General features: G+C 43.8%; 4 protein-coding genes and 1 pseudogene across 9 annotated transcripts; 4 read left to right on the plus strand and 1 right to left on the minus strand.

Annotated features, from left to right (window-relative positions):
* Positions 1 to 2,024: 2,024 nt before the first annotated feature.
* Positions 2,025 to 51,640, plus strand: dcxr (dicarbonyl/L-xylulose reductase). Of its 2 annotated transcripts, XM_068304516.1 has the most exons (8): positions 2,025 to 2,123; positions 3,643 to 3,740; positions 6,391 to 6,545; positions 15,476 to 15,518; positions 16,667 to 16,766; positions 38,756 to 38,820; positions 48,516 to 48,633; positions 50,410 to 51,637. In XM_068304516.1, exons 1-8 carry the CDS (start codon positions 2,072 to 2,074, stop codon positions 50,511 to 50,513), a joined length of 735 nt encoding a protein of 244 aa, XP_068160617.1. In that variant the 5' UTR covers positions 2,025 to 2,071; the 3' UTR covers positions 50,514 to 51,637. The 2 variants fall into 2 exon arrangements, with proteins under 2 accessions (XP_068160617.1, XP_068160615.1); XM_068304514.1 differs by lacking the exons at positions 2,025 to 2,123; positions 3,643 to 3,740 and adding an exon at positions 4,825 to 6,308 and having other exon boundaries at positions 50,410 to 51,640.
* rac3b (Rac family small GTPase 3b) lies at positions 34,633 to 85,291 on the minus strand. Of its 2 annotated transcripts, none has more exons than XM_068304518.1 (6): positions 85,006 to 85,291; positions 82,223 to 82,294; positions 80,858 to 80,975; positions 78,817 to 78,879; positions 78,119 to 78,278; positions 34,633 to 34,851 (listed from the first exon to the last, which is right to left on the minus strand). In XM_068304518.1, exons 1-6 carry the CDS (start codon positions 85,038 to 85,040, stop codon positions 34,811 to 34,813), a joined length of 489 nt encoding a protein of 162 aa, XP_068160619.1. In that variant the 5' UTR covers positions 85,041 to 85,291; the 3' UTR covers positions 34,633 to 34,810. The 2 variants fall into 2 exon arrangements, with proteins under 2 accessions (XP_068160619.1, XP_068160618.1); XM_068304517.1 differs by lacking the exon at positions 34,633 to 34,851 and adding an exon at positions 68,760 to 70,388 and having other exon boundaries at positions 85,006 to 85,278.
* Positions 60,176 to 61,813, plus strand: LOC137587871 (uncharacterized; annotated as a pseudogene).
* A 6,387-nt stretch (positions 85,292 to 91,678) lies between the features above and the next one.
* Positions 91,679 to 119,265, plus strand: mogat3a (monoacylglycerol O-acyltransferase 3a). Of its 3 annotated transcripts, none has more exons than XM_068304511.1 (10): positions 91,679 to 92,003; positions 92,284 to 92,462; positions 92,699 to 92,759; positions 92,840 to 92,983; positions 101,844 to 101,974; positions 105,632 to 105,675; positions 106,144 to 106,234; positions 109,846 to 109,954; positions 110,689 to 110,839; positions 119,128 to 119,265. In XM_068304511.1, the coding sequence occupies exons 1-10, from the start codon at positions 91,910 to 91,912 to the stop codon at positions 119,150 to 119,152; spliced, it is 1,029 nt and encodes a 342-aa protein (XP_068160612.1). In that variant the 5' UTR covers positions 91,679 to 91,909; the 3' UTR covers positions 119,153 to 119,265. The 3 variants fall into 3 exon arrangements, with proteins under 3 accessions (XP_068160612.1, XP_068160611.1, XP_068160613.1); XM_068304510.1 differs by lacking the exon at positions 119,128 to 119,265 and adding an exon at positions 112,723 to 112,822; XM_068304512.1 differs by lacking the exon at positions 119,128 to 119,265 and adding an exon at positions 112,723 to 112,822 and having other exon boundaries at positions 91,679 to 91,977.
* LOC137587846 (zinc finger protein 436-like) lies at positions 117,795 to 124,930 on the plus strand. 2 transcript variants are annotated; one of them, XM_068304507.1, is made up of 3 exons: positions 117,795 to 119,025; positions 119,128 to 119,577; positions 123,238 to 124,930. In XM_068304507.1, the coding sequence occupies exons 1-3, from the start codon at positions 118,977 to 118,979 to the stop codon at positions 124,581 to 124,583; spliced, it is 1,845 nt and encodes a 614-aa protein (XP_068160608.1). In that variant the 5' UTR covers positions 117,795 to 118,976; the 3' UTR covers positions 124,584 to 124,930. The 2 variants fall into 2 exon arrangements, with proteins under 2 accessions (XP_068160608.1, XP_068160609.1); XM_068304508.1 differs by having other exon boundaries at positions 117,795 to 118,755.
* Positions 124,931 to 144,179: the final 19,249 nt, after the last annotated feature.

The following is a 144,179-nucleotide window of genomic DNA, read 5'->3' on the forward strand; positions in this document are numbered from 1 at the left end:
TCAATCTACGTTCCTACTCTCACCTATGGTCATGAGCTTTGGGTCATGACCAAAAAGACAAGGTCCCGAATACAAGCGGCTGAAATGAGTCCTCCGTAGACTGGCTGGGAGACAGGGTGAGGAGATCAGTCACCAGGGAGGAGCTCGGATTAGAGCCGCTGCTCCTCCGCCTCGAGCGGAGCCAGCTGAGGTGGCTCGGGCATCTGTTCTGGAAGTCTCCCTGGGGAGGTTTTCCGGGCATGTCCTAATGGGAAGAGACCTCGAGGAAGACCTAGGACACGCTGGAGGGACTGTGTCTCTCGGCTGGCCTGGGAAAGCCTTGGGCTCCCCCCGGAGGAGCTGGAGGAGGTGTCTGGGAAGAGGGAAGTATGAGCATCCCTGCTGAGACTGTTGCCCCCGCGACCTGGCCCCGGATAAGCGGTTGATGATGGATGGATGGATAATTATATGCAAGTTACACAAACAATGACAAAGTAAGAAAAATGCAAAAGTCTGAGCACGAGATCCAGTTTCAGCTTACAGTATGTTATATCCATCGGTTAGCTCGTGGGAAAGAACAATATCCAATCTCAGCTCATGTATCCATTTGCTAATTTGTGGGAAAGAATGACATCCAGTCTCAGCTCATGTAGTATCCATTCACCAGCTAGCGATGTTGTCCTGAAGCATGACTCATAAGATGTATTTTTGCTTGTATAAAAATATTGACCCGAGCGATGGCTCATATCTCAAAAACGTATGCTGAGTCACACGTATGTCAAGGTACTACTGTATTTACATATGGAGAAAGCAACAGTGGTATTGTTTTATTTGAGAGAACCTTAAAACAGGATTATAAGGCGAGGTTTCCCAGTATTTCCTTTGTTACTGCTAACAGCACCGGATCTGTTGAAGCTTGTTCAATTACATCGCCATTTTATACCACCCCTACGGAATCACCAGTCTTGGACAAGCACTCGCTGAGACATTTTATTATGTAGAACAAACTCAGATAAAAAGAGTGAAAAAATAGTTACGTTTTACAAAAATGCAACTCCTTGGCATTCAGAAACTCTAAAAGAAATGAAGAAAAAACATTGTGGTGGTCAGTAAATGTTACTTTTACAGAGAAAGTGCAGGGAAATAAATATGGAATCACTCAATTCTGAGGGGAAAAAATGGAATCATGAAAAACATAGATAACAATCAAAACACATCACTAGTATTTAGTTGCACCACTTCTGGTTTTATGACAGCTTGCAGTCTCTGAGGCATGGACTTGAGTGACAAACAGTATTCTTCATCAATCTGGTGCCAACTGTCTTTGATTGCAGTTGCCAGATCATCCTTGCAGGTCAGAGCCTTGCTGTGGACCATTTTTTTAAATTTCCACCACAGGTTTTCAATTGGGTTGAGATCTGGGCTATTTGCAAGCCATGACACTGACTGGATGTGTATTTCTCCAAAGAATGCGTTCACAGTTTTTGCTCTGTGGCATGATGCGTTGTCATCTTGAAAAATGATTTCATCATCCACAAACATTTTTTCAATTGAAGCAATAAGAAAGCTGTCCAAAGTGTCACTGTAAACTCGTGCATTTATTGAAAATTTAACCACAGCGATCTCCCTAGTGCCTTTGCCTGACATTCAGCCCCATATCATCAAGGACTGATGATATGGGAATTTTGATGTTTTCTTTCCTCTTTGTAAATCTCACTGGAATGGCACCAAACAAAAGTTCCAGCATCATCACCTTGTCCAATCCGTGACTCATCACTGAAGATAACCTTCATCCAGTCATCCACAGTGCATGATTTCCTCTCCTTAGCCCATTGCAGTCTTGTTCTTTTCTGTTTAAGTGTCAGTGATGGTTTCCTTTTAGCTTTCCTCTATGAAAATCCCATTTCCTTTATGCGATTTTGCACAGTTCTGTAGGTGTAGACTGTAGGTGGGATGAATGACGTTATGTAAACGATTGCTGTCACGTGAGGTTAGGTTGAACGCTGATTGGACATTCGCAGTGGTTTCTTCACGTGACCCTTCGAGCCCCACGCTGGATCTGAGCTGCTGCTGTTCACGGGCGAGATCGAACATGGAAATATCATTTGTAGGAAAACGAGCTCTGGTCACCGGAGCAGGAAAAGGTAAACAAGTAAACATTACAGGTCAACACTGCAAGTGGCCTGACGAACAAGTTAGTTAGTTAGTTAGATAGTTAGCTGACGGATTGGTTAGTACAGCGGTTCCCAACCTTTTTTGGGAACCGATAGTGTCTTAGATGACAGGTTTCATCTAAAACATTATTTTCACGGACCGGTCTTCATTTGCTCGATAATCGTTGATGACTCCAGGACAGCTGTGGTCTAATAGATCATCCGCAGTGGTTTTATGTAAAATGCAGACATCAACAGACAGTAAACAAACTTTTTTTTTTCATAAATTGATAATCAACATCTCTGTAAACGAAATGATTTTAAGAATTATATTAAAAACTCGATTGAAGTGACTGCAATGATGAGGTTTATTTTAAAATATAGCGACTTACAATCGGTGCATTCAACGTAGGAAAAATACTGATCATTTCCAATAAAAAGGTGAACAGGTCAATCAGATAATAATAATTACAATAATAAGAATTAGTGGTTGGGGACCGCTGACCTAGGGATAACGGGAGACAATGACACCTAAAGTGTGTTCCGGTCTACTCCGCAGTTCGGTTTTCTTTACGGTCACTGGAGGTGACAGGAGGTTGGAACTGCAAGCAGGGTTTTCGATAAATTTTGGGCGATTTTAGGATAATGTGCCTTGACTTTAATCCAGAACACTGGCGCAATTGTGGGCGCTTAATGTAGGGATAACCTGTCACGTGACCGAGACCTGTCAAGCGGGACAGACGCAGGCATTCGTCTGTGCGTCATTTCGCACAGACGCCGCTTTTCAAAATAAAACACCTTCCAGACTCCGAAATAAATAAAACGAAGTAATGTTAAAAAAAAAATTCTGTGCGGCCCATTTTTAAATGTTTTACAATGGGTAAATGGTGGAGCTGGAATTTTTTGGACATGGTGTTATAATTGGGGAAGCCCACTGATTAGCTGTCACTGCCTCTGATGTCCTCAGATATCTCATTTCCTCTCAGCAGTACTGATGTGTGTGGGTGCACATTGGCCCTAATGATCTGGTTGAATGAATTACTCTGAGCTAAGCTGAATTGGAGTAAAATCCCTAGTTTGGGTACACAAACTTGGTCAATAAAACTGATTCAAATTCTGATGAAACACCAGTTGTATTTTGCATAGATCTGTTAGATACTTGACCTTCACAAGGCACCTGGGGATTCACTTACTTCTGCACAAACACCTGCTCTTTTTTTCACATAGCTTTTTGGCTACTCACACAATTGTACATGTACTTGCTCTTGATAAACATAAACCTGACATGTTTCATATAAAATTAGTGATGATAAAAGAAAAAAAATACTGTTCAAGGGCTTCACATAGTTTCCACCAGCGTTGTATACCCTCTTGTAAGTTTCAGTACCGTCAATGTAGCATTTCCTAAAGCTGTGTTTTTTGACCAAGCCAGAAGATCAGCCACCTCTGATGTTACTGCTAAAGCTGATGTCTGTGATGAATCTCTATTTTTGGATTTTTTTAAATTTAGGGATTGGTCGGGCCACGGCTCTCACTCTGGCACGCTGCGGGGCAAAGGTTACTGCAATTACTCGCTCACAGGCTGACCTGAACGGTCTGATGCAGGAGGTACCTTTCTCACACACGTATCCATGGTGCACATTTGAAGGGGCTCCTTGGCGATTGACCCCTCCACATCTTTCTATGGTTCTTGTCCCTCTATGCATCCACTCCATCTCTCCAGTGCTTTAATCTCCTCCACACGTTGGGTTTTTCATCTGGATCTCTTTGTTAAAAGAAACTATTTGTGTGATTTTCAGGTAACTCTATAAGTAAATTAAAATAGTCAAAATTTTTCACTAGTCAGATGTTGAAATAGGAAATTTTGTTTTTGAAAATCAAATCCTCATTTGATACCAGTGATATGTTTCATAGTTGGGATGAGGGTATTTTTATCTTTGCATTTATCACATTTTTCTTTTTTACATTTATTTTTCTGCACTTTCTAAACATCTGAGAACTAAAGAAAACAATCCAGCTTGTCAGGAAAGAAAATATTTCCCTATAAACATGACATTTTGAGGCTTTTGTAGCCATAGAGACACATTCTTTTTGGATTAGCTTGAGAGTCGCCAGTACATAACATGGAAGCCGTGAGAGAGGATGATCTCTATAGTATTGACATGTCTTTGCAATCCATGGTAACAGTTACTGGTAACTCATGTCAGCAATACAAAAAGGTAGCATGTGCTTCCATGCGAGTATATTTTTATAGTGCAGTGTTTGCCATATGTTTTCTGTTAAACAGCACTAATATATTCACCATCTCTCCTCTGGACATGTCCAAACCATCTCAGTCTGGCCTCTCTGACTTAATCTCCAAAACCTCTAACATGTGCTGTCCCTCTGATATACTCAATCCTGATCCTATCCATCCTGGTCACTCCGAAAGAGAACCTGAGCATCTTCATCTCTGCTACCTGCTGATAAACTAGAACTAGTCACGTTGCATCTGGAAGTATGCAGTATGAATTGGAGCATATGTTTAAATTCTCAGAGAATTACAATTAAACTTTGCTAATTGTAGGTATTGTCAAAAGCATCATGTTTTAAAAGTCTTCATTTTCTTCATCTCTTAGGGAATTCCAGCCACCCCTCTCCCCAGCCACTTCCAACAGCTTTTCTAGAATAATTCCGAGTGCTTCCTAAGCAGGAAGAGAGATGTAGTCTCCAAAAAACTTATACTCTACTCTGCTCTCCATTTTTTCATTGGTCTTTCATGGGCTGTCCTAGATGGACAAGCCTGGAAATTCTCCCTAGGGAGACATACAAGGGGTATCCTGACCAGCAGTCTGGACTACCCAATTGGCAGCTCTCGATATGAAGGAGCAGCGGATCTCACTGAGCCCAGCTACTCTGTTTATTTTGGCCACCTACTGACAGTCACCTTTTTCTATTGCTCCCAGATGCAAGAATGTAGGTGAAGGTAGGAATGAAGAATTAAGAACTTTGCTTTCTGGCTCAACTTCTTCTTCACCACAGTGGACCGACTCAATGTCCGCATTGTCCACTAGAACACTGCCCACTATTGATGCCGCCCCATTTCTCCATGCTCCATTCTTCCGTCCCTGGAGCAAGACCGCTAGATATTTGAACTCCTCCAGTTAAGGCAGACACTCCGCCCCAAACTTGAGTAGGCTTCCTACGCTTTTCTGGTTGAGAAGTATTGCCTACATCCACAAAACACATGTGAATTGATAGGGCTTATTCTCATGTACCCTTGTAAGGGTATAAAACTGGTCAAGTCTTCTTCAGCCTTCACATAAAACACACTGGTCCAGTTGGATCAACATTAGACCGACATCTGACTTCTCCTATCTAGCACACTGGAAGAGACCTTACCAGGGATGGTGAAGTCTAATCCTTCTATTGTTGGATCACATACAGTATGTCTGGTTCCCGTACTTCAAAAGGGAAACCATTGGTTACTGCCCCTGTCCACACAACATTCTAGAGGTGTGTCTTCCATGAGCTGACTAGTTGGTTGACAGCTTGTCCAATGTTTTTCTTTTTGCAATGTCACCATTGACAGCAGTTCCATACCAACCTGATCATTTTATTCAGCCTCCACCTCCGATTCCATATCACCTAGTGACTGGTGGCTCCACCAGACATTCACACCAAACCATGACTGTCCTTTAGGTTTGCCTGGTCTATTCAGCAACCTCCTCTGCCACATGATCCAACTCACCACCAGGTAGGGACCAATTGACAGCTCAGCTCATCAGTGAAGTCCAGTGACTGAACATCACTCAGGATCAAGTCAGGTTGGCCATTCTTTCCAATCACTTCCCTGTCGAGCTGTTGTTGCAAATATATGCATTGAAGTCCCACAGCACCACCGCACCTGACAGCACCCTTTCCAAGAACTTCAAAAAGTATATGTACTTTGAGTTGCTGTAAGGTGTATAAGCAAAATCAATGGTCACGGCTCTCCCCTTCTTGAAGGACCAGAGAAGAAACCCCAACTATGTCTATCAGTGTCAAACATTAGCTCCCTGCTCCAAGTCTCAAAAGCCATTTTCATCAGCCAAGGATCAGAGGGTAAGGTCCCTTGCCTCGAGGTCCCACCCAATCCACAATGGCCAAGAACTCTTTGAATCCTCCTGCAGGCAGTTGGCCCACTGGAAGACTAAGGCATGGCTGAGTAACAAGCCTTAAACTCCAATAAATCACTTTTTTCTCCACTTTGAAGTTTGGTGTTGGCTTCCTCTTACAGTGTCCGTCCATCATCCCGGTTTGTGTGGACCTGGCAGACTGGGAGGCCACAGAGGCTACCCTGCAGGATGTTGGCCCTATTGATCTGCTGGTGAATAATGCTGGCTGTTCCAGCCTGCAACCTTTTCTGGAGGTTACACCTGACCAATTTGACCGGTAAGACAATAAAAATAATCTTACTTAAAGGTTTTTGTGATGAATAAAGTCAACTGAACTTGAAGTTAATGGTTAAAAAGACTCTTAAAGACAGGCAAACATTGGCAACCTTTTCTTATGAATCCAGTTGACTCTATTTAACTCTGAGATCTACCATGACCTGGATGACTGAGAAGCTTTACAGACATCTTCCAGATTTTCAACAAGGCATCTTTAACAAGAAGCAACAGCAGCATTCTTATTGGTAAATTACAGTTGTACTCACAGTACAATGTAGTGAAATTTGACTGATCCTTGGAGAGCAAACCTATATTTGAACTAGCCTTCAGTCCCTAGCTCAAATATAGTTAGAGGTCAGGGATAGAACCATGAGCCAGAAATGTCACGTGTCCATGCGCAAGCAGGCTGAAGCTTTCCTTTTCTCTGTGTGGAGTTATGAGGGTCAGAGGAGAACCAAAAATGAGTGACCTTATCCATAGATAGATAGATAGATAGATAGATACTTTATTAATCCCGGAGGAAATTGCATATATCCACTGCTCAGGCATTAAATAACAAATAATACTGGATAAACACCAGGAGAAAAGGAAACATTGACATCACAGGACATACCACAAGACATACATTACACTAACAGACAGACACATGCAGCACTAACAGGACTTATATACTAAACTATAACTAAAATATAATCAGTATAAAATTTAAAAATATTACAGTATTAAAATATAAACAGTATAAAATAAAATCTAAACAGTATAAAATTGAATTAAAATATAAAACAGTATAAAAATAAATAAATTGTATATATATATATATATAACAGTATAAAATTAAATTTAAATTAAATTAAATTAAATCCATATTCAACCCCGTGCTGACCTCGCCACCTCCCCCCCGCTCCTCCTGAGAGAGTCATTGTACCCCCTGATGGCACGGGGCACGAAGGAGGACCTCAGCCTCTCTGTGGAGGCGCTGTGTGACAGCAGTCTGCCGCTGAAGGTGCTCCTCTGCTGGGAGAAGGTGGTGTGTAGGGGGTGCCTGGTGTTGTTCATGATGGCCTTAATTTTAGACATGGTCCTGCTCTCCAGAAGCGTCTCCACAGAGTCCAGGCTCAGCCCGACCACTGAGCCTGCTCTGCGGATGAGTCTGTTCAGACGGTCCATATCTCTTTTCCTGGCCCCCCCACCCCAACACACAATGGCGTATGACAGCACACTGGAGACTACGGACTGATAGAACATGAAAAGGAGCTTAGGACAGATGTTGAAGGAGGCCAGCCTCCTTAGGAAGTACATCCTGCTCTGCCCCTTCTTGTACACACAGTTGGAGTTGAGTGACCAGTCCAGTCTGCTGTCTAGCTGCAGTCCCAGGTACTTATAGTTTTCTACCACCTCCACCTCACTGCCTTTGATGATCACCGGCTGTGGAGAGGGAGGTGCCCGCCGGAAATCCAGAACCATCTCCTTTGTCTTGGAGACGTTGAGCTGGAGCTGGTTCTGTTGGCACCACTCCACGAAGTCAGCCACCAATGCCCTGTACCCCCCCTCATCACCCTCCCGGATACATGCCACTATCGCGGTGTTATCGGAGTACTTCTGTATGTGGCATGTATCCGAGTTGTGCTTGAAGTCTGATGTGTAGAGGGTGAAGAGAATGGGGGATAGAACGGTCCCCTGTGGCGTCCCCGTGCTGCTGGTCACCATAGAAGACAAACAGTCCCCCATACGGACGTACTGGGGTCTGTCCGTTAGGTAGTCCGTAATCCAGCTCACGAGGTAGGGGTCCACAGCCATGGAGGTCAGTTTATCCTGCAGGAGCTGGGGCTGGATGGTGTTGAAGGCACTCGAAAAGTCGAAGAAGAGCACTCTGACGGCACAGCCCCCGGCGTCCAGGTAGGAGAGTGTGCGGTGGAGAAGGTACATGACAGCATCGTCAACCCCAACCTTGGCCTGATAGGCAAACTGGAGAGGGTCCATAGCACCCTGCACCTGTGGACGCATGAGCTCCAGGACCAGTCGCTCTAGGGTCTTCATTACGTGGGAGGTAAGAGCGACCGGTCGGTGGTCGTTGAGCTCAGTAGGGCGTCCTTTCTTGGGTACAGGGACAATGCAGGAGGTCTTCCACAGTGACGGGACCCTCCCCAGCCGCAGACTGAGGTTGAACAATTGTTGCAGGGGGTCCCCTAGTTCCGAAGCACAGGCTCGGAGGAGTCTTGGGGAGACCTTATCTGGTCCAGCCGCCTTGTAGGGACGGAGCCTCCTCAGCGTTGTCGTCACCAGGTCTGCAGTGATGATGGTCTCGGTCATGGTGGGAGCAGGAGGTTGTGGCGAGGTTGGAAGTCCAGTGATTGAGGTGGGGCCGTTGAGCTTCGCAGTTCTTGGAGTGGGCTCGGGAGAAGTGGCAGGGGTGGAAGGAGAGGAAGCACAGGAGGAGGGAGCATCAGTGGAGCGGTCTGTAGGGCCAGGAGAGGCCTGTAGGCCAGGAGAGGCCTGTAGGCCAGGAGAGGCCTGGGAGGACGAGGAGCCGGGAGTGGTGGGGGAGCTGAACCGATTGAAAAAGCTGTTATGTCAAGCTCCAATGGAGATATACTGGTTCTAAAGCAGGACATGTTGAAAATGCTAGGCTAATGGCTGGAGCCACTAGCTACAGGCAGTGCAGACCTACCATCCCCCCTGTTATATGGGGAATGTCGACTCCATGCCCAACAATTTGGATGAATTGATGGTGCTGAGCAGGACTGAGAGCGCTACAGGGAGACCAGCTTGTTGTTGTTTTCTGAGACGTAGCTAACAGGCAATGTGCCTGGCGGTAATATTGGACTGACTGGCTTCTCTTCCACATGAGCGAACCAGCTACAAAGACACCGCCTAGAAGAAGAAAGGAGGTGGGTTAATTATTAATTTAAATGACAGATGGTGCCACGCAGGACATGTGACTGTGAAACCTATGCTTTGCAATTGCAATCTGGAGCTAATTGCTGTTAGCATTAGACATTACCACCTTGCTCATGAATTTTCACACGTCTTTCTCCTGCCTGTCTATATCCCACTCAGTGTGGACCCTGAGACAGCACGCAAAACCAACTGTGACACCTCCTCTGCTCTTCGGGCCCGGCACCTGGAGGCTCAGTTACTAATCACAGGTGACTTCAATCACGTCACCTTAGACATGTTACTTCCCACAATTGCCCGGTGTGTGGACCACTCCACATGGAAGGACAGAACCATTGATCTATTTTACACCAATGCCCTGATAGACATAGAGAGCCATTCCTCTCAATAGTTAAATCAGACCACAACCTAGTCCATCTTCATGCCACATACATTCCTTTGGTGACGAGACCGCTAGTAACAACAAAGAAAGTCAGGAGATAGTCCCAGAAAGCTGAGAAAATACTCAGGGACCGCTTCCAGACCATGGACTGGAGTGTTATTGAGGGCTTCCATGGGGAGGACATCGAGGGGGCAGCTAAGTGTCCAATGGAATATATGAACTTCTGTGTGGACACAGTGTGCCCTGTGAAGACAGTCAAGAGTTACCCCAAAAATAAGCCCTGCATAATGTAGTGAGAGTGCTATACTCCAGCAAAACTTAAATAAAGACTCAGGAGCATCTGAAGAATGGTTGACAGCCAAAATGGGAATTATTTAATTTGATTGTCAGTACCGTATTTTCCGCACTATAAGGCACACCTAAAAGCCTAAAATTTTCTCATAAACCTGTAGTACACCTTGTAATCCGGTGTGTCTTATATATGGATTAATATTCATATTAATATTGGTTAAAGACATGATCGCTGAAAAAAAGCCGGCAGTCTGACCACCAGTCATGCCGCACTCCGCCACCAGAGGAGCCCCCTCACAAGGCACTCGGGCCTATGCCCCCTAACAACGGTAGTCAAGGGGCGTCACCGAAGTCCCGGCTCTGACTGAGCTGCTCTCAGACGGTGGAGCAGACTGTAGGAGCACCGGTGATTACGTAGCAAAACATAAGGAACTTTCAACAATTCTATTAATAAAGTTTGACTGACTGAATGATCTCAGTATTTCCTAACTATTTGGCGTCGGAAATAACCCACTTTAAACTTAATTGGTCTTAAAAATGCCATTGTGCTGTCTTCTGGAATCTAGCGACGGTCAATTCTATTAGTCTGTGAAAACATGCGCAGAAGCTGGCATAAAGGTGAATGAAAGACCCTCAAAGCTGAACTTCCAGCCTTTTCTGAAATGTCAAGAGCAGAGTCACTGCTAGACAACGGTGCCAACGGGTGTGCTGCAATTTATTTACAAATGTAGTTGATAGCTCTGGCCGGGTGGCGGAGGGGCGCATTCAGGTTTGTGTATTCTGTCTGCAGTGACGTGCGGTGAGATTCACGGCGGTGAGACACTGACGTTAAAGTCAGTTCTAGGAGATAAACAGTGTCGCATTTGCCAGTAAATTAGCAGCCTGACATTAAAAACTAGTTAAAAAATTGTTTAGGACACACAGCAGTAAATAGCTGCACCTCAACTCTGACTGGACTACCGATCGATCGAAACAATATTTAAAGACCAACGTCGGAGCTTAAATATCTGCTTCAAACTTCAGATCAGGAAATAATCCGCTCTGTTCGCACTGACTGCACTCGTAATGAATTTAACCAGTTTTTAATGTCAGGTTTTTTAATATGCGTGTTGACTTCTTTCTGAGATGGCAAAGTGATCAAGTGATCAGGTTTCCTTGATGAGGCTCAGAATGGCTTATTGACATAACAATAGGGTCCATTCAAAGGTAGTCAGGAAGTCATGAATGCAATCATGAGTGCCTGAGCAGCGCGGCTCTATGTAGTGGACGGATTGCGCAACTACAGCCGCTGCAGTTTATCAAATAAATTTTATTTTTTATGTGTGCGCCTTATAATCCGGTGCACCTTATATATGAAATAAATTATAAAACAAACAAATTATTGAGGGTGCGTCTTATAGTCCAGTACGCCTAATACTGCGGAAAATACTGTACATTATAACACCAGACCAGTCGGGTAAACAGCCCGAACGTCATATGCTACAACTTTTCATACCTCGCAGGTCCATGTTCGTGTGTGTGTGTGGATGTGCATGTCTAGATGTGTGCCCCTGATCACCAATGTCATCAACCTCTCCCTACAGGCTGGCCATGTTCCGCCAGCTCTCAAAACTGCCATCATCACTCCCCTCCTGAAAAGCCCAACTCTGGACCTGGAAGCCCTCGGTAGCTACAGGCCCATCTCCAACTTCCCGTTCCTTTCCAAGGTGCTGGAGAAGGTAGTTGCCGCTCAGCTCCAAACCCACCTCAAAGACAATAACATCTTTGAGAAGTTCCAGTCTGGGTTTTGGTCAGCTCACAGCACTGAAACAGCCCTAGTAAGGGTCACCAATGATCTGTTGATGGCGGTGGATGCCCATCCTTTCTTGTCTTCCTCGACCTATCGGCAGCGTTTGACACAGTGGATCACGCCATCCTCCTGGATCGTCTGTACTCCACCGTTGGTCTCTGTGACTTGGCCCTGAGCTGGTTCCAGTCCTATTTGACTGGACAGACTGAATGCGTCTCCCTTGGAGGCGCTAAATCATCAACCCAGCCTGTCACCTATAGTGTCCCACAGGGATCTGTCCTTGGCCCCCTCTTATTCACCCTATGCATGCTCCCCCTCGGCCGTGTCATCAGCAGGCCCGGCATGTCATTTCACTGCTATGCCGACGACACGCAGCTCTACATAAGGATGGAGCCGACGCCTCCTACAGCCCTGTCATCATCTCAATCACCAGCTGCACTGTCAGCCTGTCTGGAGGAGACTAAGGCGTGGATGAACCACAACTTCCTTCAACTCAACAGCTCCAAAACCGAAGACATACTTGTCGGTACTCCACACCAAGTACGATCATCCCCCATAACCTCTATCACCTTTGCTGGTCGGGTCATTCCACTCTCCACAGCAGTCACCAACCTGGGCGTGAGAATGGACTCCCACTTGACATTTGACACCCACATCAAGCATCTGTATAAGACCTCCTTCTACCACCTTAGGAACATTGCCAAGCTCCGCCCCACACTCTCTCTGATGCTGAAAAACTGGTACACGCCTTTGTCTCCTCCAGGCTGGATTATTGTAATGCGCTGCTCATCGGGATCCCTAGCAAGAGCATTCACAAGCTCCAATACATTAAGGAACAGCGCTGCTAGTATCCTGATGAGGGTGCGGAAATTCGACCATATCACCCCCATCCTGGAATCACTGCACTGGCTCCCTGTGGAACTCAGGATCGAATATAAGATCTCCCTCCTCACCCACCAGTGCGTACATGGTAATGCTCCAGCCTACCTAAAGGAACTTCTCGTCCCCCAGACCTCCTCACGCACCCTCCGATCCAGCACAGCCAACCTCCTCAGGGTCCCCAGAACCAAGTTGTACAGCATGGGTGATCGAACCTTCTGCTCGGCTGCTCCCAGTCTGTGGAATGCTCTCCCTGACCATCTGAGAGTGCCACAGACTGTGGATTCTTTTTAAACGTAGCCCAAAGACTCACCTTTTTAAAAAGGCCTTTCCTTAGCCTTTTATATATGCCTTATTGTTGGGTTGTATTTTTGTATTAATTTGCTTCACCATAGGTTTATGCTTTCTTTGTCTTTGTAGCACTTTGAGATTTTCATAATGTATAGTGCATTATAAATAAAATTATTATTATTATTATTATTATTATTATTATTATTATTATTATTATGTGTGGGTGTCTTCATGGGAAAACAGGAAACATTGGGTGTCCAGGCAAAGCTCCGACCCCTTCCAGCAACAACAACCCCTGGAACAAATGTCACTCCAACCTTCTCTTACTTTTCCTGTCTCACACAGTCAGCTTCTTGTTGACAGAATTGACATGGCCATCTGCTTCCCCTGGATTTGTATAACTTTTTAAACTGTATTTCGGATGTGACATAAGCATGCATTATTTCACCCCCACAATAACCAAAGAGGTCAAGACACATGGCGTGAGCTAATGACCTGAACAGCTTTTTCAATTGGTTCAGCTCCCTTTCAACTTCCTGCTCCTCATGCCAGACTGCCCCCGAACGTATGGACCACCTTCCGAATGCATCCTCCACTTCCTCTTCCGCTCCCTCTACCCCTGCTACCTCTCCCAAATCCACTGCAGAAGCTGCTGCTCTTAACAGACCCACTTCACCCTCTCCACTCACTGGACCGTTTACTTCACTGGGTCCACCAGGACCGCCTGCTACTAACACCACTTTTACAGCAGGCCATTGTGCAGAAGCTTTGTTCTAAGAAGGAGGCCAGACTGGAATTGTCGTCTGCATTGTCGTGTGGAGTCTGTATCCACAACCTTTTCTATCTGGGGAGCCTCTCCCTGCGACAAAAACTGTTGTGACATCATGCATGTGACCTGTGTACACGTACAAACAGAATAGACGGAGTTAAAACCGGCTATTTTCTGACGTATAACAGCTCCAGGTCGAAGATGCGTTGATAAACATGCTTGTCACTTTCATTCATGTTCCTCGCCAAAGACGCCGACGCCAGTTCTGGGTCAGACCAGGACGCGCTGCCTGCTGGTGGGAGAACTCTGGATTGGAGGTAGTCCTCTAGTAGGAACGGCGTGAATTTCCCCACGTCCCGGTCCTCTCTCCTGTCGTTCTCAGAGTTGTTCTGCGTATAAACGTGTTGATCAATGCACTGATATGTGGATCGAGATTTTCTCGAAAACGCTGTTTTGTGGACGCAAATCTTTTTCTATGCGGGGGAAAAAAACTTGCGTTTTCAAAAAGATCTGGCCACTTGCCCCCTCCCTCAGGTGGAGTGGGCAAGTGGATGAAGGGAGGGGAGGAGGTAGTTTGTGCTATACTGTGGTGGAACCAGGGTTTTTATGATGTAATTGCGATGATGACATGTCTTGCAATGTAAGATGGATGTGTATTGCTCATTAGTCTTGTATCTTTCCTCTTTTAGTTGACTTTTTACATTAGTCTGACTTTTTGTGTGGTATATGTCCTGTAATGTCAATGTTATTCTGTTTGTGTGTTTATCTAGTATTTATATGTATTTATGTCTGCTGTGTTGTCTGTGGATTGTGTGAATTCCAAATGTGTGTGTGTCAATGTATGAGAAGTGGATATATTTAATTTCTTCTGGGATTAATAAAGTATGTATGTATTGATCTATCAATTGATTGATTGAGTGGACCACTACTACCTCCTTAGCCACATCTGCCCTAGCTGGAGCAGCAAATATTCATAGAATAGAGCATGATGGAGATCATAAGTACCGTATTGGCCCGACTATTACAACGACCCTGCTTATAAGACGACCCCCTGTTTTTCAAGACTCAAGTTTGAAAAAAGACTTTTTGAACACCAAATTTAATTTTTATACAGAAAATAATTACAGTACATCTGAAACAAATGATTATAACAATATATTAGAAAGAAGAAGCATTTTATTTTGCCTCATTCAAATCATGCAAAAACTATCACATCTTAATATCTGAACATTTAAATATGTAAACTAAAGTGCAATCACATTTGTAAATTAATGGTGAGTGGCACCAACCTTACTACCATCCGAGAACCGACCCATTTTTCTCCAGATTGTTGCTACGTTTCCATTTTCTCTTATCTTTTGTCTTATTTTCTCTTTTTTTACCGCTATTTTTATTTTTCTTCTTCGTGACAGGGGTTTGCTTTGGCCTGGGGAATTAAGTTCAGCATTTGCTTTTAAGATATCTGATGCCATCTAGCGTTGTGAATGGGTAATATCTAGACCCCGAATAAAAGACGACCCCCACGTTTTCAGTCTTATTTCAATGCAAAAAACACCGTCTTATATTCGGGCCAATACGGTACTCTTTTACATCATAGTGGTGAGCTGTTAATTAATTTTGCTTTTTCATTTCCAGGTTGTTCAATGTGAATGTGAAAGCTGTGGTGCATGTCTCCCAGGTACATGCAGATTCTAAAAAAACCCAAGAACACACACTACAGTATACCGTATTTACCCGAATATAAGGCGGTGTTTTTTGCGTTAGAAGAAGAGTGAAAAAGTAGCACGAAGAAGAAAAATAAAAATAGCGGTAAGAAAGAAAAGAAGAAAAGAAGAGATAACATAATGTAGAAACATTGCGACAATCTGGAGAAAAGTGGGTCGGTTCTCAGATAGATAGATAGATAGATACTTTATTAATCCCGGAGGAAATTGCATAATGGTATGGTAGCAAGGTTGGTGCCACTCATCATTCATTTACAAATGTGATTGCACTTTAGTTTACATATTTAAATATTCAGATATTAAGATGTGATAGACAGTTTTTGCCTGATTTGAATGAGACAAAATAACACGCTTTTTCTCTCGAATATATTGTTATAATCATTTGTTTCAGATGTACTGTAATTATTTTCTGTATACAAATTAAATTTGGTGTTCAAAAAGTCTTCTTTCAAACTTGAGTCTTGAAAAAGAGGGGGTCGTAAATAATCAGGGTTGTCTTATATTCGGGCCAATACGGTATATAACAAGTACTGATTGGAGATTAGCAGTAAGGATACAGTAATCCGTCGTTTATTCGCACTTCAAGATGCACGGCTTCACTACATCATGGATTTTTAGTAGGTAGTCATATGATACTGTACCTGCATAATATTGGCTGACAGTATACGCGCTGCATTCCGAGACTCATGGAACGCAGAGCACTTCCATGTATTAAATACTTTTCTTTAATACAAAAGTGTTTCAAACAGTCTGTAAGAGTGGGAAAAGGCAGTACAGATATAAGGTGGTTTAATATCAGTAAGGGCAGGGTTCATAAATGTTTACATTTATTTAAACATTTAATGTTAAAATTAGCAGTGAGGGATTACTTTAAATAGAAATAAATATAAATAAACACTCAGACGAAGAAGAGAGAACAACAACAAAAATTAGACTATCACAGAAGGTAAATATTTTTTTTCATAGGTACTGTAAAAACTGAATAACTTAGTCATGTCTATAATTAACTATGAACTTTTGATGTAAACAGGTGCAGTGTAGGGTGTCACTTGCCTGTCTGACAATGATGATCTGAATCAAACAGCTCTGTCTGTGTGGTCAGGTAGTGGCTCGTGGTATGAAAGCCAGAGGATCAGGCGGCTCCATTGTCAACGTCTCCAGTCAAGCCTCCAAATGTGCCCTTAGGGATCATGCTATGTACTGTGAGTAATGCATATGGAATCTCTGTCACTTATTGAATGAATGTGTGCTGTTAACTGTAGTGTTGAATTGTGTGTCGTTAATCTGGTACATACCATATGATATTTTCCATGAAGTTATACATATGGGGTGGCAGTGAATCAGTGGTAGAGCGCACGGTAGAGTGGGTCTTCCAATGTTCTGATATCGGTGGTTAAATTCCCGCTCCCGCACCCCCCCAAAAAAAGCTGGAGTGTGTCAGCTCACCTCCGGAGCACTTCTGAGGCGCCACTGAGCAAGGCGCCATCCCCATTACAAGATGCTCATTGGGCCGCACCAAGCAGGAGCTGCCTGCCACTCTACCTCCCTCTGCATGCGTATAGGTCTCCTGTGTGTGTTTGTTCGTTCAGGGCCTGCACACGCTAACGTATGTATGTGATTGAATTTGACTAGCTAGCTAGATAGATAGATATATACTCTAATGATCCCAAGGGAAATTCAGGTGACATCTGTTTGCAAGAGATACAATAAATACACACAACAATGACAGAAAGTAATGGCACAGCCAAAGACCCTGTATAAGTTACATATTTACATGCTGTTACATAATTATAACAACAGGAAACAGAAGAGCCTAGAATAAAAGGAAGGAAGCATAGGCACATGGGAGAAGAAGAGAAGAGCATTGGGTGTAGATGAAGTGTGATGAGTAACACGTGGATGAACCGAGCTGTAAACTGATTAAGGACCCCCACAAAGTGTCCCACAGTGCATCCACAGTGCGTCCCAGGCCCTCCACGTCTATCCCTTCTCACCCGACCTTGATGACCCTGCGGCTTCAGACCCCCTCCTTCTGAGAGAGTGGTTGTGCCCTCTGATAGCACGATGCACAAGGGAGGTCCTGAGTCTCTCAGTGGAGGAGCTTGGTGACAGCAGTCTGCCACTGAAGGAGATCCTCTGCTGGGTGAAGGTGGTGTGCAGGGGGTGGGTGGTGTTACCCAGGATCGACCTAAACCTGGACATAGTCCTCCTCTCTAGGACAGTCTGTATCGAGTCCAGATCCTGACCGATCACAGAGCTAGCCCTCCGGATGAGCCTGTCGAGTCTCTCTGTGTCCCGTTTCCTGGCACCACCACCCCAACACACAATGGCGTGAAACAGCACACTGGACACAATGGACTGATAGAACAGTCTGAGCAGATTAGAGCTGACGTTGAAGGAGGCCAGCCTCCTCAAGAAGTACAACCTGCTCTGACCCTTCTTGTATACACAGTCCAGGTTGTGCGACCAGTCCAGTCTACTGTCCAGCTGCAGCCCCAGGTACTTATAAGTCCCCACAACCTCCACCTCCTTACCCCCGATGACTACTGGCTGTGGGGAGGGTGGTGCCCGCCGGAAATCCAGCACCATCTCCTTGGTTTTGGAGATGTTCAGCTGAAGCTCGTTCCGCTGACACCACCCCACAAAGTCTGTCACCACTCTCCTATACTCCCTCTCATCACCCCCCCGATACATGCCACAATTGCAGTGTCATCAGAGAACTTCTGCATGTGGCAGGTACCCGAGTTGTGTTGGAAGTCCGTTGTGTAGAGGGTGAAGAGAAGGGGGGAGAGTTCCGTTCCCTGCGGGGCCCCGGTGCTGCTGGTCACCACTGATGACAGACAGTTCCCCATACGGACGTACTGTGGTCTGTCTGTTAGATAGTCCGTGATCCAGCTCACGAGGAAGGGATCCAGAGCCATGGATGACAGTTTCTCCCGCAGGAGCCGGGGCTGGATGGTGTTGAAGGCGCTCGAGAAGTCGAAAAAGAGCATCCTCACTGCACAACTCCCGACATCCAAGTAGGAGAGGGCCCGGTGGAGGAGGTACAGGACTGCATCATCAGCCCCAACTTGTGGCCGGCAGGCGAACTGGAGAGGGTCCATCGCGCCCTGCACCTGGGGACGCATGAGCTCCAGGACCAGTCGCTCTAGGGTCTTCATCACGTGCGACGTGAGAGCGACCGGTCGGTAGTCGTTGAGCTCAGTGGGGCGTCTCCGCTTGGGTACAGGGACGATGCAGGATGTCTTCCACAAGGACGGGACCCTCCCCAGCCGGAGACTGAGGTCGAAGACCTGGTGTAGGGGTCCGCCCAGTTCGGCAGCACAGGTCTTGAGGAGTCTAGGGGGGACCTGGTCTGGTCCGGCCGCCTTCCTTGGGCGAAGCCTCCGCAACGCAGACGTCACCTGTTCCACGGTGATGGCCGTGAGTGGGGGCGTAGCACGTTGATCCCTCCGGCCGGGGGGTCCGGCAGTTGGGGTGGGGGAAGGATCTGGGTTTGGGCTGAGGTAAGTGGGCGAGGTGGACGGAGAGGGAGAGGGGGAGGCAGATGAGCCGGACGGAGAGGGGGAGAAGGAGGTAGGTGGAGTCGGATCAGATGGGCCGGGGAAACTCAGGGGACAGGCGCATGGAGTGATGGGGGAGCTGAACCGATTAAAAAAGCTGTTAAGTTCGTCAGCTCTCTCCACGTTCCCCTCCACTGTACCGCGGCCCTCTCCATAGCCAGTGATGGCCCTCATGCCACTCCAGACCTCCCGCACTTGGTTGCGCCCAAGCTGGTTCTCCAGCTTCCTTCTGTAGCTGCCCTTGGCCTCCCTCAGGCAGAGTCTCACTGCCTGCTGAGCCTCTCTCATCGCATCCTCGTTCCCACTCCTGAACGCCCGCTTCTTCCTGTTTAGGACAGCCTTCACTTCCTTGGTTACCCAGGGTTTGTTGTTTGGGTAACACTTGACTGTCCTGACAGGGACCACAGTGTCCACACAGAAGTTCATATAATCTGTTAAACACTGAGCTGCCCCCTCAATGTCCTCCCCATGTGAGCCCACGATGACATCCCAGTTGGTGGTCTGGAAGCAGTCCCTCAGCGTCTCCTCTGCTTCCGGGGACCACCTCCTGATCTGCCGTGTTGTTGCTGGCAGCCGTTTCACCAGCGGGATGTAGGTGGGCTGTAGGTACACTAGATTGTGGTCCGATCTGCCTAGTGGGGGGAGGGGGGTGGTGGTGTATGCCTCCTTGGCATTAGTGTAAAACAGATCAATGATTCTGTTCTTCCGTGTGGGACAGTCTACACACTGGGACATGGTGGGGAGACATGAGTCCAAGGTGACGTGATTAAAGTCTCCCGTGATGATGACAAGCGCCTCCGGGTGCCGGGTCCGAAGATCAGAGGTGGTCGTACAGATGGTCTCTCGTGCAGTCTCTGGGTCTGCACGTGGAGGGATGTAGACGGCGAGGACAATGACGTGTGAAAATTCACGCGCCAGGTATTAGGGCCTGATGCTAACAGCTGTTAGCTCCAGATCCCTGTTGCACAGTGTGGTTTTCACGGTCACATGTCCTGGGTGACACCATCTGTTGTTGGTGTAAATGATCAGACGGCCTCCCTTCTTCTTTCCAGCGGTGTTCGTGTCCCGGTCCGCTCGTACGGAGGAGAAGCCGGTCAGTCCGACGTTAGCATCGGGAACGTGGTCCGTCAGCCACGTCTCAGAGAACACCAACAAGCTGGTCTCCCTGTAGCGCTGCTCAGTCCTGCACAGCGCTGTCAGTTCGTCCACCTTGTTGGGCAGCGAGTTCACGTTCCCAGTGATGACGGAGGGAACCGAGGGTCTGACCCGCCGGCGGCTGTTAGCTCTAGCCGCTAGCCTATCCCGCTTTTGTTTACCTCCCCGGCTCCCTCTGTACCGCCGCTGGATCTCAGTGGGGATGAGATCGCGTATCCCGGGTTCTCCTCTAACTTTCATGGACAGCATTTGTTCTCTGGAGTACATGAAAACACTGCTATCCATCGTGGTTAAGTGGATAAGGAAAAGACTTAGATAAGACAAAGAAAAACAATAGAAAAAGAAGACATACAACGGAGCAGACGAAAACCTGCGGCTAGCTCGCGCATGCGCAGTATACGACTGGAGTGTGTTAATTTCTCTTTGGTGAGTACTAAAGTATACAAAATTAAAAAAACAAAAAAAACAAAACGTATATGTATGTATTGATCTATCAATACATATATATACAGAATATATGTATATATATATATATATATGTATATATATATATATATATACACACACACACACACACAGTATATACTGTATATACAGTATATATAAGGCTATATACAGTATATTATATTCTCTCTGAGAAGCGCGGACTGGGTGTGGAGCTGAGAGCGTGGTGAATTGTTTGTGGCTAATATTTAGTAGTGTTTCTATCTTTTTTCTTGGGTGAATGTGTGTTGAGTTTGTAGAGTAGAGAGAGAGAGTAGAATATAACTTTATTGATCCCTTAAGGAGGTTCCACCAGGGAAATTAATTTCTCCGTCGCACTACACACAGCACAGTGAGTACACAAAACGCAGAAAAAGCACACAGAAAGCACCAGCACATAGAAAGTAGTACCAACACCAAATAGAAAGAGTAATAAATAACCCATTAAGAATATACAAATAGAAAATCATAAATAGGCATTGAAATAAAAAAAATAAACAGGCCTAGTTAGGCATGGGTAGAGTGAAATGTCCATAGTGTTTGCATTGTTTTTGGTGCATTGTTTGTGTCATCCCTCAGCTCTCGTGTGGACTCTCTTCTTCTTCACCTCCCCTAGAGAGGAGTTGAGCAGTTTATTGGCTCGGGAGATGAAGGAGTTCTTGTCTGTTTGGCCCGCATGTTGGGAGGTGCAGCCTCTGGCTGCTCAGGCTTCTGTGGTTGTTGGTAAAGGTGTGCAGAGGGTGGCTGACATTGTCCATGATGTCCAGCAGTTTGTCCAAGGTTCTCTTCTCTGCCACTGTTGCCAGAGGGTCCAGCTCCTTCCCGACCACTGAGCTGGTGCGCCTGAGCATTGTGTGTATATAGTGGTAAGGAGTGTAAGTGAAAGTGTATTGGGGTGGTTTCTGTGTGTGTATGGGGAGGGGGCAGGTGCGGCACCATGCCTGTGGCAGAGGTGGCTCCAGCCGAGTTTGAGAGGCTGACTCGCCGTCATGCCATCAAACTCGTGCCAGCCGTGCAGTGGTCTGTGGAGGAAGTGAGGTGGCGGTGGGAGAAGTGATCGGGCACAGCAGCGTGAAGTCTGTCACCCACATGAATGGAACGATTGTCATGTTTCTAGAAAGCACAACTATGGTGATAATATCAAACGCACCTCCATTTATCAAAAACAAAGTCGAGGTACGGCCAACTGATCTCATCAGTAAAAATGATGTCTTTGGGTTTTTAGTCTCCAAAATTGAAGCATGTATTGTGTCACAGGAGACAGGTTTACATGATCCTGAAAGACACCACCAGCAATCTGAACTTGTCTTTCAATTTTCAAGTAGACAGTTTAAACTCAATGGTTTTCACATAAAAACTATGTTGTTTTTAAGTGTTTAAGGCTGTGGGGCGGAGGGACACTTGATCCGCTCCTGCCCGGGGAAAGGTTGAGAGCAGCAGGTGGCTGCTTCCGCAGCTCCCGTTGCAACTGGCGGGGATCTGCCAGCTGCCTCGGTGTTGGTCTCCGTTCGAGTTCCCCTGGTGGCGGGGAACCCGGCGTGGATCCCGGACCCGGTCATTCGGGTCCTGGAGAATTCGGTGCAGGTCTTGGCTCTGGTTTCTCCAGTGGGGGTTGGCCTGGCGCTGAGTCCAGACCTGGTTCCTCTGTCTCCGGATGCTCTGGTAGGTTCCTTCCTTGTTTCCTCTCCCAAGATTAGCTACCCCCCTGCAGCGTCCAGAAGTGGCAGCGGTGTCCAGGAACAGACCGATACCAATCAGCCAGAGACCGCTGATATGGGTTCCGATATTGATGAATTTAATGATGTAAACGAGTCTGTTTATGATAAAATCATTAATGATGATGACATGTCTTAAGATGAAATGCTTAAGATGTCTCAAAAAAGGAAATACTCTTAATCTGTGCAGACCAGTGTTAAGACCAGGAGGATGGCAAAGGCGTCAGTTGGGAGTGAATCCTGTCAGTTCCAGGATTCCCAGGCCATCTACTCTCCAGTGGACATTTAAACATTCCTGGAGAGAACCGAAGGGTCCAGACTGCTTGAGGTCTGAGACCACATCTCAGACCCAGAGCTTTTCATCAGGTCAGCCAGACCTCTGACCAGAAAGTCTTGAAGGGGAGCAGATGATGTGCTCACAGACCAGGAGGTCTACAGGTTAAAGATGGTTTTAAGATTGATGGCACAGGTACTTAATGAAGAAGACGACTGTTAAAAGCTTCTTCTGCTGCTCTTTTTTACTGATTGGCTTTTTTGATCATTATCTCACTTTCATCCATGTGTGATTTTAAAATCAGCCACTTTAAATGTGAATGGAGTGAGGGCTGATTTTAAGAGAGCTGCCATTTTAAAAATTGATGGAGCTAAAGAGAGTGGATGTGATGTTTTTACAGGAGACCCACAGTACTGGAGACAACCAGAGTGACTGGAGGAGGGCTTCAAATGGGGAGGTCATTTTAAGCCATAAATCCGGTTATGGGGGATTGGGGGTCTATTCCCCAGATAGTTTTTGCTTGTTTTTTATGAGGTAGAGGAAATTAATCCTGGTGTTTTATTTAAAGTAAAAGCTCAGTATGAAAAGTTGAGGATGGTGTTTTTAAATGTCAACCAATGGTGAGGAACGAATCTAATTTTTAAACTATTTTATCTGATACTTTTACAACTTCTAACAATGATGATTTTATGTTTTAATGGGGTGATTATAATTGTACAGTGGATCACAACCAAACAGAAATCATTCTGAGCCTCGTCCCACAGAATCAGACAGCTTATGGTGACATATGAGCTGCCTGATGTCTGGAGGGTTTTTAACAGAGACCAGAGGCAGTACATTTGGAGCCACTCTAGAGCAAATGGTTTGTCTCTGGCCAGATTGGACCGTTTGTACTGTTTTACTCATCAGGTAAACACTTACAAAATGTCACATCCAGTCTGTTGGTTTTAATCACCAATGTCTCCTCTCCTGCTCCGTTTTTACAAAAAATGTACGTTTTAACAGTGCCTATTGGAACTGTAACTCCAGCCTTGTAAATGACCAGGTTTTTAAAACTACTTTTAAGGTTTTGTGGGCATCCCACAGAGAGAGTAAACCTGCCTTCAGCTGTATTCAGCAGTGGTGGGACTTTGGAAAAGCCCAAATCAAACAACTTTGTCAACAGTACTCTTGTAATGTCACTATAGATGTAACGTGGTCTACGAGAGACCTGGATAGTAGAACTGCAGTCTTTAGCAGAGTCTACAGGAAATTGAGGGTGTTTATAATCTCTTAATTCTAAAAAGCGGTCTATAACCAACCTGCCGGGCATTACAGCACAGGGGGCTCTGGTCAGGTCTGGGTTTCTGAACATCTCAGCGATGGACGTTCCTTCCGAGTTTTTCTTTGAGCAGAAAAATGGACAACAGAAAATCATTCACTGGTTGCGTACAGACAGTGGCTCTGAGATCTCTGACTCATCTGAGATAAGATATAGTGTGCTGTTGGTTTCTACAGAGAGCTGTACACGACTGAATGGACACCATATCCAGAGGTGCACAGCAGCTTCCTGAGGGGTCTCCCTGAGGTAAGCACTGAGAAAAACTGACAGCTGGAGGCAGACCTGAGTCTTCAGGAACTGACTTCGGCTCTGATGAGCCTACAGAGCTGCAGAGCTCCAGGGATAGACGGCCTCCCCGTTGACTTTTATAAGTCATTCTTGTCAGTCCTAGGGCCAGACCTGCATGAGGTTTGAACTCAAGTCTGAGAGGTGGAAGACTGCCTCTGAGTTGCAGAAGAGCTGTTATTACTCTGCTGCCTAAAAAGTTATTGGAGGCCGTAGAGTTTGCTGTGTATAGATTGTAAAATCCTATGCAAAGCTCTGGCTTTGAGAATAAAGGAAGTAATGGCTTCCATCATCCATCCTGATCAGACTATGTGCCCAGCAGACTTCTTCTTCTTTTCCTTTCGGCTTTTCCCTTCAGGGGTCGCCACAGCGAATCAATTTCCTCCATCTAGCCCTGTCCTTTGAATCCTCTTCACTCACACCAACTATCTTCATGTCTTCCCTCATTACATCCATAAACCTCCTCTTTGGTCTTCCTCTAGGTCTCCTGCCTGGCGGTTCAAAACTCAGCATCCTTCTACCAATATATTCACTATCTCTCCTCTGGACATGTCCAAACCATCTCAGTCTGGCCTCTCTGACTTTATCTCCAAAACCTCTAACATGTGCTGTCCCTCTGATGTACTCATTCCTGATCCTATCCTTCCTGGTCACTCCCAGAGAGAACCTCAGCATCTTCATCTCTGCTACCTCCAGCTCTTTCTCCTGTCTTTTCTTCAGTGACACTGTCTCTAGACCAAACAACATCGCTGGTCTCACCACAGTTTTGTACACCATTCCTTTCATTTTAGCTGAAACTCTTCTATCACACATCACACCTGACACTTTCCTCCACCCGTACCATCCTGCCTGTACACGCTTCTTCACCTCTTTTCCACACTCTCCATTGCTCTGGACTGTTGACCCTAAGTACTTAAAATCCTCCACCTTCTTGATCTCTTCTCCCTGTAGCCTCACTCTTCCACTTGGGTCCCTCTCATTCACACACATGTACTCTGTCTTACTGCGGCTAACCTTCATTCCTCTCCTTTCCAGGACAAACCTCCACCTCTCTAGCTTCTCCTCCACCTGTTCCCTGCTCTCACCGCAGATCACAATGTCATCTGCAAACATCATTGACCATGGAGATTCCTGTCTAACCTCGTCTGTCAGCCTGTCCATCACCATAGCGAACAAGAAGGGGCTCAGAGCTGATCCCTGATGCAGTCCCACCTCCACCTTGAACTCCTCTGTCACACCTACAGCACACCTCACCACTGTCCTACAGTCCTCATACATGTCCTGCACTGCTCTAACATACTTCTCTGCCACTCCAGACTTCCTCATACAATACCACAGTTCCTCTCTGGGCACCCTGTCATAAGCTTTCTCTAGATCTACAAAAACACAATGCAGCTCCCTCTGGCCTTCTCTGTACTTCTCTATCAACATCCTCAGAGCAAATACTGCATCTGTGGTACTCTTTTTTGGCATGAAACCATACTGCTGCTCACAAATGCTCACTTCTGCCCTTAGTCTAGCTTCCACTACTCTCTCCCATAACTTCATTGTATGGCTCATCAGTTTTATTCCTCTGTAGTTGCCACAACTCTGCACATCTCCCTTGTTCTTAAAAATGGGCACCAGCACACTACTCCTCCATTCCTCAGGCATCTTCTCACTATCTAAGATCCTGTTGAACAACCCAGTCAGAAACTCTACTGCCACCTCTCCTAGACACTTCCATACCTCTACAGGTATATCATCAGGACCAACTGCCTTTCCACTCTTCATCCTCTTCAATGCCCTCCTCATTTCATCCTGACTAATCTTTGCTACATCCTGGTCCACAAAAGTCACCTCTTCTAGTCTTTGTTCTCTCTCATTTTCCACGTTCATCAACTCTTCAAAGTACTCTTTCCATCTTCCCATCACACTACTGGCACCTGTCAATAGACTTCCATCCCTATCCTTAATCACCCTAACCTGCTGCACGTCCTTCCCATCTCTGTCTCTCTGTCTTGCCAACCGGTATAGATCAGTCTCTCCCTCCTTACTGTCCAACCTAGCATACAAGTCATCATAAGCTTCTTGTTTGGCCTTTGCTACCTCTACCTTCACCTTACGCTGCATCTCCCTGTACTCCTGTCTACTCTCCTCGGTCCTCTCAGTGTCCCACTTCTTCTTAGCTAACCTCTTTCTCTGTATGCACTCCTGTACCTCCTCATTCCACCACCAAGTCTCTTTATCTACTTTCCTTCCAGATGACACACCAAGTACTCTCCTACCTGTCTCCCTGATCACATTAGCTGTAGTTGTCCAGTCATCTGGAAGCACCTCCTGACCACCCAGAGCCTGTCTTAACTCCCTCCTAAAAGTCATGCAACACTCTTCCTTTTTCAGCTTCCACCATTTCGTCTTCTGCTCTGCCTTTGCCCTCTTGATCTTCCTCACCACCAGAGTCATCCTACACACCACCATCCTATGCTGTTTGGCTACACTCTCACCTACCACTACTTTACAGTCACTGATCTCCTTCAGGTTACACCGTCTACACAAGATGTAGTCTACCTGTGTGCTCCTACCGCCACTCTTATAGGTCACTCTATGTTCCTGCCTCTTCTGGAAGAAAGTATTCACTACAGCCATTTCCATCCTTTTTGCAAAGTCAACTACCATCTGTCCTTCTGCGTTCCTCTCCTGGATACCAAACCTGCCCATCACATCCTCATCCCCTCTGTTTCCTGCACCAACATGTCCATTGAAGTCTGCTCCAATGACAACTCTCTCACTTCTAGGCAAGCTCTGCATCACTTCATCAAAGTCCGACCAGAATTTCTCCTTCTCCTCCAGCTCACATCCTACCTGTGGAGCATACCCGCTAACGACATTGAACATCACACCTTCTATTTCTAGCTTCAGACTCATCACTCTATCCGACACTCTTTTTACCTCCAGGACATTCCTAACAAACTCCTCCTTCAAGATAACTCCTACTCCATTTCTCTTCCCATCTATACCATGATAGAACAACTTGAACCCTGCTCCTAAACTTCTAGCCTTGCTACCTTTCCACCTGGTCTCCTGTACACACAGTATGTCTACCTTCCTCCTCTGCATCATGTCAACCAACTCTCTACCTTTTCCTGTCATAGTTCCAACATTCAACGTCCCTACTCTCAGTCCTATACTCTTGGTGTTCCTCTTCTCTTTCTTCGAGCGAACGCACTTTCCTCCTCTCCTTCTTCGACCAACAGTAATCCAATTTCCACCGGCGCCCTGTAGGTCAACAGCGCCGATGGCGGTCGTTGTTAACCCGGGCCTCGACCGATCCGGTATGGAAGTCATAGGTTTGATTCGCATCTTTGATTTGGCAAAAGTTTTACGCCGGATGCCCTTCCTGACGCAACCCTCTGTATTTATCCGGGCTTGGGACCGGCACAATAAGACACTGGCTTGTGTCCTCTTGCGACTCATCAGTGGCAATGTCACTTTAATTTGGGATATTTTGAAACTCTCCATCTTATTGGCTGTTAACACTGGTCTCATTTCTATAGACCAGGAAAAGGCTTTTGACCAGGTTGAACAACGGTACTTATAGAAGACTCTGGCTGCTTTCGGGTTCAACACAAGTTTTATAGCTAAGATCTGAGTTCTTGACAGTGACATTGCGAGTGTTCTGAAAATAAACGGTGGTCTGAGTGCTCCATTTAGCATTCAGAGGGGGGTAAGGCAGGGGTGCTTTCTCTCTGGGGTGCTCTTACTCTTCGGTCATTGAGCCTCTGCTTAGTTAATTGAGACACAATCTGCAATGTGTTTCCCTCAGAGTGATGTGCCTTCCAAACTGTCAGTGTACGCTCACAACCTCATTGTTTAGTAAATACACAAAAAGACATTGAATGATTTTGGTTTTATCTCCTTTGCAAAGGTGAACTGGGGGAAAAGTGAGACTGTGATGGTGGGGGAGAGGCTGGAGGATAGGCTCAGGCTCCCAGGTGGTCTAGTGTGGTGAGGGAGAGGCCTGAAGCTCCTGCGGTTGTTCCTTGGGGATGAGAACATACGAAAAAACAACATGTACATGAATTTTAGGTGTACGTTCACACACCTAGATATGTACTGTATATGGGAGTTTGTGTGTTTCTGGTGGTGTGCCAAAAACAATCTTGTCTTTTTTGTGTTTATGATGAGAGCGTGGTTGTCACTCCATTCAACCAACTTAATTACCCTCTGTTGGTGCAGTCCAGGGTCACTGAGGTTATTTAAGAGAGAAATTTACCAGTGAATCAAGTATGGATTTGATTCTAACTGGACCATCTTTGACACCAATATATCAGACTGTATCGTGTTGAATGCTGAAGAGAAGTCCAAGAACAATACCCTTTCATAGTTGTCATTAGACCGATCTAGATGTTTTGTAGTCAGATGGACCAGTGTGGTGACCGCATCCTCTGTACTGCAGCCGTTTTTATAGGCATATTGACAGGGGTCAAGTTTTTCTTTGGTTACACTAACCAGATGTTGTAGCAGTATTTTTTCATGATCATTGAAGTGAGGGCTATGGGTCTATAATCCTTATGCCCCTTGGGATATTGAATCTTTGGTAGTGGTTTTACGTGTGAGGTTTTCCAAGACGGGACTTTTGTGTGTGTCTACAGATGTTTGGAATATAGGTTGCCACACTGGGGCCAGCCCAGATGTAAAGTTTTTGAGGAGGAGGGCACTGCACTCATCTCTCCCATTAGCTTTCCTTGTATTGGTAAACTGAAACACTCCTCTCACATCTTCTTCAGTGATGGTAATTCTGTCTGACGGGGCAGGTATTACAGCCTTGAGTATGTCAGTGCACTTTGAGGAGTTGTCTAATGACTCAAACCTGGCAAAGAACGTGTTTAGGTCACTGGCTAAGGCACATTCATTCTGTCACAATAGGTTTGGTTTGGGGTGACATTCTTGTCATAGATGTCATTGTGTCCCATATCTTTTTGTGATTATTGGAATTGCATCAAGCTCTACAGAGAAATTAATGTAATCATTTGTGAAAGTGGCAATTTTGTCCAATGAACTGTCTCTAAAAGTGTCCCAATCAGTCCAGTCGAGGCATGCTTTTAGTTGTTCCTTGCTTTTGTTTGTCCATGTCCTAACTACCTTCTTCTCAGGCTTTCCTCTTTTTAGTTTTGATTTATAGACTGGAGGGATGCACACAACATTATGATCTGAGGTAAATATAGGCGGCCCAACCCTGCTTCCATAAACTTTTTTAATGTTTACATAGCACTTGTCCAATATATTTTTTCTGGTTGCATCCTGCACATATTGTTCAAATCCTGGCAGCACACTGTCTAGAAAGCGCTGATTCAGATCCCCTAGCACGACTGCTGGTGCTTCTGGGTGCTGTAATTGCAGCTCATTTACGAAGTAAGCGGTGGTTCTTGCTGCTTGTGCAGCTCTTCCTGGTACGTTTCAGGGGAACATAGACAGCAAACAATTTGATGCACACAAACTCACGAGGGAGGTAGAACGGTCATAAAGTCATGCCCACGATCTCCACATTGGGATCGTTGCAAATCCTGGTTTTTATTGAGTAGGCTCAACACCAGAGATCATTTATGTAAACACAAATCCCATTGCAGCCACTTCCCTCTCCTCTGTCCATTTGCAGAGTAAATCCAGGGACTTCATAGAGTGAGTCTGGCTTTGATGGCTTAAACCAGCTTTCAGTGAAAACAAACAGTGATGCATGCCTCATGGAAATCATGACTGTACCTTGTGTATGTCCGTACTGTGGTGATTTTTTTGTGAAGGGATCTCACGTTGGCGAGAACGATAGAGGGTAGTGGTGGGCGGGTGAATGTCTTCCGTAGGCGAACTCAGATGCCCCCCTTCCCACCCCCGTTTTCTCTTCGTTCTATTTCGGATCAGCTCCTCGGGGACATAATCCAACACTGGCGGGTGGATGTGACGCAACCTATTTGTGTTAGGCAACGACAGCAGTTCATCCATGCTTGACGGACGCTTCCAAACGCCAGCTGTCTGTGCTGCTGCCGAGCTGACCCTGAGGCTCAACTGACCCACAGCGTCCACGGAAGTTAATAATCCACAGAAGGATAAGCAGAGCAGGTTCCTGGGCTTTAATCCTACACATCATACACGTAGGGACTTGACACAAATAATTAAACAAGACAACAAAAACTGAAGGCATACATGGCTGGAGCTGGGTCGCAGTGCTGCTGCCGAGCAGCGCACCAGAAGTGGCAGAGAAGGAGATGAAGCAAGATATCCATACCTACATGAGAAAAAAACTGGAACAAAGTCATTGAAAAGGTCAGAGGTCGGCTAGAAAAGTGGAAGTGGCTCTTGCCCAAAATGTCCTTCAGAGGCCAAACTTTGGTAATAAATAACCCGGTCTTATCTACCCTGTGGCACCTGCTGACCTGTGTCGATCCAGCAGTCACTCTCCTGTCTCAGGTACAGAGGGTGTTATTTCTTTTGGGAAAAAATGCACTGGGTTTCACAGAGTGTCCTCTTCCCGCCTCATGCCCTATGCCAGCAGGGATAGGCTCCAGCTCCCCGTGACCCGCTACAGTGGATACAGCGGCAGAAAAAATGGCTAGTGATCTGGACTCATTCCAGCAGGTCTGGGGGTCCAGAGGGTTCTCTGTTCTTGGTGGGGCAGATAACTAGAATAGTCGTTCACTTCCGGATACAAGCACCAAAATTGGCACATATACTCCTTGGGGGTTGGTGTTTTGATAAAACCTGTCAGCCACCAGAAAATTAAAGCTTTTGGCCATTCTTAATGATGGCCGATATTTAATATACAGTATTATGTTGTGATGGAAATTTGTATTGTGTGTGTCTTGATTTGACTCTCATCATGTCACTAGAGAACATGCTTCAAAACCTCTCCATGCAACTGCTGGGCTAAGTCACATCTTAGTTTGTTCGGACACAGATAGGTCACAGCAGGTCACAGCCCATTAAACCAGACGCTGCAGACCCAGTACCCCTCTCTAAGGAGAGGAGATGAAAAGGAGATGGAGACCTGTTTTCAGTCAACTTCTTGTTTTGGTGTATTCCAATGTGTAATAAAGATGTCTCAGTTTTGGTGTAGAAAAGATGTTCTATGGGTGCGTGAAAGCCTCCTACACTGCATTCTCAGGGGTAGTGATGTTTTTCCACAGCTGGGGGTACCACCGAAAGGAGGGGTGCCTGCGAGCTTGAACTGGCCATTCCTGCTCACATACAGGCCTTCTTCAAAGGTATAAAAGGTGAAGCGTTTCATACTCCAGTTAGAGTCAGCTGCGGGTCACGTACGGACGCCCAGCCTGGTTGATGCTACTCAGCCTGGGTTGTGGGCTCTCCTTCTCTGTGTCAAGGTATAAGAGGCGAAGCATATTTCGAATGCCACCATATATTGCCTTAGCTCAACCAAATACTTGTTTGTTTATTGCTATGCTCTGTGGGGAATGAAACTACAAGTTTATTCTAGCATCATAGAATTGTTTCTGTGCTCTGTGGGGAATTAAACTACAAGTTATTCTAGCATCATAGAATTGTTTGTTTGCATTGCTATGCGCTGCAGGGACTAAACGACGCATTTAGTCTAGAGTCATAGAGGTCTTTTGACTTATTGCTTGTTTGTTTGTACTTATTGTTTGTTTGTTTGTATTTCTATGCTCTGCGTGGAATAAATCACACATTATATTCTAGCATCATAGGAGTCTTGTTGATCAATTGTGTGAGTTTTCTGTGTACCCACCTCCTCGGACCTGTATGAAAATATTTCACAAAACATGGCATTTCTTAATAAAATCGAATAAACTATTTGAATAATATTGGTGTCAAATTGTACATTTTCACTATGTAGAATTCAAATTTGGACCCATGGACTTACTCACTGGCTTCCTTGTACCATATAGCCTATCAGTGCTGTGTAATAAGCCCCCACATCAGGTAGCTAGTTTAGATTGTATGTTGTTATGGCATTGTTGGATCACGCTTTGTCTAGTCTCTACCCTTCGACCTGTTTGGCTTGGGTGACCGTGCCAGGACTACAAGACTCCACCAATGTAGCACTTAGGGGTCACGGAGACACGCAAACTGCCACACCATGGTAAGGTGATGATTCCATTGTGGCAGTGTTGGGGGTTTTTTGTCTTTTTTTTTCTTCATTTTATCTTTTTTTTTTAATACATGTAAGCAGTCATTCTAAATCTTGCAGCTGCACAGCAATGTGCAGGTCAGACTAAAGCGGTAGCACTTCAGTTGCATCAATTGCAGAACTCTGACTTTCATCCACACTTGGCTGGTGGCAACTCTCTGCGATGGGCGGGAGGTGTCCACACAGATCTCCTTTGTTGGTCCAACCCCAGTTGGCAGGAGTCTGCATTTCTAGCTGACATATTGTTGACTGACTCCAGATGCAGCCCGCCTGGTAGGCAGCACGCTTGACATGCTGCCTCAGTGCTTACTGGGTTGGAGGTATGGCTTCATACATCCTCTGCTTCCGAGCAAACGTGTCCAACCTTGCATCAACACCTTCAGCTGTGCTGTATCGGTCATACAACATGACTACGAACTTCTCCAAGGTTTCCAATTCTTGATCATTCACTACTGGTGAGTACTGGCTGAGTTTCCTGAAGACATGGGAAACCTCATCACACACATGTAACTAGCTCTGAGAATATCTGTGGGTGGGCATCCTCTTCAGGTGCATGTTCCTTTTCCAGTCTCTTTGTGGCTCTGAGGTATGACTTTTCTCTATTGTACAGGTCTGTTAAGCATGCAACATGGTATTTGAACTCCTGTGCAATAGCATCACCACCACTGAGTCGTGCAAGAAGATTCCCATCATTTAAAGTTTTTTCACATTCATTTAATTTATTGAGATTCATTGTTTTCCCTTGTCTTGTGAGCTCAGACGGTGGGGCTTCATTATCACAGATGAAACACATTTGACATTCAAGTCAGGCTCTGCGCAGCTTGGTATAGCATTCTACTTGCTGACTGCTCTCTGCTGTTCTTTTTCAGCTCTTTTCAGGTTTGTATTATTAAACATAAGGCGACAACTTTGATGATACTGTGCCTTGTTCCTCCTCAGAGTTTGTTCAATATCACCATCACCCATCAAGTCTGGCTGGATCCAGGACAATAGGCATCTGCTTAATTGCATGAAAAACTGGAATATTAGTTGCAAGTATAGTGTAGCCAACATGTTGTTGTAGTTGTTGTGCATGTGGTGACTTGAGCTCTTCACTACTATTCTTCTGGCAAAGACAACACCTGCTCCAATCAGTCTGGACTTTTGTTGTTCCTGGATCTGTATTTGCCATTTTGCTGAATGGTAATCAAGGTGTCACAGTGATAATTATTCATTCATCTTCCAACCCGCTTAATCTGCTAACGCAGGTCGCGGGGTAGCCAGTGCCTATCCTGGCAGTCTCAGGGCGTGAGGCGGGGGACACTCCGGGCACGACGCCAGTGTACCTTTTTTTTGCAGTGTATCAAGGCAGAGGGGTTATCCTTCACCACCTTGCACTCATGCACAATAAGGTATGGGATACAACTAGGTTCGGTAATAAAAATATAAATGACCTCCACGTAGCCTGATGGTTTATTCAGTATCATTTACGTCCCGTGCTATCTGTACACCTTCCAGGTAAGTCCATGAACGAGTCTTGTATATCCCCCTTACCCTTGGCTCACCTCTCCTACACTGGCACACCCTTTCAATTCAGGCACGGCTGGTTAACTAAATATCTATATTAAACTACATGTAATCAAAACTAGCTAACTTATGTGGGGCTCATTAGACAGCATTTGGGACACCAAAGCCATTATTTGGCTAAAACAAACTAATTGCAGTGGACACTAAACCCCATGCTGAGTTTCACAGCAGTGGTGCCACTAGTGTGCCCTGGCTGTGCTTTGACATTTGCTCTGTTGACCAAATCTACTCATTCCACTGCAAGTCTCTCAACCCAAACACACACACACACACACACACACACACACACACACACACACACACACACACACACACACACACACACACACACACACACAGAGGACAGGACAGGAAGATGCTAGACATACTAAACCTTTAACACTACTTTAACACACACATGTATTTTAGCCAAGTCCGATGTAAGATAAAGCTCTAATTTAACAAGATATCAATCAACTTTTATTTATATACTGCTTAATCTCATCGACAGACATTTCAAATTGCTTTAACAAACAGAAAACCAACTGGACCCTCCAGAGCAAGCATAAGCAATGGTGTCAGGGAAAAACTCCCTCGTTCAGGAAGAAACTCGTCTGCTTTGACCGGTTTGGTGAAAAAGAAACAAGTGAGGGATAGAGACAGGGCAAGGAAAGGAGAAAGAGACAGAAAGAGAAGGTGACAGATAGGCCAGATTGAATTTCCAGTCCATATTGTGCTGTTCTTGCTGAAGTGGGGGTGGGATTTCTAGGCCTTTGGACTTGCTGTCTTCCATGCTTGTTCCCCACCTGTTGAGCAGAAGTACAAACACAGCGTCAGTATCTTGCAAATGAAGAGTATGATTTAATGTTAAGGGCAAATTAGAAAAGCAGAGAAAGGGAAATCGCAAAAGCTCCAAAGTAACCCCCTTTAACGGGAGAGACGGAGAAGAATACCCTCAGCAGCCTCGGCATATAGGAGCTTATCTAGTACAAACTATGTTATTTATAATTGTAGGCTCCATCAAAGAGGTGAGTTTTTAGTTTACTCTTGAATAAGCTAAGATTTCTGCCCCCCAGACCGAGGCCGGGAGATCATCCAGAGTAAAGAAGCCAGATAGCTAAAGCTCATGCATTCTCAGATCGAAGAGTCCTGGGAGGGCTTTTCACAGTGAAAGTCTTTATATGTGATCATGAGGATTCTGAATTTTATTCTAGATTTAATGGGGAGCCAATGTAAGAATGCTGGGACAGGAGAGATGTACTCTCTCCTCCCAGTTTGAGTCAGTATGTGGCCAGCTGCATTCTGAACTAACTGATGAGTCCTAATGGAGTAGCTTGAACAGCTCAACAATAATCACTCCTAAGTTCCTGACATCATTCGTAGAGGATAGAGCAATGTTATCCAAATGAATTGCAGTGTTAGAAAAATCATCTCTAAGATGCTTAGGCCCAATAATAATAAATTCAGTTTGGTTACTGTTCAACGTTAAGAAATAGTGAAGCATCCAGGATTTAATATCCCTGAGGCAGGTCTTTAATTTGATTGGAGACCTGCCTCAGTGTTTTGTGAAAAAATTTGCAGGTCCGCCGGAGGTAGGTACACAGAAAAACTCACACAATAAATCGGACAGAAAACTGCTATGATGCTATAATAAATGAATGGTTTATTTCCCGCAGAGCATAGAGCAAACAAACAACAAATACTGAGCAGCAAACAGTAGATAATATACAACTATGATGCGAGAATAAACTGGTAGCTACATCCTCCACAAAGAACCGCTGGAGTAAGCTCGTAGTTTCATTCCCCACAGAGCATAGTAATGACAACTATGATGCTAGAATAAACTGGTAGCTACATCCTCCACAAAGAACCGCTGGAGTAAGCTTGTAGTTTCATTCCCCACAGAGCCTAGTAATGTACTTTGAGTCCCAGGACCCCCTATGATGCTAGAACAAATGTGTCGTTCATTCCCTCCACAGAGCATAGGACAGTACCCACAAATTCTTTGGTTGAGCTAAAGCATTCCAAATGTGCTCAGTCAATTACCTTGACACATGAATTGGAGAGCTCAACGATCCAGGTAGAGTAGCATCAACTGTGCTGGGCGTTCATATGCAACCCGCAGCTGACTCTAACATTGCGCCGGAAACCCTCTACTTTTATACGCCTGAATAAACAATGCACCACACTGTCTGAGGAAGACGGGGTTTCTCAGACAGTGTGGGGAAGCCCTCGCTACACCTGGGAAGGCAGTGTAGGAGGCATTCAAATACCCCGAGAAAAACATCTTTATCAGGCGACCTTGCACACTGGAATGGACCAAAACAACTTAACTGAGCAGAGTTGCCTGAGAACAGGCCTCTCTATTCTCTTCAAATCCACACAGGTGAAATTCCCATTACACTGAGGGACATTGGTTGGTTGGATTCATTTGTTTTAATTGATAAATAGAATTGTGTATCGTCTGCATAACAGTGAAAATTAATTCTTGTAATGTTTCCCAATGGTAAAATATATAAATTAAACAAAATTGGCCCCAGAACAGATCCTTGAGGCACTCCACATGTAAGAGTCTCTCGATCTGAAGATTAATTATTTACATGGACAAACTGAAATGAGATGTGTTACACAGAGACTGAGATCTCAGAGGTGGACTCGTCCATCACTCAAGCTGAAGTCACCAAGGTGTTTGCCAAACTCCTCGGTGGCAAAGCACCGGGGGTGGATGAGATTCGCCCTGAGTACCTCAAGTCTCTGGATGTGCTGGGAATTTCATGGTTGACACCTCTCTGTAACACCGCATGGCAGTCGGGGACAGTACCTCTGGATTGACAGACCGGGGCGGTGGTCCCTCTTTTCAAAAAGGGGGACCAGAGGTTGTTTTCCAACTACAGGGGGATCACACACCTCAGTCTCCCTGGGAAAATCTATCCAGGGTACTGGAGAGGAGGATTAGACCTATAGTCGAACTGCGGATTCAGGAGGAACTGTGCGGTTTTTGTCCCGGTCGTGGAACACTGGACCACCTCTAAACCGTCCATTGAGTGCTCGAGGGTTCCTGGGAGTTTGCCCAACCAGTCCACATGTGTTTTGATGATCTGGAGAAAGCATTTGATTGTCTCCCTCATGGTATCTTGTGGGGAGTGCTTCGGGAGTATGGGGTCCGGGGCCCTTTGCTGAGAGATGTCCGGTCCATGTGTGACCGAAGCCAGAGCTTGGTTCGCATTGCCGGCAGTAAATCAGGCCTGTTCCAGGTGCATGTTGGACTCCGGCAGGGTTGTCATCTGTCACCGGTTCTGTTCATAATCTCTATGGACAGAATTTCTAGGCACAGCCAGGATCCAGAGGGAGTCCGGTTTGGGGACCAATCGATTTCATCTCTGCTTTTTGCAGACGATGTTGTCCTGTTGGCCTCATCAAACCTGGACCTTCAGCGTGCACTGGGACGGTTTGCAGCTGACTGTGAAGCGAGTGGGATGAGCACCTCTAAATCCGAGGCCATGGTACTCGACCGTAAAAGGGTAGTGTACCCTTTTCAGGTCAGTGGAGAGTCCTTGCGCCAAGTGGAGGATTTCAAGTATCGTGGGGTCTTTTCTCACGAGTCGGGGAAGAATGGAATGCGAGATTGACAGACGGATCTGTGCAGCTTCTGCAGTGATGCAGCCGCTGCATACAGTAGGTCTGTAAGAAGGAGCTGGGTTGCAAGACGAAGCTCTCAATTTACCGGTCAATCTACGTTCCTACTCTCACCTATGGTCATGAGCTTTGGGTCATGACCGAAAGGACAAGATCCCAAATACAAGCGGCTGAAATGAGTTTCCTCCGTAGAGTGGCAGGGTGCACCCTTAGAGATAGGGTGAGGAGCTCAGTAACCAGGGAGGAGCTCGAAGTAGAGCCGCTGCTCCTCCGCCTCGAGTGGAGCCAGCTGGGGTGGCTTGGGCATCTGTTCCTGACGCCTCCAGGACATCTCCCCGGGGAGGTGTTCCAGGCATGTCCTACTGGGAGGAAACCTTGAAGAAGATCGAGGGGACACTGGAGGGACTATGTCTCTCGGCTGGCCTGGGAACGCCTTGGGCTCCCCCCGGAGGAGCTGGAGGAGGTGTCTGGGGGGAGGGAAGTATGGGCATCCCTGCTGAGACTGTTGCCCCCGCGAACCGGCACCGTATAAGCGGTTGTTGATGGATGGATGGATGGATGGAGATTAGACTGCACTTCTTTATACAATGACATGGATGCACAAAATACGGTACATCTTCAAAAGCTAGAAAGCTGAGCTTTTGTAGCAGGTGTTGATCGTATCTTGTGAAGGAATGTGCAAGTAATTAATCTACAGTTCAACAAGAGGACAAAGTGTGTGGGTGTGTGTGTGTGGGATAAATCCTGTGGAAGGGGTTCACATAAAGATCTTCTAAACCTAAAGGTTAAAAGGTTTAGATAATGTTTACTTCAGGTTTCCTGTGCAGTAAAACTTGGCAATAAACCTGAACAACAATCCTAAAGGTGAGCTAATGGTTAAAGGGTTTTAAATGCTATTCACTTATAAAGACCTGGACAGTGAAACTGATATTCTTTCACTCTTTAGATTTCACTTTAAAATAGTATTTTGTGGGTCATGCTACAGACAGGGATCCAGAAAGGGTTGGACTGAAGTAACCATGTTTTTATTCTGTTGCACTGATGCTGCTTTTGTGTTCTGTTGTAATTTTTCAGGTGCCACCAAAGGAGCCCTGGACATGCTGACTAAAGTGATGGCTCTTGAGTTAGGACCCCACCAGGTATGCTTATACTTAAAATATGTGACTTCGGTCCCATATTATTGCTCTTTAGATTTTACAGTGAACTACTGAATTTTCTTTTCATTGTAGTAGCATGTAACAAGCACTAGTATGTACTGCATTGCATCAGGAAGCCATATTGATGTTTTTAAGTTAAAGACAATGGATCTTGCTGTTGAAGTAGGAAATAGAGTGGCTGCACATAAGTTTGGCATCAGTGAATTGATGGTGAGATGTTGGAGAACAGTAACAATGTTTTACTGCCATGTTTCAGGCATTGTTCTGAAAAAAGTGGTAATTAGAAATTTTTAAATAAGCTTTGGTGTTGTACATGGCTGTGTGATACAAATTTGGAAATGAAAAGATGTTTGGATATCGGTTTTTAGTTTGATAATTGTTCAGGTGATCTATCTGTCAACAGAGATAAAAAATTAATTAAAGTCTCCATCATTCACTGCATTGTCAGCAATCCAATGAGAAAACAAGGAAAAAGCATGGAAAATTAAGTAATTACACTGTATGTTCATAAGTGATACCACCTGGCCATGAAGATAGTCAGAAGGCATTACATATCTTCAGGACTTATCAGAAATAGATAGCACATTGGACAGAGGTCCACACTTATTTATTTAAAAAGCAACTCCTCTGCTCCTCCCCTTTCTTGTAAAGCTAATAAATACCTATCCCACTCAATCCCTCTTGAACTTTAAGTTTTCAATATTAGTAGTGTTTCTTGTAGAAACGCTGTATGAACATGTTACTCTTTTGAAAATATTTGAAGATTTTTATCCCCCTTATTTGGATTGTACTGTATATACCTCCTGTGTTCAAGCTGCACATTTTAAAAGACTAAAAATAGTTACGGCCAAAGAACTACAACATCATCTTGGTGCAGATTGTGCAACTGTGCATCGTTCAAAAATACAGCATGCTTTGCGCAAGGATAACCTGAACAGGACAATGATGTGGAAGAAGCCTTCAGGGATGCAAAAACACATTTGGACAAGCCAGCTTCATTTTGCAATAAGGTGGTGCAGACTGATAAAACAATGATAGAGTTATTTGTCATAACAAGGAAGAATTTCTGCATGTTTTACTGGTGTATATAATGAATTGTGCATTAATGTAACCTTTTTCAAGGAACAAAACCGAGACAGTCCATGAATGAACATGAAATGACCTACCTGCAAATCAGTGGGACTTCTGCTGTTGTTATTTAGAGACCAGTTCAGATATGCGTGGCTTCACCTTGGCAAGTGCTACTCTGATGTCATTTTCACAGCAAAGTCTGTTTCTGTTGTTTTCCATCAGCTTAAGGAAGCGTTTCTTTATTTTTGCTAGAGTTGCTCAACTTGACGTTGCAAGTCATGCAGAACGCGGACTCCCATCATGTTCCATTATACAGTACATGTAAATTCATGTTGCACATATTCGTCCGACAACTTTCATTTTTTGCTCAATATACAGTAGTTACTATGTATTAAAATATTAAAAAAGCAATTAGATGACGTACCATCATGCATAAATCAACTACTGAGTGTGCAAAATCCCATGTAGCACAAGTTGATTGCAAGGCTAATTGATGTAGTGTGATCACCTGCAGCCAGTGATGGGTAAGGAGGGTGTGTCATCACAAATTGACACGATGTGTCAAACGTACGCAGTGATTCGTGCATGTTTGGCAAAAACACCCGACACATCGTGTCCAGTGTTTTGTCTTGACCTCTGTCTCCGCCGAACACCTGAGACCGACTCACCAAACTCCTAGGGTTCAATCGAACCCAGGTTGAGAACCACTGCTCTAGACCAAATAACATCGCTGGTCTCAACAGTTTTGTACACCTTTCCTTACATTTTAGCTGAAACTCTTCTATCACACATCACACCTGACACTTTTCTCCACCTGTTCCATCCTGCCTGTACACGCTTCTTCACCTCTTTTCCACCCTCTCCATTGCTCTGGACTGTTGACCCTAAGTACTTAAAATCCTCCACCGTCTTTATCTCTTCTCCCAGTAACTTCACTCTTCCACTTGGGTCCCTCTCATTCACACACATGTACTCTGTCTTACTGCGGCCAACCTTCTTTCCTCTCCTTTTCAGGACAAACCTCCACCTCTCTAGCTTCTCCTCCACCTGTTCCCTGCTCTCACTGCAGATCACAATGTCATCTGCAAACATCATTGACCATGGAGATTCCTGTTTAACCTCATCTGTCAGCCTGTCCATCACCATAGCAAACAAGAAGGGGCTCAGAGCTGATCCCTGATGCAGTCCCACCCCCACCTTGAACTCCTCTGTCACACCTACAGCACACCTCACCACTGTCTTACAGTCCTCATACATGTCCTGCACCACTCTAACATACTTCTCTGCCACTCCAGACTTCCTCATACAATACCACAGTTCCTCTCTAGGCACCCTGTAATAAGCTTTCTCCAGATCTACAAAAACACAATGCAGCTCTGTTTGGCCTTCTCTGTACTTCTCTATCAACATTCTCAAAGCAAATACTGCATCTTCTTGGCATGAGACCATACTGCTGCTCACAGATGCTCACATCTGCCCTTAGTCTAGCTTCAACTACTCTTTCCCATAACTTCATTATATGGCTCATCAGCTTTAATCCTCTGGAGTTGCCACAACTCTGCACATCTCCTTTGTTCTTAAAAAAGGACACCAGCACACTTCTCCTCCATTCCTCTGGCATCTTCTTACTATCTAAGTTATTGTTGAACAACCCAGTCAGAAACTCTACTGCCACCTCTCCTAGACACTTCCAGGTATGGAAGGACCTCAGGTATGGAAGTGTCGTCAGGACCGACTTTCCACTCTTCATCCTCTTCAATGCCCTTCTCAATTCATCCTGACCAATCTTTGCTAGTTCCTGGTCCACAACAGGCTCCTCTTCTTGTCTTTGTTCTCTCTCATTTTCCTTGTTCATCAACTCTTCAAAGTACTCGTTCCATCTTCCCATCACACTACTGGCACCTGTTAATACACTTCCATCCCTATCCTTAATCACCCTAACCTACTGCATGTCCTTCCCATCTCTGTCTCTCTGTCCTGCCAACCTGCATAGATCAGTCCCTCCCTCCTTACTGTCCAACCTAGCATACAAATTATCATAAGCCCCTTGTTTGGCCTTTGCCACCTCTACCTTCGCCTTATGCTGCATCTCCCTGTACTCCTGTCTACTCTCCTCAGTCCTCTCAGTGTCCCACTTCTTCTTAGCTAATCACTTTCTCTGTATACACTCCTGTACTTCCTCATTCCACCACCAAGTCTCCCTGTCTACCGAGTACTCTACCGAGTACCTGTTTCTTTGATCACATTAGCTGTAGTTGTCCAGTCATCTGGAAGCACCTCCTGACCACCCAGAGCCTGTTTTAACTCCTTCCTAAAAGTAATACAACACTCTTCCTTTTTTAGCTTCCACCATTTCGTCTTCTGCTCTACCTTTGCCCTCTTCATCTTCCTCACCACCAGAGTCATCCTACACACCACCATCCTATGCTGTTTGGCTACACTCTCGCCTACCACTACTTTGCAGTCACTGATCTCCTTCAGATTACATTGTCTACACAAGACGTAGTCTAACTGTGAGCTCCTACCTCCACTCTTATAGGTCACCCTATGTTCCTGCCTCTTCTGGATGAAAGTATTCACTATAACCATTTCCATCCTTTTTGCAATGTAAACTACCATCTGCCCTTCTGTGTTCCTCTCCTGGATACCAAACCTGCCCATCACCACCTCATCACCCCTGTTTCCTGCACCAACATGTCCATTGAAGTCTGAAGCAATGACAACTCTCTCACTTCTAGGCATGCTCTGCATCACTTCATCGAAGTCCAACCAGAATTTCTCCTCATCCAGCTCACATCCTACCTGTGGAGCATACCCACCAACAACATTGAAAATCACACCTTCGATTTCTAGCTTCAGATTCATCACTCTATCTGACACTCTTTTTACCATTCCTGACAAACTCCTCCTTCAAGATAACTCCATTTATTTTCCTATTTACACCCTGATAAAACAACTTGAACCCTACTCCTAAACTTCTAGCCTTGCTACCTTTCCACATGGTCTCTTGGACACACAGTATGTCTACCTTCTTCCTCTGCATCATGTCAGCCTAGTCTCTACCTTTTCCTGTCATAGTCCCAAACATTCAATGTCCCTACTCTCAGTCCTGTACTCTTAGCGTTCCTCTTCTCTCTCTTCTCTCTTCCTAGGAACACATTTTCCTCCTCTCCTTATTCGACCAACAGTAGTCCAATTTCCACTGGAACCCTGTAGGTCACAGCACCGCTGGTGGTCGTTGTTAACCCGGGCCTCGACTGATCCGGTATGGCAGTCATAGGTTTGATTCGCACATTTGGTTTGGCAAAAGTTTTATGTCGGATGCTCTTCCTGACACAACCCCTCTGTATTTATCTGGCCTTGGGACCTGCACAATAAAACACTGGCTTGTGCCCTCTTGCGGCTACAGGGTAATAGACGGGGTAACGACAGGGTAATAAACAGGGTAAGAGACATGGGTCAACTTCTAACCCCTTCTAACCCAACCCCTTCTAACTATAACCCCGTCTAACCCCTTCTAACCCTAACGCCCTCTAACCCCTTCTAACCCCTCCTAACCCTAGCCCCTTCTAACTCCTTCTCATCTCTAACAATTCTAACCCACTCATCTCCTCCCATTTCCCTTCATCACTTCTGTTTTGTAGATTCTGCAAACGATGAGCACAAAAACACCAAAATAACAGGAGTGAATGTCAGGACTGTTAATGACAGGACTGCATCTGTGTGTGTGTGTGTGTGTGTGTGTGTGTGTGTGTGTGTGTGTGTGTGTGTGTGTGTGTGTGTGTGTGTGTGTGTGTGTGTGTGTGTGTGTGTGTGTGTGTGTGTGTGTGTGTGTGTGAATGAATCCCTTTTGACATCTGATGTGGAGCAGAAACGGTTCTGTTTTATTGAAGAGCTTTTGAATTCATGTTTTCCTTAGTGGAGTTTTCAGGCATGTTGTTCAGAGGTGACTAATCATGACACGTTTACTGAAGCAGTAAATGCGTGTTGAGTTAGGACTGTTCTGTAATCAGGGATGGGAGGTTTTCTGTTTAATTCTCACTCATGATATAATTTGTTTTGTTTGGAGAAATTCCTGATTCAAACTGACGATTGCACAAAAAAAAAAAGTTTTTCTTCAAAAAAGAGCTGAAGAAACATACAAAACAGTTTTGCAAAACTAACATGACGTTAGCTAACAACCTGCTAACACCAAACAACTAACATCAGCTTAGATAACTAAAGTAAAATAAAAAGAAAAGCCATCGACGTCGACAGAGAGACCTGACATTGGCTCAATTACATCAAGTCAGTCAAATCTTCATTTGGCTGCATGCAGTGTTACCGAAGAATTCAAAACAAACTTAAAATCAGCTTAGTCGTGTCACGTCTTGATTAAAATTAAATTAAACATGAATGGGTTCCCTTCTCTAGCTGCTGAAAAATACAATAAAGTTGTTGTTGCTCTTGTTCTCGTGTTTATTTACCTGAGTCAGGTGTATTATATGTAGATTATTGCTCCTTCTGCATGAGAACTTATGTTCAGTCAATGATGATCCTTTTTACAATTTGAATTTTAACCACTTACCTGAATCAACTCAATGTCCAAAACTTTTTGTTTTGAGATCCCAATTTTGCTGAGTGCCCTGAAAAAGATGTGTTCCAACTCTTCATTTTCGACATCAAATAGAAAAAGAAGTATATTTTATTAATCCCACAAGGGGAAATTACATTGTCACTCAGTACATTCTGTGTTAGTTTTTAACAGTATACAGGCCCTCTGAACACAGCACACAAGGTGGGCTGTAAGCATGCAGTTAAACACACACAACAAACTACACACTTTGGGAGGCAGAGTGACAAGCAGCGGCTGCCGGAATGCGCCCCAAATTGAGCAGCTTGTAGGGGGGACGGCGCCTTGCTCAATGGCGCCTCGCTCAATGGCGCCTCGGCAGTGGCTGGGAGGTGAGCTGACACCTCCCACCGTCAGCTCACACTCCAGTGATATCATGGCGGGAGCGGGATTCGATCCAACGATGGCTGGGTGATCTGTCTTCAAGACACCCAGATTATTGTTCAGGTGAACACCCAGGTACTTGTACGAGGATAATGTCACTTTCATAATGTCAAATGTCAAAATCTTGGACAAATTTCACTAATTCTTTGATATGCAGATACCTGGAGAGTCAGCTCTCATGTCACCACCAACTATAACTTGGCTCTCCTAACTGAGCAATTGTGGCATTAAGTCTTGCAAGCTTTTCAAGTGGTGAATGACTGCGGGCTCAATAACAGATCTGGCATGCTGGCGAAATGTGTCACATTTAAAATGTTGAAGATTCATGGCCTTGAAGACCTGTTGGAAGGACAGTTTTCTTTTTATATGATGCATGTAACTTAATCAGGCATAAGCTATATTCAGAGAAGTTATTTGAGTTGAGGGGAATGCCATAGCATATTATTTACCTGTGCAGTTTTTATAAAGGTAGCTCCACTGAGGTACACAGCTGCCGCGCAAATTGTTTTCTTCTTGCTAGGGGGACGTAACAGAAAATAATCTAGATGCACTGGGCTAGTCCAACATGCGCACACACGTGTATTGGAGTGTGTGTATGCGAGCGTCAACACGATGGGGCAGGTTAGGAGACATTAAGGACAGCTACAAATACCTTGGAATCCCACAGGCTAATGGCAATCATGAGGAGGCCGCAAAGAAGTCATCCACAGCCAAATACCTCCATAGAGTAAGGCAAGTCCTGAGAAGTCAGCTGAATGGTAAGAACAAGGTCTGAGCCATCAACATGTATGCACTGGCAGTCATCAGATACCCTGCTGGGATCATAAGCTGGCCAAAGTAGGAGATAGAAGCCATAGATATCAAGTCAAGAAAGCTCCTCACCATGCATGGAGGGTTTCACCCCACGTCCAGCACCCTGAGGCTGTACACTAAGCGGAAAGAGGGAGGCCGAGGACTAGTGAGCATCAGGGCCACTGTCCAGAATGAAACTTGGAAAATCCAAGAGTACATCCGGAAGATGGCCCCAAAAGGTGAACTGCTCAGTGAATGCCTTAGACAGCAGAAACCTGAGGAGGAGGAGGAGGAGACAACATGGAGGGACAAGCCCCTACACGTCATGTACAGTTGTATTCAAAATAATAGTAGTCCAACATGAATAACCTGTTTTTGGCAAATTATTTACCAGTTGCTGTAGTAGGATCATAGAAAACCAACAGAGCCAACATTCATGATATGTATGCTCCTGAGTCTGTGTAATTGAATAATGAATTGAAGGGGCGTGTTCAAAAAAATAGCAGTGTGGAGTTCAATTAGTGAAGTCATTCAATCTGTGAAAAAACAGGTGTCAATCAGGTGGCCCTTATTTAAAGATGAAGCCGGCACATGTTGCTCATGCATTTCTCTCTGAAAACCTGAGAAAAATGGGTCGTTCCAGACATTGTTCAGATGAAAAACGTACTTTGATTAAAATGTTGATTAGTGAAGAGAAAACGTATAAAGAAGTGCAGAAAATGATGGGCTGCTCGGCTAAAATGATCTCCAATGCTTTAAAATGGAAAGCAAAACCAGAGAGACGCGGAAGAAAACGGAAGACTACCATTCGAATGAATCGAAGAATAGCCAGAATGGCGCAGACAATTTGTCAGATGACCGCCAAACACTGAATTCAAACCACAGTACACTCTGAAGACAGTGAAGCATGGTGGTGCAAGCAACATGATATGGGGATGTTTCTTTTACTATGGTGTCAGGCCTATTTATCGCATACCAGGGATCATGGATCAGTTTGGATACATCAGAATACTTGAGGTCATGTTGCCTTATGCTGAAGAGGAAATGCCCTTGAAATGGGTGTTTCAACAAGACAATGACCCCAAGCACACCAGTAAGCGAGCAGCTTCTTGGTTCCAGACCAACAAAATTAAAGTCATGGAGTGGACAGCCCAATCCCCGGACCTTAAACCGATAGAAAAATTGTGGGGTGACATTAAAAATGCTGTTTCTGAGGTAAAACCAAGAAATGCAAAGGAATTATGGAACGTTGCTAAATCATTCTGGGCTGGAATACTTGTTCACAGATGCCAGAAGTTGGTCGACTCCATGCAACACAGATGTGAAGCGGTTCGCAGAAACAGTGGCTATACAACTAAATATTATTTTAGTGATTAATAGGAATGCTGAATCCTGGATATTTTTCAGTTTATACAGTAAATATTTGATTTGTTGTAAAGTAAAATGCAGACACTTCTATTTTTTTGAACAGCCCGATATTCATTTGTCTTCATTTTCTGTAAAGTAATTAAAGAATTTCTGCTTTTTTCTTCATGTTTTGATTTAGAATATAACGTGCAGTGTTGCCAATGCATGGAAATAAAAACCATTATAAGGATTTTGGGCTTTACTCAATTTTTTAAAGAGACTGCCATTATTTTGAACACAACTGTACCACCGTCAGATACAGGAACTGGCTGATATCAAGACCTACCAATGGCTGGATGAAGCCGGACTGATAGACAGCACAGAGGCACTGATCATGGCAGCACGAGAACAGGCCCTTAGTACAAGAGGAATAGAGGTCAGTAGATCTGACCCAAGGTGCAGGCTATGTAAAGAAGCCTTAGAGACAGTCCAGCATGTGGTAGCAGTGTGTAAGATGCTAGCCGGGTCAGCATACATGGAGAGGCACAAGTAGCTGTGATAGTGTACAGCACATGTGTCAAACTCAAGGCCCGGGGGCCAAATGAGGCCCGCCACATCATTTTATGTGGCTCATGAGAGCATAAAAAGTCAGAGTGTCTAAAAATAAATACATTAAAAGGGTTCTTTAACAAAAAGTACATTTCCCACAATGCAGTATTTCAGCTCATGTTAACTCTGACAAAAACATTTTGAACAAATTTGAATGTCCTAACTTGTGTTTGATGTTATTCTTCTTTATTCATTGGATTGTTAGATCCTTAATTGATGGAGTTCTGTGGGTTCAATGACCTGACAAATTAAAAGGATTTATTTTATAACAGAGAAAAAAGAAAACTGATGTGGCCCTCAGTAAAAATGAGTTTAACACCCCTGGTGTACAGGAACATCTGTATCCAGTATGGACCAGAAGTACCCAAATCCAAATGGTATATACCACCAAAGGCGGTTGAGAACAACAAGGCTAAGAGCCTGTGGGACTTCAGCTTCCAGACTGACGAACAGTATTGAAATAAATAGTGTGTCAGAGAATTTCGTTTTTGCAGGTGGTTCCTGGAACGCATCAACCTTGAGTAACGACGTTAATGCGTTATATATATACAGTATATATATATATATATATATATATATATATATATATATATATATATATACTGTATATATATACAATATATATATATATATATATTTATACTGTATATATATATACTGTATATATATATATATATATATATACTGTATATATATATATACTGTATATTAGAAAAAGCATGACTGGAAAAATAATTGCCCCATAATCTTTGATGTTTAAGAACATTTGAAAATCTTTAATACCAGTTACATGAAATAAAATTAAAATGTTAGATTGTTAGATGGTGTCAGTACTATTCTGACATATTAATTTTCTTATCAGATACGTGTGAACAGTGTGAACCCCACAGTGGTGATGACAGAGATGGGGCGCATGGCTTGGAGCGACCCTGACAAAGCCAATCCCGTGCTGTCCCGTGTCCCCCTCGGCCGCTTTGCAGGTAATTTACCTAACATCTTCCAGGGATCAATAGTGTATTCTCATTCTGAATGTGATTATTTCTATTGACTATATGCACATACTGTTGACTACATCATCATGTGCATCAGATGAATTTATTATCTTTTGATCATTCAAATCAAATCCAATTTTTTTATACAACGCCAAATCATAACAGAAGTCATCTCATAGCCTTTTAAATATAGAGCTTGTCTAAGCCAGTCTTTCAAGGCTATTCACGGAAACCTTTCATACAAGAAGTTTCTTCTGTTTTAAATGGTTATTGGGAGTTCTTTAAACCTACCCGAGGTGGTCCAGGTTTTTGTCTGTCACCTAACAGATATAGGAATGGCCCGTCTCAGGGATAAATTGAGGTAGCTCCGTGATTTTCTATCTAAAACAAGCAGTGTACATATTCGGTCATTTCTCAATCTTTCTTGCCCGGTGTTTCATCTGCACCTCTGACAGCTGCACAAACCCTATTACTTATAATACTGTATGAGCTCTTGACTTTAGCTGTTTGACTTGACCCACTTCTGTGCTAAAAATGTAACTCTTAAAAGTTACTATTTGCCTTCATGTTACGTATAAGGTATAATCCCTGACAAAGCCTTCATGTTACATATAGAATCTCTGACAAAAACTACGAAATTACCTGTCTTGGAGGGGTTTTTTTCAACTGTTTTTTTAATAATAATAGTTAGATGGTTTTGATAGCAGGGCTCTCAGAACTATAGAAAACATCAGGTGGCCCCAGCGGGTTTCCAACAAAGTGCTTAGAGCCCGCACGTACCAGCCTAGAGCTTCTTGCCAGGCGGCGCAACGTCGTACCTGCTGGTTTGGTCATGTCCTCTGCCTTCCCCCTGATCACCCAACAAGAGCCATTCTCCAGTTTGACCCTAAGACCGCAGGCTGGAAACGACCTCAAGGCAAGCCCCATACCCGATGGCTTGACGTCATTGTGGGCGATCTCTGACAACAGGGAGTCACTGTGGAGGATGCAGAGCAGCTGGCACAAGACCGCCAGCGTTGGAAAAAACTGACTCCTCTGGCGCCCCTCCGCCGCCCGCCCAGAGCTATCAACTACATTTGTAAATCAATGCAGCACGCCCGTTGGCACCTTTGTCTAGCAGTGACTCTCCTCTTTGAATTTCTGAAAAGGCTGGAAGGTCAGCTTTGAGGGTCTTTAATTCACCTTTATGCCAGTTTCTCCGTGTGTTTCCACAGACTAATAGAATGGACCGTCACTAGATTCCAGCACAATGGCATTTTTAAGACCAATTAAGTTTAAAGTGGGTTATTTCCGACACCAAATAGTTAGGAAATACTGAGATCAGTCAGTCAGTCAAACTTTATTAATAGAATTGTTGAAAGTTCCTTATGTTTTGCTACGTAATCACCGGTGCTCCTACAGTCTGCTCTACCGTCTGAGAGCAGCTCAGTCAGAGCCGGGACTTCGGTGACGCCCCTTGACTACCATTGTAAGAGGGTGTAGCACCAAGTGCCTTGTGAGGGTGCTCCTCTGGTGGCGGAGTGCGGCATGACTGGTGGTCAGACTACCAGCTTTTTTTCAGCGATCATGTTTCTAACCAATATTAATATGAATATTAATCCATATATAAAACGCACCAGATTATAAGGCGCACTACGGGTTTATGAGAAACTTTTAGGCTTTTAGGTACGCCTTATAGTGCGGAAAATACGGTAATATGTTTGTATATATGTATGTATGTATATTGTAATAACCTGAATGCTAACTCTGTGTGTTTGAGTGCAGAGGTGGACGACGTGGTAAACAGTGTCTTATTCCTGCTGAGTGACAAGAGTAACATGACGAATGGAGTGACTCTGCCGGTGGATGGAGGCTTCCTGGCCTGCTGAGTCTCAAATCAGCACACAGAAAACCATCACCTCTCATCATTTAATAAACGTACTAAACACAGATCGGTTTCATTGAGTAATTATCAATCACTGCAACTTCCAACTTAACTTGTCCTTACCTGTAACATTTCCTAACATTCATTTACATTTTCCTAACCAGTTTATCCGCTGTCGCAGGTCATAGGGAGCTGCAAAAAGCCTCACTGCAAAAAGCCTCACTGCCCGATGCCTTACGACATATTGTTCATGTGATTTCTTCTGGCAGATGCGCCATGATTGGTTGGGCAGTTAGTGGGTGGAGTTAAAGCGTGACAACGTGAGGTTTTCAAGTGAGCTTATCCAAATATATATATGTATATACACACACACACACACACACACACACACATACACACACACACACTGGGGCGACAGTGGCTCAGTGGTAGAGCAGACTTCTTAAAGACCAGACATCACCCAGCCATCGGCAGTTCGATTCCCACTCCTGCCAAGACATTCTCCAGAGTGTGACCTGACGGTGGGAAGTGTCCCAGCCACTGCTGAGGCGCGCTTGAGCAAGTCACCGTCTGCCCTACAAGCTGCTCACACGACCGGTCACTCTGCCTCCCCCTATATACTGTGTAATGCTTGATGTTACTAATTGCATGCCTTAAGTACCCTAGTGTGTTATGTTCAGGGGCACAACAATGTATGTATGTGAGCATGGTTTAATGCAAACTGTATATGCATGTAATCGTATAAGTGTGGAGTGAAAAAGACAATTTCTTCGTAGGTGATTAATAAAGTGGACTTTCTTTTTCAGGGCTCGAAATTGCGACCCTTTCGGTTGCATATGTGCCCAAATTTTTATCAGTGCGACTATTAAATATATACGGGAATACCGGTATGACTAGGGGAAAAAATCTGGTGCACCTTTTTTTCCCCTTCTCTCTCACTCTTTCTCTCTCTCTGTAGAGCAGGAGTCAACAAATAGCGGACTGCGGTCCGGATCCGGACCATGTGATGGTTCTGTTCGGACCTGTGACCACTCCATAATAAATTCACGGGAGTAGATTTTCTTGGCGCATTTTTACTTGCAGTTTGCGGCTACAGACGGTGGGCGCTACTCCTCCAGTTAATCCGGTAATAGCGCCACTCAGTTCAGCCAATCAGATCGTTTATCTACCCTGCGCTGTCTATGCACCAGGAAGTGAGACAGCTCGCTGCCGCTACCGCTGTGAGTTTACCGCTACAGCGGAGCACAGAAGAAGGGAGACAGCATAGCTCCAAACGAAGGGAGGTTATCAAGGAAAACCGCAGTTTAACAATTTATGTTTATTCCTCCGTCAGGCAGTTCAAAACCATTTTACGTCATATGGTCTGAACACGTAGCACGAATTAAAAGTGGTAACATGAAGTGCCACTATGAAACAAAGCACAGATCTTTTGAGCAGAATTATCCCTTGAAGTCCAAGCTGAGGGCAAAATGACCGAGAAAAATACAAACAAATGTTCACTAAAGGCATGGTGGAGTTTAGGGCAACATAAAACATATTTTAGTGATGTTTTAAAATACAAAAGAATCCAATAATAACCAAAATGGCTCAGTCCAGGTACCGGGCTGACCTGACAGCAGACCACAATGCGCTAGTTAAGCCACACCCAGGTAGTGCCTCAGTTTGGCCCCTGACCCGGAGACGGGGTGAGCGTCTCTCATACAGTTTTGTGTGGATGTGGGGAAAACGCATAGGCGCTGAGTGTGCAGCCTCGAACACACTACCGCGACACTTTGTTTGATGCAGATGTGAGTGAGGACGTGCCGGAGAATGTGCGCGAAACAGTCTGTGCAGGACCACGGTCCTGCCAGGAAACAATGAGAGCGCAGCTGCGGCTGCTCTCCTGGGTGAGTGAGAGAGGCGCGCGGAACGGAGATTGACGGAGCGGTCTCTATCGCTCCGTCACTGCCTTGCTTTTGGGTAGGTGCTCCTCAAGTCTTTGCTGGTGCTGCTAACTTCTAAATTTGGGAGCACCAGTGCTACCAAGAACAAAAAGTTAATTTCGAGCCCTGTTCTTCTTGTACCAGGGGACCACGTTAGTCTTGACCTTCCACATCTGTTCCAGCTGTTCTATCAACCCTTGATACTTCTCAATCTTTTCGTGTTCCTTCTTCCTGATGTTGGTGTCAGCTTGTATCACTACATCTATCACCACTGCTCTCTTCTGCTCTTTGTCCACCACCACTATGTCCGGTTGGTTGTCCAATAGCTGTTTATCAGTCTGGAAGCTGAAGTCCGACAGGATCTTAGCCTTGTTTTTCTCAACCACCTTCGGTGGTATGTCCCATTGGAATTTGGGTACTTCTAGTCCATACAGGGTACAGGTGGTCCTGTACACTATCACAGCTACTTGGTTGCGACTCTCCATGTATGCTGACCCAACAAGCATCTTACACCCTGCTACCACATGCTGGACTGTCTCTGAGGCTTTTTACATATCCTGCACCTTGGGTCAGATCTACTGTGGTGGAGGTTGGCCTCTATTGCTCTCGTACTTAAGGCCTGTTCTTGTTCTGCCATGATCAGTACTTCTGTGCTGTCTGTTATCAGCCACTTCCTCTATCTGATGGTGGTACTTGCCGTGTAGGGGCTTGTCCCTCCATTTTGTCTGCTCCTCCACCTCTCTCTCCTCAGGTTTCTGCTGTCTGAGGCACTCACTGAGCAGTTCATCTTCTGGGGCCATCTTGCTGATACACTTTTGAATTGTCAATGTTTTATCCTGGACAGTAGTACTGATACTCACCAGTCCGTGGCCTTCCTCTTTCTGCTTATTGTACATCCTCAGGGTGCTGCACTTGAGGTTGAAACCCTGCATGTATGGTGAGTCTTGATATTTGTGTTATCTGTCTCTTCCTTTGGCCAGGGGTGTGTAGTGGATGGTGGGTGGCTGGTGGTCTTACTTACCCCGTGCCCCCTGGGCTTGTCCTTGATGTGGCAGCCGCTGCTTACTCTCGGTCTCTGGGTATACATGGTTCTCGGTAGCCTCTCTGGATGTTGGTTTCCGTCACACATGCAATTTGATTCCAATTGTTGAGAACCGTTGGGTCCCGTCAGAACGTGATGAGTCTCTTTTCTCTTCAGACATCACAATCTTCTGCACTGTTTTACGCGAGTCTGTTCCACTCTAACAGCACTGCCTGTCTATCAACTACCCTGGTTGACTTTTCTCTCTCTGTCTGGTTCCCCTATGACTACAGAAAGGTGCAGCACTTCCCTCTCCGGTCCACAATAGAAAAGTCTAATAAAGATTGACAACTTAGTTCCCAGAGAGGACACGTGATGGTCATATATGAAAGATTTTGCTACAAGACTAAAATGAGCATTGATCTCAAGTTGACCCCCTTTTATGGTGTTAAACTATGAGAATACATGCAGACAAAAAAAAATTCTGTGGTGTTGAGGATGAAGAGAAGGGTGGAGAGCAGGGTCCTCTGGGGAACCCCCGTGTCATCATAGAAGACAAATACAGTGCGCCCTTGTTCTTTGCGGTTAGTGCATTCCAGGAACCACACGTTATTGGGGAATCCGCGATCGAAGTTACAATATATTTAGCTTATTTACGATAATTTAAACGTTTATGAACCCTCCCAATACTGATATTAAACCACTTTCTATCGGTATTACTTTTTCCCACACTCTTATCGACTGTTTAAAGCACTTTTGTGTCTCATGAAAGTCAGAGACTGACAGAACAAAGTGCACTTCCGGATACCGTAAGCCAATAGAATGTGCGTACGGTATCACGTGACTGCTTACTAAAAATCCGCAATGAGGTGTAGTCGCAATCATTCATGCTCGAATGCGTGAGGGTGCACTGTAGTCACCCATCCGGAAATACTGGGGTCTGTCTGTTGGATAGCCCATGATGTAGGTCCACCGGAGGTTGGGCCCACGTTGTCCTTCCCAGCTGAGCCCGGCCGGGCCCCGTGGGCAAAGGCCCGGCCACCATGCGCTCGTGTATGAGCCCCAACCCCGGGCCTTGCTCCTGGTTGGGGCCATACCAGGCAACATCACGGTCCTTGATATTTTCTTGCCATAGGGGTTTTGTTACTGCTCTGAGTCTGGCCCGTCAACCAGGACATGTTTTCCAAGGAAGACCCAAACACAGTGGTTCTTAACCTGGGTTCGATCGAACCCTAGGGGTTCGGCGAGTCGGTCTCAGGGGTTCGGCAGAGATGGAGGTCAAGAAACAAAACATCCAACACGATTTGTCGGGTGTTTTTGCTGAACATACATGAATCACTGTGTACGTTTGACACATCGTGTCAATTCGTGATGACACGCCCCCTTAGCCATCACTGGCTGCAGGTGATCAGGCTACATTGATTAGCCTACCTGTGCTACATGGGATTTTGCGCAATTAGTAGTCGATTTATGCCTGTCATAATCGTACGTTACTTTATTATTTTAATTCACAGTAACTGCAGTATGTTAAGCAAAAGAAAGTGGTCAGACGAATATGTGCAACGTGAATTTACATGTACTGCATATTGGAACGTGATGGGAGTCAGTGTTCTGCATGATTTGCAATGTCAAGTTGAGCAACACTACATTGGCAAAAATAACGGAAGTCTTCCGTAAGCTGCATGGAAAACAAAAGAAGCAGACTTTGCTGTGAAAATGACATAAGAGTAGCACTTGCCAAGTTGAAGCCACGCATATCTGAACTGGTCTCTCAATAACAACAGCAGAAGTCACACTGATTTGCAGGTGGGTAATTTTCATGTGAGTTCATGCACTGTCTTGGTTTTGTTCTTTGAAAAAGGTGACAATAATGCACAATTCATCAAATACACCAGTAAAATATATACCTATCTCTTAGTTTTTGAAGAAAAAAATGTTTTTTCTACTAAAGAAGGGTTTGGTGAGTGAACATATGAAACTGGCAGGGTTCAGTACCTCCTACAAGGTTAAGAACCAGTGCCTGGCAGGAGCATAAAGCCCCCTGACAAAATAGCTCCTGGGATCATTCGGGCACTCCAACTCCCTCACCACAATAAGGTGGCAGTTCTCTGAGTGGTTCCTTCTTCCCAAATTTGGCTACAGAAACACTACGTGCAGATGATATAGATGTAGTCTGAGGGGTTACCAAACTTATTTGGATAGATGTGGAGGAGTGATTCACGTGAACTCAGAAAACTGTGTCCCAAACTTCTTTTCCTTTCAGCTTTTCTCTTCAGGGGTCGCCACAGCGAATCAATTGCCTCCATCTAACCCTGTCTTCTGCATCCTCTTCTCTCACACCACCTACCTTCAGGTCCTCTTTCACTACATCCATAAACCTCTTTGGTCTTCCTCTGGGCCTCCTGCAGGGCAGTTCAAAACTGAGCATCCTTCTACCAATATATTTACTATCTCTCCTCTGGACATGTCGGAACCATCTCAGTCTGATTGTGTCTGACTTTAACGCCAAAATCTCTAACATGTACTGTTCCTCTGATGTACTCATTCCTGATCCTATCCATCCTGGTCTCTCCAAGAGAGAACGTCAGCATCTTCATCTCTGCTACCTCCAGCTCTGTCTCCTGTCTTTTCCTCAGTGACACTGTCTCTTGACCAAACAACATAGCTGGTCTCAACACAGTTTTGTACACCTTTCCTTTCATTTTAGCTGAAACTCTTCTATCACACATCACACCTGACACTTTTCTCCACCCGTTCTATCCTGCCTGTACACGCTTCTTCACCTCCTTTCCACACTCTCCATTGCTCTGGACTGCTGACCTAAGTGCTTAAAATCCTCGATCTTCTTGATCTTTTCTCCCTGTAACCTCACTCTTTCTCTTGGGTCCCTCTCATTCACACACATGTACTCTGTCTTACTGAGGCTAACCTTCATTCCACTCAAGGACAAACCTCCACCTCTCTAGCTTCTCCTCCACCTGTTCCCTGCTCTCACTACAGATCACAATGTCATCTGCAAACAACATAGTCCATGGAGATTCCTGTCTAACCTCGTCTAACAGCCTGTCCATCACCATAGTGAACAAGAAGGGGCTCAAAGCTGATCCCTGATGAAGTCCCACCTCATCCTGACTAATATTTGCTTGTTCATGGTCCACAACAGCTACCTCTTCTTGTCTTTGTTCTCTCTCATTTTCCTTGTTCATCAACTCTTCAAAGTACTCGTTCCATCTTCCCATCACACTACTGGCACCTGTTAATACACTTCCATCCCTATCCTTAATCACCCTAACCTGCTGCATGTCCTCCCCATCTCTGTTTCTCTGTCCTGCCAACCTGTATAGATCAGTCCCTGCCTCCTTATTGTCCAACCTAGCATACAAGTCATCATAAGCCCATTGTTTGGCCTTTGCCACCTCTACCTTCCCCTTATGCTGCATCTCCTTGTACTCCTGTCTACTCTCCTCAGTCCTCTCAGTGTCCCACTTCTTCTTAGCTAACCTCTTTCTCTGTATACACTCCTGTACCTCCTCATTCCACCACCAAGTCTCCTTATCTACTTTCCTTCCAGATGACACATCGAGTACTCTCCTACTTGTTTCCCTAATCACATTAGCTGTAGTTGTCCAGTCATCTGGAAGCACTTCCTGACCACCCAGAGCCTGTTTTAACTCCTTCCTAAAATGTCCCTACTCTGTCCTATACTCTTGGTGTTCCTCTTCTCTCTCTTCCTACGAACACACGTTCCTCCTTTCCTTCTTCGAAACAACAGTATTCCAATTTCCACCAGCACCCTGTAGGTGAACAGCACCAATGGCGGTCGTTGTTCACCCGGACCTCTACCGATCCGGTATGGAAGTCATACTTTCGATTCGCATGCTGATTTGGCAAATGTTTTACGTCAGATGCCCTTCCTGACACAACCCTCTGTATTTATCCAGGCTTGGGATCGGCACAATAAGACACTGGCTTTTGCCCTCTTGTTTCTACATTTGTCCTAAACTTCATATATTGCTTTTTTTTTGTGGTAGTAAAATAAATAAGATTTAATGAATTCATTGAAAATACAATGTGCCCTCGTGCGATTGCGCATCAACCATTGTTACACCACATCATTGCGAATTTTTGGTTGGCAGTCACGTGATACCATATGCGCATTCTATTGGTTGACGGCATCCAGAAGTGGGCTCGTTCCGACTCAGACATTCATGAGACACAAAAGTGTTTTAAACAGTTGATAAGAGTGTGGAAAAAGGTAATACACATCTGTAAAACCACAAAGTGTGCCCTTGGTCTTTGTGGTCAAAGCCTTCCAGGAACCACATGTGATTGAGGAATTCACAATCGAGATCGCGATCTAATTTATCTTATTATTTATTGTAATTTAAACGCTTATGAATCCTCCTCATACTGATATTAAACCACATTGGTTTAATATCAGTATGGGGAGTATCTCTACCAGTATGTCTACCTGATATTAAACCAACCACCTTGGTTTAATATCAGTGTGGGGAGGGTTCATAAACATTTAAATTACCAGAAATAATAAGATAAAGAAATTGCCGTCTCTATCTCGAATTCCTTAGTCGCATGCGGTTCCTGGAACACATTTACCGTAAAGACCGAGGACGCACTTTGTAATGGCACTCCACATCAACCATTCTATGTCCCAGCAGTTGTTTTGAATTTATATAAACCTTCATCCAAGTCATCGAACTATTGTCATCCCATGTTACTCGCAGTTAAGAGCATTCCAGGACCATCAGCAAATAATACAATTCTGCGATAAAGCGACACACTATTTGATCATTTACTGTAATTTAAACATTTATACCATACTATTACCCACCTTATATCTGTATTACCTTTTCTCCCACTCGTATAGACTGTTTAAAACATTTTTGTATTGACCCTTATAGCCCTATGATCTCGCCCCCGTGATCAGATCACAGGATATTTTTTAAACCATTCTTAACAAATAAAGTCTGTCACATGGATTGCTGTGCGCATATTTACGCAACAGTATAGATGTGAAAGTGTCTTCCGGTTATTATTTGGAGCCGATTGACACCAGAAAACTGGAGGTATGAATGTTTCCCTTTTATCTAAGACAAGCAGTTCAAATGGCTTCTTATAATCAGATGGCAGCCGCTGTGTTTTTTTCCATGTAGTTGCCATTGTACAAGCGGTGATGCATGTATTCATGCATTTTGGCATGTGATGCAAACATACACCGTGATTTGCACATTTTGTCAGGTGGTGCAAACATGTATTGCGATTCGTGCATTTTACGTGGCACTTTCTTATTTTGAAAAACTCCTTTGAAGAATGGCATAAGTGATACAAACTATATAGTTATGTTAGAAGCCTATGGCAAACTTTTTTGAGTTAAAAATCAAATTGGTGAACATGTCTTTGGTTTTTATGTGCAATAAAATACAATTTGTTCCATTTTCAAAAATTGACTGTGTTTATTTTGCCCCAATATGCATCCGACGTGTATCCTCGGATGCATCCTCACTGCTTCGCAGGGCCACACATAGACAAGTACGCACACAGGCGTCCATACCTATGGACTATTTTCGAGTGACTGGTTCAATTAAGTTGCATTTTGTTGAGGTGGGAGGAAGTAGTAAGACTCAGCTAGAACCCAGACACAGGGAGAATACACAGACACATCACAAAAAACGCACAGAAAGGAATCAAATCTGGAACCTTCTTGTTGTGCGGCAACAGTGCTTCCAACTGCATCACCATGCTGCCTGGAAAGGTCAAGTTGTGCTTGTATCCTTTTAGCTCATGATAAAAGATATGAGCTAACAGATAATAGCAGTGAAAAGAACTTACAGGAAATACAGCCCAACTCAATAAAATAAAAACAAATGCTGGGAGTCCCAAACGCACTTTGTTTCAGGCCCCAACGTTCCCACTTCATGTGATTTTCCCACAATTTTTTTTTTTTTTAATTAAATTTTTTTCATTTAACCCTAACCCTAGTTAGTCAATTCAAGTCACATGGATATGTTAGTGTGTACAGGCCATGAACAAACAGACACACACAGGGGGCCTGTACGCATGCAGAGGGAGGTAGAATGGCGGGCAGCTCCTGCTTGGTGCGCCCCAAATGAGCAACTTGTAAGGGGGACTGCACCTTGCTCAAAGGCGCCTCGGCAGTGCTCCGGAGGTGAGCTGACACCTCCCACTGTCAGCTCACCTGGTGTTTTTTTTGGCCGAGAGCGGGAATCGACCAGTGGATCTCAGATCATTGGACGACCCGCTCTACTACACACTCTACCACTGAGCCACTGCCGCCCCATAGTGGTATTGTCTGCCCCGCACCTGATTGGTTTCACTGGTTTTCCTGTGAAATAGTCCTTTCTTAGTCTTGTTGCCAGGTTGTCTTTTTCAGTCTATGTGATAGTCTTGGTTTCCATTTCAGTTTTCAGGTTTCATTAAAGTTTAAGCTGCAGGACTGGACTCTGTTGGGTGACTCCTGGCAGGGCTCCTCCTGCGTCTCACCAGAATCAGGTCCTGTGTGTTGCAGTATGTTCTCCGGTCCCTACATTTCTGCAAGCAGTAGGGCCTTACAGTCATTGCAGAATAGTCCAACAGAAGCAGATCAAGTGGCCTTCAGCTAAGAGTCAGTATGGTCACATTTTGACACTGATGTAGCAAGCTCCTGGAAGCCACTACCAAAGAGGAGTGCAACTGTGGCTCGAGACTATGACGACAGTCATAGCCAGCTATGCAGCTGAGAGGTTTGGCCATATCGAGGGAAGTAACATCAAGCCCAATTTCACAATGAATTGCGGAGTCACCCAGATCCACAAACTGCATCAAGAACTTCGAAGCCTCAGACAGCAGTACAAGGTGGCTAGCAAAGACGAAAGGCAACCGCTTGTCAAGCTGTGCAACATCTTAAGGAAGAAACGACACTGCACAAAGCTGAGTTGCACCGAAGGTGGGGGAAAGAAAGATCAAGAAAGCGGGCCGCATTCATCTCTAACCCCTTCACTTTCACAAAGAAGCTCTTGGGCGATAAGCGCAGTGGCAGCCTAGTCTGCTGAGCCGAGGATTGAACTCCTTTTTGTACAACATCCTGAATGACCCAGAGGGAGAACTGGCACTCAAGCCACAGAGGATTTTGCCCCAGTAGAGCCCCATACATGGGCCCCAGTGGAGTCCCATATGCTGTATATAAGCGTTGTCCACAACTCTTTCATCACCTGTGGAATATCCTGAGGGTGATTTGGCATAGGGGTAAAGTTGCAAACCAGTGGAGGTGTACTGCGGGAGTGTGGATCCCTAAGGTGGAGGACTCTAAGGACATCAGTTAGTTTTGTATCATCTCTATGCGAAGTGTTGAAGGCAAGATTTTCTTCAGCATCTTGTTTCTCCTGAAGAACAGATAAATTGACACCTCTGTTCAGAAGGGTGGAGTCCCTGGAGTGCCTGGCTGCGTGGAACACACGGTGGTAACAACTCATCAGAGAGGATGTGAAGGGAAAGGGGATCTCACTGCTCTATGGCTTGATCTCGCCATTGCATATGGCTCCATCCCAAACAAGCTTTTAGAACTCGCCCTTCACTGACATAATGTTTCCAGCAAAATCACAGACCTTATCCTGGTCTGTGATACTACAACAACTTCAAGCTAAGAGTCACTGCTGAGTCAGATACATCAGACTGGCACCCGCTTGAGAAAGGCGTAACAGGCTGCACTATCTCAGCCATCCACGTGGATGTTCCACAGCCCAAAGAAGCTCATAACCTGGGCAAGGATGAGCTTTAAGCCAGTAAAATCAAGGTCTCTAGTGCTCAAGAGAGGGAAAGTAGTGGACAGGTTCCAGTTCTCATTGGCAGGAGTCACCTTCCCATCCATTACAGAGCAGCCAGTTATGTGTCTGTAAGTATTTTGACTGTACCCTGAAAAACTCTGCCTAAATCCAGAGAACCATTAAAGAGCTCCATGACTGGCTTAGCTGAACTGACAAAACCATTCTTCCAGGAAGGTTAAAGGCTTGCATTTACCAGCACTACATCCTGCCCCTGGTCCTGTGGCCTCTGCTAGTGCACGCGGTACCTATAACAACAGTCGAGTACATGGAAAGGGAGATCAGTAGCTACCTGCGAAGATGGCTTGGTGTACCACACAGCCTAAGTAGCTCTGCTCTGTATGGCACCAGCAACATCCTGCAACTCACAATCAATGGCCTCGCTGAAGGATTGCCAGAGGTATTGCACTACAGAGAATCCAGAGATCCAAAGTTGTCATCAGCTGGTATCCAGGGACAATGTCTGAGGCAAAAGATTATCAGTGCCTTATTCAGGAGGAAGTGTGGGTGGGCATGGAGGAAATAGAAGCTAGCAGGATGGTGGAAATGGGGCAGCAAGTAGCATTGACTCAATGGGATAATGTTCTTCAATGAAAAATCACCTGGTCCAACACCTGGAAACCAAACATCCAACACATCAGATTTTCAGTACAGGCTGTTTATGATGTCCATCCATGTCAAGGGAAACCTCCATGTCTGGAGTAAAACTGGAACAGCATCCTGTCCCCATCACGGGGATCCCTGGAACATTTACTTGGTAGGTGCTCACAAGCCCTTGCTATCGCTGGTGCCACGACTAGGTGCTTAGGGCAGTTGCAAACCAGTGGAGGTGGTTTGCCACTGCTATCAACTTATGCAAGGGCCACTTCAAACCTAGTACCATCAAATTCCATAGAGCTGGAAAGCTTGGGTCAGCTTGCCACTCAGCTTCCAGTTCCAGTTCTTCTAGCCACCGTACCCAGCCAGACCCGAGAACTCTTCATTCCCACTGCAGTCAGGTTCTCAGGAGTTTTAGGGTCAGGGAGTTTCTCCACCAGTGCTCACTTGTTTTTGAGCAGCAGCCTTAAAATTATGTTTCAGATACTTTGAGAGTAACCTTCACCATGAGTTTATTGTCTGATAAAGCATCTGCGTGAGCTGTAGCTATGGCTGACAATAATTCACCTATTTGCAGTAATTATTTGTTAAGATCCATCCATCCATCCATCCATTCTCTTCCGCTTATCCGGGGTCGGGTCGCGGGGGCAGCAGCTTAAGCAGGGAAGCCCAGACTTCCCTCTCCCTAGCCACTTCATCCAGCTCCTCCGGGAGAATCCCAAGGCGTTCCCAGGCCAGCCGGGAGACATAGTCTCTCCAGCGTGTCCTGGGTCGTCCCCGGGGCCTCCTCCCGGTAGGACGTGCCCGGAACACCTCACCAGGGAGGCGTCCAGGAGGCATCCTAACCAGATGCCCGAGCCACCTCATCTGGCTCCTCTCGATGCGGAGGAGCAGCGGCTCGACTCTGAGTCCCTCCCGGATGGCCGAACTCCTCACCCTATCTCTAAGGGAGAGCCCGGACACCCTACGGAGGAAACTCATTTCGGCCGCTTGTATCCGGGATCTCGTTCTTTCGGTCACGACCCATAGCTCGTGACCATAGGTGAGGGTAGGAACGTAGATCGACCGGTAAATCGAGAGCTTTGCCTTTCGGCTCAGCTCCTTCTTCACCACAACAGACCGATACAGAGTCCGCATCACTGCAGACGCTGCACCGATCCGCCTGTCGATCTCCCGTTCCATTGTACCCTCACTCGTGAACGAGACCCCAAGATACTTGAACTCCTCCACTTGGGGCAGGATCTCATCCCCAACCTGGAGAGGGCACTCCACCCTTTTCCGACTGAGGACCATGGTCTCAGATTTGGAGGTGCTGATTCTCATCCCAACCGCTTCACACTCGGCTGCGAACCGTTCCAGTGAGAGTTGGAGATCACGGCTTGATGAAGCCAACAGCACCACGTCATCTGCAAAAAGCAGAGACGCAATACTGAGGCCACCAAACCGGACACCCTCAACGCCTTGGCTGCGCCTAGAAATTCTGTCCATAAAAGTTATGAACAGAATCGGTGACAAAGGGCAGCCTTGGCGGAGTCCAACCCTCACTGGAAACGAATCCGACTTACTGCCGGCAACGCGGACCAAACTCTGACATTGGTCGAACAGCCCTTATCAAGGGGTCCGGTACCCCATACTCCCGAAGCACCCCCCACAGAACCCCCCGAGGAACACGGTCGAACGCCTTCTCCAAGTCCACAAAACACATGTAGACTGGTTGGGCGAACTCCCATGCCCCCTCAAGGACCCTGCGGAGGGTGTAGAGCTGGTCCACTGTTCCACGGCCAGGACAAAAACCACACTGCTCCTCCTGAATCCGAGATTCGACTTCCCGACGGACCCTCCTCTCCAGAACCCCTGAATAGACCTTACCAGGGAGGCTGAGGAGTGTGATGCCCCTGTAGTTGGAGCACACCCTCCTGTCCCCCTTCTTAAAAAGGGGGACCACCACCCCAGTCTGCCAATCCAGAGGCACTGTCCCCGAAGTCCACGCGATGTTGCAGAGGCGTGTCAACCAGGACAGCCCCACAACATCCAGAGCCTTTAGGAACTCCGGACGGATCTCATCCACCCCTGGGGCCCTGCCGCCGAGGAGCTTTTTAACTACCTCGGTGACCTCAACCCCAGAGATAGGAGAGCCCGCCTCAAAGAACCCAGACTCTGCTTCCTCATGGGAAGGCGTGTCTGCGGGATTGAGGAGGTCTTCGAAGTATTCTCCCCACCGAGTCACAACGTCCCGAGTTGAGGTCAGCAGCTCCCCATCCCCACTATATACAGTGTGGATGCTGCACTGCTTCCCCCTCCCGAGACGCCTGATGGTGGACCAGAATCTCTTCGAAGCCGTCTTGAAGTCGTCCTCCAAGGCCTCACCGAACTCCTCCCACGCCCGGGTTTTTGCCTCAGCAACCACCAAAGCCGCATTCCGCTTGGCCTGCCGGTACCTATCAGCTGCTTCAGGAGTCCCACAGGCCAAAAAGGCCCGATAGGACTCCTTCTTCAGCTTGACGGCATCCCTTACCGCTGATGTCCACCAACGGGTTCTGGGGTTGCCGCCACGACAGGCACCGACCACCTTATGGCCGCAGCTGCGGTCGGCCGCCTCGACAATGGAGGAGCGGAACATGGTCCACTCAGACTCAATGTCCCCCGCCTCCCCCGGAACGTGAGTGAAGTTCTGCCGGAGGTGGGAGTTGAAACTCCTTCTGACAGGGGATTCCGCCAGGCGTTCCCAGCAGACCCTCACAATACGTTTGGGTCTGCCAGGTCGGACCGGCATCTTCCCCCACCATCGGAGCCAACACACCACCAGGTGGTGATCGGTTGACAGCTCCGCCCCTCTCTTCACCCGAGTGTCCAAGACATGCGGCCGCAAGTCCGATGACACGACCACAAAGTTGATCATCGAACTGCGGCCTAGGGTGTCCTGGTGCCAAGTGCACATATGGACACCCTTATGTCTGAACATGGTGTTCGTTATGGACAGTCCGTGACAAGCACAGAAGTCCAATAACTGAACACCGCTCGGGTTCTGATCGGGGGGGCCGTTCCTCCCAATCACACCCTTCCAGGTCTCACTGTCATTGCCCACGTGAGCATTGAAGTCCCCCAGCAGAACAATGGAGTCCCCAGTGGGAGCGCTCTCCAGCACCCCCTCCAAGGACTCCAAAAAGGGTGGATACTCTGAACTGCTGTTTGGTGCATACGCACAAACAACAGTCAGGACCCGGCCCCCCACCCGAAGGCGGAGGGAGGCTACCCTCTCGTCCACCGGGGTGAACCCCAATGTATAGGCGCCAAGCCGGGGGGCTATAAGTATACCCACACCTGCTCGGCATCTCTCACCATGGGCAACTCCAGAGTGGAAGAGAGTCCAACCCCTCTGGAGAGGACTGGTACCAGAGCCCAAGCTGTGTGTGGAGGTGAGCCTGACTATATCTAGTCGGAACTTCTCAACCTCACACACCAGCTCAGGCTCCTTCCCTGCCAGAGAGGTGACATCCCACGTCCCAAGAGCCAGCTTCTGTAGCCGGGGATCGGATCGCCAAGGTCCCTGCCTTCGGCCACTGCCCAGCTCACAATGCACCCGACCCCTATGGCCCCTCCCACAGGTGGTGAGCCCATGGGAAGAGGGACCCACGTTGTCCTTTCGGGCTGCGCCCGACCGGGCCCCATGGGTGCAGGCCCGGCCACCAGGCGCTCACCTTCGAGCCCCACCTCCAGGCCTGGCTCCAGAGGGGGGCCCCGGTGACCCGCATCCGGGCAAGGGAAAACGTGTGTCAAGACAGTTTTGAGTGCTTCAGGTATGGAGAGCTTGCTGTATTGCCTGGGTACCCCTTTATTCACCATGTTCCCCTTCTGTAGCTCAACTAGCTGGCTTATCTTGGCCTCTAACCGTCTCTTCCATGGAGGGTATTGTTTGTTATGCCCTGTGTTGATCTTATATCCCAGCATCTCGAGGATTACTGTTGCTGTACTGTGGCTAAGCTTGTTGGTCTCAGTTATGTTCCCTGTGGGGATAGTTCTTATTGCAGCATTCACATCTTCTGGCAGATCTGGCAGAACTTGACAACTTAGCTTCGGTATTTGTGGGAGGCTCCAGGTTTCTCATCAGATTGCCCTGGTTCACTCATGATTGAGGTAGGCTGGTATAGCATGTCATGTCTGGGGTTCGAAACCACGCCCTCCTGCATTCCAGACCATGCCCCTCCTGCATTTGTGTAAGTTGACTGGATAGTGTTTGTCCCGACCGGGATTCAAACCCACAACCTCCTGCATTCAAGTCAGTTGACTTAACCACTGCTGCATACATGTCCCCTCATCTGTGTGTGTTAGTGGTGTTACACCCAGTAAAGAGCTCCTTGTCTTTGTGAAGGAACCTGACACACTGAAAAGCTAGCCATTATTAGTAACATCTGTAGGCTCATCAATGGCCAAAGATATGCAGGTGCTCTCTGAATAGCTGCATCAAGCTGTGTCAGGACATCATCCTTTAATATTTCTGATTTTCAATAATGTCTCAACATCAGCTTTTAAGCACTCCTTCACAAGCGTCCCATCACTAAATTCTATGTTGCTCCAAAATCCACCATGCCCTTGGTGAACATTCATTTGCATTTGCACTCAAAAGTTCTCTGATTTGTTTCGTAGTGGCACTTCACGTTACCATTTTTTATTAACCCGATAATCAGCCCAGCCAGGAGGTTTGACTGTCCCCTTGAGACCTTCCCCTTCAGGTGGAATCCAAGAAACTGGCACCCAGGTACATTGGCCCATATGTAATTGAATGGGTCATTAAACCAAGTGGACTTAGACTGGAGCTGCCTCCTTGTCTGAATGTACACCCATCTTTTCATGTTTCACTTCTCAAGCCAGTTTCCTCTAGCCCTCGGTGCCTTCTGGCCGAACCCCCCCCCCCTGATCATTGATGAGCACCCTGCTTTCACCGTCTGGCAACTGTTGGATGTACGGAGATGGGGTAGGGGCTTTCAGTAATTGGTGGATTGGGAGGGCTAAGTCACAGAGGAGTGTTCATGGATCTCTTGCTATTTTGGACGATGATCTCTTACGATGACTTTTATGTTTGTTTCCCTGACAAGCCCGTCAGGAGGCGTCCATTGGGAGGAGGGAGGGGGTTACTGTCATGGTTCTGTTCTTTTTGTATTCTCGGCAAGTCTATTTTTTGTGTTTACCTTGTTTTTTCCTGACATACCCTGTGGCAGGGTATGTGGCTGGCTCCTAGTGGCTGATGAGGTACACCAGTTCTCACTTTGCTCATCAGCCTCTTCTCAAAAGGCCTGGTCTTCTCCTAAGAGGGTGCCAGATAATTCCATCCTTTGTCAGTAATGTTAGTGTTCTTAGTTGTCTCTCAGCTGCCTGTTCTTCTCCTCATTGGTGGATTTTTTGGTTTTCTTTGCTCACTTGTGTTTTCAGCTTGAGCAAATAAACTGTTAATTTTTCACCTGAGTCAGTCTCTGCTCCTTGGGGTCCAGATGCAAACAACCCCCATCAAACGTGGCTTAGAAAAACTCAAATTGTTTGATGCCTGCTCACACATCGCCATTCTCACACAGTTCAGTGATACAAAGCTAATCTCAATTTCTCCCTAGCGTTCACACACACACATACAACTATATTTAAATGATAAAATGGAATATATAAGACACAGAGCTCAAGATGTACCGTTAGTTCAGTTAGTTATAGTCACCCAAAGATGCATTACCAAGATCAGATCTTTGTTCAAAATAAGACCTAGTCCCAGGGCAGTTCAATTCCCGCTCCCAAACCATTTATGCTTGGAGTGTGAGCTAGCAGTCGGAGGTGCCAGCTCACATTCCGAGCACTGCCAAGGTGCCCTTGAGCAAGGCACTGTCCCTTCCACAAGCTGCTCATTTGGGGTACACCAAAGATGGGGCTGCCCATCACTCAGCCTGTGATTGGTTGTTTCAAGGGCCTGTACAAAATAAACTATATGAATGATTACTGACGGTGAGTGAAAACATAATAATTTCCCTACAGGAATCAATAAAGTGTACTTCTTCTTCTTTAATTCAATTTTTAATTTAATGTAATACACTGTTATAATCCCCAAAGGGAAATTAGGAACGCACACTCTAGTTTTTTTTTGCTAGCCAATCAAATCAAATCACATGCATGCATATTAGTTTGTACAGGCCCCTATAATACACACACCACACACAAGGGGGCCTGTTGGCATGCAAGGGAGGTAGAGTGGCAGGCAGCTCCTTCTTGGTGCGCCTAAAATGAGCAATTTGTAAATGGGAGGGCACCTTGCTCAAGGGTGCCTCAGCAGTGCTCCAGAGGTGAGCTGACACCTCCCACTGTCAGCTCACCTCTGGGTTTTTTTTTTGGGCGAGAGCGGAAATCGAACTGCCGATCTTGAATCATGGGACCAACCGCTCTACCACCCGCTTTACCACTGAGCCACTGCTGCCCCTTCTTCTGTTTTATCTGAGTAAATATGTGGTAAATCCATAAATGTCTTAAAAAAATTTCATGGAGGAATTTAATTTAATTTTAATTTAATACACTTATAATCCTTGAAGGGAAATTAGGAACGCACACTCTAGTTTTTGTTAGTCAATCAAATCACACGCAAGCATATTAGTGTGTACAGGCCCCTGTAATACAAACAACCACACACAGCCACTATCGCCAGCTATGGACCCAAAATTCTTGCCCAACACACTTTTTAGTATAATGTTTGTCACACCAAAAAGGAAGAAAAAAGATCAGTATCAGGTTATGATGAGAAAGCATTGTTGTTATAAAATGACAATTTAATATTATAATTGCAAGATATATTCAAATCATTACCAAATACAAGCTTCAAGACAAAATACTATTAATCTTGTTGTAAGTGTAAGCTTTAATTTCATATCTCAACTATAGAACATAGTTAGAACATTGATGTTTGGCAGCAATACAATGCCATATTTCAGTACACCAAAACAATATGAGAATTCACTGTCTGAAACCTGGGTATGAAACTAAAATAATGACTTTCATGATATTTACAGAGAATATCAGAGTAAGTTACCTCTGCAGTAGTGACAACAGCATAACAAGCTGTTTCTTCTTCATATAAAGCAAATTAGACACTACAACAACATATTTTTATCAAAGGCCAATACTGTGCTGATAGATATGCAGCATGTGAGTAAAAACCAAACGTTTCACCAGCTGCTTCATGCAAACATAATTGATAGCTTCATTTAACTGAAGTTACAAACTGCTGAAAAGAGACATTTCTTGTTACTACAAATAGAGCAAATCACTGGAAATCATTAGATGTTGGTAGCAAACTCCCAGTGCAGTATTGTTTTTTTTTGTTTTTTTTTTAAACTAAACAATACCCAACAGTCCTTACAAAATTCACTGATGAAGAACATAACATGTTTTAATGGTGCAGCAAAGCTGGTGGGCTGACCTAAAGTGACACCTAAATTTTTAAAATTACTGTTCTGAAGCTGAGTTATAGCTTCAATAGCACTTCACTGCTACCCCGTTACCTTCGAATGAAGAAATGTTTGCTGCTGATCTGAGTGAGGTGACACTGAAAACTCAACTGGATCCAGGTCAGTATAAAAGACAATTGTTTTTGTAAAACTAATAATTACATGGTAAAATGAGTGTTTCAGTCAAACTCTAGTTAGGTGAAGAACAACAAAACCTCAAATGGAGTTCAGCAACTGGAGTTTAAAGTTACCACTCTTTTTCAGTCTTCCCCAAAAAATTCTCATGCAGTATTTTAGAAGAATTTGTTCAGAATGAGAAGGGAGGTTCATAGTAATGTATCACACAGTTGGATCAACATTTTCATTTTGTGAAATATTTCAGACTTTGCACTCAATATATAAAATTGGCTGGAGTACCTTACTTTTTCTGCCAGATCCAAAAGATACTGACATGCATGCCAGTAGTATGTATTTTTCTCCATATGCTGATCTTAAGATGAAAAGATGAGGGTAAGTTCACATTTGATGTATCTAATCAACACTCCATCAATTCAAGCAAGCATGGCTGAGAAAGATCAAGTGGAAGATAGATAACGAAAATCTTTATCAGTCCTCATGGCAACTTAGAATTGTAGTTTTATCAGTGAACATAAGTTGAGTAGGTAAAATGTACCCAGAGACCTTCTAAAGCTATTTGGTAATGGTAAAAAAAAAATTACATATTGGTACATACATACTGATTTTTTGTTTTTTTTGCCAGTATCACTTTGAAAAGATATCAGTAATAGAAAGAAACCTCAGCAGCACACTCAGGCTTGCTATATTTTTATTTCATCCTCTCCAAGAAGTAGTGGTTGTTGTTCATGGTGATGTGGTGTAGTGGTTTAATAGTGGCATCCCCTCAGAACACGGTGCACCTCTTTCCCCTTTTCTTCACAGGTGGAGGGCAGAGCACAGCTCTGATAGCCTCATCAAACACCGTCTTCAGGCCTCTTTGTGTCAGTGCAGAGCACTCTAGATACTTCACAGCCCCTGAAGAAGGAAAAGCATATGGGAAAAAGAGTTCTGAGTGACACTGTAGAGATACTGTTAATGTAAACCGCTGCCAATGTGTCAAAATGTTCTAAACTAAACATGCTAGAGTCATCAACCATATCTCATGGACTTCATTAGTGAAGAATACCTCGGAAATGATCTACAAAATTCTACATTTCACAATTGAGATACCAATTCCACACCATTAGGGTACCATACTCTGTATCTTTCAGAGGCTAGAAAGACCTAACTTAGTAGAACCTTGTGTAACCAAGTCATGATTCTGACAGATTGTTAGTGTCGCATTATATGGTAGAGAATATGTAGATGATGGACAAGCACAAATGTTTTTGTCATGATGATGTAAACGAGACAAATTTTAAGTATTTTCAAATTTTCTTATCTCCATCATGACACTGCTTATTGTGTAAACAACAGACACATTGAACAAACACATCTGGTTCTTTACCAGATACAGATTAAAAAATAACATATACAAAACAAGTAAGGAAAAAAATAGACAAAAACACCCAAAAAAAACAGGCGAGAAGACAACCATTCACTATCACCCGTTCACTCTATGGAGTGATACACATTATCAATAATGTATACAGTGCGCCCTCATGTGGTTGTGCATCAATGATTGCGAATCCACCTCATCGCGTATTTTTAGTAGGCAGTCACATGATACCGTATGCACATTCTATTGGCTGACGGTATGCAGAAGTGTGCTCTGTTCCGTCAGTCTCAGACTTTCGTGTGACACAAAAGTGCTTTTAACACTCGATAACAGTGTGGGAAAAGGTAATACAGATAGAATGTGGTTAAATATCAGTATGGGGAGGGTTCATTAACATTTGAATTACCATAAATAATAGGATAAATAGATCACGATCTCGACCGGGATTCCTCAACAGCGTGTGGTTCCTGGAACGCATTAACCGCAAACAAGAGCACACTATATAAATTGCACATAGGTTGCCCATTAATCCCTTTTTATCATGCCAACGCCTCTTGCTTCCACGGCTGGCTCTGGTCACCATTCTACCCCCATCTTATATCACCCTATACCATACAGCCAGTGCCAGATTGTTGCTCATTGTCTCTGATGCATGATGTTCCAGCATTTTGTGTTTGCCTTCCAAATTCTAATCTTGCCTGTTCCTAAATATCTCTCCCATACCTGGATTTTGCATCGGCTTTCTGTCTCCATGTGCTAGTTTGTTTTTGCCCTACTGGACTTAGTTTGCTTCACATCTTTTCTGTGTTTACTCACTCTCATAAGTACTGCACCAAAATATCATTTTGGACTTCCAACATTCAAACAGATGGGCTTCTTCTTGACGATGTGCCCCTCCTATATTGTACACCAATAGCTTTCCTGCATATTTTAAACCAAATATCCCGATTCCCTGTTAGTCTCACTATTGTCAATATGACCTGATAGCTGTTCCAGATCATTCTGAAATCCAAAAAAGATTGTAACTTCCCAGGGCATCTTATTCAGGCCACATTCATTGACAGACTAGGTTTACTGGACCAAAATCCACCACCCGCAGACAGGTGGTTGAGTTGAGCATCTGAGTAATACTTGCCTGTCTTAAATTTGTAAATGTAAAAATAGTGAGAAACATAACTAGAAAAATGTTCTCCAGACATTCATGGGGTATTTCCCTTTTTCCCTATTTGCAGTACTGTAATTCTTTCCTCCCTAATCTCGCCTGCAGAAATAATAATTCCTGTTGCTCTACAGGCGAGTCACAACTACAGGGGTAGTAAACACTGTGTGTAATTTATTCCGGTGATAGTGGCACAGAATTTGAAGATTTTACAACAAATGATGTGGAGATATTGCAGACAGGGTTAAGCTGTAGGAATTCAAATGGGTTTGTGTGCAAGAAGCTGAGTTTGTGGACACTACATCAGTACCCGAAACACTTGAGCAATTTTTATGGGTGCCTTTACTCCAGGTGAAGAAATGTCATGAGTGCCTGTAAAACAGAAATATGCAGCTGAGGCAATTTGCTTCAGAATATTAAGTGCTTGCATCAACCCCAACTTCTAGCATGAAAAGGAGGCCATATTTCTTTTTGTTTTTGTCTAAAATTTGAGTGAGATGATTTAGAGCCTGTGTTGCCGAATTCAACATCAACACTAAAGGGTCACATTTTCTGGTTATTAGCCTTATGCTGTTGCATCCCTGTAGCTTGTCATGTAACCCATGTCTAGACCTGATTGTTAATTTTTTTCATGGATAGATAAATTAGGAATCCTGGAGGAAATTGTGTATACCCACTGCTCACAGTCATAATTGCACATAAATAAATGCTAGGTAAATAAATGCAATAGAAAAACACGGACAGTAAAGGACATATACTACACAAGAAGACCATCTAGAGAAAGATTCAACTAAGTAGAGAGATTCAACTAAACAAACACTAGAAAAGAACAGATAGCAGCATACTCATATTGTGGGCAAGGCACTTCCCCCTTACATTATAAGACACCTCATCGTCCCAATTGCTCCACAAACACCATAAACACCCAGGTCCCACTACACTGTATCTCAAGCCATCTCCTGCCACCCTTTTATCTGTTTGCTGTTGACCTAGTTGCTACCACCCTCCTCCTCCTGACAGATTAATTGTACCCCGATAGCACAGGGTACAAAGGAGGACCTCAATTTCTCTGTGGAGGAGCTCTGTGATAGCAGTCAGTCATCCCGTCACCTGATGCACATATATACACATACGCAGTGCTAAACCAGCTACAACAAGTCATCTACAATTTTTTTTTACATACAATTTTTAGCCCGCTTTTTTTTTTTGTCTTACACTTAAGTATAAGTGTAAAAATGAGTGGAGGAGCTGGACCAAGTAAGAAACAATCACTTAATTTTTTTATATAGAATAGAAGGAGGGTTTCTTTTTTCACTATGACATTTTCAAAGAAGGGAAACTTAAGCCAGCATTTTCGGACTATTCACAGAAACTATGACACCAAGTTTTCACCAAAAAAGTGAGCACAGACAGACAAAGGTGACGGAACTAAAAAGCCAGTTGACAGCAGTCATTTTTCCTCACAACAGCAAGTGTTTCGCACTGCAATTAGAGAAATCTATGGACTTGAGTGACACAGCCTAAATGTGCATTTTTAACCATATGGTCTTTACGATATCACTGCAAAGGGGTCGCTATTAACGGTGCTGTACATGAACGAACAAAGACAGGAGAGGACATATTTGTGTTGTTAAAAAACTTTATTGAGAAAACCGAGCTCCCACTGTAAAAACTGGTGTCCATCACCGTGAGCACCTTCAATGGCTGGATGCTTGCGTGGATTTATTGCCAAGTAATTACCAGTGCATAATCCATCAACAGGCGTTATGCTCTAAAATGCTCAATATGAAAGTGCCAGATCTCTTCAAAGATGACTGTTTCGTGAACATCTGGAGAAGGCTGACTGCGACCACTCTGAGTTGTTGCTACATACTGACGTGAGATGGCTTAGTTGAGACTCTAAGACCTCTGTCAAAAGATTAAGAAGCTGTTCCATGTAACTGGACATGCAGAATACAAGCAGCTTAATGACCGTCAGTCATAGTCACTCCAAAATCTTAAGTCATATTGGTTGGAAATGACATATTTCCCTTTTTGCTCTGTTGCCTTATTTGCTATGACACAGGAACATCTATATCAGGGATGGGCAACCTTAATGATATAGATGGCCAAAATTTTCCCAGCACTAGCTGCGAGCCACATTAGAACCGTGACTTTTAATCATTTTGTGCTTCGTAAAAAATGTATTTTATGAAACAACAAAGTAACTCATTATGGTTATTAACAGCATTTATTGTATTTGTTATAGCATATTTAACATTCAGATACACTTTTATAATGCCTCTGCAAAGACATTTATTTTCATTATTTGAAAAAAGGGCAGATTTTTCAAATGCCATTATAACTATGAATAAAGTTCAGAACTAAAACAGAAAGTGCAATATCAACCATTATGTTTGTACATAATGGCTTCAGTTTGAACTATTTTTACACAACGCTCCCTTTTCACGTGATGAAGTAAGCATGTAACTTCCTGAAAATGCCCTGACTCACGTTTACCTAACCGTTAGCAACTGTCTTAATGAAACAACTGTGCTTTATCAGTGTCACTTTCAACGTTTTTGCTTCCAATTTGCATGAGCTGGAAGAGTGTTTCATCTGACAGCCTCTTTCTCTCTTTTGACATGGCTGGCCATGAGAAATCCCAAAGCAGTGGGAAATGGGATTCGGGAAATGTCTGCAGTATGAAATCCCGTCCTCATTTCTCTTTGAGTGAAAGAGGCAGAGTTTCTGTTGTCGGTTTAGTCCTTTGGAAAATTGTTTCTCATATACACATTTCTGCACTTTTTCACAATAAGGAAATGTGTCAAATTTGGAAACAGGGATGTGAAACTGTCTCGGAACAGTGGCAGTTTAACATCTTCCCTACAGTTGTACATTGAGATGATTTCAATGTGAGGTCATGTCTACAAGAAAGGCCAAGTCACTCACAAAAGCTGTGTCATGGAACTTGCGGCGGTAACTTCCATGACTCCATGTGGTAGAGCGGGCGGTAGAGCGGGTCATCCAATGTTCTGAGATTGGCGGTTCGATTCCCGCTCCCGCCCAAAAAAAAACACCCGGATGGAGCTGAGCTGAGAGGGGACAGCACCCTTGAGCAAAACCCCTCTCACAAGTTGCTCATTTGGGTGCTCCACAAAGGGGCTGCCCGCCACTCTACCTCCCATTGCATGCTTACAGGCCCCCTTGTGTGTGGTTGTGTGTATTACAGGGCCTGTACACACTAATATGCATGCGTGTGATTGACTAACAAAAACTAGTGCACACTCTTGATTTCCCTTCAGGGATTATAACAGTGTATAAAAAAAATAAAAAAATAAGCACTTGTATCAAAACAAAGACTGGGGAGTTCATTGCACAATGCAAAAAATCTTTCCAAATACTTTCTGAGGCTCATCCATCTGATATCAGTATGTATCTGTAAATCCCCATGAGACAGCATTCATCTCTTCCAAAAACTAACTGATCGAGAGAACCTGTTCAACCCTCAAATGAGATTGGTAACTTTGGCCATGGCCACTGTGGCGCCATGAGTAGCGCTGTCGCCTCACACACAGAAAGATGGTTCCACGTACGAGGCCCGCTCTATGTGGATTTTGTATGTTCTCCCTGTGTCTGTGTGGGTTCACTCCGGATTCTCCGGCCTCCCCCAAACTCCATAATCATACACCTAAGGTGAATTCATCGGTCCAAAAATTGCTCGTAGGTGTGAGTGTGTATGACTGATTGTTTTTCTCATGTGTTTCTGCAGTGCACTGGCATTGTGCCCACAGTGTTCCCCGCCTCTCACGCACAAGTCAGCTGGGTTAGGCAGCAGCAATCCCACTGTAAGCGGAACGAGGGGTAGAAGACGAATAAATGATGACTGAACTTTGGTCACTAAATCCATGACATGACTGAAGTGAAGTGTCTTTGCAGAGTGTCTCCTGTAAGTTAAAAATAAAAAATATTAAAACTTAAAAATAGTTTGCACAGTAGTTTGCATTATTAATTCCGTAAACAGTTACCCACCTGATGTATGATGCAATGCACCACGGGGCATGCAGCGCCGGTCTGATGGAGGAACTCAGTGAATCCATTGTGTATTTTCTCCATTGACAGAGCGCCATCATTCACAACGGCTGAAACTTTGTCAAAGCACCATTCTTTCTCACTACAGTTTTTAGAGTGATGAAAGTGTGCCCTTTGTGTTATCATACAAAGAATGTAGCCGCAGGAGGACACAAGCCAGTGTCTTATTGTGCCGGTCCCAAGCTCGGATAAATACAGTACAAAGAACACACATTTCAGTGACTCTTTAAACATTTAAATAAACTCAATGAAGTCAATGGTTCTTGTGAAAATGAAGTGCAGGCACACATCTGTCACATCTATACTGTCATCCAGTGCCATGGAAGAATATTTGCAGTTATGTATTATGTCTTTTAGTTTTGCCTCAACATTATTGTAAATGTTGAAAATTCTTAACCTCCGTGATAGGGGATGATGATAGAGAGTGTTTCAAAGTTTGCAGGCATCTTATCATCTCCGCCAAGTGATTTAGTCATCTCTATTGCAAACTGACTTGCCATTTGGCTGTCTGACCGCAAGATGGCAGATCTCAGTCCATCTCAGTCATTCTCCGTTATGTCATTGGGTATCACACTTCACACAACTTGCCTGCAGTGACTCACACTGGTGTATGAACTGGTTCTCCTGACCTACCTGGTGAAATAAAGTTTTTTCTATTGCCAGCTTTAGTGACTCTTGTGAATTTTACATATTCGTTTTGAGGGAAGAAACTCTGGGCAGGACCCAGACTCTTTTGGACAGACATACACCTTGACTGGTAGGGTGGAAATGAAATACAATGAAGATAAGGACAGGGTAAGGGAAAAAAGAGACAGAGAGGGACAGTGGCACATAAGCCAGATAGAGTCAGTGTCTTGGACTGGGGACCAGAAGTCACTGGTTGAATTGTGAACTGGCAGTGGGAGGTGGGAGGTGAACTTCCATTAAACAAAAATATTCACAATTTTTCCATTTCTCCATTTGAATTTTGAACCCGAACCATTATATTTCGATCTCAAGACTCACCTGCGAGATTCACTTGCGTGATTCAGTCTAATTAAAATGGACTCAACGGCAACATGACGTCTGCTCATTATACATGCTGTAGTGAAAGAATTACGAGTTGTGACAATGATTGCTTTCTTGACTAAATAACAATCAAAAGTTTTACTGTGGATAGTATGGATAAACATGCAGAAGAAGCCAAGCGAAAACCAGCAAAAATTCAAACATTTGTACCGCAATGGACGAGATGGTTTCCATGGGAGAAGCACGGCTAAATGTCAGCACCCAAGACAAAATAAGAGGGTGCAGCTCACATAAATTAGTGTGGAGATGGTTCTTTCAGATTGGTACAGTGTACACAGGGAAATATATGAATTAAGGGCAAAGAAAACAAGGGAGTGAAAAGCAAAAATGGAAAAAGTTTATCTTTTTTATAGAAAGCGTTTTTTTGTTTTGTTTTAGAATGACCACTTGGCCGTAACATTCATTCATTCATTCATTTTCTGCCACTGTATCCGCCATAGCGGATCACGGGGAGCTGGAGCCTATCCCATCTGGCATAGGGCGTGAGGCGGGGGACACTCCGGGCACGAAGCCAGTGCGCTGCGGAGCCACACGTAAAGACAGACAAACACGCACACACACACTCACTCCTACAGGCAATTTGGGACTGGCCAATCAACCTAAAGCGCATGCAGACACGGGAAGAACATGCAAACTCCACACAGACCAGGACGTGAACTACCTCAATAAAAAATAACAACTTGGAAAATGTGACAAAAATTGTATAATTTTGTATCCATTTCCCACATGTTTATTGGCTGTGGCTCTTTGACTCATCCTTGTTGAGTTCTATTGGTAATAATTTATGAAAGTTCCTGATTGATCCTTCTTGGCACAATTTTTGATAAATAATTATATGATATATATCATACTCTTAATATCTGAACCAAGTTGTCAATTACAAGGCTGACTTTGGCATCACCGTAGGAATTACGATTATTGGATAAATCATAGAACACAGTGTATACAGTAGTTGTCAAACAGCCTCACCAATCTCTCTTGCCATGGCCAGACCCTGTGGGTAGGTGATTGGTGAAAGCTTCTTGTCTCTCAGCCTCTCAATGGTGTCCTTGTCATCTCGTAGATCCAGCTTGGTGCCCACCAGGATGATGGGTGTGTTTGGGCAGTGGTGTCTCACCTCAGGGTACCACTATGGCACCGCACACACAAATGCATATGTACAGTACATATGCATGTGCAAAAGATAAAGTCAGTTAGAGAGCACAAAGAGAAGAGTTAGCTGGATACAAAGACATAGCACTGAACTCCCTAAAACTATTAGTTCTCTTATATAAACACAATGTATCCTCACACAAAAGTAAATTTCCAGTAACATCACTCGAAGAGATAATATGTCAGCCCAAAGGCATGCAGACTCTAAAGAGGGAGGATACACCTTCAGGAAAGTGTGATTTCACATGAGAGCATCTGATAATGCTCAGCAGATCAAATCACAACCAGACGTCACACTCCCCCTGCAGAGTGACTGGATCCATTCAGACCTCGCCTTGCAGCAAGCCTACGTGGTATGACACCAGTTCAAATCCAGACTGTTGCAACGTGAGGCCTGAACGAGTGCGACATAGATGTGATAAGCCAGGTGGAGCTATAGATGTGCCTCTTATGGTCAGACTCGGCATGGATTTTAGGACAAAGGGAGATGGTAAGTGGTCAGTCAGCGTACTGACCTTAGCTCGGACGTTCTCAAAGGAGGCCGGACTGACCAGGGAGAAGCATATCAAGAACACATCCTGGGAGAGAACCAGAGAGATGCCTAGTTGAGAGCAAGATTTAAATTTGTGTTTCCTGAGCCAGTGGGTCGATGGTTGATTTCAAGCCGGAGGCCGAAAAACGTTCCTATACTTGCTATGTGGAATGCACTATTGAATTCACATGAGATGTTAGAGCAGACCTTATTTGATTTTTCTGATGTCCTTCTGACTAAATATCATGTTAAATGCGGAAGATAGCCTTATGAAATTTGAATTTGGTTTGGAGATGTTATTTTGATGCTATTGTATTATTATTATTATTACATCACAATAATAATATTATTATTATTATATTATTATTAAGGTCTCTGTATCAGTGAAGTCACTATGATTTACCTTTGTGTCCACGTCACAATGCGAGTTTTCATGTTCATATAGTAGTATAACTTGAGTTGGGCACTGAAAGCTTGTGAACAAATGTTAAGACCCACACCTGAAGTTTGGTGTTGGTATCAAATTGTAAAGTTTCAACTTCCTGTAATTACAAAACTGCAATTTCAACAGTAAATAATATAACACATAAAATCAATAGTATGTAAATTTTCATAGAGGGAATCTATCCACAGATCTGTGATCAGCTGGACAAACTGTTTTTCCTCTGAACACTTAGCCTGATAACTGGATCAGAATATAAAAAAAACTTATTTAACTTCAGGTCAGTGATAAATAGATAGACAGATGGATGGATAGATTGGTGGGCAGACGGACAGACAGATGGACCAATGGATAAACAGACAAACAGACAGAAAAACAGAAAGATAGATACAGGGCCTTTCGAAAGTATTGGACAGGGGGCCAATACTTCTGCACATCCTACTTTTCAGTTTTTTATTTGTAAACACAATATAAAATGTTGAATAAATTTGGTTCCACTTCATGGTTGTGTCTTACATGTTGTTGATTCTTGAAAAATATTTTCAGTTTTCTATCTTTAGGTTTGAAGCCTGAAATGTGGCAAAATGTCAAAAAGTTAATGGGGGACAATACTTTCGAAAGGCACTGTAGATAGATAGATGGATGGATGGATGGATGGATGGATGGATGGATGGATGGATGGATGGATGGATGGATGGATGGATGGATGGATGGATGGATGGATGGATGGATGGATGGATGGATGGATGGATGGATGGATGGATGGATGGATGGATGGATGGATGGATGGATGGATGGATGGATAGATAGATAGATAGATAGATAGATAAGATGATTCCTCAATCTTGAATGTTTTATAATTGAAATGCTGCATATCTATCACTTCAGTTAGATTACGTGTGTGTGTGTATATTCAATACGCACACACACATATAATACACATATATATATATACATACATACAGTATATATACTGTATATATATATATATACACACATGTATTTACACATATATGTCATATATATATATCATATATGTCAGTTGACTTAACCACTGTACTATCCAGCTGCTATATATATATATATATATATATATATATATATGAGGCTGAGTTGCTGTCGTTCCCACACACATCCACTTTGTTATAATACAGCTGACAGTTGACTTTGGGATATTTAGGAGTGACCAAATGTCACAGCTGGATTTGTTGCACACCCTAACCCAAACCCTAGCCCAGTTCCACACTGGAATTGACTGAGCTGCTGAAAGCGACCAATTCTTTCACAAGTGTTTGTAAAAGCAATCTGAATGCCTAAGTGCTTGACTTGTGGCCATGGAAGTTATCAGAACACCCGATTCTGATTACAGTATTTGAATGGGTGAGCAAATACTTTTGGTAATAGTGTGTGTGTGTGTGTGTGTGTGTGTGTGTGTGTGTGTGTGTGTGTGTGTGTGTGTGTGTGTGTGTGTGTGTGTGTGTGTGTGTGTGTGTGTGTGTGTGTGTGTGTGTGTGTGTGTGTGTGTGTGTGTGTGTGTGTGTGTGTGTGTGTGTGTGTGGTTAAAGGGAAGGGGTGTGAATACCGTCTGTGGGTAAGAAAGTGGTCTGAGCCTATCATAGTCCTCCTGGCCTGCTGTATCCCAAAGTCCCAGATTCACAGGTTTCCCATCCACCATCACATTGGCAGAGTAGTTGTCAAAACTGCAGACAGATATTTCACTGAGTTAAATGCAGTTGAAAGTGAGGACTCTGCTGCATTTTAAAACATGTTTGCCTTTGAATTGAATAACTACCATTCAGAATGTGTTCTGACATAATTTACCTAGATCATAGTAATCCAAAGAGGCTACATAAAAAGCAACTTGACCATCATTCTGCGCTACCTGGAGAATATAGTCATTCAGACATTCATAAGTGACAAGATTATTAGCTGCTGAATGCAGAGTAATGCATCAACACAAAGATTCAACTTGTAGCTAATTGCACAAAAACTGTATTGATAGTCAACACTGTCAAATTTCTCAACAATACAGTCAATTAGTTTTATTTCTTCTTTGGAGCACTTGTTTTATTGTTTAATGCAATTTTTTTGTTGTTTTATCTTACAAAAATCAAGATGTTCTGGTCCAGTGCCCTGTGCAATGATACCAATGGTGACAAAGGATCTGAAAGTAGTCGTTAACAATTACATTTCTAAGATTGTGAACATAACCAAATATTTATGGAACACCTGGCATTCTCGAGGGATGCCTGCTTCAAACTTGTCCAGAATGTACAGCAAACTGGGGGAAAAAACCCCAACAACTTGGCTTGACTTGTTAAACAGGGAGATGAGTTACTGAATGGGTGTCCACATTGAGATATAGACAATGGGGATGCTGATGCACCTCAATGGTTGTTGTAATCCCAAGACCAGGCTGAGTATCGTACAAAAAGTTAGTTGCATTTTGCACAAAAGTCAGTCACGAATAACTTTAAAAGTCAGGAAACTTTTGAGCAAGATACACATGAAGGTGGATCTCAGGCACAAGGGAAAAAAACACCAGGTTGCTGTCATACCCCACATCTCAGTCCACACAGCTTCCAAACACCTTTCAGTGATGGTCAACATTAAAAAGTCAATGCACAGTCAACATTATAAATTCTATGCACATTCACAATTTATAAGTCACACCCTAACACAGACTCTTCACTTTTATTCACTATTTGAAAAAAAAACATTCTTTTTCTGGGCTGCTTTGATTTTAATGTATATTTGGAGGGAAATGGAAATACAGCTGTGAGAGGTCAAACCCATGGCCACTGCATGTGGACTGTAACATCCTTATATGATGTGCATGGCTAAACTACTGCTTTATTTTGTCAGAAGCTGCAGCTAAGTCAGCCTTGACCTAGATCATTAATTATATCATGTGCAGTATACAACATGCAGTGTGTGGGTTACTCACACAGTGGGGATATATTCACCAGGGAAGGCATTGGTGGTGTAACTAATCAGCAAGCAGGTCTTACCCACAGCCCTGTAGAGGACAGACAGCAGAGGATAAATGAGTACACATTCAGAATACAGTTACACAGTCACATGAATTAAAAACATGCATGTAAAACTGTGTACACAACTCACTATGAAATGAGGCCAGCGGCCACTCCCCTCCAATGGACCACACAAACACCGGCCTACATTCAAACTGCCTAAGGGACCCTAGTCCCTCATGATACCCTCCTCCCCCAACTCACACACAATCACTGACCCTCGCTTATATGCACAGACACAACATACATCATCCTTAAACTGATTATAACACTCTTCGCACGTCCCCAGTACTGCTCCATAGTGACATAGATTGGCAGTGAGATGGAGGGGTGTTGGCTATGTGCTTCTGCTTGGGTCAGGGGAAATTTCGTGTCAATATCTCTTTAGACACAATACATGACAGTGACACATTGCAAAGATATTGACATTAAGTACTTAAGTTCTTGGAAAAAAGACCAGCCTCTACATTTCTTACAATACAGAATGCCTCATGCATTCGTGCTTCAAGATGCCCGGCTTCACTACATGGCGGATTTTTAGTAGGTAGTTACGTGATACTGTATGCGCATGCATCCAGAAGTGTGCTGCGTTTAGTGACTCACGGAACACAGTACACTTCCGTGTATTAAAGTAACACTTAAAAGCGCTTTAAACAATCTATAAGAGTGTGGGAAAAGGTAATACAAATAGAAGGTAGTTTAATAACTGTATGGGGAGGGTTCACAAATGTTTAAATGTCTGTAAACAATAAAATAGTTTGTCGCTATATCGTGGAATTTGTTTTTTGCGGGTGGTCCTGGAACACATTAACCGTGAATAACGAGGTATTACTGTACATCTTGTGGTGGTTAATGTCACAATTTTTTCTTTGTCTACAACCTTCACCGCATACATGACCTTTATCAGCAAATAATCCATAACCTGTGTTTCTGTACCTACTTTAACAAGTCAAAATTAAAATCAGGCCAAATTGTTTGAGCAGTCATATCAGTGATGATACTGAATATCTGTGCATGACATTACTCATGTGAGCCTTCTTATTGAAACTCAGTGTTTCAATGAAGGTTCCTGTTCTAAATAAGAAATTACCACAAACTATAGCAACCTCATTACAAAGGAGTTTGTGACTGCCTCATTAAAAACCTTGAAACAAATCAAACTTAACTTTCATTTTGCTCTGCCTTGTTACAACACAATATATTTGAAAGCAAATTGCTACTGTCTCCCATTTGCTGTAGCCATTTTGAAGAACAAAAGTGATTCTAAGATTTAAAAAAAATCCGCTCTAATGTCCTCAAACATTGTCCAACAGGTTGGCCAGAATACAGATTGACACCCTCCACTCCTCTGATTGGCTTACAGCAATAGAATGTTTTCTGGATACACACCAATTACCTATAGCATTGAGTTCGCTGGCAGGTGAAGTGAATAACACTTAAATGACTGACCATCTTTAACACTGGTTTTCCCAGTCTGAAGTGGTCAGCATCCATGAAAAGTAGTTCATGGAAGGACAAAGATAATGGGGTCATAGTGGCCACCTATCATGTGGAGACTGAGAGCTGGCCCATATGGTTTGATACAATGGATGAGCTGCTGCAGCTCCAATTACTGAAGAAGTTGTTGCTGGTAATGATAAAAAGGTGTCAGAATACACAGTGCATTGCATCGCACGCAGCCCAGTCTGTTGCCTACGGAGCTGTAGCCACAGACCAGTCAGGGTGCCTATAGTGACCCCTGTCCGCTGGAAACAACAGGGGACCTGCACATGTTTAGTCAGGCAGTCAGAATGATATGGCTGATTGAGAAGATGACCAAGCCACAGTTGTCTTTGCAAACAAACAAACAAACAAACAAACAAACAAACAAACAAACAAACAAACAAACAAACCAACAAAAAAGATTAATATAAAGTGTAACAGGAGACAGACAGAGTGGTAGAAAGACACCCTGGGAAACAAGGTTTTTGTTGGTGAAATTAGTGTCCTCAATTTAAATAAAGCAAATAAAAGTTCTCTCTCTTTCTGAGCAAAGATTTGACAACGACTCACCTCCATATGTGCAGAAATAGTAACAGTAAAACAGCCTGCTCAGCAGTGTGACTTTGTTCACTTTAGAGTGTGCAAACAAGCAGAGATTTCTGGTCTTCTTCAAGTGGACATGCATGTATGATCCAGATACAAATAAATAAAAACAACAAAACAATCATTTTTGTAGGTCTACATAGAATTAATACATCGTGTAAAGGTGAATTCAGGTCACTTTTTTTGAGATAGCAGCATGACCTTAATCATTAGAGACATAATTTCAGTCTGATTTTAAAATTCATTTTTTAAATTTTCAAAATGATTATTAACTAGCTGTTCTTACAGCAGATACAGGGTATCGGGGCCTGTTTGCCATAAAAAGGCCAGATTCCTGAGCGGGCATCAGCACCTCCGCCTGCCTCCAGTGTCCTACGAGGCGTGTACTCATCCATGCGTGGCGCATCATTACAGCTGTCACATTAAGGGATCAAACTGAATGCAGTCAAGAAAATGACTGGGTACGTAAAGAATTCTATCGACGACAGAAACCTATAGAGAAAATGTGCTCGATGAGCCCCAGCCCCTCGTCCTGAACGAAATGCTCCCATCGTTTATCTCTCCGTGGAATCACGCTGGAGAAGCACGTTCAGCATCTCGCCACAGCTCTTACCCGTCGCCGACAACCACACATTTGATCGCTTGCATTTTTGCTGGAGGTGAAGGCTTCCCAGGTATTGGCGCTGGTGATGAACAGTCTGCGTTCAGGTCTCGGATGAGAGCAGCGATGAGGGCTAGTCCGCTCGGCGATGGAGCCGCAGTGAAGAGAGTCAGTGACGAACAGTGCCGAGGACGCACGGAAAGAAACGAGTGTGTTTAAAGGGGCAGACAGGAACCCCCCACCCGAGTGTATTCACTGCATGTCATTTCCACACTCAATTCTTGTGTTTTCTTTCGTGCGCTGTACGACCCTCCGAAGGATGTCTGTGAAAGTTTCCATTGTTTATCGAAGGGAAACGAGGCATCGAGGACCACCAGAATACTGGCTCCAACACCAAATTAAACCAAATTCACATTGTGGTAAAATAAGATGAAATATTATTTGTGCATAACCACTCTGTCTTCCTGTTACGATACCAGGCTTGTTTATCCGGAATCTGCGTGGTGAATTATAAGCAGAACGAAATATGTTTTTCTCTTCTTTATTGATCCAGAGCCCACTAGGCTCACCTGAACACTCAATTGAACACAGGCACATAACGCATGTCGCACTCTACAGAACAAGAGCATTATATTTAAATGGAATCACTTCCGGGTACAACAGGAAGTCCTAAAATAAGAGCGTCACAGGATCGTACTTCACACCCCCACTCGTTGTTATCTTACCACATCACACATCAAAACAAAAACATTTCTGGAAAACATTTCCGACTGTGGGGCGCCAGTGGCTCAGTGGTAGAGCGCGCGGTAGAGCAGGTCATCCAATGTTTCAAAGATTAGCGGTTCGATTCCCGCTCCCGTCCAAAAGAATAACTGGAGGTGAGCTGACAGGGGAATGACATGTACTTCTGCTTTCATCAGACTCCACTGTGAATGTGATTAACGTGTGTGTAAAAGTAAATGGCCTTCGTTGATCAGATTCCCTGATTCAGAGTCCGTCATTTCATGTTAAATCTCATCCACGTTACATTGGTGTCAGAAGTGGGATATCACTACGACGGAATTAATGAATGACATTGCGGATCTTATTCAACGAATAGAAACCATGGAGGGAGCCCACCGCAAGACAGTGAAAGGGATCTCTAGTGGACGTCAACAAGTCAACCTTCCGGATGGAGCCAGTGAGCAGAAATCAACAGTGGAGGTAGGACGACAGAGGACGGTGACCCGGACGTGGATGGACGGAGGAGGTATAGCACGCCCCCTACTGGCTCCAGAAAGTACTGCACCCACACATGTGGAACACGGAGCTGCTAGGATCCCTGGTCAAGGACCCAACCACAATGCAGTGAAACTACCACGTTTTAATGGAGAATCATCACCGGAGACCTATTTCGTCCAAGTGCAGCTTGCAGCGCAGTTCAAAAAATGGTCTGCAGAAGAAACAGCCATACAAGTCGCTCTTGCCCTGGAAGGCAAAGCACTACAGGTGCTTACAGACCTCCGGCCACAAGAGCAGTTAAGTTGGCAGGCAATTAAAGGGGCCCTCCAGCAGCGTTTTGGCCGGCATATTCATGTCGATGCTGCACGAGATAGACTGAGTTGTAGTCAAAGAAAGAATGGAGAGAGCTTTGGTGCCTTCGCCGCAGATCTCCGCCATCATGCGCGGCAAGGCTACCCAAGTTTTGATGTTGGTGCCCAGGAGGAGTTAGCCCTCCAAGCTTTTGTTCGAGGTCTTCAGCCCCAAAGACTCAAGGAGCACATCCAGTTGCGTGCGCCAGTGTTTGGAAGAAGCCCTGGAAGAGGCACAATGTGAGGAACATGTGCTCAGTTGAAAATGGCGTACCCCGAGTGTGCACCAAGTCCGGCAGGCAGATGTGGAACAGAGTGAGGATGAGCCAATGACCTGTCAAGCCATCGGCGTGTCTCCACCACAGCCATGACGCAGAGTCAAGAGGACCGTCCGACAGAACCTGGAGGGGTGTTTCAGATGCGGAGAACCAGGACACATGAGATGGTACTGTCCCACCCCGTCACCCAGAAGCTTCGGGCCCCAACCGCTGTTAAACTAGAACGGGGTGGCACAACAGGGGAACTGAAACCCACTGCTGAGCCCTTTTTCCCCACCATGACATGACTTCAAGTGGGTCACCTGGGCCACGTCCATGGGCTGTATGTGAACTGTGATATAGACGGCACCCGGCTGGAGAGCCCTGATCGACACAGGGTCCACCATTTCCTTGATCCGGCCGGGTATCCTGCCCGGCACTGATGGCCAAAGGTTTCAAGGTTGGAGACCCACCGGGCTTCGGGTCACAACAGTCACCGGTCAGCGCACGAGGATGCTGGGAGAGAAGTCAGTTCGAGTGGTAGTCACTGGCAATGTCACTGACCACCAGTTTTGGCTAGCGAAGATGCATGAACCCTGCATAATTGGACTGGACCTGCTGGGAAAATGGGAGGCTGTGGTGGACGTCTCAGCAGCTGTTCTCCAACTGGGAACCAAGGCCGTGCAGCTTCATGCAGCTGATGAGACATCACCGACAATGGCAAACGGGCTTGTGGCGGGTCTCCCAATGACCAAAGAGCTGATCCTGCTTCCAGTTGCTAACGACGGTGACCCTGAGCTCACCGGGCCCGGGAACCAGGTACATCCAACCCCACAACCAAAGTCAGAAGAGACCAAACAGACTATAGATGACCTGTTCCACCGGATCTGCGACGGGTTGGAGCAGAAGAACCAGCTGAGAGGACTTTTGGACAAGTTCTGTAACATCTTTGCGGCTAGAGATGAGGACTGCACCCACACCAATCTAGTGCAGCATCACATCAACACTGGTACGTCATGCCCCATCCGTCTTCATCCTCGTTGGTTGCCCTTGGCCAAGCAAGCTGCAGCAGAGGAGAAACTCAAGGAAATGGCGGAGGCTGAAGTGATTGAGCCCTCCACAAGCTCCTAGGCAGCCCCGGTGGTTTTGGTCAAGAAGAAAGATGGCACTTGGTGGTTCTCTGTGGATTACCGATGCCTCAACGAGGTAACCAGGAAGGACTCGTACCCGCTTCTGCAGGTGGACGTCGCCCTCGACTGTGTGGCGGGGTCCAGATGGTTCAGTACCCTCGACCTTCGCACTGGCTATTGGCAAGTGGAGCTGGCGCCAGATGCATGGCCAAAGACCGCCTTTTCCATCTGCCAGGGACTGTGGCAGTTCAGGGTGATGCCCTTCGGGCTGTGCAATGCCCCAGCGACCTTTGAGCGCCTGATGGAAAGGGTTTTGTCAAACATCCCTCGGCAGCAGTATGTGGTCTATCTGGATGATCTCCTCGTCCATGCGACTGACTTTGAGGCTGAACTTACTGACTTGGAAGCAGTATTCGACGCCATTCGACGGGCTGGGCTGCGCCTCCATCCCAAGAAGTGTCATCTGTTCCAGCGGGAGAGTCCTTCCTAGGGCACGTGGCAGGGGTGGCTACCGATTCAGCGAAAGTTGCAGCAGTGGCAGAGTGGCCAGTACCGCGCAATGTAGGGGAGCTCTGGAGTTTCCTGGGCCTCGCACCATACTACCGGCGGTTTGTAAAGGACTTCGCCACTGTCGCCAACCCCCTGCACCGGTTGACACAGAAGGGCCAGGTGTTTTGCTGGAATGAGAACTGTGCCCAAGCCTTCACTCAACTCCAATCCACACTCACTAGGGCACCAGTGTTGGCATACCTGGCTCCGCAGATACTGTTCATCGTGGACACTGACGCCAGCAATGTGGGAGTTGGTGCTGTGTTGTCTCAGGAAGGGGAGCGTGGTGAACAGGTCATTGCCTATTTCAGTCGTTCCAAGAGGAACTACTGTGTCACTCGGCGGGAATTGCTGGCTGTCGTTCTGGGTCTTCATCACTTCCGTCCATACTTATATCTGCAGAGATTCCTCCCGCGCACGGACCACGCCTCGCTCATCTGGCTTCTTAATTTTAAAGAGCCAGAAGGACAGCTGGCAAGATGGCTGGAGATACTGCAGGACTATGACTTTGAGATTCGCCATCGGCCGGGGCGACTGCATATGAATACTGATGCATTGTCTCGATGGCCGTGTGTGGAAGGAGACTGTCGACCGTGCCAGCAGGCTGAGGATCGAAGCGTAGTTACTCCCCATGTGGCCGCCCTGGGAAATCAGCAGCCGGGGGTGGTCGACCCCTGGACAGTGATGCAGGAGACCCCTGACGCCATCGGGCTTCACAGACCTGGAACCTGAGAAGCTTCGTCATGGACAGAGCCAGGATCCTGCTCTCACTTGTGTTTTGGACTGGATAGAGGCAGGCTGGAGGCCGAGCTGGGCGAAAGTCTCCCCTCGTAACACGGAAACCCAGGCCTTGTACTCCCAGTGGTCCACACTTACCGTACAGGGTGGCCTCCTGCACCGCCGCTGGGAAACTCCTAATGGGAGCCGCGAAGTGCTTCAGTTGCTGGTGCCCCGCAGCCTTCGTCATACTGTCCTCCAGCTGGTTCATGGTTCAGTGGGAGCAGGGCATTTTGGGGTCACCAAGACCCTCCATCGCCTAAGGTCACGGTTCTATTGGCCGGGATGCCGTCATGATGTGGAAATGTTTGTGCACCGGTGTGACACCTGCACTGCCAAAAAGGGGCCCACCCGGCGCTTGCATGCACCCCTACAGCAATACCAAGTGGGGGCCCCCATGGAGTGGGTGGCTATCGACGTGCTGGGCCCATTTCCCCTCACGGAACGAGGCAATCGTTATGTTGTGGTTGCCATGGACTACTTCACCAAGTGGCCTGATTCCTATGCAGTGCCTGACCAGAGTGCAGTCACCACCACCGAGTGCCTGGTGAATGAGATGTTCTGCCGGTTCGGTGGTCCAGAGGAGCTTCACAGTGACCAAGGGCACAATTTCGAGGCCCAGGTGTTCGGTGAGGTCTGCCGACGGCTGGGCATCCGGAAAACCCGGACCACACCGCTGCATCCACAGAGCGATGGCTTGGTGGAGAGATTCAACCGCACCCTGGCCACTCAACTCGCCATTCTCACCAGCCAGCAGCAACGGGATTGGGATGTGCACCTGCCCCTGGTCCTGTGGGCATACAGGACTGCGGTACAGGAGTCTACCAAATGCACCCCGGCAGCTCTGATGTCTGGACGGGAGCTTCGCACCCCTGTGGACCTGGTGTTTGGGTCACCTCTGGAACCAGAGGTGGCATGTACCCCTGACCTGGACTATTACTACCTGCTTCGAGAGCAGCTCCGGAACGTGCATGAGCTCACCAGGCAGGAACTTACGGCTGCAGGATGCTGGCAGAAGCGGGCCTATGATTCCAACTCCAGAGGTCAGGACTTCACAGACTTCACGGAGGGGGCATTGGTGTGGGTCCCATCTTCCGGGTCCCACCACCGAGGGTACAAGGAGAACCCAACAACAGCGTCGTCTTCCCTCACACCTCTGGGACTATGTGGTGGACACCTGGGTTGCTGGGGACAGCTAACTGGCTAGGAGGGGGCTGTGTAGCGTGTCTTGGAGAATGGCGCCCGAGGACTTCCCAGCATGTCGTGCGGGTGTAATGGGGGGGGGTGGGTGGGAGCGGCACCATGTACTTCTGCTTTCATGAGACTCCACTGTGAATGTGATTAATGTGTGTATAAAAGTAAATGACCTTCATTGATCAGATTCCCTGATTCAGAGTCCGTCATTTCATGTTAAATCTCATCCATGTTACAATACGTTATTGGTTTAAAACGCAGGAAGAATTTAAAAAAAGGATTGGCAGATTCAAAACTTTCTTCGGGGCCAAGCAAAGATGGTGATTTATCTAAGCACGAGGAAAAAAGGTTGGGTTGAAGGTTCATCAGACTGCAGTGCAGAAACCATTTCAAGAAGAATGTGTCAAGCATAAATCAGAATAGATTTTAAATATTTCAGACCTTTGAGTGGTTTAGACACTTTTACGAGCTTACAGTGTGTTAAGGGTGTCCTATGTTCTGTGTCACGTGAGGAACTTGTGTTCAGTCAGTGGTTGGTTTATTTCATGTACTGCTTATGTTCCTACATTTCACATTACTTGTTGTTGAAATGTGAGTTCCTGTTTGCGTGTCTCTCTTTTGGATTTTGTGTCAACATGACTGTCTTGTATTTCGACTTCTATGAATAAATGTGGTTTCACAAATAAATAAAAAAATAAATCTAAAATGTGAAAGAAAAGTTGTACAGAAATCAAGCCGACAGAACTGTAGGTAAGAAGTATTCTAATCCCATAAAACTATAAATGGATGCATTAAAGACAGACAACGAGTTAAAATTAAATATATTAGTCCAAATATGAGTACAATGTTAAATGAATGAATGAGTGAATAAAAATCTATAAATATTATGGGCCGTTGTGCGAGCATTTAGTTGGGGTTTCCCTTATTGTTGGAGTTATCAGACTCAGGCTGTGATATATTTTGAGTTGCAGTCAAGAAGCACTGGAAAAAGGGCGTATTAGTTTAGAGTTACCAGAACTACTGTACTAGTAGTACAGCTCAGCACAGTTCATCTGGACAGAGTGGTTAGGGAGGTATGTCTCCTCACAGAAGACATACTAGAGTAGTAGAGCCTTTAGAGTAGTAGGGCCTTTCAGAATAGCAGAAACTTTTTTAGAGCCATGCTCCCATTCAGAAGGTGGCGGTGATGCACCGAAGAGGAGGAGGAAGGAAGAAGAAGAGGAAGAGGAAGAAGAAGAAAAGAAATAATCAATACTTGTGCGCGTGGTTGTAAAGTTTAGAAGTTAGAGGGTCAGTTTATTTTTTAAGCACGCAATTACATCGACCGCGTTGCGCTGGAGAATCGAAAGAAGGACCAAAAAACCAGCAGACAAACACAAACAGACACACGCCAGTCTGAGTGAGAAAGAAATCGGAGGTTGTAGTTTTGATTGACGTCATGAAGATCGAATTCGCGCCGCTCAACATCCCGATGTGTCGCAGGCTGCAGACCGCTGCTGTGCTGCAGTGGGTCTTCTCGTTCCTGGCTTTAGGTCCTAGACGCCTACCAACCTGTGTGTGTGTGTGTGTGTGTGTGTGTGTGTGTGTGTGTGTGTGTGTGTGTGTGTGTGTGTTCGCGCATTCGTCTGTCTTTTTGTTGTTATGTCTCGTCTGTTTTACTGTCTGTCTGCCCGATGACCTGTCCCTCTCTGTTTTATTACTATATTATATGTTTGTCTTTTCTTCTGTATTTCTGTTTAGCCAGCTGTCTGTTTGTCTGTCTGATCACCTGTGTCTCTGTCCCCCTGTCTCTTTCCACTCATTGACCCACAGCTCAGTGCTGTCTGGCAGCCTTTGTCCTCCTGGCTCTGTCTGATTGGTGGATGCTCACCCTGCTGTATGCTGGTTGGCTGTGGTTGGACTGGGACACTCCTAAATGTGGTGGTCGGAGGTCCCAGTGGGTCCGGAACTGGAGACTATGGGACTACTTCAGGGACTACTTCCCTCTGATGGTGATCTCACCTTCATTGATTGGTCTGACCTGTCTGTCTCATTATCAGTCATTAATTGATGATGAGTGAGTATTAATGACTGACTGCTTATAATGTTAATTATTAATTCCTCATGAGTGGTTGGTGACTGCTTATTTGTGTTTGTTTGCCAATTATTCATTTTTCTTAATGTATTGTTGAGTACTAAGAAGTGATCATGGAGTACTGGTGACTGATTATCGAATGTATGTCTCCAGCTGGTTAAAACAGTTGATCTGGATCCAAAGAAAAACTACATCTTTGGATTTCATCCACACGGTGAGAAACAGGCTGTCTGTCTGTCTGTCTGTCTGTCTGTCAGATCTGCTGGTAGCTTTGGTGACCTGTCTTTCTCATAGGTGTGCTGGCTGCGGGGGCATTTGCAAACTTCTGCACGGAGGCCACAGGTTTCTCTGATCTGTTTCCTGGACTGACCTCTCACCTGTTGATGCTGCCGTTCTGGTTCAAAGTGCCACTTTTCAGAGACTATATCATGTGTGGAGGTACACCTTTCTGTCTGCTGACTAGTTACTTATATTGGGTGATGTTCACTTGCTAGCAAGTGTTCAACTGTAAATATTAGTAGCAGAATTTTTATTTTTTATTCAGTAACCCACTAGATTAGTAAAAAAGCAAGAAAAATAAAATTTTAGGAGTACAAATGTCACTAGATTAGTTTTACAGTTTTGACACAAACTGACCAGCAGTGGGCTGCAATAAATTATAGCAGTATCTTATGCAGACATTAATTCATAAAAAAATCTATGAGTATATGTGATGATTATTTTGACCTTTTTTAAAAAATGTTGTTTTTTTGTGGTTTTACACTAGGCTTGTGGTAATGTACTGCTGTAAGTGGCAGTAACACATATACAGGCTATACGCCACTGCTGCTAACAGAGGAAATGACCACAAGGTCAAGTTTGAAATGCCGTATGGTTCTAGGTCAATAGCAGAAACATCTTTCAGCAATTTAAATGTTTGGTATTGTCATTTCCTTTCTTTGTTTCAAATGCAGGCATTTAAAAAACAAAAAAAATTTGGTGCCTACAAACCATTTTTCCATAATCAAGACAAGTACAAAAAGAGTCATTTGGACTCCTGCAAGGTTAGTTGAAGATATTTTACCAGTTCTTCAGTTCCAACTGACTGGTAGAGAGTACAGATACTCATGCTCCCTTTGGAACAGACATCAAATTACATAAATTACCAAGACAAAAAGTCTTGTGAAGGAGTCTTATCTCGCCTGTCCTCATTTAACCGGTTATGGTTAGCTGCAATCTAGTATGAATGGTTACCCTTCTTGAACTATTCAATACACGTTGAAACAGATGGAATCTCAATATCGAAGTGTACAGAAAACCCAACTACACTGAGTAGTATTTTCTTTTTGATTCCCACCAATCACTGCAACTCAAGATAGGATCATCAGTAACCCAAACAATCAGACCTAGAATATCCCCACCAGAACAGAGAGAATGGTCGAGGAGCAGAAACACATTCAACACACAGAAAAATTCATGATAATTTTAAGTCACACAAGATTGCCGTGCAAACTGGTATCACAATGAGACAGAAGTTGGTTCACGCTAAGAACCAAATGCTTCAACACAAACAGAACAGTATAGTGTCTGCTGTCGGTTCACACCTGATTGCAGCTCACCATAACACTCACGAGGATTGGTGGACAACAACTCCCTCATGAATGGTAGCGACTTTTAAGGAAACTTATTGTCTGACGCATCATACTATAAGAATACCTCAATCATACACATTCATTTTAGAGCAAAGCATCCATCTGAAATAGGTCTAGCCACAGTAAACAATTAATGACCAGCTTTGTTGTCAGATTAAGACTATAGCCTTCATTTCAAAGATGGTGGCAAAAGACATGTTTCATATTTGCTTTGCAGAAGGATAAGGTTTACAAACTTTGGAGTTTGCTGAGCTTGATTGTGCACTTCCATTTACAAAAACTGACTGGAGAAATTATATTGCGATATAAAATGAGCTCCAAACTGAATCAAAAATGCAGTTAGGTTCATATATATGTGGACATTTCCACAATCATTTTCAAAAAATCTGTTCAATGATACATTCCAGTTTTAAAATGGACATGGACATAAAGAGCAAACTTTGCAGCTTTCATTTGAAGGTGTCTGGATTCAATTTGCTGAAGGATTTTGGACTTTCTGTTCCTTAACTTGTGCCACCCTATTTAAAAGGGAAAAAAGGTGATTGGACAATTGACTCCAAGGCAATTTAATGGGCAGTTGTGGGCAATTCCTTCGTTGTGAGTACCAATTAAACATATAAAGGCCTGGAGTTGCCTTAATGAAAGGAGACTTAACTTAAAAGGCAGTGAATGTAAACTCTCTGTGTCAGCTCCATTGCATGTCTGAGTAGGTTCTCATTCACCCTGGTTGAGGTATCGTGAATAGCAAAAATAGAGTTAACTGGACTCTTATTGCATATAAGCAAGTCCAGTTTATTAATCCAAGGGATTAATAAAATGTATTATTGTTCTTGCTCTCCTACTTCTTTTTCCTCTTCTTCGGCACAGAGTTGTAAGCTTTCTTGAAGTCATTTAAGGCTTTCCCCAGGTAGTCACTCAGTTCTTCTTGTTGCAGGCAACTGTTCTATCAACCAGTACCTTGTGTTTGGCTTGCCCGGTGTTACTGTAAATTTTTTTCTGAGCTCCGTTCATGTATTGAGTCATATGTTCATTCATCTTTGCCACAATCATGCCTAACAGGGTTTTCTGTGTTGTGCAGAAACAGTAATTGGGTGGGATGGGTCCGTTCTGGGGGTCGTTCAGGATTAAGACTGTCCCGTCCTGGTTAACCACAAGTAGCTGCTTGATCTGTGCTGTGAGGTGTTTTTGGTGTGCAGTTAGCCTTTTCAGCTAGTATGCATGGATCATATTGGGGCTTTCATATTTAAAGTCAAAGTCAACTTTATTGTCAAATGTACCATATATACACGACATACAGCACAGAAAAAATTACAGTCCTCTCTGACCCACAGTGCAAACAACACAGTATGACAAAAAACACAAATGACAGTAACCATTTCTACACACTCTAATCCTTTAAGGGGAAAGTGACGTGTGCACAGTCCCTGAGTTGATGGGAGAGAGAGAGAGACAGAGGTGGTCAGGTGCTGGGGGGGGGACAGGGCAGGGTGAGGGTAGAGTTCAGGGCTGTGGCAGGGGGGAGAGCAGGGAGGCAGTTGAGCCACCTGACCGCCTGGTGAAAGAAACTATCCATAAGCCTGCTGGTTTTGGCCCAGGATAATACTCTTACCCTGATGTCTGCAATTGAGATGGTGACTGAATCTTGTTTTTGCAGGTTGCTGTTGTCAGCTCCTTGATCAACTAGCTACTGGGAATCGGTGTTGGGGGATGTCTCTCTTCCATATGTCCTTCTAGTATTTTTCCATCTCAGCTTTTGGTGGGTCTGAGCAGTTATTCCCCTGCCACTGAGACAATTCAGTGGAGAAAAACTTGTTTATTCTTCTGATGTCTCCGTCTTTGATGTATGTTTTTAACCGAACTGTCACTGTTTGACAAAGACAGCGTCATCTGCAAAAAAAAGAGATGGAAATCCAAGGCCACAGTACCTGACACCTTTCACCACTTGACTGCACTTAGCGATTCTGTTTATTAAGGTTCTGAACAGAAGAGCTGACAAGTGGGAACCCTGACAGGAGTCCAACCACAACATGAATCAGACTGACTCCTGGAATACAGATGCTGGTGGACTGTATCTACCCCTTCTCACAAAGCACTCCCCAAAGGATGCCTCAGGGGATGTGGTCATCCAGATTCACAAAACGCATGCGGACTGGTAAGGCAAACTTCCATGCTCCTTCTAGCTCCCTCTGGATCTGAGGTTTAACCAACAGCCAGAATCTTCTCTCCAGTACCCTGAAGTAGATTTTCCTGGGATTGCTCAGCAGTGTGATATTCATAGTTGGAAAACATTCTCTGCCACGCAGTTGGCAACTTCAGAGGCACTGTACCCATTGTCCACGCAATGTTGCAGAGATATGTCAGACATAACATCCCTACAACATCCTGAGCCTTGAGATACTCTTTGCGACTCTTTTCCACCTCTTGGGTTGTGCCTCTATGGAGCTGTTAAACAGCTACAGCGACTTCAGCCCCAGGGTTGTGTGTTCAGTTCTCCAAATCCTGTGACTGTTTCCACACTGCAGGTCATGTGGAATTGAGGTAATCCTTGAAGTATTCCTCCCACCATTCCATTACTCCCCCAATTGATGTCAGCGGGCCCCCATCTGTCCCATAAACTGTGTACAAAGGGTCGCCATCCCCTCCTACGATGTCAAACGGTCTACCGGAATTTCTTTGGCGTCTCACTAAATCTTTCCCAAGACTGGGTTTTTACCTCCTTGACGCCTAATGCTTCTGGATTCCCACAGGCCAACCATCTCCTGTAGGATTCCTTCTTCGTCCCTCACCTCTGGTGTCCACCAGCAGATGCTGCGATGACCAACACCAGCAATCTTGGCAACAGCTATATGTAGCCACCTCGGCGATAAACCATTCAGATTCCGTGTCCCTGCCATCACTGGAATGTATTCAAAGCTATACCAAAGGTGGGAGTTGTAATACCAATGCAGTCACAGACTGCAACATCCCGCGACACCCCTGAATTCAAAATTTTACCCTGACCTACTTGTATAGGTGGGTGTCCTCTCCTGGTGGGGTTGCTGTACTGCAGCCACAGAACGGTCAATGACCCCAACAGAAAGCGACTCTTAATTTAATTTAATCCTTCCTTGCTCAATTGTAGCCATACATTATAGGAAATTGATTTGTGATTATTGATTCTTAGAGAGTTCAATAAAGCAATAAGAGATATAGATTATGAGATGTTCATGCATGTTTATGTGTTTGATTTACATAAAAGGATTAGGGCCACTGGGGGGAAAAAACGAGGTCTTTATTGTTAGTTAAAAGTCAGAATTCTGACTGTAATCTCTGAATTGACTTGTTTTCCATCATTATTTGTATAATTATGTCTTTATACAATCTAAAAGCTAATCAATCAAATCCTCACGATATCAAACTGAAAGGCAGCGCCCCGCACTGCTCCTTCCATTTTAAAACATCTGCGCCAGTGATTCATATCCCTTCCCATTGATCCGAACCACTGAACTATTGTAGTTCAGCTGGTGACCTAACCAGATGACTGGTTCAAACGTCATCAATCACATGGTTTTTCCATATTTGAAGCAAGCTCGGGAGCAGTGGTTCAGAAAAAAAAACCCTACTGAGTCTCCGACGTGGTTTGGAGCCCCTTGTCAAAGGGAACATTACTAGTTGTGACTACAGCCTTTTTGGTTTGACTGTTTTTGTTTCAACGGAATCATTTTCCATTTCTTTATGGGCAGCAGTAGCTCCGTCCACTAAGTCTTGGGCTGCGGACCAGAGGATGGCCGGCTCAAGACTCATGTTGAGCAAAAGATTTTGAAGTGTAAACTGGCGGTGGAGAGGTGCCACCTCTTGAGCACTGCCAAGGTGCCAATTAGGGTAGACATGGGGTGAACAGGTGCATGTTCTCCCCGTGTCTGCGTGGGTTCTCTCCGGGGCCTCCGACTCCCTTGTCATTGTTAGTCATTCAGGTCAACACTGGATCATTCAGAAGTTATCAGGGAACTTCTGGAGTCGGTTAGCTGAGCTGAGAGAGCAGGGGGCCAATATTTTTGCGCATTGTACTTTTTAGCTTTTTATTTGTAAACGCAATATAAAATGTTGAATAAATTTGGTTCCACTTCACGATTGTGTCTCACATGTTGATGATTCTTGAAAAGTATTTTCAGTTTGTTATCTTTAAACTTGAAGGCTGGAATGTGGCAAAATGTCAAAACGTTCTAGGGAGGGGGCAATACATTCGCAAGGCACTGTGTATGTGTGTGTATATATATATATATATATATATATATATATATATATACTGTATATATACGTACGGGTGGAGAAAAGTGTCAGGTGTGATGTGTGATAGAGGAGTTTCAGCTAAAATGAAAGGGAAGGTGTACAAAACTGGTGAGACCAGCGATGTTGTTTGGTCTAGAGACAGTGTCACTGAGGAAAAGACAGGAGACAGAGCTTGGAGGTAGCAGAGATGAAGATGGTGAGGTTCTCTCTGGGAGTGACCAGGATGGATAGGATCTGTAATGAGTACATCAGAGGAACAGCACGTGTTAGAGGTTTTGGAGATAAAGTCAGAGCGGCCAGACTGAGATGATTTGAACATATCCAGAGGAGAGATAGTGAATATATTGGTAGAAGGATAGAGTTTTGAACTGCCAGGCAGGAGGCCCAGAGGAAGACCAAAGAGGAGGTCTATGGATGTAGTGAAAGAGGACATGAAAGTAGTTGTGTGAGAGAAGAGGATGCAGAAGACAGGTTAGATGGAGGCAATTGATTCGCTGTGGCGACCCCTGAAGGGAAAAGCCGAAAGGAAAAGAAAAAAGATATACACACTGCTCACAAAAATTAAAGGAGTACTTAAAAGACACACATAAGATACATCAGATCTCAATATGAAGTTGGATATCTATACACATAATGATAGGGCAATGTCTTAGGAACAAAAGAATGCCAATGGAAATAAACGTTTTCAGCCTACAAGGGCTTATTTGTGTAGACACCCTAAAATCAGAGTGAAATGAAGAAGTGGCAGGCCAGTCCATTTTTTCCAAAAAGTTAATTTCTGCAACTCAAAATGCTTTTCAGTATCTTGTGTGGCCCCCACGAGCTTCTATGCATGCTTGACAACGTCGAGGCATGCTCTTAATGACCATGACGGATGGTGTCTTGTGGCATTTCCTCCCAGATCTGTGTGAGGGAATCCCTGAGCTGTTGTACAGTCTGAGGAGCAACCTAGCAGCGCTTAATGGACTTATACATAAAGTCCCACAGATCTTCCATTGGGTTTAATTCAGGGGATTGTGAAGGCCATTCAATTGTTACCGTCATCCTCCAGGTACAATGCCTGGCCTCACGTGACAATGCCACGTGAGGCCGGGCATTGTCATGCATTAGGGGGAAACCAGGACTTACTGCACAAGCATAGGGTCTGACAATGGGTTCAAGGATTTCATCTTGATACCTTATGGCAGTCAGAGTACCATTTCCTAGGCAGTAGAGGTCCGTGTGTCCCTCTATGGATATGCCTCCCCAGACCATCACTGACCCACCACCAAACCGGTCTTGTTGAACGACATTGCAGGCAGCGTAGTTCCCCTTGTCTTCTCATTGGGCCCTCAGGCCACCTTCATGAAGTCTGTTCCTGATTGTTTGGGTAATAATAATAATGATAATAATAATAATGGATTAGATTTATGTAGCGCTTTCTTGTCTGGACACTCAAAGTCGCTTACATTGGATCCATTATTCATTCACACCTTGTTCTTACTTGGTGATGGTAAACTACGTACGTAGCCACAGGTGCCCTGGGACAGACTGACGGAGGCTCGGCTGCCAATCTGCGCCTACGGCCCCTCCAACCACCACCGGAACAATCACACACATTCACACACCAGCGAGTGCCTCACTGGAGGCAAGGAGGGTAAAGTGTCTTGCCCAAGGACACAATGACAAATGACTTGGCGGGAGCAGGAATCGAACCACCGATCTTGAATCATTGGACAACCCGCTCTACCACTGAGCCACGGTCGAGACATTAACACCAGTGGCCCTCTGGATGTCATTCTGTAGGGCATAAGCAGTGCTCAGCCTGTTCCGCCTTGCACAAAGGAGCAGGTATCGGTCTTGGTGATGGGTTCAGGACCTTCTACGGCCCTGTCCAGCTCTCTGAGAATAACCACCAGCTCTGAAATCTCTTCCTTTCTGGAGATTGTGCTGGGAGACACACTAAACCTTCTTGGTGCAGCACGTGTGGATGTGCCATCTTGGAGAAGTTGGACAACCTGTGCAACTTCTGTAGGGTTAAGGAATCGTCTCATACTGCCAGTAGAGATGATTAGTCAAGCCAAAACCAGCATGAGTGGAAAACTAGCCAAAAAAGATCAAGAGGGAGAAACGACACCCTCAGCTGCTTAACGAACCAGAAAATTATCAGACAGGTTTAATTGATTTCATGCCACCAATTAAAAAAGTGTTCCTTTAATTTTTTGTTAGCAGTGTATATGTACACATATATACACACAGTGTGCCATCGTTACTTGTGGTTAATGCGTTTCAGTTGACTGTTTAAAGCAGTTTTGTCTCTCATGGAAGTGCGTTGCGTTCAGAGACTTAGCGCACTTCCAGATGTCGTAGGCCAATAGCAATAGCATACGGTATCACGTTACTACCAAAAATCCGTGATGAGTCGAATTAGAGTGTTGATGTGTGAATGCGCATCGTATTTATGTGTGTGTGTGTGTGTGTGTGTGTGTGTGTGTGTGTGTGTGTGTGTGTGTGTGTGTGTGTGTGTGTGTGTGTGTGTGTGTATATATATATAGATTCAGAATCCAGAAGTGTCAGTGCAACACTGGATAAAAGATGCACAGGTCTATTAGGAGTCTAGAAACTCACTGACCTTTTATATATATACACACTGCGTTATTCATATCTTCTGAAAAATGGGGAAATTTTGTCAGGGAATGTAAACTATATTCTGATCTCTTGTATGATATTGACAGAAGAGCTCCCAGACCATTCCCAGCCACAAGACACATATTGTCTGTTGCTATCGGTGCTATTGCAAAGCCCAAAGATGTTTAAATCAATTCACTGGATGTTAAGAAAGTTTATTTAAGACGTTTCACCTCTCATCCCAGAGACTTTTTCAGTTCTGAAGAACTGGATTGATTTAAACAGCCTTGGGTAATTATGACCTGGATAACTGAGAACCTACACAGACAGCTCTTGTGAAGCGCTCAGTGCTCATGTGGTGGAGTGGCAGCTCCACCACAGGACAGACATGAAGCTCAGGAGATAAAGATAGGAAAGAGGTTCCACATTATAATCCTTGGCTGATTCTATAGAGGGAAAGATGAGACCCCTGTGGATTCTATTGACTGCTACCCAATCAGAGCAGATAGTTTGGAGGAATTTATTCCCTAGATGCAATGGTGCCAGTTGGGAAAATTTAGTCTTCTCCCATTGTTCTTGCTTTTTGACCTTTGTCAGGCTTTCTATCATCCATACTGGGCTCTAAGGCCCAGTTAAACAGTCAAAGCCATCCTTTTTTCCAAACCAGGTGGCCCAGAAAAAGATACTGTATCAAAGGTTTTCTGTTAAATTCATAGACTGTGGCCATTGTGGTGTGTATGAATAATTTCATATAATGTAATTATAGACCTGTTACACCTGCTTACTCTCAGGTCTGGTGTCCAGCTGTAAGTCCAGCCTGTCATACCTAGTTAGTCGTCCCGAAGGAGGTAATGTGGCTGTCATCGCAGTGGGTGGAGCTCCGGAGGCTTTAGATGCGAGACCAGGAGCATTAACACTACAGGTAACATTTATTGTTAACATATTTATCAAATAACTTCAACTCCTATATCTCCTACAATCATTACTCTTACTAATGTTACTTTTTCCACTACTGTATTTATTTATTCAAACCTGTCTAAGGAGACCACTCAAAATACATGAAGAAATGTGACCACATTAGACCGGTGGTCTTCTTACAAAGAAAGCATATCAATTCCTAGCCTAACCCAAAATAAAACATGTTGAACAGAATGGCGTATCAATGATTAATGGATTCTCGTTCCATTCTACCATACCTTCGCAGCAACATTTTTGTTACAGTTCAACACCAGCCCCTCCATCAAATGATAATTTCGTCGTAATGGATTTTAAGTACACTAATGAGCAGTGTTGTCAGGGGAAATTCACAATTGCAGGTAGCCACTGGAAGGCTCTCCCATGGGTCTTTCCATCTTCTAGGTGAAGGATTTTAAGTACTTAGGGTCAACAGTCCAGAGCAATGGAGAATGTGTAAAAGATCGTGTACAGGCAGGATGGAACGGGTGGAGAAAAGTGTCAGGTGTGATTGAAGAGTTTTAGCTAAAATAAAAGGTGTACAAAACTGTGGTGTGACCAGCGATGTTGTTTGGTCTGGAGACAGTGTCACTGAGGAAAAGGCAGGAGACAGGGCTGGAGGTAGCAGAGATGAAGATGCTGAGGTTCTCTCTGGGAGTAACCAGGAAGGATAGGATCAGGAATGAGTACATCAGAGGGACAGCACATGTTAGAGGTTTTGGAGATAAAGTCAGAGAGGCCAGACTGAGATAATTTGGACATGTCCAGAGGAGAGATATTGAGTATATTGGTAGAAGGATGCTGAGTTTTGATCTGTCAGGTATGATGCCTAGAGGAAGACCAAAGTTCATTTGGATTGATAATTGCCAGAATGATCAGCCCGCTTTAAATCACACCAAATATTTTTGACAATATTCAGATCCAGGAGTGAGATGGCTATTCCACAACAATGTACATTTTCTTCTGAATGCCGTAGTAGAATTTGAACAGTGCTTAGGGTCGCCGTCCTGTTGACGTATCCAGCTTCCAAAATTAGGCTCGCTTGTCCAAAGTTCTTTAACATACCTCAAGCGACTGTTTGTGGCACATGCACAGACAAACATTCTTCCGCATCGCTCTTCCATAGAGCATCCGTTTGTACAAAGTGTATTGAAAAATTGAACCATACACAGTGGCACCATCTGCACCAAGATGACGTTGTGGTCTGGAGCTGATCTGTGGGTTGACTTTGACTGTTCTCACCATCCGTCGCCTCTGATTATCTGACATTTTTCTTGGCTTGCCACTTCGGGCCCTTACTATAACTGTGCCTATGTTCTTCCATTTCCTCAGTATGTTCCTCGCAGTGGAAACTGACAGCTGAAATCTTTGAGATAGCTTTTTGTATCCTTCCCCTAAACCATGATGTTGAACAATTTTTGTTTTCAAGTAATTTGACAGTTGTTTTGAGGCTCACCTGATCCCACTCTTCATAGAAAATGCAAGGACGACATCAGCTTACATTTGGCCACTGTGAGTTGCTTTGTATGTAGGTCAAGGGTCAATGAGCTTACTAAACAAATTTTGTGTTCCACTAATTAGTGCTAAAGTATTCAAATCGATAAAACAACAAGGGTGCCCAAAATTATGCACCTGCCTACTTTTGTTTAAATTATTATTGCACACTTTCTGTGACTCCTATAAACATCATTTCACTTCTCAATTATTTCTGTTTGTCTGTTATATGATGTTTTTAAATAAAATTGTTGATCCAAACAAGCAGTGATTTATAAAGGAAAATCTGGAAAATTATCAGGGGTACCCAAACTTTTTCATACCACTGTACATGTACTGTACTTTAACAGTAGACTTCCATCTTTAATTTAAGGGCATTTATATCACAATCTGGTGAATGGTGTAGGAATTACAGCAGTTTTTATATGCACCTCACACTTTTTAAGGAACAAATAGTAATGGGACAATTGACTCAAAACCTATTTCATGGACAAATGTGGGCTATTTTTATTATTTTATCATCAACAAATAAAATGTCTGGAGTTATGACATTTGTCTTTGGAAATTGTTGCTGTCAACACTCAATATGAGATCCAAAGAGCTATCAGTGAAACAAGTCATTAGGCTGAAAAATTAAAAACAAGCCAATCACAGAGATGGAAGAAACATTAGGTGTGGTCAAATCAGTTGTTTTAGTACATTATAAAAAAGAAAAAAACAGTGACCTCAGCAACACCAAAAGATTCAGAAGACCATGGAAAACAACTGCACTTATCTCCGTTGAAGAAAAAAAACCATTCACAACAGTTGACCAGATCAAGAACACACTCCAGGAAGTATGTGTGTCAAAGTCAAGGATCAAATTAATACTTCATTAGAGTGAATGCAGATAGTTCATAACATGTAAGGATGGATGCCTTCCTAAGGAGGTGTTCCAGGTATGTCCGTCTAGGAGGAGATGTAGACACAGACCCGGGACTCAATGGAGAGTTGGACTCTAGCCCCGTAACCCTGATCCGGATAAGCAGCTAAAGACAAGTTGAGACAAGTTCATCATCAGACTAGGTTCCAGCTAGCATGCTTGTGCTGTCTACCTTGTAGCCATTGTACCTCTTTCTTTAGTAGTGGTTGTATTCTGCCTATAGATGTAGTAACTCCAGGGACAGGAAAAATAAGGAAAAACACTTGGTGCTAAAACAATATTTGCATGTACAGTAATACCTCTGTACTCGACTGCCTCTATACTCGACCAAATCGGTGCTCGACCAAAAAATTCGAGTAGAAAATGTATCGGACCCCGAACAGATTTTCGGTACTCGACTAGCCGAGTCGACCCGAACGCGCTCCTCGGCCGCGCTCCACGGCCAGTGGGTAAGCGTCAGTTCGACTCAGACCGCCAGCAGAGTAACACGTACGCAAATTATGTACGCAAAGACGTACGGAAATTATAGCAAAATATGAAAGTGGTGTACGAGTGTCCGACCTCGCGTCGCAGTACGAAATGGCAAAGTCAACCATTTCCACTATCTTGAAGCAGAAGCAACTGACAATGGACAGGTTCCTTCTTAAAGAAAAGAGGAAGGCTACTGCCCAGCCAGATTCACCTCCACGGAAGAGAGAGAGAAGGGAGAAAACCCCTGGAGGCGCGTTACCTAGCGTCGTCATGGAAGGGATTCCCCTTCCATGATGACGCTAGTGCCATCAACCGCTCTCAAAAACGTAAAGTAAATTATACAAAATGGTTTATAATGCTTTATCTTTATCATGTACTGCTTATGCACATTTACGTCTTCATTGTTGTTTAGATACACGTTCTTATAATATTTTAGGTATTTTTCTAAATGGTAAGAACGGATTAAAATACTTTCCATTATTTCTTATGGGAAAATTGGTTTTGGTGTTCAAACAAATCGGTGCTCAACCACCACCTCAGAACGGATTATGGTCGAGTACAGAGGTATTACTGTACTCAATATTTTTTTATTATTTCATCAGTGTACATTTTTCAAAATCAATGCCAAACCCTATTTTCTATATCAGTGGCAGAGACAGGTTATATGTGTCAATCAGTAAGACTCTCTGTATCAGTGAGTGAGAATGGTTTGTATAATTCTCTTGGGGTCTTTTCCAGGTCCGAAACAGGAAAGGTTTCATCAAACTGGCCCTCAAACATGGGTAAGTGGTGCATTCTGAGGAAACGGACCTCTGAGAAACCAGGCCACAGGCAGTACATTATATGGGGCGGCTGTGGCTCAGTGGTAGAGTGGGTCGTCCAATGATTCAAGATCGGCGGTTCGATTCCCGCTCCCACCGAGTCAATTGTCATTGTGTCCTTGGGCAAGACACTTTACCCTCCTTGCCTCCAGTGGGACACTCGCTGGTGTGTGAATGTGTGTGATTGTTCCAGTGGTGGTTGGAGGGGCCGTAGGCGCAGATTGGCAGCCATGCCTCTGTCAGTCTTCCCCAGGGCAGCTGTGGCTACATACGTAGTTTACCATCACCAAGTATGAATGAGGAGTGAATGAATAATGGATCCAATGTAAAAGCGACTTTGAGTGTCCAGAGAAGCGCTATATAAATCTAATCCAATATTATTATTATTACATTGACTTTGAGTGTATGTTTGTGTGTTCATGCCTACAGAGCTCAGCTCGTTCCTGTCTTTTCTTTTGGAGAGAATGAGTTGTTCGATCAGATGGAAAATCCCACTGGCTCAACTCTGAGAAGGCTGCAGGTAAGCTTCACACACGAATCAAATATCAACTATTCTCTTTTCATACAAGTTTTGTATCCAAATAAATAAAAACTTTTACAATGTAAATTAATATTAGGATTAAAGACCCGTCATTACTCCCCCATACTTTTGTTAATAATCATTACACACATATACAGTGGTACCTCTACTTACGAAATTAATTGGTTCCGGAAGAAATAACGTAAGTAGAAAATTACGTAAGTAGAGACACGTTTTCCATGCAAATGCCCTAATCCGTTCCAAGCCCACAAAAATAAATGTTTTATAAGTTATAAAAATGCATCAAAACATGTAACAAATACATGTTACGATAAAATTATAACACAATAAATGAGAGTTGTGCATAACGTAAAAAACAAAGAATAGAGTAAAGAATAATAATGACTGTCATTTACCTTTTAACTGCTGTCTCCATTGTTTTTTGCCCTCTTTGGATCATGCGCTCCTATCTCACGATACCAAACAACAGAGTGAATTCCAGTCCTCCTTTTGAACTTCTCCGACCACCCACGCAATGCCTTAAACTCCTTAAACTTCCTTTTGTTTTAATAACGTGGCGATTGTAGATGCATTATGGCCATATTCTTTGGTGAGATCAACCAAACGCATCCCTTTCTCATGCTTTTCTATGATCTCTTGCTTTGTTTGAATGGACAAAAAAACTATTTTCTTTGTATTTTGTTTTTCTCTTTTCTCCGTCACTTTCTTGGGGTCCATAGTGAATACGTACTCAAAACGTTATTATATTTGCGCAAAACTATCAGAAAACCTCACGGGTCGAGTGCCGAATCCCGACACATTCCATAAGGACTGTTCTAGCTCCACACAGAGGTGGAATGGCATCCCTCTTAGCCAATGGGATGCCAGGAAGATACGTAATAGGTAATAGCCAATGGCAGAGCAGCTATGAGAATGTTGCGTTCAGGAACCTGTGGGAGATTCAAGTATGAGCTGATAATGTGTTTTTATTCGAGTATCAGCCGATACTGTGTTTTTACATTACGTAAGTAGAAATTTCTTTCGTAAGTAGAGGTAATATTTTCCTGCTGAGAAATTTTGTAAGTAGAAAATTTTGTAAGTAGAGACATTCATAAGTAGATGTATCACTGTATATGTACATATATGTACATATACACTGTATATGTATATATATATATATATATATATGTATATATATACTGTATATATGTGTGTGTATGTATATACATATATATATATACACACTGTATATACTGTATATATACAGGTATACATATATACAAGGTTTTTAGCTTGTGTAGCCAGCCACAGTGACATTCTTATTTTTAGGAAAAAAAGTCTAAAACTTACAACTTTTTTGGACTCGCGAAAATTCCCTTTGCATAACATAAGAAAACAATAGCATGCACTTATTTCTGCATGCCGACGGAAATAGCCGAAGTGACCCGAACGCTCCCGATCATTAAATATGCACTCGGGTCATGACTGCCTCTCGCCCAATAAAAAAAAACAGGCTTCTTTTTTTACAAGCTAAACCCGCGAATTGGAGTACAACAAGGCGAGGACGATCGATCAAAAGAAAATGAGAATAGAGTGTTTTATAGTGGATTTTGTGTTAAAAGTCTAATTGAACAACAAATGGTGAATTTTGAGAGGGGGTAGGAGTGGTGATAGACTGATCAGAAGGTAAATGAAAGATATTATCAATACTTTTTTGTAGTCTTAGACTTTTGATCCCTATGACCGGCAGGAATAATCAGCGATGCATTCACTCGCTTGCTATTTTATATGCCTTTTTAAATTGAAATGAAAAATCATATAGAATTTTAAAAAACTCAACTGAACTATGGCATACCAATGGTATGGTGTCAAAGTTAAAATGTCTTCTAGTCCAAGTAAAACTTACAAGTAAATGTTGAGTAATACCAAGAATCAAATTTATTAAACTCAAAGTGTCTACGTCAGTGACTCTTAACCTTGTTGGAGGTACCGAACCCTGCCGGTTTCATATGCTCAATCACCAAACCCTTATCTAGTAAAAAATAAAAACTTTTTTTTTTTTTTTTCAAATTTGAGACATAAGTAAATGTTTTACTGGTGTATTTAATGAATTGTGTATTAATGTCACCTTTTTCAAAGAACAAAACCAAGACAGTTCATGAAGTCACATGAAATGACCTACCTGCAAATCAGTGTGACTTCTGCTGTTGTTATTGACAGACCAGTTCAGATATGTGTGGCTTTACCTTGGGAAGTGCTACTCTTATGTCATTTTCAGAGCAAAGTCTGTTTCTTTTGTTTTCCATGCAGCTTAAGGAAGTGTTCCCTTATTTTTGCCAGTGCGAGACTAGAGTTGCTCAACTTGACACTGCAAATCATGCAGAACACTGACTCACATCACGTTCCGTTATACAGTACATGTAAATTCACGTTTCGCATATTCGTCCGACCACTTTCTTTTTTTGCACAACATAGTTACTATGAATTCAAATATTAAGAAAGAATTCAGTTGACGTATCATCATTCATCTATTCATTTTCTGCGGCTTCATCCACCGTAGCGGGGCATGGGGAGCTGCAGCCTATCTCATCTGGCATAGGGCGTGAGGCGGGGAACAGTCTGGGTGCACCTCGAGCCACACACAAAGACAGACAACCATGCACACACACACACTCACTCCTACAGGCAATTTGGGACCGGCCAATCAACCTGAAGCGCATGCTTTTGGAGGTGGGAGGAAGCCGGAGAACCCGGAGAGAACCCGGACAGACACTTGGAGAGCATGCAAACTCCACACAGAGCAGGACTCAAAAACCGTACCCGCCGTGTTGTGAGGCGACATTGCTAAACGCTGTGCCACCGTGCCACCCACATACCATCATGACAGGCATAAATTGACTACTGAGTGCTCAAAATCCCATGTAGCACAGGTAGGCTAATCGATGTAGCGTGATCACCTGCAGGCAGTGATGGCTAAGGGGGCGTGTCATCACCAATTGACACGATGTCTCAAACGTACACAGTGATTCGTGTATGTTTGTTTTGTCTTGACCTCCGTCTCCGCTGAACCCGATACCGACTCACCGAACACCTAGGGTTCGATCGAACCCAGGCTAAGAACCACTGGTCTAAGTCAAAGTTAAAATGTCTTCTAGTCTAAGTAAAACTTACAAGTAAACATTGAGTAATATTTTGTATGACTGTATCTTCACATAGTGAATGCAAGTTTTCAATTGTTCAATCTCACATTTATACCTGCATAAAGTAGGATAGAAATAAAGATAGGCTCCAGCTCCTCCAGGACCCGCGAAAGTGGATTCAGCGGTAACAGAAAATGGATGGATGGGTGTAGCAGTAATAATGGTGTTCTCAAATTAATACATTTTTTTATGTTCCTGAATGGTGTAACACTAGGTGGAAATAAGAACTAAATGCAATTCATAATCATTTGTAGAGGAAAAATGAAGACTTACAACATATACTATAATATCGTAAACCTAGGCATTATATGTATAGTAGTTATTGTATGTCACACACAGGTTTCTAAGAGAACACTGTTCAACACACAGGCGCTAGTATGGTGATGTCATCATGTTGTTTTGTGTCCACAGAATCGATTACAAGGCATCATGGGAGTAGCAATGCCCCTGTTTCATGCCAGAGGGGTTTTCCAGTACAGCTTTGGTCTGATTCCTTACAGGAAGCCCATCTTCACTGTCGGTAGGACTGGGACATTAATCTGATGTAATTATGTGTTTAGTGTATGGATTGGTAGGTAGAAATGTCAGTTCACCTCTTGAGCATTGTTGAGGTGCTGTTGAGCAAAGCACCAAACCCCAAAGCTGCTCCAGGGCGCCGCAACGTGGCTGCCCATCACTCCATCTTTCTCCACAGTTGGTTGTCTACAGGCCCTTTGTGTGAAATGTGTGTGTGTACACGTGTGAACTAATCTGTATGTGTGTAATACAGTATGTACTATAGTGTAAAAGAAGTATCCCCCATGGAGAGTAATAATGCGGTATGATAAAATAATACATCATCAGAAACTGATTTGGGGCATTTTGCCTGGATTCAGATGGGATAACGGAAGATAACAGTGACTGGACTTGGGGAGGGGGACTTAAGGGGTATTGTAACTATGCCAGCAGCAGGAATCGACCCCGCTGCAGCTGCTGGAGGGCTTCAGCCTCTGTACATGTCAATTTGCAGTAACAGCAGTAGCACTAGCACCACCTGCCTGAAATGTGTACTGACCATTTTTTATAAGAGTTGATTTAATTAAAATGGAATCTATATTGTTTGGTTTTCACAACATGCATTGGAAAATGGAGCACATTTACATGGTGTTGTCTAGCGTGACATATTGGAACTAAAAATTGACAGTATAAAGTTATGCACAGTGTGCTTTGGAAGAGAATTGGTGCTTTATCTAATCTCACTGTCTGTTTTTTCAGTGGGGAAGCCTATCCCAGTTACCCAGACACCAAGTCCCAACAGTGAGGATATTGAGAGTCTTCACCAAACTTACCTGCATAATTTGATTGACCTGTTCGAGCAGCACAAACAGACCTATGGCCTTACTGAAAACCAGCACCTGAACTTAACGTAAACTCCTGACCATCAATCTCTGTCTCTGTCTCTGTGTCTCATAGAGAACTCACACTGATTGTGTGAGTTCTCCTACTTAGAAAGACGAGAGAGTTCCGTAATTTTCATCATAGATACAATTCAACTGTGAGAGGCAAAACGAGAAAAAAAATTGTAGGATTTATTTGTATATTATGGTGGATTATAACAAGTATTTGGTCAATAACAAAAGTTCAACTCAATACTTTGTAACATCACCTTTGTTGGCGATGACCGAGGTGAAACAAGTGCAGCTTTAACTTCTATGCAATGCAAATGAGCCAGAAAATTTTTGGAAAAAACCGATGAGCTTTTCTTTATTGCAGCATCCTAACGAAGCAAAAACTCAGTCAAGTTACTTTTAGAATCTCTGCTTCGTCTCAGAGAAAATTCCTACATGCTAAAAAATAAGTAGAACTTACCTCAAATTCAAATAGATGGTTTATTGTAGAGTGGTGAGAGTTGAATACAGACTACAAGATCCCGGGTTCCAGCTTCGGTCACACTCAGTCGCGATCACGAGGTGGGAACCCCAAAAAATAGAACAGGCTACTTTTATAGTTGTCGCAAGGGAAATAATATATTTTCTCTGAGAACTACCCATCTAACTCTGTATTTGGTGTCTCCTAAGCTAACTAACTATAACTACTAACTATGGCTAAGTAGATATGTGCCATACAACCTTTGTAAAAGTTTAAAGGTGAGACCTGGAATGCAGGTCTCGCCATGGGGGGCTGGAGAATGCAACTGCATCCTTTTGTTTTGTGCTACAACCATGCATACAGTGCTAAGAATGCTATAAAACAATTCATATAAAATACAAGGTACCAATCTTGAGTGTTATTTTATCACATGTGCACACATAACTTCAGTACAACCCCCAGGAATTAAAACATTCAGGATGTTACAGTTTCACACTCAAATTGTAATTAAACCTTGCTCGGGACTTTTATCATAACTAGGTGGGCTCATTTCTATAAAAGGCTATTGAGATGTTTTGTGTTAAGTCGCGTTTTATTATTCATTTTACTGCATTGTGTTCTGTTTGATGAACTATCGATCAATGGTTATCATGGGAATCGTCTTTTGTACTTTTGTACTTGTCCCTTAAAAATAAACTAATACCGGTAAATTAAAAAGCATTGTATTTGTTAATACAGGTGGGTCTAAAAATAATTTCATGTAAAAGTGCCATTTTTCCATGATTCAATTCAAAATGAAGCTGTCATATATTTGTGACTTATGACATAAAAATCGAAATTTTCCAAGCCTGATATTTTTTTCAACACAGCTCATGACATTAGAAATCTGGTATCTTAAAATATTAAATTATTTCATACAATAATTCATTAATAAAAATTTAGAACATTGAAAAGTCAAACTTCTGAAATGTTCTTTGAGTTCATTCAGATTCAGCTACCATTCCCACAGGCTGCAGCTTGTCATGACAGTTTACATGAGGATAGGCAGGACAAGTCTCCTCACTTATTGTCTTGGTGGTTTGGGCCATTTTTTTCCCCTGCTTCACCAGTGGAATACCTGCAGCCTGTACCAGTTAGAACTAAAGAGGCCTCTTGGATGAAAGCTGAAATGTCTTCAACGAACTTTAAGCAACTGTTTGCTTTTGATTCATCTCGACCTTGATGATTGAAACCTACACATAGAGTAGATATAAAACTTCTACACACCCCTGTTCAAATGCTAGGCTTTCGTGATGTGTAAAGTCTTTAAATAAAAACTCGTTACATTTACGTGCCACTGAGGGGCAAATGGGGAGAACTTCGGACGTGTTCTGGCAACAAGAAACCAATGTCCATGAGTGCTTGACCCATTTATTTTCTCGTATGCTCACTTTTACACAGGGAAAATCGTCACATGCTCATTGTTCATCTCAACCAAGTTTTTATCTGGAGTCCATCACAGTTAAGTATCCATTTAACAGTTTAGATCCCGACACAATCTAAAACTCTTTATACAAACCTTCCTGCTACCACACACGGTCAAAACACTGTATTCTTGTCCCGGTTCACACACCTGCCATTCATCACCGGCACCTTCCTAAATCACCTGTGTTCCTAGCGTAGTGCTCTACTTTGTGTACAAACAACAGGATTACACTTACATACCATGACCTCTGTATTAATTAACAAGAAACAGAACAAAAATATTACTGTGGCTCCAACATGATGTAACAAAACTAAATCAAGACTAATGATTTCACAACTTTTTCCACCTACAGATGCAGTATTTGCTTTGAGGATGTTGATAGAGAAATACAGAGAAGGCCAGAGGGAGCTGCATTGTGTTTTTGTAGATCTGGAGAAAGCTTATGACAGTGTGCCCAGAGAGGAACTGTGGTATTGTATGAGGAAGTCTGGAGTGGCAGAGAAGTATGTTAGAGCGGTGCAGGACATGTATGAGGACTGTAAGACAGTGGTGAGGTGTGCTGTAGGTGTGACAGAGGAGTTCAAGGTGGAGGTGGGACTGCATCAGGGATCAGCTCTGAGCTCCTTCTTGTTCGCTATGGTGATGGACAGGCTGACAGACGAGGTTAGACAGGAATCTCCATGGACTATGATGTTTGCAGATGACATTGTGATCTGTAGTGAGAGCAGGGAACAGGTGGAGGAGAAGCTAGAGAGGTGGAGGTTTGTCCTGGAAAGGAGAGGAATGAAGGTTAGCCGCAGTAAGACAGAGTGCATGTGTGTGAATGAGAGGGACCCAAGTGGAAGAGTGAGGTTAGAGGGAGAAGAGATCAAGAAGGTGGAGGATTTGAAGTACTTAGGGTCAACAGTCCAGAGCAATGGAGAGTCTGGAAAAGAGGTGAAGAAGCATGTACAGGCAGGATGGAACGGGTGGAGGAAAGTGTCAGGTGTGATGTGTGATAGAAGAGTTTCAGCTAAAATGAAAGAAAAGGTGTACAAAACTGTGGTGAGACCAGCGATGTGGTTTGGTCTAGAGACAGTGTCACTGAAGAAAAGACAGGAGACAGAGCTGGAGGTAGCAGAGATGAAGATGCTGAGGTTCTCTCTGGGAGTGACCAGGATGGATAGGATCAGGAATGAGTACATCAGAGGGACAGCACATGTTAGAGGTTTTGGAGATAAAGTCAGAGAGGCCAGACTGAGATGGTTTGGACATGTCCAGAGGAAAGATAGTGAATATATTGGTAGAAGGATGCTGAGTTTTGAACTGCCAGGCAGGAGACCTAGAGGAAGACCAAAGAGGAGGTTTATGGATGTAATGAGGGAAGACATGAAGGTAGTTGGTGTGAGAGAAGAGGATTCAAAGGACAGGGCTAGATGGAGGAAATTGATTCGCTGTGGCGACCCCTGAAGGGAAAAGCCGAAAGGAAAAGAAGAAGAATGTGACCTTTAAGCTGTACAAGGCAATTGAAAACAAACTGAAATCTTTAAGAAAAAACATAAAATAAAAAACTTCAAATAACCTGGTTGCATAAATATGCACACTCTCAAACTAATACTTTGTTGCAGCACCTTTGGCTTTTATTACAACACTCAGTCTTTTTGGACAGGAGTCTATCAGCGTGGCACATCTTGAGATAGCAAAATTTTCCCACTCTTCTTTGCAAAACTCCTCTCAATCTTTCAGATTCTAGGGCATCTTCTTTGCACAGCCCTTTTCAGATCACCCCAGAGATGTTTGATGGGATTCAGGTCTGGACTCTGGCTGGGCCATTCCAAAACGAATTGTATTCCAGTGAAGCCATTCTTTTGTGAATTTGGGTGTGTTCTTTGGGTCATTATGGTGCTGAAACAATTCCTCTTCATCTTCAGCTTTCTAACAGAGGCCCGAAGGTTTTGTGCCAACACTGACTGGTATTTGAAACTGTTCATAATTCCGTCCATTATGACTAAGGCCCCAGTTCCAGCAGAAGAAAAACAGCCCCAAAGCATTATGCTGCCACCACCATGCTTCATTGTAGGTATGGTATTATTGTGGTGATGTGCTGTGTTGTTTTTGTGCCAAACAAAGCTTGTGGAATTATGTCCAAAAAGTTCAACCTTGGTTTCATCAGACCATAACACATTTTCCCACAAGTGTTTGGGAGACTGCAGATGTCTTCTTGCAAAATGCAGCCGGGCTCAGACGTTTTTCTTTGTTAGTCTAGCCACCCTACCCCATTGCCCAGACATGAAGAATATGGGAGATTGTTGTCACATGCACTGTACAGCCAGTACTTGCCAGATATTCCTGCAGCTCCTTCAGAGTAGCTGTTGGCCTCTTGGTAACCTCTCTGACTAGTTTTCTTCTCGTCTTATCAATTTTTGATGGGCATCCTGTTTGTGGTAATGTCACTGTTGTGCCATACTTTCTCCACTTGATGATGATGGTCCTGATTGATATCTTTGAATAATAAGATCCATCTGACACTTTGGAAGCTCTCTGTGGACCATGGTTTGTGCTGGAAGATGTGGCTACAAATATGTCAGGAAAAACCTAGTAGAACAGCTGAACTTTATTTAGGGTTGATCAGAGGAACCTTCATTGGTGACAGGTGAGTGCTGACACCAGTTAAACATGAGTTTGAATGTTACTGGTCCAATCTGAACACAGCTACACCCCCAGTTATGATGGAGTGCACAGTTATGCAATCACATAATCTCAGTTGTTTATTTTTACTTCACCTACCTGAAAGATTTTGGTTTGTTTTTCAGTTGTATTGTACAGGTTATAAGTCACTATTAAGTTAGAAAAAGTTGTGGAAATATATTGATGTCATTTTTTACATCATGAAAACCTGGCATGTGAACAGGGGTGTGTAGATTTTTTTTATATCCACTGTCTCATCACTTGAGAAATGAGAACTCAGTCCAATGGCATATTTTGCAAGTGACATCAAAGTTGAATCACAAGTCTACTTAGCCCAGGTAAAATGGTTCTCATATCACCTGTATTTCAGAAAGGTCTGTATGCTCGCAATGTGACATATGTAGCCCATTTCTTGGACTCGTGTGTGGTGCTTGGACTCCAGCTTTAATCCGCTCGTGAAGCCCCCAAAGTTCTTCATTGGCCTTGCTTGCCAAACCTTTCAAGACTTTTTTTCTACTCGTTTGAGCTCTAGGCCAAATTGTTTTTAAATTAAAAAGAGCTTTTGTTTACATGTAATGGGTTATCACTTCCTGAAATAACCGTTACACATTCTAGGATATTGATTTTTTTTGAGTGTGTCAAAATATAGGTCCATATGAATTTTGAGGTCGAAGCTGCTCACTGACAAGGAAGCACTGATAATAATAGTAAGTACCTTTGAATATGCTCTGGCACTTCACTGCATGTTGTGGCATGCACTAACTGTGACTTGCTACTGTGCCTCTGCTGGCAGGCTCGTCCCTGAATTTGTGTGCATTGCAGACAGTGATTTTTTTCACTATGTCATTGTCTTATTCTGCTGTGATGCATTAAGAACATATAGCAAATTTAACCCCTTTATGTTAACACTATTGCACATACAGTATGTCAAAGTCAAGGCATGTGGGCGAGATCTGGCCCGTGGCAAATTATTTATGCCCCAAAGGATGATTTTTAATTATTTTAGAACCTGCCTGCAGGCCACATCGGCTCGCTGTTGTGTTTTGCACACAACAGAACTATATTCCCCACAATACAATGGTAGCGAAATTCACTGTAGTGCAACAAGCGGGCTTTGGTTTCATTGGTTATCAGCAGTCAGAGTGGAGGTTGAATTTAGCTACTCCCCTCCTCAAAAATGGCAAAAATGGAGATGGACACTGAGAGCAGGGGGTTTCAAGCCAGTTGGGAGTCAGAGTATATGTTCAGAGAGGTAAAAGGTAAACCTGTGTGTCTTCTGCTCAGTTTGCACGTTTCATCCCAGACTCAGTGCTCCACCTGCGCATCTAAGCTGCTCGGACACACACTGTTTAGCCGCACATACGTGTGAACAATTCTCTCTGGTAAAGCTGAACAAAATGTCACACAGGAGCCTTCTGACTGATAAACACCTTCACTCAATCCTGAGGATTTCCCCAGCTCAGAGCCTGACCCCGAACATTGATGAACTTGAATGAAAGATGAGACACCATCAAATATTAGGCTCAGCCTCAGATAAATGAACATCACAGAGCAGTTATGTATTTTCAGTTTTAAATTCAGTTACATTTTTACATTTGTTTCTACAAGACGTGACGTCTCTTTGAAGGCAGCATTTTGTCTTGAGTGCCATAGATTTTTGTATTATATTCAGTTGAATGGACTCTGGGAAAATTGCAGATAAGAGCAATGAGAAAGGATATAACTGATTTGCTGGTTTTTTATTTTACTGTTTGAAAGCAGTTATTGGTAGGATCATAGATTACAATCATTTTTTATAATTTTTTAATTTTTTTGCATAATAATGCATTATTTTTGTGCATGTGCAATATTATTATTGTTCATGAAATAATGCATGCTCAATGTTTTTTCAGTTTATAATGCATACAATTTAATTTATGCTTTCATCTTGATATTAAGGAACATATTTGTTTTTGAAGGACATTTATTTTTTTGCTGTTGGCCTGTTGAAAAGGTTTCCCTTTGAAGTTACTGACAGAGCCAGAAGAAAATATTTTTTTTTATTTAATCATTAAATAATATAGAATTTGTTCAACAGGATATATTCATTTCAATATGTTTTAATAAATGTTGAACCAGTCCGGCCCTCGGCTTGTCGCAAAAACTTTTTTTTTTGGCCCTCCATGTATTTGACTTTGACACCCCTGCTGTACTGTAATCATAAATGTTCAAAATTTACTTATCTCCCAAAACTTTCATCCCTAGTGATAATACTTTAACTGAATAATGTAATTTATATTACTTCAAAATGGAACTCTTATCTGAAATTGTGAAGTTTGTTAAAGATGGGACCATAAGAAGTAGTTATATCTGCTTCTCGTTTAATGTTGAGAGATGGAATTCCATTGCCCTAACGTTACTCTTCTGCGGTTGCTCATACATTTACATTCTTTTGGTTTCGGTGACCTCAGAAGAGTTACATAAATGTACTCCGTAACAGTGAGAACTGAAGAAACCTCTTATCAGAAACGTTTTCTGACTTTAAACAGAAGTCCAGTTGGTTTAACTTTCAAGTACCACTATGACCCAATCATTTAGAGTCTGCACCGACATATTACTTCATCCGCAGGGATGCTCATACTTCTCTCTCCCCTGACACCTCCATTCGCACTTCTGAGAGATCGTGAGTTTTTCCTGGACCAGCTGAGAGACATTGTAACTGCAGTGTGTTGTAGGTCTTCCCCAAGGCTGCCTCTTGGTAATGCATGCACGGAACACCTCCCTAGAAGGTGTCCAGGAGGCATTTGCTACAAATGCCCGAGCCACCTCAGCTGTCTCCGCTTGATATGGAAAAATGGAGGAGCAGTGGAGAAAGCTCATTTCAAGTACTTGTATCCAAGATCTTGTCCAGTTGGTCATGAACCAAAGGCCATGGCCAGAGAGTAGGAACATAGATTGACCAGTAAATCGAGAGCTCCCTCTTTCAACTGAGCTCCTCTTCATGATACAGTTTCCAGCATCAAAGTTCAGGGGAAATCAAAATCACAGCAGTCTTCAAGGAACTTTCTACAAGTCCAGCTGATTTATTTAAACTACTCTGGATCATGGGGATGGATCTACTGGCGCCAGATTTAACCGGAATTACGGTCCACGGTTTTTTCAGTCCCGAGTAAAAGGAGAAAAACAATGGAAGTAGATTCTCCATTTTTATCGATATGAAACAGTGGCATTCTGAATTCTTACCGTCAGCCACAGCGGAACCAAACACTCGGCTGGCTTCCTAGTCGGAGTTCTTTCAGAGGGACAACAAGCGGAAGTCAACAAATAACAGCTTTAGCTTGGACGTTCCTGAAGCAGTGAAAGTGGGTTTTTATCTTAGTTTTTGTGGTATTTAGTTCAGTTAACAAAATGTCTTCACTTGATTTTTTGTGGAGTTTGATCATAAATCGTCTAACAGCTGCTGAAGAGGAGCTTTATAAAAACTACCGTGGAGAAGGAAGCAGAGAGAAACCAGCAGCGCCGACTGCAGCTCTGCCTGAGCCGAACTGAAGTTACACAGGATAGATGCACAGAAGGGCTTTTAATGCACCCAACGAAGCATCTGACGTTACATTCAGCCATATTTAACAAACGTAACTGAGTTCCTTCATGTCTGCGTTTGCTTCATAGTATTAGTTTGTGTCATGGTATTAATTTGTAGTCATGATAAAGTGATTCTCCTGTTGCTCCTCCAGGTCGTCCACAGCATCATGTCTGTAAGGAGGAGGAGGTGGAGGTTCCTGCTGACCAGCAGTTCTGGAACCAGGAGCTGAAGTCCCGTGTGGACCAAGAGGAACCACAGGTTCTCCACCTGAAAGAAGAACCAGAGGAACTCCACAGCTGTCAGGAGGGAGAGCAGCTGGTCCTGAAGCAGCAGACTGAAGCTGTTGCTTTGACTCGTACTCATGAGGAAAATGACCAGAGTGGAGGTCAGACTCTGTTCATGAAAGCTGAAGATGTTGCAGCACAGACAGAGTCTGTTGTCAAGCTGCCGGTTATCAGCTCTGTGGTGGGAGCAGCAAACATTGACCTGTTGATGTCTCGCAGCTCTCATGTATCCTTCAACCATCATGAGAGAGGAGAAACAAGGAGAAAAGATGTTGAGACTGAGTCTCAGTTTCAATCCCAGGGAACGAGTAACACCAGTAAGACGCCATTTGTTTGTACAATATGTCAGAGGGGTTACACAAGATGCTAGAAAGACTACATGACAATCCACACATACAGTAGTATTAGTTAGTAGTCATACAGAGTTAATTTTAGCTCAAGAAAGTAATGCATCCCTGAGTTGTGCTTCATCAAGAATTTATGCATCCCAACATGACATTTATACATCCCAAAAGTAATAACAGGATATACGGTAGAAGCTTACGCAAGGATTGGGTTTTGCCAATAATACAATATAACAACTAAACAAACTGTTAATTTTAAGGATTTTATTAACGATGTCATAACTGTTTAAGTAAAAAATTAAAATTATATATTGTTATCAAAATGTTAAAGCCTGGTAGTCATTAAAAAAAACTGTTTAAGAAATAAAGATGTAATACAGTTTTTTCACTTTTGCTTTTCACTGAATACTGTAGTTCTCTTTGCCTTTAATTGACATTCTCTTGCGGACACTACACCAAGCTGACAGAGCCTTCTCACACATTTTTTCTGAGCTGCATTTTGTCTTGGGTGCTGACATTTAGCCATGCATCACCTATGGAAAAAATCGCGTCCATTACGGTACCAATGTTCGGATTTTTGCTTGTTTTTGCTAAATTTCTTCTGCATCTTATTCCGTACTGTCCACAATAACAACTGTCTCTTTTTTTTCATTAACTTGGTTGTTTTTTATTCAGGAAAGCACTCGTTGTCCCTTGGGTTTTCTCAAACTTTTGCCACTTTTTCGGAGGCATGGTGATATTGTGAGACTAACTTGTCACTCTCTCACTGCAGTGTGCAAATTGAGCAGACATGGCGTTGCCGTTTGGCCGATTTTATTCAGTCATTCATTCATTGTCACAACCACGGGGAGCTGGAGTCTATCCCAGCTGACTGAGGGCGTGAGGTGACGGAAACTCCAGGGGCGACGCCTGTGCACCGCAGAGCCACACGGAGACACAGACAAACATGCACACACACACACCTACGGTCAATTTGGACTGGCCATTCATTCATCTTCTAACCCAATTAATCCGCTAACGCAGGTCGCGGGGGAGCCGGTGCCTATCCCGGCAGTCTCAGGGCGTGAGGCGGGGGAAACTCCGGGCACGACGGCAGTGTACCGCGGAGCCACATAGAAACAAACAATCATCCACACACACAATCACTCCTACGGTCAATTTGGGACTGGCCAATTAACCTTAAATGTGTTTTTGGAGGTGGGAGGAAGCCAGAGAACCTGCAGAGAACCCACGCAGACACGAGGAGAACGTGCAAACTCCGCACAGAGCGGGACTCGAACCCGGAACCTCCTCGCTGTGCAGCGACAGCGCTACCTACTGCGCCACTGTGCCCCCCCTTGTCGATTTTATCAGACTGAATCAGACAGATGAGTCTCGTGACGAGAAACTTGGGCGAGATCAAAACAAAATGGCGATTTCAAAATTTAAGTGGAGAAATGGAGAAATTGTGAATATTTTTGTTGAATGGAAGTGCATTTAAAGCTTGCGTCCCAGGGATGCACGTTGTCTGATGATCGTGTGTCCCTGTCAAAAAATGCGTAAAAGACGCAGGGACGTACGCAAATGAGAACATTGGTCATAGCATTAGTTTTTAGTCATAGTATTAGTTTGTAGTCATAGTATTAGTTTTTAGTCACAGTATTAGTTTTAGTCATAGTACCAGTTTGTGTGTTAGTATTAGTTTGTGTCATGGCATTAGTTTGTTATAGTATTAGTTTGTCATATTAATTTGGAGTCGTATCAGTGTGATAGTATTACTTTTTGGTCATAGCATTAGTTTGTAGTCATGGTAGTACTTTGTGTCATACCATTGTTTTTTGTCATAGCATTAGTTTGTAGTCATAAAATTAGTTTGTCTCAGCATTAGTTTGTGTCGTAAAATTAGTTCATTTCAGCATTAGTTTGTGTTATCTCCACACCTATATTTGAATAAGCTCACTTGAAAGTCTTACGCTGTAACACTGTCACCAACTCCAGCCACTACTTGTCAATCAATTGCCCAACCAATCACAGCACCCAACCAATCACGGCGCATCTGCCAGAAGAAATCACATGAACAATATGGCGTAAGACATCTGCTATGTTAGGAGAAGAAATAACTATACATGGACTTCCCATCCATCCATTTTCTGCAGCTGTATCTGTCCCAGCGGGCCACGAGGAGCTGGAGCCTATCGCAGCCGGCATAGGGCATGAGGCAGGGGACACTCTGGGCACCCAGTTAACAATTTTACAGTGTCATAACTGTTCCAACAATTTTCATGTTTTTGAGCAGAAAGTCCAAACAACAGGAACGAGACAGAAAATGGCAACAAATTCTGAGTGAAACTCAGTGAGGAAAGGATTGTGTCACAAAAACAGAAGTACTAGTTAGCTAGAGCCAGTGAATCTGGGGTATACAAAAAGTATGTCCGTTTACTCAATGACTGCTTCGGCCAAAAAGGAAATTTATATTTGCGATGTCCATCCGTTTGAGAACAGCAGGGGGTGAAAACTTTTCTAAATGCTGTTGTACCATTGTCAGAAACATGGTAAAAACTCAACGGAAATGATGAAATCAAAGCTTCACTTTGCACGTTTATTAAGTTTCCTTCCGGACTTGCTCATGCACGTAATCAAACAATCAATGGCCAAAATAACAGGGAAACATCATTAGACCATCCAGTTGTGTTTCTGCTGCAGAATCTTGTGTTTATTAATGCTCCTCCGATGAAGACGAGCTGAGTCCCTACCGTGATCTCATTCTGTACGGATGATTTTGAAAAATGTCTCCACCAGATTACAGACTCAATGGAAGTCAGGATGACACCGTAATGGACGTCCTGCTGGTTTTGGTCCCTGGTGTCTAACGCTCGCAACAGGATGTTTCCAACTCTGGAAAGTTACATTATCAAAAACTTCAACTTTTATTGTTCTAAAAAAATGTAGAAATCACTGTGCAGGTAATAAAGTAATCGAGACAGAATGTGTGCTAGCATACATGACATCACTGTGTCCCACGTTGTGTTGCAGCAAAAGCTCGGCTAATATCAGTTGGCTATTGTTTAGCTGGAGCTCTCCACGTTAGCAGTGTAGCGTTAGCTCCGTAGAACAAGATAGCTATTTATTGTTTTCATATGTTGGGTATGAAGTCTGATATTATTGTTTAATCTTGGAATTTTCACGGGTTCCTGCTAGTAGTATTAGTTTGTGTCACAGTATTAGTTTGTATGATAGTTTGTAGTCATAGTATCAGTTTTTAGTCATAGTATTAGTTTAGTCATAGTGTTAGTTTGTGTCATAGTATTATTTTGTTTTCATAGTATTGCTTTGTAGTCATAGTACTAGTTTGTAGTCATAGTATTAGTTTATAGTCATAATATTAGTTTGTGTCATAGTATTAGTTCGTAGTCATAGTATTAGTTTGTGTCATAGTATCAGTTTTTAGTCATAGTGTTAGTTTAGTCATAGTGTTTGTTTGTGTCATAGTATTTGTTGTCATAGTATTGGTTTGTAGTCATAGTACAAGTTTGTAGTCATAGTACTGTATTAGTTTGTTGTCATAGTATTGGTTTGTAGTCATAGTACTAGTTTGTAGTCATAGTATTAGTTTGTAGTCATGGTAACGTGATTCTCCTGTTGTTGTTCCTCCAGATTGTCTACAGCATCATGTCTGTAAGGAGGAGGAGGTGGAGGTTCCTGCTGACCAGCAAGTCTGGAACCAGGAGCTGAAGTCCAGTGTGGACCAAGAGGAAACAGAAGTTCTACACCTGAAAGAAGAACCAGAGGTTTTCCATCTGAAAGACGAATCAGAGGTTCTCCACCTGAAAGAGGAACCAGAGGAACTCCACAGCAGTCAGGAGGGAGAGCAGCTGGTCCTGAAGCAGGAGACTGAAGCTGTTGTGTTGACTCCTACTCATGAGGAAAATGACCAGAGTGGAGATCAGACTCTGTTCATGAAAATTGAAGATGGTGCAGCACAGACAAAGTCTGTTGACAATCTGCCGGTTATCAGCTCTGTGGTGGGAGCAGCTAACATTGACCTGCTGATGTATGGCAGCTCTCATGTATCCGTCAGCCATGATGAGAGAGGAGAAACAAGCAGGAAAAATGTTGAGACTGAGTCTCAGTTTCAGTCCCAGGGAACAAGTAACACAAGTAGGAAGCCATTTGTTTGCACAATATGTCAGAGAGGTTACACAAGACGCAAGAGTTGGAAAGACCACATGAAAATCCACACAGCAGAAGCTCATAGGTGTATAACATGTGGGAAGGATTTTAGGTTCAATAGTGAGTTGATAAGACACGAGAGAATCCACAGGCATGAGAAGCCTTATGATTGTAAAACATGCGGGAAAGATTTCATACGGAAAAATTCCTTGACTGAACACATGAGAATCCACACAGGTGAGAAGCCTTACAGGTGTGAAACATGTGGGAAAGATTTTAGATGTAATGCTAACTTGACAAAACACATGAGAATCCACACAGGGGAGAAGCCTTACAGATGTAAAACATGTGGTAAAAATTTCACAAACAAAAAAAACTTGACTCATCATATGAGAACCCACACAAGAGAGAAGCTTCACAGCTGTACAACATGTGGGAAAGATTTTAGGTTCAATAGTGAGTTAAAAAAACATGCAAGAGTCCACACAGGTGAGAAGCCTTATAGTTGTAAAACCTGTAGCAAATGTTTCAGTCAGAAAACAAACTTGACTAACCACATGAGAATCCACACAGGTGAGAAGCCATACAGGTGTGAAACATGTAGGGAAAGTTTTAGGTTGAATTGTGAGTTGATAAAACACACAAGAATCCACACAGGTGAGACGCCTTACAAGTGTGAAACATGTGGTAAACATTTCATACAGAAAAAGAACTTGACTCACCACACGAGGTTCCACACAGGTGAGAAGCTTTACAGGTGTGAAACATGTGGTAAACATTTCATACAGAAAAAGAACTTGACTCACCACATGAGAATGCACACAGAGTGAGAAGCCTTACAGTTTTAAATGTGTTGAGAACTTGTCAGGTATGTTAATGACACAAACATGTCCACCCTGGTGTATTAAGTAGCATTTTTTGGGAATGTATAGGTGAAGATTCTTTTCTTTCTGTATTGTTCACAAATATGTTACTGTCTCAGAGCTGTCGCGTTTGAATCAAAACGCAATTTTTATTCCGAAAACGTCTTGTGCAATTTAATCCTAACAACAATATAGATAAATCTGTTGGGGTACATTAAAATTTAAATGAATTCTGTCCCCCATTTTTTGTCATACTGTGGTGGAATAAATGAAAATAGATTTTTCTATTGATTTGAAACAATCACATTTTGAATCCCAACTATTAACTTCTATGAAAAAAAAATAAACCTTGGATTATTTCTTGGTCGGAGGTTTTCAACAAGCGGCGGTCATCGAATTTTTTTAAATTTGATGTGGGTGGTCAGGTATTGTATTTTCCTTACCATAAGGTGCACTTAAAAGCCTTTAATTTTCTCAAAATTGATGCTGCGCCTCTTAACACGAAGCGTCTTATGTGTGCACTGTCATCATCTGAGGGAGTCGTAAGGTGGTGGTAGCGAAGACTGTAGCTAGACACCATAGGATGGTGGTGTGAGATGTGAAACTGGTGGTGGGGAAGAAGATTAATATAGTCATGGAAGTTAAACTTAAGGCACAAAATACGATACAACAGAGTAGTCACATAATGTCATTCTTTCCAGGATGTGCTGCAGAGAAAATAGACAAATGTTCATTATGTATTTGTATCATACATTTTGACAGCAGGCTAATATAGCTTATATACACTTACAGCCTGTGCTGCCTTTACATAACACTTATCTAAGGCTTTAATTATTTGCGGCTCCAGACAGATTTGATTTTAGTTTTTTGGTCCAATACAGCTCTTTGAACATTTTGGGTTGCTGACCCCTGGTCTAGGTGATTCTGGTGAAGGAATATAAAAAGACCTTCAGTTCTGGGATTAGAACCCTCAGTGGGACACAGGGTCAAACAAAAGCTTGATCTAGAAGCTTGTCTCAGGAACTGGACTTGGGCTCAAAGAAGCATTTTCCTCTCACTGTCTCACACCAGTAGCTAAAATCAGTTTTGATAAAAAGAAGAGCTTGAAAACAAGGAAATGGCGTATTGAATCTCATAAAAGAAGAAGTGGGACAAAGAAAAGAGAAAATACAGATTAATTTTTTGTAAAACCTGACAATAGTGAAACTGGACTGAGACAACAATGAATTTAATTGAGTGTTTCAGTAACAGTTTAAGAATGCAATGTTAAATGGCTGTAGATAAGAGATTAGAGCCTGGACTGGCAAATATTGTGTCGATTTTCCAACACAAGCACTACCTCAGTTTATGAGTTGGGCAATGCATGCAGAAAAAATATGAATAAAAAAGAAGACACAGAGGAAGGGGAAGAGGCAGAAGTTGAGACAGAGGTCAAGGAAGAGGTGGATTCAGAGGAGAACGTGGAGCATCGAGACAGGATGTTGACTGTTAGAGCTGTGGAAAGACAGGACATTTTGTACGAGACTGCAGGACTGTAGGAGAAAGTAGAAGCAAGCATGATGAAGTGAAGGAACAGAGACAGAGGCAAGCAATAGAAAATGAGTCATTTCACCTCACACTCCTGGTGTTTTTGGGCAGGAGCGGGAATTGAACCGCTGATCTTTGATCATTGGACAACCCACTCTACCACTGAGCCACTACCACTGAACAGGCTCAATGGTAAACAATGAGGTCAGCAAATGCCAGATATATCGTATAAAAGCTGAGGAGCCCATGATCACCAACACTTCCATCGGTAAACAAATGCACATAGCGACCACTAACAAACCTTGTTACAATAGAAAATCCAAAGACAGACAGAACAGTGACAGTTTCTGTGGTTGCATCATTTGGTTGTCCATTTAATCTGTTGGGACATGATGCATTGTCACAGTTGGGATTGTCCATCATGCCAAGTTAGCATGGAAAAACACAGTAAAACAATCCAGGTTCACAGAGTGAAAAAGTCCAGGTCCACACAGTGAAACAGTCCAGGTTCACACGGTGAAACAGTCTTGGTTCACACAGTGAAACAGTCCAGGTTCACATAGTGAAACATTCCATATACGAGCTGTGAAACAGTCCAGGTTCAAGCAGTGAAAAAGTCCAGGTCCACACAGTGTATCACTCTAGGTCCACGCTGTGAATCAGTCCAGGTTCAGCTTGTATTTTTAATGGTAAAAATACAAGCAGGATAAACATGTTGCATTGGCAAACATAGTGTTGTTTTGAATTTCTATTTAACCATGGAAATAACCACAAAACGCATCTGCTCACACATACATAGATAGCACAACACTTAATTCCTTGTCTGCCACATAGTTTTCTAAACATAGAAGTACAGAGCACACACAACACATGGATAACTATACACAAGAGGCTGAGTCAGGCAGCTGGTGAGCTCACAAGTTCTCAACTACAACTTATGGTAGACACCATGGTAGACACCATCAAGATCATGGTCAATGAAAATTCCGATGATGAGCTGATGAGTCTAACCCAAACACTATAAAGATCATGTCCAACAAACATTCGGGGCCCTTCTCCAGAGGTTTGTTGCTGCGTCTGTTGGAGAGCCCAGCACTGTATCCTCACCAACTTGTAAACTGCTGAACTTCTTCAGCAAACCTTTTTGGAATACCATTTGTCTCATCATTGAAGATACACTTCTCATACAAGCTAAAGAACTGGAGAGGGTTTTGTTCAGAGCAAAACCCTAACAGTGTGATAGCACAACTGTTTAAGTAAGAGAGTGTCATTACTTATATTTGTCTTTGATCTGTTCCGCTCGTGAAACATTTACTTGGGTATTTTAGCCATATTATTACATATTATTACTATGCATTTGGTCTGGACGGCATCCAAACCATATTGAGTGAAAAAATTCACAAACATGATGTGCTTAAGCTGGGGAACCTCCACAGATTGCAGACTTGTATTCAGTACCTGAGTGGGAGGACATGGAAGAAGCAAAAGGAGAGCCTTCCAGTGTTGAATGTGATGAGGATGAGTAAGGTGGTGAACCAGAAGAAAAAGGTGAGGGGTGAAATAGCGTCCCTCTTCCACAGGCTGGGTCTTTCTACAGGTGATTGAAAGGAAGTCGTGTTCCAGCCTTAAGTGGGAGGGTCTGCTCCAGGTCCTGTAGAGACAACTCTGACGGCTGTAACGGTCCAGGAATGTTATTCCACACTGTAAGAAGCAGAGACTCCTACCAGACTCACCCACACATTGGTGATGAGAGGAAGTCTGACTACAAAGGGGAGCAGGTGTTTAGATTCCACTCGTTTCAACGTCAATGAAGCGGGGAGATCCTCATACCTTATAGGGGTAGAGATCTGATGGGAATGTCAAGTTGTAATACACACCAAAGTACAGGACAAGCACACTGTTAGTGAGATAATATGAGAGGGTAGAAAGATGACATAATTGAAGGATGAGACTTAAGAACTGTGAAAGACCAAACAATGTGCTTTACGTCACCAAGTTTTTCAGTTTTCACAAAATCACTACTACATATTATTCAGTTTTTCAGTGACATTTTCTTTAGACCATCTTCTTTAGATGGTCTAAAGAAGATGCTGCTTCCTGACCATCTTCTTTAGACCATCTTCTTTAGATCCAATCCAATCCAATCCAAACTTTATTTGTTGAGCACTTTACCACAACCGCAGTCGACCAAGAAGTCTAAAGAAGATGCTGCATGCTTACAGTCATAATTTCAAGCCTACTTTTAGTCCATGGCTTAAAAGCCATGAAAGGGGGGATGTGGTGGAATATTCAAATGTTTAAATGTTTGAATGTTAAAATAATGTAATAAAAAACATACACACAGCTAACGTAGATGTCTCAGAGGAGTCGTAGGGACTATTCGATCTTGATGTTAGGCAGAGTATTGCTGTTCCTGCGCTTAAATGATTATCTGCAGTTGTTGTATTGCCATACTTACATAACATGTTTTGCAGAGATGACCTAATAAGGACCTCTAATGTCGCCACAAGAGGACACAAGCCAGTGTCTTATTGTCAAACCCGGATAAATACGGAGGGTTGCGTCAGGAAGGGCATCTGGCATAAATCTTTTGGCAAATCAAACATGCGAATCAAACCTATGACTTCCATACCGGATCGGTCGAGACCCGGGTTAACAACGACCGCTATCGGTGCTGTTGACCTACAGGGTGCCGGTGGAAATTGGACTACTGTTGGTCGAAGAAGGAGAAGAGGAAAGTGTGTTCGTAGGAAGAGAGAGAAAATGAACACCAAGAGTATAGGACTGAGAGTAGGGACATTGAATGTTTGAACTATGACAAGAAAAGTTAGGGAATTGGTTGACATGATGCAGAGAAGGAAGGTAGACATACTGTGTGTCCAGGAGACCAGGTGGAAAGGTAGCAAGGCTAGAAGTTTAGGAGCAGGGTTCAAGTTATTCTATCATGGTATAGATAGGTAGAGAAACGGAGTAGGAGTTATCTTGAAGGAGGAGTTTGTTAGGAATGTCCTGGAGGTAGAAAGAGTGTCAGATAGAGTGATGAGTCTGAAGCTAGAAATCGAAGGTGTGATGTTCAACGTTGTTAGTGGGTATGCTCCCCAGGTAGGATGTGAGCTGGAGGAGAAGGAGAAATTGTGGTCGTACTTCGATGAAGTGATGCAGAGCATACCTAGAAGTGAGAGAATTGTCATTAGTGCAGACTTCAATGGACATGTTGGTGCAGGAAACAGAGATGATGAGGAGGTGATGGGCAGGTTTGGTATCCAGGAGAGGAACCCAGAAGGGCAGATGGTGGTTGACTTTGCAAAAAGGATGGAAATAGCTATAGTGAATACTTTCTTCCAGAAGAGGCAGGAACATAGGGTGACCTGTAAGAGTGGAGGTATGAGCACACAGGTGGACTACATCTTGTGTAGACGATGTAATCTGAAGGAGATCAGTGACTGCAAAGTAGTGGTAGGTGAGTGGGTAGCCAAACAGCATAGGATGGTGGTGTGTAGGATGACTCTGATGGTGAGGAAGATGAAGAGGACAAAGACAGAACAGAGGATGAAATGGTGGAAGCTAAAAAGGGCAGAGTGTTGCATGACTTTTAGGAATGAGTTAAGACAGGCTCTGGGTGGTCAGGAGGTGCTCCCAGATTACTGGACAACTACAGCTAATGTGATCAGGGAGAAAGGTAGGGGAGTACTTGGTGTGTCATCTGGAAGAAAAGTAGATTAGGAGACTTGGTGGTGGAATGAGGAGGTACAGGAGTGTATACAGAGAAAGAGGTTAGCTAAGAAAAAGTGGGACACTGAGAGGACTGAGGAGAGTAGACAGGAGTACAAGGAGATAAAATGTAAGGTGAAAGTCATTGTATATCAAAGGGTACAAAAGTTGTACATTTGCATATGATCCTGATGACAGAGATATTCACAATGTGAGGCACTGATTGAGTTGCACAATCCCTGTACAATCACATCTGAAAGAATGAAAAAATATGGAAGCATTTATAGAAATCCACACGAAACCATTCTGACCTTCAACAGGTGAACTTCACTGAGAGCTTTAACTTTAACAAGCGCCTGGCGGAGCTCCCCCACTAATGTGAGACTACTGTAGTGGAGTCACAAACTAATCACCTGTAGGTGGCAGCATGGATGAGAAATGAAAGGAGTTATATGTATTATATGAGAAAAGACAGGAAACCATAAAGACAGTAGCAAAACTTTGGGTGCCGGACAAATTTAGGCAGCTTACACAGAGAATGTTTTGTTCTAGTGCAGTGGTTCTTAACTTGGGTTCGAACCCTAGGGGTTCAGTTGGCATAGGGCGTGAGGCGGTGGACACTCTGGGCACGACGCCAGTGCATATTTGAAAATTAGATCTGTTGTAAATAACTATACATAAAAATGCTACTTTTGTTAACAATAACTTTATTGACAATAAATAAAAAGATGCAGTACATGGCAGAGGTAATTTTTCCAAATTCTATAGATTATTGAGTGGGATTTCTCCTAACTATAATTGATCCATAAAGCAAAATCGGAAAGAGACTTTGAAGTACAGACCAGACCAACAGACCTAGCAGATGACCAGTGATATTTCATAAATGCTGGTGTGGGTGTTGGTCGACTGACACTTCATGTTTACTGTAAGGTTGACCAGAGGTAAATGTCTTTTGGTTCACAGTTACAGAGTATTTTTGTAAGTTACTTTATTTATAACGTATCTTCAGTTTTGTCCACTGGTTGGTTTGTTGGGAATCAAAGTCAAAAAGGTAACCTCAAAATAACTTTTTATTAGATGCGACTTTTCTTTCAGTCAAATGAGTTATATTGGAAGGTAGGGAAACTCAATTGATTTAATATAAATACTTGGTTAAAAGATTTTTTGGAATTGGTTTCTATGGAACCAATGTCTATTCTGCAAGGTTTGTGCAGTGATCCCATGAAGTCACTGACTGAAAATGGATTAGATTTTAATAAGAAACAAACAGGCATACCATTATACAAAATTAAGCAATGAAATATATTATTTTCTTTATCCATTCATTCATTTTCTCTAACCGCTTCATCTGCATGCATGGGTCACGGGGAGCTGGAGCCTATCACAGCTGTCTTGGGGCATAATACAGAGCTATAATAATTTTGGCGTGACCCTTACAATGCTACTCAGCTTCATCCTCCTTCAAACCCCTGTCAATAACTGTGATTCAATAAATGAATCGGTGTGTTATTTCTTTTTAACCACCATTAAAAGGTCATAAACTTGCCCTTAATAGCATTTCAGTGTTAGGTTTGAAACAGTAATTTGGTTGACGCTACATATTATGATTGTTGTTTCTGAATATAACCCATAAATCTCTAAAATAGAGCCTGTTCATTGGTTCTGCCTGTACACAAGTACTTATTTTAAAATATGTATTTATTTTCCAATATTGAACTTCAACAAAAAGTTATTATACTGGCTTTATGAATCCACATTAATGGCATTAATACAATTTTAAGTGCATTTATTTAAAACAATATTGCATTGTGATTTTCAGTGTTACTTTCAGGTCTTTTAAATATATTGAAAATTTAAGAAAATATTACTTCTTATTCTGTCCAGCACATAAACTTGGGATTCAGAGAAAAGTAAAAGAATAATATGAATGCAACAAATCAGAAGATTATCTTTAATTAGCAAGTAATTATACGTTAAGGATAATTTAGTCATGTCTCTGACCCACATGCATTGAGTGAGATAGAGTAGACAGCAGTCTGAAAAACTCACATGTAACCCCTGACATTTCCATCATATCAAGCTGACTTAACAGATTTAACAGAGTAAGGGATGGTGTGATGCAAGATTTAAATACTTAACGAAATAAAGCAAAATTATGTTTAGAGCATTTTTGGTCAATGTTAAAGATGGTGGAGCTGTACCTCTGGTTTCTGCTCTCGCAGATCATTGCAAGTGATGTCATTCTAATGAATGATTACTTATTTCATTGCCTGACCGTTTTTCTGATGGGTTAGCATCACTGGAGCAATGACATATACAGGGATCTGTAGCAGCATTCTTCCTCAGTTGAACGTGGTTCACATGCAGTTAGGAGTTGTTGGTGGGACGGAGGATTGGGAGATGATTGTGACCAAAACCACACTGATGCCCAGGAAAATAAATATTAGCTTTAAGAATAAATGGGAGATGACACGCAGCCTGATTCATTCATAGTGTCTACAAATCACACTTATGAATAATTAAAAAACAACTACAGTAGCCTTTGTGTCTTGCATGGTATTGTACACCCATTTTATAGTATTTATCCTGCATCCTTGTGGTATTTATCCTACAGAAAATAGTTGCATAAACCCACTATGCATTGTGGACTGCAGTGTTAAAGATTGTTTAAATGTTTTTGTATTTTAAAGAAATTAAACGGTCTAGGTATTAAATCATTAATAGTAACTACATCACCATCAACATCATATCTTCATATATATGACATAATTCTTTATGCTACCACATCAGATAGAGAATGGGCAGATCAATTCAGCAAAAAAGGTAATTATTCAAATTATTTAATCAAATCATTACATTAAGGTTAGCTCAGAGTTTAGTTACAGATTTAATAATTGACAAAACTAAGAAAGATTACTTCCTCTACTTTATACATAAGAAAACCTTAAACAAAAAACACTGCTGTCTGTCCATCTAGAAGAGTTGTTTACTTGGAAGTTAACTGCATCCCTTTTATAATCAATCAATCAATCAATCAATCAATCAATCAATCAATCAATCAATCAATCAATCAATCAATCAATCAATCAATCAATCAAATATCACAATATTTCCAACATTATGTATTTATAAAATCCATCTCTCTCTATGAAATCATATTTTTGTGTCGTCAGAATGAAATAATGAACCGGGCTCAGACACCATAACACACTGTTGTTTTTATGGAATGTGTTGACATTACAGAAGAGCACAATCCTCATCCACTGTCTAATTTCCACCCCCAATAATGCCGAGGTTGGAACCCAGTGACAGATATCTTACACCATGGATCAATCATAAATGAAGATGCAGGAAAAAACACCATCTTTTAAGGCTCATATACATAAATAAGAAATGTTTTCTGTTTACATGACAACACAAATGTACACTAAACATCCTCACCTCCCCGTGTTTGTACCTGCGTTGTGATTCTGCCATTCTCAGCACTCATACATCCCAGCAGTGTTCAGCAGAACAGTCGTCCTTTGCTCTGTGATTCACTGTGTTTCAGGTTATTTAGTCTTTATAGCTCATTGGAAACAGGTATGTGTGTGTGTGTGTGTGTGTGTGTGTGTGTGTGTGTGTGTGTGTGTGTGTGTGTGTGTGTGTGTGTGTGTGTGTGTGCGCGTGCGTGCGTTTGTGTGTGCATGCGTGTGTATGTGTGTTCTACTGGAAGGCCAGTAGAAACATGAGCACCACATTGATGATGATGAGCAGCATCATAATGAGGAACACCACCACCTTCTGTGTCTCTGGGGGAAGGTTGCAGCGCAGCATGGTGCTGAAGAATCCCATCCTCTGCCTGCTCCACCTCCCAGAACCGCTGCCACGAGCCATCAGTGCCTTGGCCTCCTCCTCTTCTTCTTCCTCAGCACAGCTGCCCCTCCCCTGTCGCCTTTCCCTCAGCGCCGAGCCTCCACACCACACCGTGCCACCGTGTCTTCGTTCACGGCTATCTCCGTTGCAGTCCACCCTCCACTTCACTGTGGTGGTTGCCTCCTCTGCGTCTCCTGCCACTTTGCCAATCCCCTTTGTTGCCCCGGCCTGCCAGTGGAGGCTGGGTGCCTGTCTGTGTCAGCCTGTATAAATCTGCGCACTGCGAAGATAATTGTGGATTACACGCTGAGCATCCCACCTCCTCCTTGTCTCCTATTTGAAAAATACACACCTCCCCTCTAGTTTTTCTTTGCGTCGTCCACCAGCTTAGTCTTTGTCAGTCAGGATACAAGGTTACAAGACAGACGACAGGATGCAGCTTCTCTCCAGCTCATACCTCCTCATCTTTCTTCCTCTGTCCTCTATTCCCAAGCGTTTTGCTCTCACTGAAACCTACATACATGCAGCTGTGTCTACCGGTAAAAACAATTGGCCATTTGCTTTTCCTCAGACCTGTGTTATTCCTCGTCTATCCCTCTGTCTCCGGCCACCTTTCCTTTCCGGTACAGCTCCTGCTAAAATGGTGCTCAGTCCGCTGCCTGAAGCTGTCCTGCTTCAACCATCCATCTACAAGGATCACCCTTCCTTTTTTCCCCCTTCCCTCTATTCCTTTTTTTCATGCCCACCCTTGAAAAGCCAGCAGCCAATCAGGAAACAGAATGTGTCACTGTATCCTGGATACCAGAGTAGTTGAAGCAGGGCTATACCAACCTACATCAAGCAAGATGAGGAGGGGGAGAGGAAGAGAGGAGCATTAGGAGATGTGTAGTGGAGGCAGTGGAGGCAGCGCAGAATAATGGAATACTCACAGGCTGTGAGTGAGCGTGTGCTTGTCTGTGTGTGTGTGTGTGTGTGTGTGTGTGTGTGTGTGTGTGTGTGTGTGTGTGTGTGTGTGTGTGTGTGTGTGTGTGTGTGTGTGTGTGTGTGTGTGTGTGTGTGTGTGTGTGTGTGTGTGTGTGTGTGTGGTTGAACAGTAAGAACAAATCTGCTGAATTTTGTATAAGAGCTATTTTCAACATTCATACTCATTTAAATTTTAATGGAAAAATTAGGGGCGGCACGGTGGCACAGCCAGGCAGTTCTGGGTTCGCATCCCGCTCTGTGCGAACTTGTATGTTCTGCCCATGTCTCCTTAGGTTCTCTCCGGGTTCTCCGGCTTCCTCCCACCTCCAAAAACATGCACTTCAGGTTAATTGGCCGGTCCCAAATCGACAGTGCGTCGATAGGTCTGTGCGTGCGTGGTTGTCTGTGTCTCTGTGTGGCTCTGCGGTGCACTGACGTTGTGCTCGGAGTTTCCCCCTCCCCCCACGCCCTAAGCTAGCTGGGTTAGGCTCCGCTTTATCCGCGACTGTGGATAAAGCAATGACAGAAAATGTGATGATCTGTGTTTGTCTTGCTTTTGCCTTTTATTTATTGGTTTTCAATCTATGTGTATTTCTGGTTTTATGTTACTGCTGTCTTCTGGAATCATTTGGACCTTGTCTTGTTTTCCCTGATTGCCTCGTTTAATGTTCAGCCTATCTGTGTTTCGTATTTCCCAGTGTTCACTCCCATTCAATGTACTGATGATTACTTTCACCTTTACCTAATTTAGCACCCTGGTCTGTCAACTTAAGGCCCTTCACTTCACTTCAGCCTTGTCGCCAGGGATGTCTGAATGGCGCCCCATGGGGCTTCAAACCGTTTGCAATAATTGAGCCAAAAACTGTTTTATTACTCGGCGCCCCATTCATTGAGAATGTGGACACCCTCATTGGCAGGGTGACTGTCCTAATGCCACACAATGGTCAATGAGCCAAAGAAACAGCGCTGTGGCGTTTCCTGTGCTGCATATATTTTCTGAATAAAACCGAATATAATCTAATGTATCAATCCTTCAATCAATCAATCAATCAATCAAGTTTTATTTATATAGCGCTTAATCATGGCAGCAGACATTTCAAAGCGCTTTAACAGACAGAGAAACCCAACTGAACCCTCCAGAGCAAGCATAAGCGACAGTGACGGGGAAAAACTCCCTCGATGAGGAAGAAACTCCAGGCAGGACCCAGACTCTTTTGGGCGGCCTTTGGCCTCGACCGGTTGGGTGGAAAAGAAATCAAAGGAAGATAAGAACAGCATCAGAGAGAGAGACAGAGAGAGAGTGACAGATAGGCCAGATAGAGACAGTATCAATATGGTTAAGGTTGCTAACGTCAAGGCACAATTACAGCTGTGTGGATGACTGTATGGCGGCACGGAGGAAGAAAGGAAGCAGGACCCCAGCCGATGGATAGTTGAGGGGTGGTACTGGTGGGCTTGGAAGAGAAGGTCCACAGCACATGGAGAGATGGGGGTGATACTGGTGGGCTCGGAGGTGCAGGTCCACAGAGGAAGGTCCACGGCGGCTGGGCGGATGAGGGGTGGAACAGTAAGATGACACCAAGGAAGAGGGTGTCTGCCCCCCGAACTGAGGTAGGGAGGTGGTTCCACAATAGAGGGGCTTGATAGCAAAAGGCTCTAGCCCCTGTCCTACTTTTATAAATTCTAGGAACCACCAGTAGGCCAGTATGTTGAGAGCGTAATGCTCTAGATGGATTATAAGGAACTAAAAGTTCTTCAGATAGGTCGGTGCCTGGCCACGAAGGGCTTTGTAACTGAGGAGGAGTATTTTAAAATCTATCCTAGCTTTCACAGGAAGCCAGTGCAGAGAAGCCTACAAAGGAGAAATATGGTCTCTGGCACTGGTCCTGGTCAGAACACGGGCAATGTGTTGCAGCGCAGCATGGTGCTGAATAATCCTATCCTCTGCCTGCTCCACCTCCCACCTCCCTTGCTTGCTATATTGTAACCATATATTCTAGGAAATTGTTTTATGATCATTAGGCCCTTGCAGCTTTCAATAAAGCAATAAGATATAGATAACATGTTCAGTCATGCATATTTAATATAAATATGTACATATGTGTTCGTGTGCGTGTTTTACATAGAATGATTAGTGTCACTGGAAAAAAACAAAGTCTATGTTGGCAGATAAAACTCGGGATTTCGAGACGTCATCACAGCAGCACCACTAGCTTCATTTTCATGCCTGGATCGGTAACGCCTCATCATTGATTAGATGTTGTTACTGTACGTCAGGTACTGGGAACAAAGCAAACATTTCACCTGCAAATTAAAAACGACGTGTGTTTTTTTATTTTCTACTTAGAGCAACAGCGTGTGAAAATAAGTTTCTTAGAAATTAAAATCTACTTTGTTCGGCGGCACCACTTCAAAATGTTCCCAGACTTGGGATCTCTTTCCGGACGGATCCACTGTAAAGCAATTACAAATCAAACCATCAGCAATCAGAACGCTAATGTGATCAATTCAAGGGATATTAACACGATTGGCAGGGCACAGCGCTGTTTCATCCATTTCAACACATCTGGGACTCATCGGTTTTTCGGATCACCCATTGATTCGGACCACTTCAAAACTGTTTCACCTGTTGAATGGAGTGCCAGCGTGTCACCTGGTGAATGTGGCACTTAGTAATTCGGTGCACTTGGTGTGCCAAAGGTCACTAGTCATGTGATTTTTATGTGTTTGAAGCAGGCTCCAGACCAGTGTTTCACATGGGAACACCCACCGACTCCAGGGCGTGTAACAGAGCGCCAGAACAAAGCGAACATCACTACTTGTCTCCACCATGCCTTTAGTGAACATTCGTTTGCATTTTTCTCAGTCATTTTGCCCTCAGCTCGGACTTCAGTGGATAATTCTGCTCAAAAGATCTGTGCTTTGTTTCATAGTGGCACTTCATGTTACCACTTTTAATTCGTGCTACGTGTTCAGACCATATGAGGGAAAATGTTTTTGAACTGCCTGACGGAGGAATAAACACAAATTTCATCCACTCATTGTTAAACTGCGATTTTCCTCGTTAACCTCCCTTTGTTTGGAGCTATGCTGTCTCCCTTCTTCTGTGCTCTGCTGTAGCGATAAACTCACAGCGGTAGCGAGCACGGTAGACGCAGGGTAAACAAACGATCTGATTGGCTGAACTGAGTGGAGCTATTACCGGATTAACTGGAGGAGCAGTGACCGCAGTCTGTAGCCGCAAACTGCAAGTAAAAATGTGCCAAGAAAATCTACTCTTGTGAATTTATCATGGAGTGGTCACGTGTCCGGACAGAACCATCACACAGTCCGCATCCGGAACTGCGGTCCGCCATCTAGTAACCCCTGCTCTATAGAGAGAGAGAAAGAGCGAGAGAGAAGAGGAAAAAAAACGCGCACCAGATTTTTTTCCCTAGTCCCAAATTGGTGCTCCCAAATATATTTAATAGTCACACTGATAAAAATTTGGGCGCACATGCTACCAAATGGTCGCAATTTCAAGCCCTGCACCGGGTGCTGTAATCTCTGTGCTTTCCCGGTGTTTGAAAACAGACTTATTAAAGGTTTTTGATTTTGCGACTTTCTCGCCTGGTTCCTTGGAAACCGTAACATAAATTGGATGGATGGATGAAAAAATTTGATGGAACTTATATTATTGTCCCAACAGAACAGAAATCACCCAAAACTCTACATTGTAGACACATCAACTCATTGTTTTTAGCACAAAGACAAAAATCGACAATCATTATTATAGACTGCTCTCTTCAAACAAAGTACTGTTGAGATGAAAGGTATGTTTATGTTAAAAGGTGGATCACTGATGAGTGCCACACATTTTCATTGTAAAATGCATTACTCCCATGTGTCTGCGTGTGCGTGTCCGTGTGTACACGTATGTGCATGTCTGTTATAGTTGAAATAACTTTCATCACTTTTAAAGGACTCTATCTTGTAAATTGATGGTTGGACATTAAGAGAGTACTACTGACCAAGAACAAAAATAAATAAACCCAGAGCACTGATAGTAGAACACAAAACTTATAAATATGCTATCTGTGTTTTATCCAATTAGTCAATTAGCTTGAAACTCACTGTAGTTTTCCCTTATTCTCCTTGTCCAGATTGTTTGCTTACTTGCATATGACTTGCATGTCATATTATGTGTGTGTTTGTATGTGTGTGTTTGTATGTATGTGTTTGTATATAAAACATCACCTGAGACCGGATCTCATTCTTTACCACGTGTTGGCGGGTGGATACTGGATGTTGGCTTATGCTTTTGTGACCTTTGCATTTCTTTTCATACATCATATTTCATACACAATTATATCTCTCAATTAAACATGATGAAGTCAATCAGCTGTGCAAATTACAGGCGTGTATCAAAGAGATTAAAGATTGGATGACCAATAACTTTTTGCATCTCAATTCGGATAAAACTGAGGTCATTGTGCTCTGCCGAAAAACTGTTAGGGATGTAGTGCCATGTGATGTAATAGCCTTGGATTGCATCACGTTTTAGGCCAAAACCACTGCGAGGAACCTAGGTGTCATCTTTGATCAGGATCTCTCGTTTAACACACACATTAAGCAGGTTTCTAGAACGGCCTTTTTCCATCTCCGAAACATTGCTAAAATCAGGCATATTTTAAAACGGAATGATGCAGAGAAATTAATCCACGCTTTCATCACTTCCAGACTAGATTACTGTAATGCACTTTTTTCAGGCTGCCCCAAAAAGTCGCTGAAGACTCTTCAACTAATTCAGAATGCTGCTTGCCCGTGTTCTGACCAGGACCAGTGCCAGAGACCATATTTCTCCTGTGTAGGCTTCTCTACACTGGCTTCCTGTGAAAGCTAGGATAGATTTTAAAATACTCCTCCTCACTTACAAAGCCCTTCATGGCCAGGCACCGACCTATCTGAAGGAACTTTTAGTTCCATATAATCCATCTAGAGCATTACGCTCTCAACATGCTGGCCTACTGGTGGTTCCTAGAATTTACAAAAGTAGGACGGGGGCTAGACCCTTTTGCTATCAAGCCCCTCTATTGTGGAACCACCTCCCTCCCTCAGTTCGGGATAAGATTAGACTTAAAACTTTTCTTTTTCACAAATTTTACAATTTACGCAACTTAGGCTACTAATACTGCTTTTTTTTTTTTTTTTAGACCTACACTGCTGGAGACCCTACTAACTCAACTTCTTCCCTGGAGTCTCTGTGCTCTATGTCCTCACAGGTTTTTCTCAGGTTCACCCCTGATCCACCCACCCGCTATGGACCTGCTCTTCTCATCCCTCCAGTATCACCCTTAACCTAATCATCGGCTGGGGTCTGGTTTCCTTTATTTTCCTCCGCACCACCATACTGATCCACCCCTCATCCACCCATCCGCTGTGGACCATCTTCTGTGGACCATCTGCTGTGGACCTGTGTTCTCATCCCACCAGTATCACCCCCAACTATCCATGTGCTGTGGACCTTCTCCTCCAAAGCCACCAGTAACACCCCTCATCTATCCATCAGCTGGGGTCCTGCTTCCTTTCTTCCTCCGTGCCGCCATACAGTCATCCACTCAGTTGTAATTGTGCCTTGGCGGCAGTGGCTCAGTGGTAAAGCGGGCGGTAGAGCGGGTCGTCCTATGATTTAAGATCGGCGGTTCAGTTCCCACTCCCGCCCCCCCAAAAATACCCGGAGGTGAGCTAACAGTGGGAGGTGTCAGCTCATCTCCGGAGCACTGCCGAGGCACCCTTGAGCAAGGTGCCGTCCCCTTTACAAATTGCTCATTTGAGGCGCACCAAGAAGGAGCTGCCTGCCACTCTACCTCCCCTGCATGCCTACAGGCCCCTTTGTGTGTGTGTGTGATACAGGGGCCTGTACTCACAAATATGTATGCATGCGTTTGAATCAGTAGCTAGAGTGTGCTTTCTTAATTTCCCTTTGGGGATCAAACCAGTATATAAAATTAAAAAAATTAAAAAAAATTGACTTCAGCAACGGGAAACATAACCTTAACCACATTGACACTGACTCTATCTGGTCTATCTGCTACTCTCTCTCTGTCTCTCTTTCTCTCCTCTCTGTTCTTATCTTCCTTTGATTTCTTTTCCACCCAACCAGTCAAGGCAGATAGCCGCCCAAAAGAGTCTGGGTGCTGCCCAGAGTTTCTTCCTCACCGAGGGAGTTTTTCCCCGCCACTGTCGCTTATGCTTGCTCTGGAGGGTTCAGTTGGGTTTCTCTGTCTGTTAAAGCGCTTTGAAATGTCTGTTGCCATGATTAAGAGCTATATAAATAAAACTTGATTGATTGATAGATATTTCATCATGTTTCTTTTCATACATCGCTTTCTTTATCTTTCTATGCTCCTAGAATTTATTACTACTACTGTCAACTCACACTCTCTGTCTGCATGATACTGCCGCTGTCTTTGTGCCTCTGTTTCACAGGTGGAGAAAGCGCATAGAAGACAGGATACCCAAAGGCCTGGAAATCCCACCCACAATTTAGCGAAAGCGCACTATGGACATTAAACTCAAACTGGCCTATCTGCCACTCTCTCACTCCGTCTCTTTTACTTGACCTCTCTCTTTCCCCAATGTATTTCTATTTCCCAACCAACAGGTCAAGGCGGATGACCGCCCTCCAGAGCCTGGGTCCTGCCCAGAGTTTCTTCCTCAATGAAGGAGTTTTCCCCCGCCATCGTCACTTATGCTTGCTCTGGAGGCCATTGTTGGCTTTCTATCTGTAAAGCGCTTTGAAATGTCTTCAGATATGATTAAGCGCTATATAAATAAAAGTTGATTGATCATATCATTGTTTACATAATTTCTATATAATTAATTATACACAGGTAAAGTTTGCATGTAAGTATGTATTTTAAAAATAATTTGAGGGGTAAGGGGCTTTTTTACAAGACTGCTTCTTCTTTTCTTATGGCACTTCCCTTCAGGGGTCGCAACAGCAAATCAATTGCCTCCATCTAATCACGTGTTCTGCATCCTCTTCTCTTTCACCAACTACCTTCATGTCCTCTTTCACTGCGTCCATAAACCTCCTCTTTGGTCTTCCTCTAGGCCTCCTGCCTGGCAGTTCAGAACTCAGCATCCTTCTACCAATATATTCACTATCTCTCCTCTGGTCATGTCCAAACCATCTCAGTCTGGCCTCTCTGACTTTATCTCCAAAACCTCTAACATGTGCTGTCCCTCTGATGTACTCATTCCTGATCCTATCCTTCCTGGTCACTCCCAGAGAGAACCTCAGCATCTTCATCTCTGCTACCTGCAGCTCTGTCTCCTGTCTTTTCCTCAGTGACACTGTCTCTAGACCAAACAATATAGCTGGTCTCACCACAGTTTTGTACACCTTTCCTTTCATTTTAGCTGAAACTCTTCTATCACACATCACACCTGACACTTTACTCCACCCATTCCATCCTGCCTGGACATGCTTCTTCACCTCTTTTCCACACTCACCATTGCTCTGGACTGATGACCCTAAGTACTTCAAATCCTCCACCTTCTTGATCTCTTCTCCCTGTGACCACACTCTTCCACTTGGGTCCCTCTCATTCACACACATGTACTCTGTCTTACTGCGGCTAACCTTCATTCCTCTCCTTTCCAGTACAAACCTCCACCTCTCTAACTTCTCCTCCACCTGTTCCCTGCTCTCACTGCAGATCACAATGTCATCTGCAAACATCATAGTCCATGGAGATTCCTGTCTAACCTCGTCTGTTAGCCTGTCCATCACCATAGCGAACAAGAAGGGGCTCAGAGCTGATCCCTGATGCAGTCCCACCTCCACCTTGAACTCCTCTGTCACCTACAACACACCTCACCACTGTCTTACAGTCCTCATACATGTCCTTCACTATTCTAACATACTTCTTCGCTACTCCAGACTTCCTTATGCAATACCACAGTTCCTCTCTGGGCACCCTGTCATTAGCTTTCTCCAGATCTACAAAAACACAATGCAGCTCCCTCTAGCCTTCTCTGTACTTCTCTACCATAATCCTCAAGGCAAATATTGCATCTGTAGTACTCTTTTTTGGCATACTACTGCTCACAGATGCTCGCTTCTGCCCTTAGTCAGGCTTCAATTACTCTTTCTCATAACTTCATTGTATGGCTAATCAGTTTTATTCCTCTGTAGTTGCCACGACTCTGCACATCTCCCTTGTTCTTAAAAATGGGCACCAGCACAATTCTCCTCATTCCTCAGGCATTTTCTCACTATCTAAGATACTGTTGAACAACCAGTCAGAAACTGTACTGCCACCTCTCCTAGACACTTCCATACCTCCACAGGTATAGAATCAGACACTTCCATACCTCCACAAGAATATCATCAGCTTTTTTCAACACTGCAAAATATTAACATGATTTTAAAGTAGTGATATAGCGCATCACTACTTTAATTAGGGAAAATTTGTGTGACTGATGGGCTCACTCACTGAACGCATTAAACTTGTGTCTCAAGGTATTTCTATGTGTGTGTGTGTATACAGAGAGAGAAAGAAAGAGATTTCTTGATTTTTAATATCACGTTTATTCATAAAAGCCAAATTACAAGATAATCACATTGACACAAAATGTAAGAGATTCAAAGAGAATTTTCAGTAGTACTGTGCGGTTCCTGAGCAAAAACACCTATCTAACCTTTTAACATTTATCAAACTACAAAAATAGCTTTTTTCATAGTTTTTCAAACTATAAATCTCTGTCTATAAAAACTGGTTGGTCACTTCTTTCTTGATTCTTTAAATAAAAGCTGACGCTATCAAGAAACTTTTGAGGTCAGGAAAGAAATTTTTTACTTTGGCCCTCGAACCTTTTATGTCTTACAGGAATTTTTTTTAGCTTTTGCGAATCATACTTTTCTGTTATGACCTTTTTCAAACTGTTGTCATTTTTGTTCTCAGAACTACTGGTATCAGTAGGTGTCTCAGGTGTTTCTTTAGCAATTTTGTCCGCTTTATTCATACTGGTGTTAGTGTGTTTTCTTTTAAGAGCTATATTTAATAATTCCTCCTCTATCAAAATACCATCCTCTTCCTCCGTCTCCAGCTGTGACATCCTGACGGCTGTCTCTCTGGCTCCCTCAGCCTTCACCAAATCACTCTGTCCATCCTTGGTGCTGTTATCCCTATCCTACATGTACTGTGGTAGAAATATATAAACTTGTAGAATGATATAAAAAAGCAAAAAATAGAGTAAATAGATGCACAGAGACACTAACACACTCTGTCCTCTTCTTAGAGGACGGAGTGTGTTAGCGTGTGTTAGAGAGATACTGTCATGTGTCCGGACAATTAAGCTTTTCTTTTCTTCGTTTTTTTCCTAACATGTCATATCATTCCAGATCCTGTCTCATCTACAATCAGTTCATTTCCTGCACCTGCCGTCTCTCCGTACACCTGCAGCCACTCCCCAATCTGTCTCCACACTTCAAAAGCCAGCTGAGCCGTCTGCTCTCTG

The sequence above is a fragment of the Antennarius striatus genome, chromosome 20, assembly GCF_040054535.1.
Source record: "Antennarius striatus isolate MH-2024 chromosome 20, ASM4005453v1, whole genome shotgun sequence".
In the NCBI taxonomy this organism is placed as follows: domain Eukaryota; kingdom Metazoa; phylum Chordata; class Actinopteri; order Lophiiformes; family Antennariidae; genus Antennarius; species Antennarius striatus.

Excerpts from the sequence above, each read along its gene's own strand:
- mogat3a (XM_068304510.1), top strand. The coding sequence starts at position 91,910 with ATGAAGATCGAATTCGCGCCGCTCAACATCCCGATGTGTCGCAGGCTG. Across the intron at positions 92,463-92,698 it reads GGGACTACTTCCCTCTGATG|CTGGTTAAAACAGTTGATCT; the intron begins GTGATCTCACCT and ends GTATGTCTCCAG. Across the intron at positions 92,760-92,839 it reads CTTTGGATTTCATCCACACG|GTGTGCTGGCTGCGGGGGCA; the intron begins GTGAGAAACAGG and ends TCTTTCTCATAG.
- LOC137587846 (XM_068304507.1), top strand. The coding sequence starts at position 118,977 with ATGCACCCAACGAAGCATCTGACGTTACATTCAGCCATATTTAACAAA. Across the intron at positions 119,026-119,127 it reads TTCAGCCATATTTAACAAAC|GTCGTCCACAGCATCATGTC; the intron begins GTAACTGAGTTC and ends TTGCTCCTCCAG. Across the intron at positions 119,578-123,237 it reads CCAGGGAACGAGTAACACCA|ATTGTCTACAGCATCATGTC; the intron begins GTAAGACGCCAT and ends TTGTTCCTCCAG.
- rac3b (XM_068304517.1), bottom strand. The coding sequence starts at position 85,040 with ATGCAAGCGATCAAATGTGTGGTTGTCGGCGACGG. Across the intron at positions 82,295-85,005 it reads TGTGTGGTTGTCGGCGACGG|GGCTGTGGGTAAGACCTGCT; the intron begins GTAAGAGCTGTG and ends TGTCCTCTACAG. Across the intron at positions 80,976-82,222 it reads GGTGAATATATCCCCACTGT|TTTTGACAACTACTCTGCCA; the intron begins GTGAGTAACCCA and ends ATCTGTCTGCAG.
- dcxr (XM_068304514.1), top strand. The coding sequence starts at position 6,093 with ATGGTCACGGCTCTCCCCTTCTTGAAGGACCAGAGAAGAAACCCCAAC. Across the intron at positions 6,309-6,390 it reads TGGCCCACTGGAAGACTAAG|TGTCCGTCCATCATCCCGGT; the intron begins GCATGGCTGAGT and ends TTCCTCTTACAG. Across the intron at positions 48,634-50,409 it reads CCCCCTCGGCCGCTTTGCAG|AGGTGGACGACGTGGTAAAC; the intron begins GTAATTTACCTA and ends GTTTGAGTGCAG.